Below are 144,179 nucleotides of genomic sequence, written 5' to 3' on the forward strand. Positions count from 1 at the left end.
TTGGGAATTTAGGCGTTGTTCTTTCCAAACTACTTCCTGCTGGTAAGGTGCACTGTCATGGGGGATTCGAAGAAGATTCAGAAATCCTGGTTGTAGTCTGTAAGTCTGCTTTGTCCAGCTGTTTTGAATGTAGGATCACCTTGTACTCTGTTTCAGGCAGTCTGGCTTGATCAAACCACATTAATCTGGAAGGAATCCACATCTTTTCATTTTCTGTGGAAACAAAAATAGAAATCCTTTTCCCCAGAAACTTGTCCTTCAACTTAAATTTTGGAGTCAAAGCATTTTTTTTTTTTTAAATTTAATTTATTATTTTACATGTCGATACCAGTTCCCCCCTTCCTCCCTCCCTTTTTTCCTCCCTCCCTTTTTTCCTCCATCTCTCCTTCCCTCCCTTTTACCCTCTCTACCCTCTCACATGTACTCTAACCACCCTTCCCTCCCATCCCCCCACCACAATTCCATATGTAGGGGAATGCCATCCAGTTGGGGTCATGTAGATCTGGCAGGTCATGTGAAGTAGGGACTAGGGCTTCTTTCCTGTCTCTAGATTAAGGCAGTTATCCCTTCATGGGGGATGTGTTCGCAAAGTCCTTTTGTGCACCAGGGATATATCCTGGCTCCACTGTCTGAGGTCTCTTAGACTGCTCAGTCCTTCTGGCTGAGACCCATATTCAGGGGGGCCTGAGTCAGTCCCATCCTGGCTTCCCAGCTATCAGTCTAGTGGCCTGTTAGCTCCTCCTTGTTCAGGTAAGCTATCTGTATGTGTTTCTGCCGCCTGGTCTTATCCTCTCCATCTGCATCTGGGTTCTAGTTCGACTCAGTGTTTATGTATGGGTGTTTGATCCTGTTTCCAACAGGCATTAAGGATAAGTTAGTTGTTGATCTCACTCTCCGGGAAGGGCATTTGTGATAGTCTTTCCACGGAAGCTCAAATTGTTAGTTGGGAGCAGTCTTGTAGTTCTCTAGACCTTTCTTTGTGTTCAATTTTATCTTCAAACCAATATTGGCTCCCTCTTTTATGCTCTCTCTCTCTCTCTCTCTCTCTCTCTCTCTCTCTCTCTCTCTCTTTCCTGTCTTCTATTCATTCCTGATTGCACATGTTTTCCTTTCCTCCCCCTCGTTTTCTCCTACTTCTCTCTCCATTCCCTTTCCCCCCACTTCCCGTGATCTCTGGGGGACTTGTCCCTTCCCAGTTCTGTGAGGGAATTTGTAAGGAGTATGGTTTTTCCGCCCGCCGCCGAGTCTTGTCCTGCTGCCACACCAGCCCCAAATAATGCACAGAGACTCTGTGTTTGATATAATCCTGTTATCCAGGTACTAGTTTCTTATCGGCTAGCTCTGCCTTAATTATTAACCCATTTCTATGTATTTCCATGTGGTCTTACTGAGAGCGGAGAAATGGCAGTTCCGTTCTCTCCAGGCTCTCCATCCTGATTCCTACTTCCTATTTCCTCCTTGTCTCCTAGTCCCTCCTATCTTCCTTTCTTATTGGCCAACAGTGCTTTATTTATTAACCAGTATGAGAAACATATACAGAATGACATCTCCCATCAGGACTTTATATGAATCTCTTAGAATACACCTTGTATCCTAGTTCCTCTGGTGGTGTGAATTATAGGCTGGTGAGCCTTTGATCTAGGTCTAAAATTCATATATGTGTGAGTACATACAGTGTTCCTCATTCAGGATGGTTTCTTCAAGTGCCATCCACTTGCCTGCAAATTTCAAGATACCATTATTTTTTTTCTGCAGAGTAGTATTCCATTGTGTAGATGTGCCACATCTTCATTAACCATTCTTCAATTGAGGGACATCTAGGTTGCTTCCACGTTCTTGCTATCACAAATAGTGCTGCTATGAACATAGTTGAACAGATGCCTTTGTTGCATGGATGTGAATCCTTTGGGTATATGCCTAAGAGGGGGATTGCCGGGTCCTGTGGTAAACTAATTCCCATTTTCCTGAGGAACCGTCATACTGATCTCCAAAATAGCTGTATGAGTTTGCACTCCCACCAACAGTGGAGGAGTGTTTCCCTTTCTCCACATCCTCTCCAACATGAGTCATCATTGGTGTTTCTAATTTTCCCATTCTGGCAGGAGTAAGATGGTATCTCAAAGTTGTTTTGATTTGTATTTCCTTGATGGCTAAGGATGGTGAGCACTTTCTTAAGTGTCTTTCAGCCTTTTTGATTTCCTCTATTGAGAATTTTCTCTTCACTTCTGTACTCCAGTTTTTAATAGGGTTATTTAGTGTTTTGATGACTAGTTTCTTGAGTTCTTTGTATATTTTGGAGATCAGCCCTTTGTCAGATGTAGGACTGGTGAAAATATTTTCCCAGTCTGTGAGCTGTCAATTGGTGTTGTCAACTGTTTCCTTTGCCTTACAGAAGTGTATAAGTTTGAGGAGGTCCCATTTATTAACTGTGTATATCAGTGTCTGTACTACAGGAGTTATGTTAAGGAAGTGGAATCCTATACCAATTTGTTCAAGGTTACCTCCCACTTTCTCTTCTAAGACGTTAAATGTGGCTGGATTTATGTTCATGTCTTTGGTCCATTTGGACTTGGATTTTGTGCATGGCGATAGACATGGGTCTATCTGCAATTTTCTGCACACCATCATCCAGTTGTGCCAGCATTGTTGAAGATGCTTTCCTACCCCATTGTATACTTTTAGCTGTTTGTGAATATATTTGTACTGCTTTACCCTTGGGTTCTGGTGAAGTGGGATTATCTATTGCCTATGTCTTTATGAGTGTAGTTAACTTCTTTAGGTTGGAATTTTGTTCCAGAACTTTCTGTAGAGATGGATTTGGAGATATGTATTGTGAAAATATGGCTTTGTTTTTAAATACCTTGTTTTCTCCATCTATAGTGATTGAGAGTTTTGCTGGGTATAGTAACCTGGGCTGGCATCCATGAAATCTTAGTACTTTTAGAACATCTGCCTTTATATGTTACCTGTCTGTTTTCCTTCACTGCTTTAATATGCTTTCTTTATTCTGTATGTTAGGTGTTTTGATTATTATGTGTCAAGGGGTCTTTTTTCTTTGGTCCATTCTATGTGGTGTTTGGTATGCTTCTTGTACTTTCATGGGCATGCCCTTTGTCAGATTGGGAAGGTTTTCTTCAGTGTTTTTTTGAAATATGTTTTCTGCAACTTTGAGCTAGGCTTCTTCCCTTTCGTAATGCTTATTATTCTTAGGTTTGGCTTTTTCACATTGTCCCATATTTCCTGGATGTTTTGTGTTAAGGATTTGTTGGATTTATGATTTCCTAATTTATGTTGAGCGCCTTAGATTCTCTCTTCCATCTCTTGTATTCTGTTGGTTATGCTTGCATTTAGTTCCCATTCGTTTGCCTAGTTTTTCTATTTCCAGCATTCCTTCAGTTTGTGTTTTCTTTATTGTCTCTATTTCAGTTTTCAAGTCTTGAACTATTTCCTTCATGTGTTTAATGTTTTTTCTTTGCTTTTCTTACTTTCTTTAAGAGATTTGTTAATTTCTTCCAATTTTTTGTTTGTTTGTTTTTTCTTCTATTTCTTTAAGTGATTTTCTCACATTGTCTTTGAAGTCCTCTATCATTTTGATGTAGATATTTTTTTAAGTCATTATCTTCTGCTTTATCTGCTTTGGGGTGTTCAGGTCTAGTTGGTGTAGATTCCCTAGATTCTGGTGGTGTCATGCTTGTCTTTCTATTGTTAGGTGTTTTCTTACATTGCCATCTTTTCATAGCTTCTTGTAGTGGGTGTAGGTGGGGTCTCTCTCTCTCTATGCTACTCCCCCTGTGGTCTCAGTTGGGTCAGAAGTTCGATGTATGTAGCTCTGGGTGGTTGAAACTCTCCAGAATGTCTCTCCTTAGGCAGGGGCTCAGTGACGGGGGTCAAAAATCAGGCTCCAGCAGAGGTCTGGTGATGGGGGTGAAAGATCCTGCAGGCTGGGACTCAGGATGGTCCTGCTGGGATAGGTCCTGCTGGGCTAGGCCCAGAGCTCCAGCAGAGGACTGGCAGTGGGGTCAGAGATCAGGCAGGTGGGGATTCAGGGTGGTTCTGCATGGATAGATATGTCTAGTGTGCTCATAGCAGCTCCAAGATGTTCCCTGAAGGTGGCAGGATTGTTAGATCCACCCTCTGTTCCAGTGCTGAACCAGAGCCCTATGACAGTAGGCTAGGTAAGCATACAGGGTGGGGGAGGGTAGGCTCTTCTGGCCTGGGCGGGTGTGTGTGTGTGTGTGTGTGTGTGTGTGTGTGTGTGTGTGTGTGTGTGTATCAGAGCACCAGGAGTGCTCTCTCTGGGGTAAGGAGAGTTGGGGCCAATCCAGGGAGTTCTCAGGGAAGGTTGTGGGGGGTGGATTCCACCTATACTGGTCCCAGACTCACCTCCAGCAGAGGCCTGGCGATGGGGGTCAAAGACCCAACATTCCGGATTCAGGATGGTCCTGTTGAGATAGGCTGATCTCTGTCTTGGGCCTGGAGCTCTGGCAGAGAACTGCTGTCTTTTTTTTTTTTTTTTGTTGTTGTTGTTGTTAAATTTTATTTTATTGTGGTTCTGGGGGGCTTTTCTTTTGGAAAAAGAGACATTGAAAGAGGGGAGAAGACAACATGGGTATGATGGGTAGGGAAGTGGGACAAATTGGGGAGGAGGTTATGAATTATGATAAAATGTTATTATAAGAAAAACCATTTTTTCAGTTAAAAATAGTTTAAAATTTGAGAACAACTTAGTACTTATCTCTATCATTCCCCATGGAGTCATACTCCCTTAGCCTAGAGGCAGGAGGGTGGGTCTAGTCTCCATTCCAAATGACTTGACAGATTTTTGAAGATCCTTCCTGGAAGACATCAGCCTCTCTGTGGAGTGGGGTGGGGTTGAATGGGAAGGGGCTCGGGAGATCATGGGAGGGAGGGAAGGAGAGAGAGATGGACAGAGGGAGAGGGAACTGGGATTGATATGTAAAATAAGAAAAATAAAAATAAGTTATTATGGAATGGTGTGTATTAATTGCGGTCATTTGGTTGTTTGTAGTATTTTCTCAAACTTCTTTTTGTTAACCATTTTAGAATCATTTATTTATTCATGTGAACAAATAATAAATAAATAATTTATTTATTTATTCTTCTCTTCAGACTGAATTATTCTCTTCTGGGAATGAAAGTAACTTAAAGCAAACTGAAATAATTTCAGTCAGTAATTATGCTTTAAAAGAATTTTGAAAGGAAGTTCTTAAGGCAAAAAGGAAATGATACCAAAATGAAATTTAAAATAGCATTTTTAAGGAAATAGCAATGTGTCAAAAAAGAAACAAAATAGGTCTTTCGATTTTTGAGTCATAGCTAAGAGGATGAAATATGAACAAGAGCCTGGAATATGCAAAGAATATTCAGAATTCAACAACAAAATATAAAATCATAATCTATAAATGGGGGAAATTTGAATGCATGCCTTATCAATATGGATATGAGCATGGCATGAAGCTATAGGAGAATGAAGTCATTTATTGTCAAAGGTAAAAATAAAAGTGGCTATAAAGATTCTAGGAGAGTTTTCATGGTAAATATGAACTTTGGAATCATGGTTGGGGTGGTAGACATACATTGTAGATCTGTACATGTATTAAAATTCATGGAATTGTGTGACTGAAAAGTCAATTTCACTCTATGGCAAATTAATAAAATTAATTTCAGACTGTCTTTTCTTGTATTCTTGAGAAGGTTAAAGTACCATGAATGTTTCCAGAAACATCCCTTTAATTAAGACAACCAATTGATATACTTACAGAAATATGGGTGAAAATTCTTTCATTGACATATATAAATGAATCTAATTTAAACATCATTACTTTCTAAAGAATCACATTCCTAAAATTAGATTTGACTTGATTCTGCAATTTGTGAAAGAGCAGAAGAAGGACATAAAGTACCAATACTCATAAACAAGACACTGGCATTAACCTGTATATAAAAGCACATAGACCCTGCAAATCCATTGTTCTCCTAAGACTTTTATATCTACATGGTGAGTGCTTGAATTCTCAAGAGTTTGTATATGGATGCTGAGGTATAAAGTGTAAGTGTTTGTAACACTAAGATAGATATCTCTTTGGATACCAAGCCAAGGAAATGCTTTCTGTTAGTCTTGCTGTGGACAGGTAGGAAAGCAAAGTACCTCTTCCCTCACACCACTTCCCTCAGCCACTCCTCTTCTGTTATGTGGCTTTCTTCTTATTAATCAGGCACTGCCTTTCATTGTCATTCCAATAGATTCTCTGAGCCATTTTCTTGGAACTAAAGATAGTTTCTTTGTTTTTTCCCCAATTCATGAGTGCAGGATCATTATGGATGCTCGGATTAAATCTTTATACTGACATGTTTTATAGGAAAGCTATTTGACTTTGCATGTGTATTTTATCTGCTGCTCTGATTATGAACAAACAAGTTATTACAAGCTGATTACTTCCCAAGAGATAGGCATCAGAACAGCTGCACGCAGGACACTCAAACCAGTACTACAGATAATTTTTTTTTCATGATAATCTCAAATTATGCAGCCTGGACATAGGACAGACTTTTTCCCCCCATTTTTTGCATAAAGAGGTATTATTTTGACTTCAGAGAATTATGTATCATCAAATTCATTACAAGTTCCTTTTCTAATAATGTAAAGCAGCTATTTATCTCTTCCACAGTTATGTACCCTTCTCTTCACTGTCATTTTTACATAATCATTTACCTGACTTATATTAACTGTATACTTTCCCTTCTTAGAAGACAGGATGAGATTTCATAAATTTGTCAGTATTATGCCCATTATACCCTAGCTGTGTGCTGGAAGAAACCAACTTTCACAAATACGAAAAATATTTTTAAAAAATTCAGCAGCAAAACTTTTTTGTTTGTATTTTTCTTCAAGACAGGTTTCTCTGTATTGCTTTGGAGCCTGTCCTGGAACTCTCTCTGTAGAACAGGCTGGCCTTGAACTCACAGAGATTCACCTGCCTTTGCCTCCCAGGTTCTGGGTTTAAAGGCATGCACCACCAATGCCCAGCTTCAGCAGCAAAACACCCCACTTCATTGTCTCTGCTAAAGCAATATTAAAATTTTTGTGTTAACTTTAGTCAGGACTTGGGAAGTTTTTCTTCCTCAGTTACAAAGAATGAAACTCCAGTAGGCATCTGAAAGTCTGCAAATTTGCTGGAAATTTTCAGAATCCTTAGAGAAGATTGCTCTGAGGAAGCAGTCTGTGCTATTTGAATGCACTGTCAGTCCTGGCTTCAATTTCTAGGCTGCTAAATCTTTGCAGATGAAATAAAGTTGGTTAGACTTTAATTTAGTTTTGATTTTTTTCTGAAGTTAAATATTTGCTCTCCATTGATCAATCGGTGACTGCAATTTCTTCGTCTTACTCTGACATGTCTTATGGCAGACTGTAATTTCCTGTGAAATATAGTTATCCTGAGGTGGGACTAACATGTAATAAGCTCAATATGAGAACAGAACAGAGAAGTGGCTACAGATTCTTTCCTTCAAGTCTCCTATATTGCTCCCCGTTCCCACTGAGGATCTTCTCTTTGTCTTTTCAACATTATTTTCATGAGCATAGATCAAAATCGTGCTGTGGGTAACAAAGGGCAGAATCGCTGCAGCGCCAAAACTGTTTAAAATTTCACTGCCAGTACACAGAAAAGGCCAATGTGAAGTCTATAAACAGGGACCAGAAGATTAGTGGAAGAAAGGTGGCATTCATGAATGAAAAGTCTGGATAATCTTACAAACACAATATTTCAGTAATTACAAATTAATATCAAAGTAAAAACATAGGCAACAGATGCCAAAGACATCTTCTAACACGGAGAATATATAGTTATCCCACAAAGAGCAAGGTCTTTGAATCATCTGGTTATATTGAGAATAGAAGATAATGTTATGAACAAAATAGCCGTCTCTGTGGATTTGCTTGCTAATGAGACTGATAACTGCATACGAACTCTGTAGCAACATTCTTCTACTAAGGGGAGTAATCACTAGGAAGTACTTCAACAGAGACATTTTCTGATTTGAATGTCATGAGAGAAAGCATCCAAATTCTTACTTGATAATTTGTTTATTTTGCTTGTTTTTGTCACACACTCTCTGGTTTTAACATCGTCAATGCTAGGGACTCCTCAGGATGAATCGTCATGGTAGAGGCTTCCTCACATAAAAAAGCTGAAGAGTTAGATCCTCTCTTGTCATTCTTTTTTAATTGGCAGGCAGGGTAATGATAGCCCTTCACATTAGTTTCTAAGGCTAATTATTGTTATTTTTAAAAGATTTTACTATTTATGTGTGTGTGCATGTGCATGGACCTCCACAGCCAGAAGAGGTTACATATTGGGATTGTGTCTTGCCAGTGTAATTATGGTATAGATATGAATACTTTGTGTTGGAATGGATTTTCATTTATTGATACAATTTAAGGTCAATTTTGTGATATGTATATTTCTCCTCTTGTTTAGGCATTGTGTTTATATAGCTCATTTAGGAATGCAATGTATAATTTAGTACAGATTTGATAGTTACCTATAATTGTCAAAACTTATAGTTAAGTTACTTAGGATTTCTAAATATACAGAGATGTATTTGGAGATAAATAGGCATTCTTCAAATATTTCAAAGACCTACAGAATATGGCATTTAAAATGGTTTAGGGTTTTTCTTGACAATGAGGCACAACTGCTCCTGACAACATCACCTGTGTCAGAAAGGAAGATGGACATCGAAGAAACGCATTATAAAGTTACTTCCAATATGGCAAGACTAGCCATTTGGACAAGATGCTGCTCTTGTCTGGACGGTTTGACTTTATGCTGTATAAACTGGACTTGTTGGACCTACAAAAAAGTGACTGCTGATTCAAGATGGATATTGCTACAGAGTTCCTGCTCATGGAAGAGTCTGCCAGACAGTCTGCTGGACACAGAGACAAGTGACTGACAAACTGCCAATACAAGAAGACAGTTTAAATTTTTCTGCTTTGCTGAAGAGTCTGCCAGAGACACTATGGCTTATGGGCTGAAGATGGAAGATTACAGAAGAACTTCAGGTGACTGACAAGGCAAGATGTCTCTGTCATTTCTAGAGTTTATATATTATCCTTCTGTGGTCTTTGAGGGAGTTAAAGACAAATAGTTATGGTCTATTTCCTTAACTATTTTCCTTAGTTAGGCTTAAAGATAAGTTATATATAGGACTTTAGACCCACAAATAGAATAGATGATGGAATACTTTCTTCAAATCTTGCTAAAGTTAATGAACTAAATATTGTTAACTGTGATTCTTGTTTGATAAGTGTTGTGTTATATATTTTGCTATGTTAAGATCAAAACCCTTCTTTTTATTTTAGACAAAAAAGAGGAGATGATGGGAGATGTTATTCTGTAAATATGTTTCTCATACTGGTTAATGAATAAAGCACTGTTGGCCAATAGGAAAGCTAGATAAGTGGGACTAGGAGATGAGGAGGAAAGAGGAAGTGGTAAGGAGGAGTCAAGATGTAGAGACTGGGGAGACAAGACGCCTGCCCCATAACCCAGTAAGAGAAGACCATGTGGAAATACATAGAAATGGAGTAATAATTAAGACAGAGCTATCTGATAAGAAATAATGCCAACAGCATTATATCAAATACAGAGTCTTGGTGTGTTACTTGGAGCTGGCGCGGTGGCGGGACATGACCAGCAGAGGGCAGAAAAACATATGGTGGGCACATGGATAATAAGAATTTCCACTTAAAATTTAACAAAAGATTAAAAAAAAAAAAAAAAAGGGTTTTAGAAACAAAAGAACAGGAACTCCGAACAAAGGAGACCTGACTATCCACGTGGGACCACCTGTAATTTCCACCGGCTTGGTCTCTGACCCCGCCTCCAGTCCTCTGCTGGAGTCCCAGGCCCCTCCCAGAGATCCGCCTATCTCTGCGGGTCCACTTGGAGTTCCTGCAGGCAAGATCCTTGACCCCCAAATCCGGGCCCCTGCAAAAGAACGAGGTCTCAGCTGGAGAGCGCCAGTTTCCAGTGAGATCCCACTACCCTGCAAAACCTTCTCAAGTTCCAGCCCAGCCCTCGTCCTCTTCTGCCGGCTATTGGCCAGAGGTGAGTCTGGGCCCAATCGGGGCTGCCTGTCCCCTTCAACCTCTTTCCCCCCCTCCCCCGCCTGAACTCCCTGGATTGGCCCCTGATCCTGCTGCTCCTGTCTCCGGTCCCCTTTGAGAGCACCCTTGGAGCTCTGATACACCCCCACCCATCCCAACCTCCAGCCTACCCCCCCCACCCTGTGCCCTACCCCACCTACGGTCCTGCCGCTCTGGTTGAGCACTGGGACAGAGGGTGGAGCCAACAGTCCACCCTACTTCGGAGACCTCTCGGAGCAACTCCGAACAAAGGAGACCTGACTATCCACGTGGGACCACCTGTAATTTCCACCGGCTTGGTCCCTGACCCCGCCTCCAGTCCTCTGCTGGAGTCCCAGGCCCCCTCCCAGAGATCCGCCTATCTCTGCGGGTCCACTTGGAGTTCCTGCAGGCAAGATCCTTGACCCCCAAATCCGGGCCCCTGCCAAAGAACGAGGTCTCAGCTGGGAGCGCCAGTTTCCAGTGAGATCCCACTACCCTGCAAAAACTTCTCAAGTTCCAGTCCAGCCCTCGTCCTCTTCTCCCGGCTATTGGCCAGAGAGAAGCCTCCTAGAGAGCTTGGACCACACAGAGATACAGACATTGAATCTTTGATCCACATAAGCCCATCTGGGAAGGACCATAGAGAGAGGGAAGAGACACCACCAACACCTACAGGAAGAAGCTATGGGAAGAAGGCAATACAAGAGAACACCTAACAACAGAAAGACAAACATGACACCACCAGAATCTAGGGAATCTACACCAACTAGAATGGAACACAACAACAAAGCAGAGGAAGCAGAAGGGTATGACTTAAAAATCACCATCATAAAAATGATAGAGGCCCTCAAAGAAGATATGAGAAAATCCCTTAAAGAAATAGAGGAAAAAAACAAACAAAAAAGTGGAAGAAATGAACAAATTCCTTAAGGAAAGTACAGAAAGCCAAGAAAAAACAATTAACCAGGTGAAGGAAACGGTTCAAGATTTGAAAACCGAAATTGAAAAAAAAAAAGCAAACACAAATGGAAGGAAAGCTGGAAATTGAAAAGCTGGGCAAAAAATCGGAAACCACGGACACAAGCATAACCAATAGAATTCAAGAGATGGAAGAGAGAATCTCAGGCGCAGAAGATAAACTAGAAGAAATAGATTCATCGACCAAAGAAAACCATAAATCCAACAAATCCTTAACACACAATATCCAGGAAATGTGGGACACCATGAAAAGGCCAAACCTAAGAATAATAGGCATAGAGGAAGGTGAGGAAGCCCAGCTCAAAGGTGCTGAAAACATATTCAACAAAATCATCGGGGAAAACTTTCCAAATCTGAAGAAGGACATGCCCATGAAAGTACAAGAAGCATACCGAACCCCAAATAGGCTGGACCAAAGAAAAAAGACCCCTCGACATATAATAATCAAAACACCTAGCATACAGAATAAAGGAAAAATATTAAGAGCAGCGAAGGAAAAAGGACAGGTAACATATAAAGGCAGACCTATCAAAATTACACCTGACTTCTCCATGGAAACCCTCAAGGCCAGAAGGTCCTGGATAGATGTTCTAAAAGTATTAAGAGAACACGGATGCCAGCCTAGGCTACTATATCCAGCAAAACTCTCAGTCAATATAGATGGAGAGAACAAGATATTCAATGACAAAACCAGATTTTCCCAATATGTATCTACAAATCCAGCCCTACAGAAAGTATTGGAAGGAAAATTCCAACCCAAGGAAGGTAACTACGCCCACAAAAATGTAGGCAACAGATAATCCAACTACACCAGAAACCTAGGGTGAAGCAGAACAAATATATTCACAATACCACTGCCAACAACAAACCTAAATCAAACAACCATCAACAATCAATGGTCCTTACTCACCCCTCAACATTAATGGTCTTAACTCACCTATAAAAAGACACAGATTAACAGAATGGATACGAAGACAGAATCCATCCTTCTGCTGCATACAAGAAACACATCTTAGCTCCAAAGATAGACATTACCTCAGGGTAAAGGGTTGGGAAAAGATTTTCCAATCAAATGGAAATAAGAAGCAAGCAGGCGTAGCTATCCTAATATCTAACAAACTAGACTTCAAACCAAAACTAGTCAAAAGAGATGAAGATGGTCATTTCATATTCATCTCAGGAGAAATCCATCAACACAAAGTCTCAATTCTGAACATCTATGCCCCTAATACAAAGCCACCCACATTCGTAAAAGAAACACTACTAAAACTCAAAGCTCATATAAAACCTCACACACTTATAGTGGGAGACTTCAATACACCACTCTCAACACTAGACAGGACCACAAATCAGAAACTCAACAAAGAAACAAAAGAATTAACAGAAGTTATGTCTCAACTGGGGCTAACAGACATCTATAGAACATTCCATCCAAAGACAAAAGAATATACCTTCTTCTCTGCTCCACATGGAACCTTCTCTAAAATCGACCACATACTAGGAGACATAACAAACCTCAACAGATACAAGAGAATAGAAATAGTCCCCTGTATCTTATCGGACCACCATGCTTTAAAATTGGAATTCAACAACAATACAAATAGCAGAAAACCTGCAAACTCATGGAAACTTAACAATGTGCAATTGCACCACTCCTGGGTCAAAGAAGAAATAAAGAAAGAAATTAAAGACTTTCTAATATTCAACGAGAATGAGGATACAACATACCCGAACTTATGGGACACCTTGAAAGCAGTGCTCCGAGGGAAGTTCATTGCACTAAGTGCCCATATGAAGAAAACAGAGGATAGTCACATAAATGAATTAACAGCGCAACTGAAAACCTTAGAACAGAGAGAAGCGAATTCACCCCGCAGGAGCAGACGCCAGGAAATAATCAACTTGGGGGCTGAAATCAACAAAATAGAAACCAGGAAAACAATACAAAAAATCAATGCAACAAAGAGTTGGTTTTTTGAGAAAATCAACAAGATTGATAAACCTTTATCCAAATTAACGAAAAAGCAGAGACAGAACATGCAAATTAACAAAATCAGAAACGAAATGGGGAACATAACAACAGACACAGAGGAAATCCAGACAATTTTCAGGTCATACTTCGAAAATCTGTATTCCACAAAAATTGAAAATTCAAAGGAAATGGACAAGTTTCTGGATAACTATCACTTACCAAAATTAAATCAAGAACAGACAAACAACTTAAATAGACCTATAACCCGAAATGAAATAGAAGCAGTCATCGAAAGCCTTCCAACGAAAAAAAGTCCAGGGCCAGATGGATTCAGTGCAGAATTCTACCAGACATTCAAGGAAGAACTAATACCACTACTCCTCAAACTGTTCCACAAGATAGAAACAGAAGGTTTATTGCCAATCTCTTTTTATGAGGCCACAATAACTTTGGTACCCAAACCTCACAAAGACACAACTAAGAAAGAAAACTACAGACCAATATCCCTGATGAACATCGATGCAAAAATACTCAATAAAATAATGGCAAACCGAATTCAAAAATACATCAGAGAAATCATCCACCATGATCAAGTAGGCTTCATACCTGGATTGCAGGGATGGTTTAACATACGAAAATCTATCAACGTGATCCACCATATAAACAAACTGAAAAAGAAAAACCATATGATTATCTCCCTAGATGCAGAAAAAGCCTTCGATAAAATTCAACACCCTTTCATGATAAAGGTATTAGAGAGGTCAGGGATAACAGGAACATACCTAAACATAATAAGAGCAATATACAGCAAACCAACTGCCAACATCAAACTGAATGGAGAGAAACTTAAGCCAATTCCTCTAAAATCAGGAACAAGACAAGGCTGTCCTCTCTCTCCATATCTCTTCAATATCGTACTAGAAGTTCTAGCTAATGCTATAAGACAACAAAAGGAGATCAAGGGCATCCAAATTGGAAAGGAAGAAGTCAAACTGTCTCTATTTGCAGATGATATGATAGTTTACATAAGCGACCCAATAAACTCTACCAGGGAACTCCTACAGCTGATAAACACCTTCAGCAAACTAGCAGGATACAAGATAAACTCAAAAAAATCAGTAGCCCTATTTTTTTCAGACGACAAAGAGGCAGAGAAAGAAATCAGAGAAACATCACCCTTTACAATAGCCACAAGCAACATAAAGTATCTTGGTGTAACGCTTACCAAACAAGTAAAAGATCTATATAATAAGAACTTTGTGACTCTAAAGAAAGAAATTAAAGAAGATACCAGAAAATGGAAAGACCTCCCATGCTCTTGGATAGGTAGGATAAACATAGTAAAAATGGCAATCTTACCAAAAGCAATCTACAGATTCAATGCAATCCCCATTAAAATCCCACCACAATTCTTCACCGACCTTGAAAGGATAATAATCAACTTTATATGGAAAAAACAAAAGACCCAGGATAGCCAAAACAACCCTATACAATAAAAGAACATCAGGAGGCATCACCATTCCTGACTTTAAGCTCTACTACAGAGCTATAGTTCTGAAAACAGCCTGGTATTGGCATAAAAATAGACAGGTAGACCAATGGAATCGAATTGAAAATCCTGATATTAATCCATGCACCTATGAACACCTGATTTTCGACAAAACAGCTAAAATGATACAATGGGGCAAGGACAGCATCTTCAACAAATGGTGCTGGCACAATTGGATGAGGGGTGTGTAGAAGACTGCAGATAGACCCATGTCTGTCGCCATGCACAAAACTCAAGTCCAAATGGATCAAAGACCTCAACATCAATCCAGCCACATTGAACCTCTTAGAAGAGAAAGTAGGAGGTACCCTTGAACAAATTGGTATAGGAGGCCGCTTCTTGAACATAACTCCAGGGGGCACAGACACTGAAAGAAACAATTAATAAATGGGACCTCTTCAAACTTAGAAGCTTCTGTAAGGCAAAGGACACAGTTGACAAGACCAAACGGCAGCCCACTGACTGGGAAAAGATTTTCACTAATCCTATATCCGACAAAGGGCTGATCTCCAAAATATACAAAGAACTCAAGAAACTAGTCAACAAAACACCAAATAACCCTATTAAAAAATGGGGTACAGAACTGAAGAAAGAATTCTCAATGGAGGAAATCAAAAAGGCTGAAAGACACTTAAGAAAATGCTCCACATCCTTAGCTATCAGGGAAATGCAAATCAAAACAACTTTGAGATACCATCTTACCCCTGCCAGAATGGCTAAAATTAGAAACACCAGTGATGACTTATGTTGGAGAGGATGTGGAGAAAGTGGAACACTCCTCCACTGCTGGTGGGAGTGCAAACTCATACAGCCACTTTGGAGATCAGTATGGCGGTTCCTCAGGAAAATGGGAATTAGTTTACCACAGGACCCGGCAATCCCCCTCTTAGGCATATACCCAAAGGATTCACATCAATGCAACAAAGACATCTGTTCAACTATGTTCATAGCAGCACTATTTGTAATAGCAAGAACCTGGAAGCAACCTAGATGCCCTTCAATTGAAGAATGGTTAATGAAGATGTGGCACATCTACACAATGGAATACTACTCTGCAGAAAAAAATAATGGTATCTTGAAATTCGCAGGCAAGTGGATGGCACTTGAAGAAACCATCCTGAATGAGGTAACCCAGTCACAAAAAGAGGAACACAGTATGTACTCACTCATATATGGATTTTAGACCTAGATCAAATGATCACCAGCCTATAATTCACATCACCAGAGGAACTAGGATACAAGTTGTATTCTAAGAGATTCATATAAAGTCCCTCACAGAACTGGGAAGGGACAAGTCCCCCAGACCTCAGGTATAGTGGGGGAGGACAGCTAATGGAGAGAGAAGTAGGAGAAAATGAGAGGGAGGAGAGGAAGGCATGTGCGACCAGGAGGATTGAGCCTGGTTAGGAATGGAAAATAGGAAAGAGGCAGAGAGAGAGACAGAGACAGAGAGAGAGAACATAAAAGAGGGAGCCAATATTGGTTTGAAGATAAAGTTGAACACAAAGAAAGGTCGGGGAACTACAAGACTGCTCCCAACTAACAATCTCAGCTTCCGTGGAAAGGCTATCATAAATGCCCTTCCCGGAGAGTGAGATCAACAACTAACTTCTCCATGGAGTCCTCAACTAATGCCTGTTGAAAACAGGAGCAAACACCCATACATAAACACTGAGTCAAACTAGAACCCAGAAGCAGATGGAGAGGACAAGACCATGCGGTAGAAGTACATAGAGACAGCTTACCTGAACAAGGAGGAGCTAAGGGCCACTAGACTGATAGCTGGGGAAGCCAACAGGGGTCTGACTCGGACCCCCCTGAATATGGGTCTCAGCCAGAAGGTCTGAGCAGTCTAAGAGACCTCAGACAGTGGAGCCAGGATGTATCCCTGGTGCACAAAAGGACTTTGCAAACATATCCCCCATGGAGGGATAACTGCCTTATTCTAGAGATAGGAGAGAAGCCCTAGTCCCTACTTCACAGGACCTGTCAGATCTACATGACCCCAACTGGATGGCATTCCCCTACATATTGTATTGTGGTGGGGGGTTGGGAGGGGAGGGTGTTTAGAGTGCATGGGAGAGGGTAGAGAGGGCAAAGGGGGGGGAAGGAGGGAGGGAGGGCTTGGGGGGAGGGAGGGAGGGAGGGAGAGGGAACTGGGATCGACATGTAAAATAATAATAATAAAAAAAAAAAAAAAAAAAAAAACGCTTTGACTCCAAAATTTAAGTTGAAGAACAAGTTACTGGGGGAAAAGTATTTCTATTTTTGTTTCCACAGAAAATGAAAAGATGTGGATTCCTTCCAGACTAATGTGGTTTGATCACACCAGACCGCCTGAAACAGAGTACAAGCTGATCCTACATTCCAAACAGCTGGACAAAACAGCCCTACAGACTACAGCTAGGATATCTGAATCTTCTTCGAATCCCCCAAGACAGCGCCCCTTACCAGCAGGAAGTAGTTTGGAAAGAACGGCGCCCAAATTCCCAAATATTGTGTATAAATGTTTGTTTTCATTTAATTGGACTTTGTTATATAAAATTAAATAAAAAAATACTCTATATGCAAAAAAAAAAAAAAAAAAAAAAAAAAAAAAAAGAAACAAAAGAACAGAGACAAGCAAGGTTTCTTGGTATCAGCATTTTTCTCGGTTGGACTCTGCTTTGCGAGAGACAAGCCGATATTTGCGATGCTCCTTTAAGGGAGATTTCCTGACTCAGCATGAACGGCAAAAAACCCACAGGGCTTTTTAAAAAGCAAAGCCAACAATTTATTGGTGTGTATGAGAGCTGACAGTGGCAGTGACCACATCTCCAAGCCAGCAGCATGCTATGCTGCTGGATGGCAGCTTAGACCAGAGTGGTGACCACAGCTCTCTTGCTGGCGGGTCACAGAGAGGACTTGCTGGTGCTCATCTGTCTAGGTTGTAAGTTATATCTCCCTGAATAAACATCTATTTGGCCTATTTATTTATCCTGATCCTTATTTAACTGCAATATTTATCCTTCACATTAGTTTCTAAGGCTAATTATTGTTATTTTTTAAAGATTTTACTAGTTGCATTTATGTATGCATGCATGTTCATGGACCTCCACAGCCAGAAGTGGTTATGTATTGGCATTGTATCTTGCCAGTGTTTTGCACTGAGCTTATTTTAAAAAGTAAATACTTTAACTAGATATCTTACTTTTTATCATTTTCCAATATTTTAACATGATAAACTATAATTACAAGATGTTCATAGGAATGCTAGCTTAAGGGTATTCCAGCAAAGTACATCTGTAAAACTAGCACCTAGACCAAGGAACAGAGAATTTATTATTATTATCATTATTATTATTATTATTATTATTACTCTTTTTTTTGTGTCAGGGATTATCTGTGCAACAGCTCCAGCTGTCTTAGAACTCAATTTGTAGATGAGGCTGATAAAACGCCATAACAATAAATACTGCCAATCCATCACATGACCTTAACTCATATCTTTTGAAACAGGGAATTGAAACAGAGAGTATCTGACCTAAAAGTAGATAGTGTAAGTCACAACCGTAATGAGTATTTTGTAGACTTCACTTGAATTGGAGTTACAGACAGTTGTGGCTGCCTGACATGGACTGAAAACCTAGTCTTCCGCATGAGCCTTCTAAAGCACCAAGTAGTCTCAGTCTCTCCACACAAGGATAAGTGTTCTACTCTTTCTGTCTCTCCTCAATATCTTCTATTCTCTACAGCAGCCTTGTCCTTCTGACCTTTCTGTTCTTGTGGCCTCCATTTCTTCTACACAGAGTTTTTGATAAGTCCCTGTTGTATACAAAGTAATGCTCACAGATCTCTATTTGGCTTGGTGTGTTTTGTACTTCAGGTTTCAACTTAAATGGCCTCACAACACACTATTTATGAAGGGCTTTTCTCAGTGGGGTTCCATCAGTAGTCAGTGTTTGTAATGTCACTTGATGATATTTGATTCATTTTCCCCATGGCTATATGGAGTCATCTTAATCATGAGCTTCATGACTTGTTTATTGTCTGCTCTCTTCCCTACATATTGAAAGCTTCACAAGAGCAGAGGGCTTATTACTTTTATTTATTTGTCCCTGTGTCTATGCCAGATAAATTGTCCAGCTCTGAAAAGCACTTGGATTATTGAGGGAAAGAAATGTCCATCCACCAAACTTCCTCTTGCAGTTTATTGTTGCTATTATATTCAAATAAACATATTAGGATGACATAAAATAATAAAATTATAAAGCAAATAACATAGAAAAAATTCTGACATAAGTGTATCAACAATTATATCACTTCAATGGCTAACATGACATTTTGTGGGTTTATGTTTACATGATTATTTATATTAAAGGAAATTTGATTACTGGGAAGACAGCAAATTGAAATAGCATTGTTTATATTTCCAGACATGGCTGTATTTCATCTTTATAAAATCCAAACATGCTGGGCAGTGGTGACGCACATCTCTAATCCCAGGAGGCAGAGGCATGTGGATTATGAGTTCTAGGTCAGGCTGGTCTACAGAGTGACACCCAGGACAGCCAAGGCTACACAGAGAAACCCTGTCTTGGAAGACCAAATCAAACAAGCAAACAAACAAAACCCCAAACATGAGCCAATATAGCCTTTTTTCATATATATATATATATATATATATACGTGTATATATATACACGTATATATATATATATATATATATATGTTTAATAGATTAATTATTTCCACATAAAAATATGGGTACTTTGCAATTATTATAGGGTCTTTCTTATTTTGAATAATAAACATCATACAGTTATATTCTATACATATTTTTTTATTAGTATAACCTAACAATAAAGAAAGTTTGAAATTTTGCTTCTTGTCAAACCAGACAAAATCCCAGCAAGGAGGAGAGGATGTGGGTACAAAGTCCCACCCCTAGCTAAAGAGATATCATCATTTGATTGGTGCTGGATGAAGGAAAGTCAGTTTTATTTAAAAGTGGGACAACTTGTGTAACTATCACTCTCTAAAGCGGGGTAATGCCCCATAGTAACCTGCCACTGCAACATAATTTAATGGTTATAGAGAGGGTGAGTGTGAACTAGAAGGTGGGAGGACCCGGGAGGAGTTGGGAAGGGATGAGTATGATTAATTTGTGTTGTACCACACTGTCAAATGATTAATAAAATATTTTAAAAGGTGTGTTTTTTCACCTTAAATGGCATTTTCTATTTATGAACCACTAAGGACTCTTTAGTACCTATTTAAAAACAAACAAACAAACAAAAAAAACTTTCCTACATTTTATTTTCCCCTGAGAAGTGTAACAGTTAACAATTTCTCTAAGATGACAGAGCTAAGTACCAATGAAAATTGTGGAAAAGATACAGTTTGAAGTGTTAATCTTTTTTTTTTTTTATTATTTTATATAATGATCCAAGTTTCCTCTCGCTCCCTCCCTCTTTCCAACCATCCCATGGCCCTTGACCACCATCCCATCCTATTCTCTCCCCACTCACTACATGAAGTGTTACTATTTTAATTGAAAAATAAAATCCAATTTTCATTCTTTTGAGTTAAACAGCAAACTCAAAAACATAAATTTTCTTTTTACAATAACACTTCAAAAATGATTACATATGTATTCTAAAACTTGTCCAACTCAAGCTGAAAGAAGCCAAGGGGGAAGGGAAATCTTCCTTAGGTGTCCTTTCTTTTTCTCTGGTTTTTCTTTGCATATAGTGTTCTCACTGACAGCAAGGTGAAGAACAGAGCTTTACAGCAATATTAACATGCCAAGCTTCTTCTGAGCCTGACCAGCTGAGCAGATAAATACACAGTCTGAATTAATACACTTTCTGCACCTGGGTTTTCTTAGTGATATTAGAAATAATTCTTCTCATAGCACAGGTGGGATTGCACCCTTGCCATTAAACCTAATATCAACATTCTTTGTATGCCTGGAGGCTAAATAAGAAATGTTCTGAACTCTGGCAAGGTTCTAACTTAAAAAATGGCATGTGCAATTATACCTTTGATTTGAAAGAAGTAATGAGGGGGAAAAGGTTAAACAATGTTACTATTTGATCAATAGGTATAATACTTTAAATCTCTGTAACAGAAAAACAAACTATAACACTTTGTTGGGTAACTGGTATAATCTACATTTTTCTAAGTCCTCATAGTCCATTAATTAGTTAACTGTATTGAATTCTGTAACAAGGTTGCTTCAGGATTACTTTCCCCCTTCATTATTAATACACTTTACCTGCTCATGATTTTATTTTCCTCACTATTAACTATCTTCAATGACACTAGAAACTCTCTAGTCCTGTTGTCTGTCTCTTCTGCATAAGTGGGTAATCCTTGGGGACAGATATGCTTAACAGAATAGATGAAGTTATGTTGCAGTAAGAAACAATTTAAATTTTTTTTGTGGTTAAAATCAGCAAAATTATTTTTCTAATGCAATATATGCCGTGAATCCTTTATAGGTTTTATGTATATACATTATGCAGGTCTCTAAGATACAGTAAATTTTATCTCAAAACATGTCTGTGATGATGTAGGCTGAAAAATCTAAAGTGATAAATTGCTTTCTCTATTGAGCTTAAAGTTTCTACCAAAACGTGACACATGTCACTTCCCCTCATTTATCTTTGAGCAAAGATTGTCAAATGGTCTTGATTGATTTCAACAGTTCTGGAAGGTACACTGTACAGTACACAGCATGATTTACCACTTCATTTTATTTCATTATGGTGTCCCAAATGCTAGTGTGTAGATGATGAAAATATACTTATCAATCATAATGGCTACCATCATATCATTTGTAATAAAGTGAGAGGTACTAGAATTAAGGAAATTTCCACAATCCTGAAAGATCATGATGCAAAAAAACTAACAGTTTAGAACATTTATCTTTATATTGTACATTGATAATTTGATAAACAATAGATTACTGGACTAAGTTTAAAAGTTTTCTCAGTATTGATTGTAGGGTTTGATTTGAATTTTCATTGAAGAATGATACTATTAAATGAGAGTATATACTTACTCATCAGGTGTATCCTATTCCTTCCATCAAGTGTATTTAGGAATTTGTGATGATTTGAATAATAATGGCTCTCCTAGTCTCATATATTTGAAGGATAGGATTAGGTGGGTATAATCCTGTTGGAGGAAGTGTGCCACTGGGAAAGGCCTTTGAGGTTTCAAAAGCCTATACCAGATCCAAAGTCTCCCTCTCTCTTTCTCTCTCCCCCCTCTCTTTCCTCCTCCCTCTCTCTTACTCTTTCTGGATGAGTGACCAGGGTGTAGCTCTTAGCTAGTGCTCCAGAACCACAGCAGTTCCCTGCTGAAATGCTCCCTGTGGTCATTCTCCATGTCATGATCACATGAAGGTTGGATAAACAGAATATTTTATGGGTAAAGCTACTATATATTCTCTCTTAATTAAATATTTACATAGTATGAATCTTTTCTATTTTATTATTTTACTATTTAATTTAATTGAACATTGTCATTCTTCATTTTCATAGTTTCTTTTATCTGTGTAGCCAGTCTGGCCTCAAACTCACAGAGATTCACCAGCCTCTGTCTCCAAAGTACTGGCATTAAAACTGTGTGCTTCCATGCCTGGCTAGCTTGGTTTCTTTTTTAATTTAAATTATAAACAATCTTATTTTATATATCAATCCCAGTTCCCTCTCCCTCCTATTCTCCCATGCCTCCTACTGACCCCCATCCCATCTCTCTTCTGTTCCCATGGTATGAATCGTATCATTAGATGAAATAATATGTATTTTACATGTTGGAATGTTACTTTTCAGGAAATTATGATTTTATGATTAAAAACTTGGAAAATGGAATGTATTTTAAAATTGTATTATTTGTTTATTGTGTGTGTGGGGGGGTAAGGTGTATCTTGAATGTGAATATGCACATGCTATGGTATATGTGGGGAGTCAGATGAATTGTCTATCTCCTTCCATTATGGGTTCCAGGTATTTAATTCACACTTCTGGATTACATTGAAAGCACTTTTGTTCATCAAACCATCTTGCTAACCAGGTATATGACTTTTCAACACATATATCTTAAAAACATATATATGCTTTTACAACAATGAGTCATGCTGGAAAATTTAAATAAATTCAAATTGTCAACTCAAGTAATCCCTGGTCACTAGCCCACTAGTATGGAAATATTTCCATGAGCAAATTATTACTCAGTATTACATGAAGAATTGGGAGATTATATCTGTATAGAAAATACATACATATGTATATTCTTTAAGAATTTAATACCTTGTATTTTGATTGTATCTGTTCATATTCCAAACTACTACTAGATCCAACTCCCTATGTCAAATTTTCTCAACTTTATGTCCTCATTATTTTATTAAATTTTCAATCCAATTAATACTGACTATATACTCTTGGGTACATGTCCACTACAGCATGTTCCAGCTATGATTCCAGCTATGAGCGACAGCATCCTTAAAGAAAACTCACTCTTCTCTTGGCAGCTATTAGTTACCAATATCACCTCACATAGGGGTGGAATTTCATAATTACATCTACAAGCCCCATGCTAACATTCTGTCTAGCTTGAGTTTTCACAAGTCTTGTGCATGTTGTTATGATTTTATATGTTTAATTTCCCTGCTGTGTCTGGAAAACACTGTTTAACTGCCTCTGACTCTAACAATCTCTTTGGTCCTACTTCTGCAATGATCTCTGAATCCTGGAAAGAGGAGATACAGTGTAGGTGTCCCACCCAAGGCTAAGCATTTTGTAGGTCCTTATTCTCTGAACTGAGACTAATTATAGATCTCTATAGTGATCACCACCTATTCACCACAAAAGGAAGTTTCTCTGATGAAGTTTTAGGACATAGTAGAAAAACCTGTACTCCACAAAATTAGAAATCTAAAAGAAATGGACAATTTTCTCAATAAACACCTCTTACCAGAGTTAAACCAAGATCAGGTAAACAATTTAAATAAACTTATAACCCCTAAGGTTATAACTAGTCACTTATAAAGCCTCACTAGAAAGAATCCCAAAACCAGACAGTTTTGTTGAACAATTCTACCAGACTTTCAAAGAATAGATAATACCAACATTTCTCAAACTATCTTACAAAATAGAAAGAGAAGGAACAATTTCCTAATTTATTATATGAACCATTGTCATCCTGATACTCATACCACACAAAGATGCAACAATTAAAGGAAAATTACAGATCAATATCCCTCATGAACATTAATGTAAAAATACTCAATAAAATACAAACCAAATGCATGAACACATCAAAAAGATTTCCACCATCATCAAGTAAGTAGACTTCATTCCAGAGATTCAGGGATGTTTCAACATATGAAAATAAATCAAGGTAATTCACCATATAAACAAACTTAAACAAAACAAAACACTCTCTTCCCAAAATGATCATATCATCACACACAGAAAAAGCCTTCAAAAAATCCCACACACCTTCATTATTAGAATCTTAGAGAGATCAGGGATACAAGGCAAACACTTAAATATAACAAAGGCAAATACAGCAAGCCAACATCCAACATTTATTTAAATGGAGAGGAAACAGCTATTCCACTAAATCAGGAAAAGGCTAGGCTGACTACTCTCTACATACCTATTCAATATAGTGTTTGAAGTTCTAGGTAGAGCAGTAAGGCAACTAAAAACAATTAAAGGAACAAAATTTGAAAGGAAGAAGGAAAAGAAGCCAAAGTATGGCTATTTGCAGATGACATGATATCATATATAAATGACCACAAAAATTTTTCCAGGGAACTCTTACAACTGATAAAATCTTTATTAAGGTTATTGACCACAAGATTAACTAAAAAGCATCAATTAAATATAGGGTATAAATCTAAACAGAGAATTCTCAACATAGGAATTTCAAATGGCCAAGAAGCACTTAAAGAGATGTTCAACATGCGTAGTCTTCGGAGAAATGCAAATCAAATGACTCTAAGAGTTCATCTGTCAGATGGTTAAGGTCAATAACACAAGTGACAGCTCATGCTGGAGAGTATGCTGAGCAAGGGGAACACTCCTCCATTGCCACTGGGCATCTAAACTTGTATATCTCAAGCTATACTACTCCTGGAAACATCCTAGATGTTCCTCAAACAAATAGAAACTTTGGATACTATATGCTGTTCTGTTGTTTTTGACTACTGAGGAAATAGCAACTACTGTTAAAATAAATGCTGCTAGATTAATCCAATTTATATATTTTAAAAAATGCTTTGACTCCAAAATTTAAGTCTAAGGACAGGTTATTGGGAAAAAGAATTTCTATTTTTGTTTCCACAGAAAATAAAAAGCTCTAGAGTCCTTCCAGACTAACATGGTTTGTTCAAACAAGACACCCTAGATTACTCAGCTGTTGGAAAAAATGGTATCATGGAACTTGCCTGTAAATGTTTGAAACTAGAAAAGATAATAATACTCAGTGAGGTAATCCAGACCCAGAAAGACAAGCATGTTATGTACTCATTTATAAGTTGTTTTTTATCTATAAATTAAAGGATTACCATGCCAAATCAAAAGGCCCAGAGAAGCTAAATAATAAGGAGAATATTGGGAGCTGTGTTTTCAGGGCTGCACTCAGAGCCAGCTGAACAACTTCAGGTTTGTATCTGAGTGGGATGAGGGAAGGGCTAGTAAAAGGAGGTTAAAAATCCAAGGCGGAGACACAGGACAGTTGTCTGGAGGGCAGATTCAATCCATACTGAAAATGCCTCTTAGTTTATTCTTACACAATCTTATGTATTCCACCAACAGCGATGACAAAATGGCAAAAGACTTCTATTATCTGTTGTACCAGGTTCAAAGAGCTCTATACCAACTCAAGGAGCCAGACAATTCCAATGTGGTAGAGATCACAGATCAGGCAGACTGAGACTCAGGGTGGTCCTGCATGAATAGGTGGGTCTAGTGTGCTCAGAGCAGCTTCACAAAGTTCCCCTCGAGGTGTCGGTAATGGGAGATGTCATTCTGAATATGTTTCTCATACTGGTTAATGAATAAAGCACTGTTGGCCATTAGGAAAGGAAGATAGGAAGGACTAGGAGACAAGGAGGAGATAGGAAGTAGTAAGGAGGGGTCAAGATAGAGAGTCTGGAGAGAACAGAACTGCCATTCCTCTGCTCTCAGTAAGACCACGTGGAAATACATAGATCAGCAGAAATGGGTTAATACCTAAGACAAAGCTAGCTGATCAGGAACAAGTACCAGGCCAATAGCATTGTATCAAATACAGAGTCTCTGTGTGTTATTTGGGGCTGGCGGAGACAAGTCCAGTGGCAGGCAGAAAAACCATACTCCTTACATGTCGGGATTGTTGGATTTGCCCTCTGTTCCAGTGCTCATCCAGAGCAGTGGGGCAGTGGGCTAGGTAGGGCACAGGGTGGGGGGAGGACAGGCTCTCTAGCAGAGGCCCAGCGATGGGGGTCAAAGATCGGATCAGGCAGGCAGGAACTCAGGATTGTCTCGTGGGGATAGGTGGATCTCTGGCAGGGGCCTGGAGCTCTGTAGCTCTGTTAGAGGATGGATGGTGGGGGTCAGAGATCAGGCAGGCAGGGACTCAGGGTGGCAATATCTGAATCTTTTGCTAGTTTTAAGACCCATGTTCTCAACATGAGGGGTTCCTAGTCCTATTGCAACTTGATATGACATGTTTGGTTGATATCCATTGGATGTCTTCCCTTTTAATAAGAGAAATGAAGGATGAGTGGATGGGTGGGCACAGGGTGAATGAAAGGACTGGGAGGAGAGGAGGAAGAGGAAACTGTGGTCAGGTTATAAAAATAAAATAATAATAATAATAGCATTTAATATGAATATGATCCCTTTAGGCTAATATTTTAAACCCATTCCTTTATTTTGAACATTTACAATATAAGGATGTATTTAATGGCAGAAAGTTAAATAAAGGGATTTTTCTAGTTCATTTCTATTGATGTAATAAACCCACAATTAAAGGCAGCTTGAGAAAGAAAGGATTTATTTCAGATTATAGTCCTATGCCAACATGAAGGTAATAAGGGTAGAATTCAAAGCAGGAGATTGGATCAGATACTAAAGTGGAGACTATGGAGAAACACTGTTTACTGGGTTGTTTTTTATGGCCTTGTCAGCCTGTTTTATAACCCAAAAATGCCTTCTCAGAGGTGGCTCTCTAGCCAGTGGGCTGTGTCTTCTGCATCAATCATTAATGAAGAAAATGACCTGCAGACCTGAGGTTCCTCTTCCCAGATAACTTTAGCCTAGCTAAAGATGACAAAAAGCTATATCAACTTGATATTACTCTTAAACCATAGCATTATTCTTAAACCATAACATTACTTTTTAAATTTATTTCTGAGATGCCATGTCACTATTATTATTAATATTAAACAGTGTATATAAACAAATATAACTATAAAAGCCACACAGTCATTAAAAGTTCAGTTTCTCTACAAACCCAATGTCTTAGCCATCATATTCTTTAAATTAAAAAATTTTGTTACTTATTTCTTATTCTAACGGGATATTTAGGGCATAGTCACAAAACATGAATAAAACAAATCAAGTCAAACTCCAATAGTATAAATTAAATCCTGTATCTCAGTGCTCTCTACGTGGTATTTTTCTCCATCCTCCATGGTCTCCAAAGGTTTCTGCAGCTATAATTGTTAGATTCTGCCATTCACAGCACATATAGCCCATCTCATAGTCCCAGGCTGGTTCTATTCTGCAGCTACTGATGCTCTTGCCATTCACCTCATGTCCATGTGTGCAATGGCGACATAATGTTTTGGTATAACTAATGTCTTTCTGGTTGGGTTTAAGGCCTCCTCCACTGAATGAATCTGTTTCTGGTATTGTAACTATAACTAAGAACCTAGAGTTGAGGAGTTGAGAAGAAATACTAGAGGTGAATCAACTGCTAATGTTGTGTTAAATGAACATACTTATCAAATTGGTCTCTGAATTTGTATTTAGATTAATGCAGATCTGAGGACTCGTTAGCTAAGTTTCTTTGTATAGTGGGCAGTAGTAAACACAGAAACTCACAACTGGACAAATTGCAAAGAATGTGTCAGTGGAGTGCACACTCAAAAATGGGTCATCTCTGCCATACCCTCTTTCCATAGTTAGGGGCCATCATGGAAAGATTTTAATAGCCACTTAACAGTAAGAACTGGAAGATTACATTTTGTTTTTCCTGTACGTCATAGGACTGCTTTGCTCATGAACTCACAGCAGTTGTGTTTGCAGTCTCAAAACCTGTACAACATCAAATCAGGCAATACTGTATTACAGAATGAGAAGAGACTCATGAGCCTCATACCTAACTGAGGAACTATAGGAAATCATTAGCTTCTTCAGGAAGGAGTCAGTTAACTTTAGGGGTATATCTTCAGTAGATAGCCTCACACTGTGTAAATATATATGGTCATTATAAATTTGAGTCAATGAGTTATATGTATAAAACAGGTTCCAAATTTAGAGTAAATAAGAAAGTAATGTGGCTCTGGGAGGAATTATGAGGAGAAATCATGGATGAAAATGGTCTAATTAATTACATACAGTTCCAAATAATTTATACAACATATATATTAAATAGAAGAACTCATGAAGTCAAGGTAGGTGTTGGAGGGATAGACTTGGGAGTAGTCTTGAATGAGGAGTTTGTAGGATGTATTGAGGTAAATATGATGAAAATATATAATTCATGAAAACACTATACTTTTTATGCTTGTTGAATTAGCATTCTACTGTAAAATTTTTAGGAGTACCCATTGTATCTTCTTTGACATATAACACCTTATATTCTATTTGAATAAAAGATTTGAAATTTGCTTAATAATCTCAATAAAAATTTTATTCATTATACATACCTTCTGTCTTATAAAATATAATAAACTAGTAAAAATTATATGTCATATATTTTACTTGTATGTAGTTACTTACTAATTAAATGTAACTTGGAAAGATCAACAAAAGAAACTCACACTTTGCAAATTGCTCAAAGTGTCACAACTTGTAAATATTAAGGACTCAGATAAGAATCTTTATCTGTTGAAGTTTATGTATATAGCTATTGGTAAGAAAATGCAATCACTGGTAAATATAAGATTATAATTGACTAATTTTAAAAGGCCAAAATAAACATCAACTTTGAGTCCTCCCCAATTATACTTGATTAATGAAACAGTGAGAAAATGTACTGGGAGCTCATTTATTGTATTTATAACTCATATAAATCACTGAGAAAATTGGCTATTTCCTTGTAAATCATTCTGGAAGTATGAGCAGAACATTACACCATTTCTTTTTTCGATAGATGTCAGAACTATATTGATTTTCCCACTACATACATAATAATGCAAGATGATGTTCAAAGGAATTTATTGGAGCTCTTGCTTTGATATGAGTTAAAGCTTTAAGCCTCAACAGAGCAAACCAAAATAGAGTCACTCATGCCATGGTTCTACATCACTAAGCTCAAACTGGATTGCTTTTCCTGGCCTTTCGAGAGCTGCTAGCTTGCCTCCCAAACAACAAAGCTTCAGTGTACATGGTATTTTCAGAGAAATATATTCTAGCTAACTAGCTTTCTGTATATGATTTTTTAAAAAACAGTTACTTTTCACAAAGTAGGAATACCTCATACTTTAGGAAAACAAAATTCATAATATTTAATGAAATCTGTTGATATTTTTTCTCTTGACATTTTAGTAGAAACCTTCACAGATTGTCCCATCTTGGAAACACTTTATTCTGGGACTGGTGTGATGACTTGGTGAGTAAAAGCACTTTTGACATGTGAACTTGAGGATCTTACCTAGAATTCCCAGCAGCAGCCCAAGAAGCTGGCATGTTTTTACATACATGAATCTGGGAGGGCATTGCTGGGTTGATCCCAAGAGCCGACTGGCCAGACAGCCCGTCTGAAATGGTGAGCTTTCAGTTCAGTGAGACTCTGTTTCAAGGCAATTAACCAGAGAGGACTATAAGAAGATACCAAATATGTTGATTTGATCTATACAAGCATGCAACCACACATCATACAGATACACACATACACATGCATGAGCGCGTATACACACACACACACACACACACACACACACACAGACATTTTCTAGAGTTTTGTGGTTTTTGTAATTATCAACACTAAATAATCTTTACCTATTTGCAGACATATAGACATACACAATATTAAAAATGCTAAGTGCTCAATACAGTAACCTCTGATTTAACTTTTATTTGAATTCTGTAATCTTTTCTCTTGGTATTGATTACTTTAAAAAGAACTACTTTGAGTGAGGAAAATGATGAGTAGTATTAAGTAATATCAACTTCTCATCCATAAACTACAACGACTTTCTGTTTAGTGAGGTGGGATGAACATGTGGAAATAACTGAAACATAAAATTGGAAACACACAGGAAGTATATGATGAAATTGTCAGCTTATTTCCCCACTAAATGCTTACTACACCAATACTAACGAATCTTTTAAAGATATCCATATTCTTTGGTATTTGTTTATGCTGAGTTATACTATATGTTTTAGGCAAAGAACTTGTTTCTGATTCTTCAAGAGTTCATGCTATGTAAACAAAGCAGAAAAAATTCACATAAACACATCTAAGAAACAGGTAATATCAAGGATGCATAAAGAATTCCAAAGATTCAGTAGCAAAACCAAGGAAAATTTAAAAATTTCATTGTTAAAAATTGGGCAATAAACCCAAAATAAACATTTCTCAAAAATACATATAAGTTATCAACAGATATGAAGAAAATGCACAAAGATACTTATCTTTTGAAAAATGCAAGTTGTACCCTAGTAACAAAGTTTACTGTGTAAAAGATGAAATAGAAAAAAAGGCCTAACAAAGGTAAATCCAATGTAATCCCTCACATTAACAGAACAAAGGAGAAAAGCCACACATTTAGCTTTGTCTTAAAATATACAATAACTTTGAATATAATTCAATATCCAATTTCAAAAAACTCTTACTAACTTCAATACAATAGCAGACGTTCTTTAATTAAAACAAATTTACAAATCCTAAAGCAAATATGCTGTAATAAAATATTAAAAGATATCTCAGGAGATTATAAAGAGGTAGTATTATTTCTTGAAAGTAATATTTAATATTGTGAAAAAGTACTTGCTAAGTAGAATGCAATATAAATAAATATGAAATATCGGGAAGGAAGAAAATTTATTTGTTTACATAGAAATGAAACACCTTTACAGATATATAGAATAATAGTAGAATGTGTGTTCAATTTGTAAGCTTGATTCGCATGCATAAATGTTTATTTTATAAATAGCAAAACATGTTCATGTTATTAGGGAATGTGCAGTTTTCAATATACATAAAAACATCAAATATATATAACCAATCCTAAAATGTATAACTGTAAGTCCCTCAATAGTGAGTAATATGACGGTCTAAGTCAAGGAAAATTGAATATATAATGACTAGATATAATTAGATAATTATAGTTTTAATAGTATCCTTATAAAATTCCCAGTAAATTTACTTTATTTTTATTTTGTTTGTGAAAATACATTAGGAAATTATAAAGTTTCTAAAGTGATTAAGCACAATTGGGATAAAAATATCTTAAAAATGAAATTGAATAATTTATAACACCATGGTTCATTAACACAAAATGCACACAATACTTTGGTGTGTTAGTGATTAAATGAAATACTAACAGATATTACAGAGTAGGAAATATGGTCAAAGGCCTTTATAATTAAAGTTATATACTTTCTGGCAGAGAAAAAGGATATAGGTGCTACCCAGCCCTCACAGTTTGCTCCTACTAAGAGACCCAAGGCAGTCATATTTATGTCTGCCTCTTACTTGTAAACCTCTTCAAGCCTCTAGTCCATATTGTCAGCCACAGAAAAATAACTGGTCATCTAAGCCTCAAACCATGGAAGGAAACTTTGTAACCCACCCACACTATTGTCTGCCACAAGACAGTCTCTAGAAGCCCAGTAGAGGATTGTTCTCTGAATTTTTCTCTAAGGTGTTCCCCACCACACCCAACCCACTACTCCAATTACTATCTGTAACTTGGTGCACTAAAATCTCATATCAGACACAGCCATCAGCTTAACTACAGATGTCTAAATTCTACCACTGAAACACAAACAATAAAAACAAACAAACAGCAACAAAAACAAACAAGACAAAACATTTTCCCTGAAGATCACCAATTCTGTAATAAATTCAGCCAACACAAATAAGTTACGCTAAACTCTAGACATAGACTTCAAAGAGATAATTATAGACACATTCAAAGTGTTCACGAAATACAAAGAATGAATAGACACATACCTGAATTTAAAAAGACTGAGAATAAACTATTGACTGAAGCCCAAGGACAATATAACTGAATAACGAATTCAATTAATCAAAATCGAATTCAACATAGGAATCTCGATGAAAACCTGAACTGAAATGAAAATTCAGTTAGTCTCACAGAACAATCTCAGTAGAAGACATCAGTAAGAGAGTGGATCATATAGAAGGTCAAACTTAAACATCAGAAAGAAGCTCTGGGTCACACAGTCAAATAGAACATAATTTAAGTGTCATGGACAGAATATGCAGAGATTCTAGAAGCTCTTCAAAATACCAATACTATAAATGATGGACATAAAGAACAAATATATATATTCAATGAAACTCTGGGAAAAAAGAAACCTCACAAATTCAGTGAATGTAATTCCTATTAACATAAGAGGGACACAAAACACTAAATAGACCAGAAAGCAAAAGAAACTATCAATAACATATTAAAATTAAAATATTAAACATACACAATAATGGAGGGCATTGACAGAAAGATTCAACACACAGGAGCAAGGAACATATAAAGGCAGATCAGCCAGAATAACAGCAACTACTCAATGGAACTTTAAAAGCCTGAAGATCTCAGAGAAACATGTTTCAAGTTTTGAGAGAACACAGATGCTACCCCAGACTACTTTATCCAGCAAGAAGTATCTATCATAACTGACAGAGAAAGTCTTCCCATGACAAAAAGAAGCTAACTGAATTTATGGCCACTGAAGCAGCCCTACAGAGAATGCTGGATACTTCAAATCAATGGAAGAATAAAGCACACACAAGATAGTAAAGATTAAAAATGAATGATGCTGGTAGTGTTTATGGAAAGTAGAAAACAAATATCTCAAAATCAACAGAATGGCAACATTTAATTCACATCTTTCAAGAGTAATGGTGAAAATTATTGGACTCAATTTCTAGTCAAAAGATTCAGGCTTGCCAGGTATTGGCTGTGCATGCCTTTAATCCCAGCACTCAGGAGGCAGAGACAGGCAGATCTCTCTGAGTTCAAGGCTAGCCTGGCCTACAGAGCTAGTTCCTGGACAGGCTCCAAAACAATACAGAGAAACTCTGCCTTCATCAAAAAGCCACAAGAAAAAAAGAAAAAAGATTCAGGCTTGCTTATTGGATCAGAGAATAGTATCTACCTTTTTACTGTGTGCAGAAACATACCTCATATTCAGATGTAAATACTGCCCTAAGATAAAAGGATACAAAAAAAAGTTTCCCATGAAAATGGTATCTCTATTTTATTCTGACAAAACAGACTTCAAGCCTCACTAATCAGGAAGAACAGAGAAGATCCCTTTAATTCTGATAAAAGCATAAATCCACAAAGAAGATATTGTAATTGTAAACATATAACATATAAACACTAAACTCTTGTGTTCTCATTCCCATAAAACAAATACTGGAAGCTATAAGCCATAGGTTAACAACAACACAGTAATAGCAGGCGACCCACTTTTATCACATAGACATGTTATCTCAATAAAAATGAAGAAATTTTGAGGCTTAAAAGCATCATTCCCCAAATGGACCAAAGAGACATCTACAGAATAGTCTATCCTATGACCATAGGCCTGCCCTTCTCAGCAGTGCTGTAATCCTTGCAATTTTCTTTAAAATGCATCACATAATTGCCTTGAAGGCTAGTTTTTAACAAATTTAAGAAATTTGAAATAACTCCATGCATTCTTTTTGACAAATAAATAAAGCATGAAACTTCCATATTGTTTCTGAATAACAAGGATGGAAAAATTATAACAAAAATATTTGAAAACCTAGTATGGGAGAACAAAAAATGTACATTTACTGAAACAAGCATCAGTTTACTCTGGAAATGGTACAACATACCCAACTGACAAACATGGTGTCCAAAGGGGAAAGGGTCAAGATCTTCTGAGCAATTTGGGAGCATGAGAGGAGGAAAGAGGGAGTTAGGAGAAAGGGAAGTAGAGAAGAGGATAGAGGAGGAAGATATTAGGGGACAAGAGGTTGAGATGGGGGAAGAATAAAGGAGAGCAATAAAAGAGATCCTTTAAAAGCAGGAGTAATTACAGTTTTGGAGAAAAATCTGGCACTAGGGAAATGTCCAGAGATATACTAGGATGACCCCTACTAAGAATCTAAGCAATTGGGGAGAAGCTATGTGATGAATCACATAAAATGACTTGAGAACAAAATTCACATGCTCATTGAAACAGATGCACAAAACACTTTGACAAAAAATCTAGCATGTTTTAATGAAAATTGTTGTATAGACAAACATACAAGCTCTTTCCTCAAGGCTCACATATCTTCAAGAAAGGGATAATTTAAATATTTTAGGAGCCACATTGTGTGAAAAAGGAAACAGGGTCTTTCAGACTTGATAGGGCAGTTGAAAATAAATTTACAGTGATTATGACAATATAAGACATATACAAATCAAGACACACAAATACCAACATAGTCCTGGAAGGTGACAAGAAATTTTACTGATTGCTAAGGAACTACTGGCATTTGATAGCTGCTTAATGGGAGAGATTCAGTTTCTTTAAATATTTTACCCCCTGGTAGGTCAACCACCCTCCAGAGAACCTTTCCTATGAAAGAGTATTCTTTTAGTACAAATGAGACTTCCCTAGTCAGAGAAACTTTCCATTCCAGTAAATGGTAGTGACTGTGGAGGCTCCTGGTTGCACAGAGTGGTGAGAATACATGATGGATGGGTTCTCCATCCTTAAATGGATATGTATATCATTCCTTCTGTAAAGGAACATTGTGGAACGGTGAGTAAATGATTAGGAGAAATGTGCTGGAAGATAGAAGAAAAGTTCCAAAATGTCATCCTTGGAAACACATAGCTATTGCAATCAATTATTCCAAGCTGCTATGGATTTTTCCACTGGATCTGCGAGAGTATGGGCACAGCATCAATAAGACAATAATGGAGTAACAGACATTACTTTTTGCTGCTGAACCACTTATTACTGATAGTTTCAAGGAGAGGAGAAACCACTGCCTTTAGTTGCCTTTAGTTGTGTACCCACTGATACCAACAGATTTGAATGGATAGTTCAAACACAAGGTCACACAGATGGCAATGAATGTTTTGAAAATATGACCATGGAAAATGACATAGTGAAGATAAGTTTATAGGAATGTGAGGAAGGTTAGAGAGGGAAAATGATAGAACAATTGATAAACATTCTATACATGGATGAAAATGCCAAATAAGACTTGAGGGAACAGGAAGATTGAGTCTGGGAAAGAATAGAGAAGAGCAAGAAAAGAGATTCCATAATAGAGGGAGCCATTATAAGTCTAAAGAGAAATCTGGCACTAGGCAAATGTCCAGAGATCTACTAGAATGACCCCAACTAAGAATCTAAGCAATAGGGGAGAGGCTATCTTAAATGCCCTTCCCTTATAATGAAATCTCATTACCTTATATGCCATCATAGAGCCTTCATCTGATATTTGTTGGAAACAGAAGCAGAGACCTACAGATGAGCACTGAGCTGAATTCCTGGAATCCAGTTGTAGAAAGGGAGGAGTGTTAAGACCTTGCTACAGAAACCCGCAGAAACAGCTGACGTGAACAATTGAAGCTCATGGACCCCAGATTGACAGCTTGGAAGCCAGCATAGGATGGAACCAGGCTCCTTGCATGTGAGTGACAGTCAGAAAGCTTGGGAAGTCTATGGGGCCCCTGGTAATGGAACAGGATTTATAGTTAGTGTATGAATGGACATTGGGGGCCCACTACCTATAGAGGGATACTCTCTCCACCTAAACACACAAGAGAGGGCCTAGGCTCTGCCCTAAATGATGTGACAGACTTTGATGAAGTTCTCACTCTTCTATGGAACAGAAGAGGGATGGGATGGAGGTTGGTGGAAGAATGGAAGGAAGAGGAAACTGGGATTGATATATAAAATAAGAAAGTTTTTAATTTAAATTTTAAAAAAGAAAATTAAAAAACTAAAACATAAAATTAATACTGCTTCATACAATACTCACTAATATATATAGAAGGGTGGTAAATTCAAGGTTGTTCAATATAATCAGCATCTTAAAATTTTATTTTACTTTTAATTATATATATACATATGAATATACACACACTATATGTATATGTATATGTATATGTGTATGTGTATGTGTATGTGTATGTGTATGCGTATGTATATGTATATGTACATGAGTGCAAATAAGTCCTAGTAGTAAAAACCCAGAGTCAGATATTAGGAATGAAAGCTGAAAGATCAGAGAAGCAGTGCAGCCAGCTACTAAAGCTCTTACTTGTATGGATTTTAGACTGAAGAGAGACTGAGTTCCTGTTCCCTCTTACCTTTATTCTTCTCTCTGCCCAGCCATCTTAATTTCTATCTGTCTGCATAGACATCCAGATCTCTATGGTAAAATAGTTAGTCACCTACTCTGCCCTCTGATCTTAAGGCAAGCTTTATTTATTAGTGTATAAACAAGGTATCATCACATTTCTCCTTTTTTGACTAAAAATAAAAAGTTATAACTAATGTAAGAAAAAGTATATACAATAAGTACAATAACTATATAATATACACAGGTAACAAATACATCACATTTTCTAATCCATTAACAACTGACAAATTTAGAGAAAATACTCTATATCTATCCTATTTTGTAGAGTCCAAAACATTGTACGTAATTCACTTTCTATTTTAACTTGCATTAATGAAACTATCTTTCTATATCTCTCAACTTGCACACTTTACATTACTTTAGTGAATTTTTTTTCTGAATCTGGTAACAAGGAAAACTATAACTATAAACTCTTTAGTTCCATTGGAGACCAAAGAAGGAAATATTATCTGAGTAAGCAGGAAGTCTAAGTAAGTGACTTCCAGTAGGTATATATATATATATATAGAGAGAGAGAGAGCTGGCTTCCTGGACAGGCAGCCAAGGTTCTTCTGCCATGTTGGGTCATCCATTTTTAGCCTATAGGCCTAGTATAATTGACTTTTAGTGAAGCAGGATATTCTGAAGGGCAGTCTTACCTTCTCTTGGCAAAGTTTGGAAGTCTTTTCTTTTGTGTCCTGTTTGTCCAGGCAAGAACATTTTCTTGCCTAGTGGACAACTTTTTAAACTCCACATCGTATTTCTCCAGTGCCCAAAATCTTCTCTGAAGTAGATTAATGCTGCCAGGAGCAAACATGTCTCATTGCCATGAAAAAAAGGAACTTATGCTATTGAAACATCTTAAATGCCATATTCTGTAGATCTCTGAAATGTTTGAAGATGATCTGTATATCTAAAATATTTTTCTCTTTGACCTTGTAAACGTACCTAATATGACTCTATGTTCAATTGTAATAGGTGACTATTTGCTAACTTACATTTCATTATTATTCTTAGTGGTTAACAATAATAACTTTTAAGGCATATAAATTTGCATTGCATTGTTAAGTGAGTTGCTCAGTTAATATACCTTGAACAAAATTAGAATTGTATGTATAGTATGTTCTAACAAAAATCAATATACAAATAATCCAATTCAATTTAAAACTAGTAGTTGCTTTTCTTTTGTTTAAAAGGTAGATTCAATTATCTATCTCTTAAAAATCCTATTTCTATAACCCCCTTATTTCTTTTCAGGGTAGATTCAATAATCTACCAGTATATTCTATTTTAGCTATGCCCCCCTCCCCCGTTTTTATTTTCAGGACAAGAACTTTGAATCTAAGCTATGTTCAACTTTTGTTTTTCTGACCATTGACAATCACAACTTGTAACAAATCCCCTAAACAATGGAAAAATATCCATAAACCATTGAACAATTGAAAATCACCCACCCTGCCTCTTAGGACTGTGGTTGTTTTTAAATTTACTTCCTGCTGTCTGGGTACGGGGGCAGGGGAGATGGTATCTTCAGGAGATACTGAAAAGAAAAATATGGGTTAATTGTCAAATCCTGGGAGAGATTGCTGTAGCATTTGTTGCCCAGTCTACTGGTAATGGGAAAGTGTAGGGTTTATCTCAAGTTCTGTCTAGAGTAGCCTGTGAGGCTATATCATCTCAGCTAGCTACCTCAGACTCTCCTAAGCAGACTTTTTGTCCAAAGCAATCTTTAGATGGTGTTTTTCAGCTTAGTGTATCGTCATAATCTTAATGGAATCACCATTTTGAGGCCCCCATCATCCTTTCAGTACCTTCAAAGGTCACTGTTAGACATGGCATTGGTGGAGCACACCTTTAATCCCAGCACTTGGGAGGCAGAGGCACATGAATATCCATGAGTTTGAGGCCAGCCTGGTCTACAGAACTAGTTCCAGGACAGCTTCCTAAGTCACAGAGAAACACTGTCTCAAAAAACCAACCCCCCCCAAAAGTGTAAGCAAATTAAATGTCATATGTATCATATGTAACATATCTCAAAGAGGTCAAAGGATCAATATTTGTTATTTGTGGTGATATATTGTTTATGATCTAATAGAGTCACTGAAGATCAGAATGCAATGTCAGTTAAAGAAGCTTGGCAGTGGTGGCACACACCTTTAATCCCAAGACTCAGTAGACAGAGGCAGATCGATCTCTGTGAGTTCAAGGCCACACAAAACTACATTAGAGTGAATCAGTCTAAAAGAGAAACAGCGATTATGTGTTTAATTCCAGCACTAGAGAGATATGTAAGATGGACACGGTCTTGGATGCTGGCAATTAGTTTCAAACCACACTAAAGACAGGAAGGTAATTAGTCTCCAGGCATATTGAGATCAGGATCTCCCTTACAGCCTTGGTGGAGGGAAGGGCTATGTGTGGCTGTTTTGCTTCTCTGATCTTTAGTTTGAACCCCAATAACTGTCTCTGAGTTTTCATTATTCCTGCTACAGTTATGTACATCCAGACTACAAAAACTTAATTTTTAATTACTTAACTGATAGACTCAAATCTAAAATCATGTATAGGAAGCTAGATGATGCATTTTTTCTAGAATTAGTTGGTATTCTATATGACCATTAATATCATGATAAAACATAATATATATATATATATATACATATATATATATACACATATATAAATCTTACCAATGTTTAGGTAATATTTACACCTTTAGAAAAGCTTCTAGACTCAAAAGGCAGCTAAAGGATTACAACATTGGTGGCAATAAAATAGTCCTTTAATATTTGTTTTCTTACATCCCATATCAGGTGGCTCTTCTAACATGAGACAGATTTTGAATTTTACTTTAACAAACATACTTGGGTTTAGAGAAGGAGAGAGCCACACTTTAAATCCAAAGCCAGCTTTAATTTTTAATTGGACCAGGACTTTAAAAAACATTTGCATTATTTATCTGTACACAAATGCAGAAACAAATATTTGGGATGATTTATAAAATTGTGTCCTGTTGGAGATGTGATTTACTAATAGGTCATGTCACTCTTATTTTTGGGACTTGAGCTGAGAGTGGCAGCCTGAGGAGAGGGGCTGTAAGGAAAACCTGTAACCCAAGGGGAAAGAGAGAGAGAGAGAGAGAGAGAGAGAGAGAGAGAGAGAGAGAGAGAGAGAGAGAGCTGTCTGATAAAAAGCACATGGGATTGTGCAGCAGAAGCAAGTGCTGTGAGAGCTGCCAGAGGCAGAACCAGCTGGTCTAGGGCTATTAAGTGCTGTGGTGTTTGAAGCCCAGATGCTTCTGGAGTTTGAGTGGTAGCTGGAGACTGTTTTAGAGAGGCTACAACAGGAAAATACCAAACTCACTAAGAGGCTTGGGAAAAGAAGAAAACCTAGCTGGGCTGGCAGGTGACTCTGGCAGGATCTTTTTGTGTGTGGCCCCAGTGTGTGCCAGTGGCTGTAAAGCCACAGGAAAGTTTTTTTTTTTTTTTTTTTTTTTTTTTTTTTTTTGTGTGTGTGTGTGTGAATTCTTGCCATAAAGTTGGGCACCAATATATAGAATGAGTTATAATAAGTCTTAATAATAAGAGTCCAGAGTCAGATATTTTGGGATGAAAGCTGAAATGTCAGAGAAGCAGAACAACCAGCCACTAGACCTCTGACCTCTAGAAATCCTTAGACTGAAAAGAGACTAATTTCCTATCTCTTCTCACCTATATTCCTTGGTCCAACCAGTCATCTTACTTCCTCTCTATCTGTACAGACCTCCAGATCTCTAATCTTCAGGCAATCTTTATTTGTTAGAGCATAAACAAGATCTTGCCGCATACGAAGTTGTGGGTGTAGGTGTCTATAAAGCTCATTGTATGCTTTAGAGCTGAAGTTATAGTTAGTCATGAGTTGTCTGACATGGGTGTTGTACACCAAACACAAGTCTCCAATAAGATGTATACATGCTTTTAGCATCCAAGCCAGTTCCTAGACACAATTACCATTTTAATGTATTAACCTTTTGCATACATATACAAGTTTTTAATATAAATACATAGTATATTTTGTGAAATCCAGAACAAGGAAGGCATTTTGGAAAAAGGAAGGATTTCAGCAGGAGAGGGGAAATAAAAAAAAAATAGTAATGGAGAATTATAACAACTAAAATTCATTATATCTGTATGGCATTTCAAGGAGTAAAGGTAAAAACCAAACACTCCTGAATATTTCAGAAAAACTATAGAAAGAAAATTCATGTGTTTCTTCATAAAGATCGATATGTACATGCTTCACATTTCTTATGGGCTATTTCCTCACATGTATAAAATCATGTGTGTAGATATTTTTCATAAATATCAATTTCATATTATAGAAAGTATGGTGTATTTAATGCTAATCTTAGACCATTTTAGATAGAAGCTTCAAACTTATAGCATTTGTTTTCTATTTAATACTAAAAATGCTCCATGAGGTAAAACTTTACCATATCCTTTTGCTAATAATTTTTTTTACAAAAAATTAAAAGGATGGGTTTTAAAAGATGCGTTTTCCTTATATAGTCTTTATGCAAAAAACTCAAGATGACCATATATATATTTCCCCTCAATAATTGGCTTCCTATTATTTAAATTATTTTGGCATTATTTTCATTTGCTCTAAGTCAGTGAGAATAAAACTAAATTAAAGCTTAATAGCCTCATTTTGTGTACTTCACTTTAGAATAAATGGTGACTTATTATTTTCACATTGATAGGTTTTAGTATACTATATGCTATTTTTTCCAAAGGAAATGCTTCTTATTTAATTCCTCTAGCAAACAGGTGGTTTGGCTTCTCTTATGTCAAGGTGATAGTCACCCAATCACTACCAGTTCTCAAATCATATGTAGTAGAAAAATAACATCTGCAAATTAACTCAAACCATCTTGACAAAATGTAGCAGGTGCTCATATTAGCATTTCTAAAGCAGAGAAATCCATCTGCAGAAACTTGATTTACAGTAATTTTAACCTGATTTAGTCTTCATTATAAGTAAGTGCACTACCCAAGAGATATGTGAATCATGATACTTAGTGAAATAAACATATTTAGAAGATTAGGATCATGCAGAAAATCTGTTGTTACTCTCCTTGAACAAGGCTCTTTAGAAATCATCTCCTTTGCTTTAAGTGTAGTGATGTGTATGTATGAATAGCAGTGTTTTATTTATACAGCTCTTAAGAATTGTGTAATTAAGGAAAGAAATAAATTTTTATGGATGACATGCAATTAGGTTTTCTGTAGTGCCAGAAGATATTTCAATAAAGTTAAGACATATATGTTTACATGCTCATGGTTATGAACAAACATATAATTATATGTATCTTATATATACATATATATTTATTACATGTATAATCCTCTCTATATGTATTTTATCTATGTAAATGTTATATAAGTACAATTACTAATGTATTTTACAAATAATACATGGAAACACTGGTAAATGATTTTATTAATATGTAAACATTATTGGAAACAGCTTAGGCTATGAATAAATGGTTAGGTAATGCTATTCTTTGATAGAATGGAACATTATGCAGTCTTACCATGTGACACTGGGCATAGCTTGAGTATAAGAAACCTCAAAGCCCACCCCACAGTGACACACTTCCTATAACAATGTCATGCCTAGTCAATACAGCCACATCTCCTAATAATGGTACTCCCTTTGGGGCCTGTTTTCCTTCAAACCACAACATTCTAGTCCCTGGCCCTCAAGGTTTACAACCATATCAAAATGCAAAATTCAAAAACACATTCTGTTCAACTTCAAAATCCCTGTAGTCTCTAACAGCCTTGAACTTATTTAACAATGTAAAGTTCAAAGTTTTTCCTGAGATTCAAGCAATCTTAACTGTAATCCCCTATAAAATCAAAATAAAAAAGAAAATCGCATACTTCCAACATGTAATATCACAGGATGTGCATAATCATTTCAAAACCTAGGCAAAGGATCACACTGAAGAAGTAGTGGACCAAACCATGACTGAAAACCAGCTGGGCAAACGCCAAACTCTTCATCTTTATGTCTGATATTACCTTTGATGACTGTACCATAGTTCTCTTTCTTGGGCTGGTTCTAGTCTGTTAGCAGATTTCCTTGGCGGGTTCACCACAGCTGAGCTGTCCCTAATACCTTGATGTCTCCAAAGAAATTCAGGCTTCAATTTCACAGCTTTGTACAATGCTCTCTCTAGGCCTCCATTGACGGCCACCCCTGACACATGCCTGCCCTCAGCAGCTTTCCTTAGTATTGAAGGGAGAATACATGACCTCTTTATTCTTTCCTTATAGTCAGGACCACATTCCTGAAGCAAGCAAATTCTTGTGCTACTGGAGATGGAACATAGTATCTTTGTTCAATATCTTTACCCACTCTCTCGTTGGAATGATTTTCTTAATTATTAAGCTTGACTATTTTGAAAGTAGATTTATAAACAGGCTGGCTTGAATACCAGAGATCCACCACCTTTTGCCTCTGGAGTGTAGGGGTTAAAGGAATGCACCACCATACCCAGCTCTAAGCTTTTCTTAATATCTTTCCACAAGTTGGAATGTTATCTGGGTGGAATCTTAAACTTATGGTCACCACAAACTTATTCTAGTTTTAAAACTCTTTATCTCCTAGAATTCAAATATCCTTGGCTCCATTCCACTTCCTGGTGGTCCTTTTCTCCTTAAATTATACATTTTTATTTATTTTTTTTTTCAGTTTGTTCCTTTTCATCATAAATTTTCACTAGAGTTAACACTAGTAACCATGCAACAAAGTCTAAACTGGGCTGTTTTGATATTTCTATAGCCAGTTCAATCAATCCAAAATTTTTGACTCAGACAGATATTTCAGACAAGGGCATAAAAAAGCCCCATTCTTCACCAAAACATCATAAGAACAATTGCTAGGCTCCGTATTAAATTCTTCACCTATGAAAACTCTTGAGCCAGGACCCTACAAGTATGGTACATTAAGCCATGCTTCAATATTCCACTGATTTCCTAACACAAAATACCAAAGTTGAAATTCCTCCAAACAAAAACATGGGCATACCTATCACAGCAACACCTCAGTTTCTAGAACCAACTTTTGTCTTAATTAGTACCATGGAACTGTTTTTTTGTTTGTTCGTTTGTCTGTTTTTGTTTTTTAAGTACATTAGTGTTCTGTCTGCATGTGTGTCTGAAATTGAAGTTACAGACAGTTGTGAACTTCCAGGTGGATTCTGGGAATTGAACCCAGGTCCTTTGGAAGAGTGACTAGAGTGGCCAGTGCTCTTAACCCCTGATATATTTCTCTAGTCCCTCCATGGAAACTCTTATAAAGGAAAGCATTTTATTGGGATGGCTTAGAGTTAAGAGGTTTAGTCCATTATCATAGCAGGACATGGCAGCAGGCAAATAGACATGGTACTAGAAAAGGAAAACTGTAAGTCCTACATTTTGATTGGCAGGCAACAGAAGTATATTGTGATAATGGGTTTGTAGCTTGAGCATAAGAGATCTCAAAGCCTACCCCCACAGTGACACAATTCCTCTAACAAAACCACAACTCCTAATAGTGCCACTCCCTTTGAGGGACATTTTATTTCAAATTACTGCAAAGAGCAGCTGATGAGGAAAAGGGGGGGGAGCGGATATTTCTTATATAAACCCATCTCATTTTTTGCTGTCCATAGGATTAAAGGATATATCATAATGTAAATTTTATATGGTACAAGTTCAAATGTCCTCATAGTCTTTCATCATCTGAACATTGTTTAAAAGCTGTCATGTTTGAGATTCAATGAAATAGCTGCATACCTTATAACGTGAAAAAAAATGAAATACATGTTTACAATATACAACGTTCATTCCCATTCTGAAAGGGAGAAATCAAGGCAGAATGAGAAAATACGACAGCACAGTAAGACTAGAACTTCACGTGAAATATTTCAAGTATTTTGGCTCTATGCATTGTGTCATAGATTATTTTTTCATGTGTATGCCTTCTTTTTAAAATTAATTTTTATTTAAATTAAAAATAATCTTATTTTACATACCACATTCAGTACCCTCTCCCCCCCCATTTCCCCCACCAAGCCCCCAATCCACCCCCAATCTACTTCCTAGGGAAGATGAGGCCTCCCATGGGGGAATCATCAAAGTCTGTCACATCATTTGGGGTAGGACCTAGGTCCTCCTCTGTGTATCTAGGCTATGGGAGTATCCCTCCTTGGGGAATGGGCTCCCAAAGAACATTAATTCACAGGGGATAATACTGGCTCCACTGCCAGAGACCCCATAGACTGTCCAGGTCACCCAACTGACACCCATGTTCAGGGATCCTGGATTCATCTTATGCAGATTCCCCAGCTGTCAGACTGGAGTCTGTGATATCCCACTTGCTCAGGTCAGCTGATTCTGTGAGTTTCCCCAGCACAGTTTTAACCCCTTTACCATCACTCCTCCCTCTCTACAGCTGGATTCTAGGAGTTCATCAGCTCAGTACTTAGCTGTGAATATCTGCTTCTGCTTCCATCAATTGTTGGATGAAGGCTCTATGATGGCATGCATATAAGATAGCCATCAATCTCATTATAGGGGAAGGACATTTAAGGTAGCCTCTCCACTGCTGCTTATATTCTTTGTTGTGGTCATCTTGTGGAACCCTGGAGATTTCCATAGTGCCAGATTTCTCTTTAAGCTTATAATGGTTCCCTCTATTAAGATATCTTTTTCCTTACTCTCCTTCTCTGTTCTTCCCTCAACTCGCCCTCCTAGATCCCTCATGTTCTCTTCTCCCCTCTTTTTCTCCCCTCCTCTTTGTTGTACCTCCCTCTCCTTTCCCAGCTTCCTTCCTACTCTCAATTTACTAAGGAGATCATGTCCCTTTTCCCTTCTCTGGGGGGGTCCTTATATGTCTCTCTATCTGACAGAGGGCTTATCTCCACAATAAACACAGAACTCAAAAAGTAAGTTATCAAAACATCAAATAACTCAATTAGAAATGACAAACAAATCTAAATAGAAAATTCTCAATAGAGGAATCACAATTTGCCAAAGGACACTTAAGAAATTGGTTCACAGGGTTGTTTTTGGCTATCCTGTTTTGTGTTTTGTTTTGTTTTTCTATATAAAGTTGAGTTTTGTCCTTTCAAGTCTGTGAAAAGATGTGCTGTAATTTTGTTGGGAATTGGATTGAATCTGTAAAATGCTTTTGGCAAGATTGAGAATTTTAATGTTTGTCCTACCTATCCAAGAACATGGGAATTCTTTCCATTTTCTGGTATCTTCTTTAATTTCTTTCTTTAAAGACATAAAATTTTTATTACATAGGTCTTTTACTTGTTTGGTTAACATTTCCCCAAGATATTTTATGTTGATTGTGGCTATTGTAAAAGGTGATGTGTCTCTGACTTCTTTCTCAGCCCACTTTTGTGTCACTTATGTAAACTATCATATCAATCTACAAATAGTGAAAGTTTAACTTCTTCCTTTCCAATTTGTATCCCTTTGATGTCCTTTTGCTGTGTTATTGTTCTAGCTAGAAATTCAAGTGTAATACTGAAGAGATATGGAGAGAGAGAGGGCACCCTTGTCTTGTTCCTGATTTTAGAGGAATTGCCTTAAGCTTCTCTCTAGGGGCATTGGATTTTGTCAAAGGCTTTTTCAGCATCTAGTGAGATTTTATTTTTCTGTTTGTTTATATAGTGAATTACATTGATGGATTTTCATATGCTGAACCATCCCTGCATCCCTGGATTTAAGCCTACTTGATCATGGTGTATGATTTTTCTGATGTGTTCTTGGATTTCATTTGCTAGTATTTTATTGAGTCTTTTTGCATTAATGTTTATGAGGGATATTAGACTGTAGATCACTTTTTTATTTGTGTCTTTCTGTGGCTTGGATACCAATGTAATTGTAGACTCATAAAAGTTTGTCAGTGAACCTTCTGCTATTGTGTGGAACACTTTGAGGAGTAATTGGTATTAACTATTTTTGAAATTCTGGTAGAATACTGCACTGGAACCATCTGGTCCTGGGGTATTTTTGGTTAGGAGACTTTATGACTGTTTCTATTTCATTAGGGGTTACAAATCTATTTAAATTGCTTATCACTTATCTGTGGTTCCTAATCATTTGCCTAGCATATCTAATTCCATCATTTGCTCAGATGGTGTTTTTTTTTTTTTTTATTTGTCACTATTTCAGTTTTCAAACCTTGCACTGTTTGAATTGTTTCTTACAATTTTGTATTGTCTTTTCTTCCATTTCTTGAATTTTTGTTTTTGTTTTTTCTCCCATTTCTTAAAGGGATTTTCTTATTACCTCTTTGAGGGTCTTTGGCGTCATCATAAATGTGCTTCATGTGTGTTGAGTTGTTTAGGTCTTTCTTGCTGGTGTAGAGTACCTTGAATCTGGTGACATCATATTGATTTTTCTGTTGTTGACTGTTATCTACTCATGTCTTCTCCCAGTGCATACTGGTGGGGTCTCTCCCCCCAGTTTTGGACTGACCAAGGTTTTCTTCAGGTGAGTGTAAGTGGGTCCAAAATTCCAATAGCTCTTCTCTTCCAGTGTATTTCCCTGTGCACATTTCCCTGGCCTCCAGAGGCTCTGAGCAGAGCACAGGAAGGTAGACTGGAAACAGGCTTTGGTTGCCTCCTCCTGCAGGTAGAGGCAGGACTAGGATGCTGGCAGCCCGATAAAGGTTTCTATGCTTAACCTGAATGACTTTACCTATTGCTCTTTTGCTGTCTTTTTTCAGAAATTTAGAATCCAACCACACTACATGTTTAGAGCACATTTATTGATTAAAAGAATGTATTAGAATACAATGGACTCCCAGTTTTAGTAATTTTGTCTGATGGATAAATATTCAATTTTTGACCATGTTTATAATTTTATAAGACACTTTCAATATTTTATAAACTCATTATTTTGAAGACAACATTTTTTGGTAATTAAAATTACTTGCATCTAATTTTTCTTCAGTGCTTGCAAAAACACTTTTGATCAAAATCTGGTTTTATTTAGGATAATGTTAATATGTTATCACAAGTCTTGAATGTGAAGTTAAGAATGTGATATGAGGGGAAAAATTTCAGAGATAGAAAGAATATTCAAAATCCAGAGAAGCAGGATCTAAATATAGTGGCTTTCTGATTACTGAGGAATGTGAAGATTAGGTTCATGTGATTTTGGGGATGAGATGATTTACTAGTTGACTGAACATAACTTTCAGAAGGGACAATCTAAATCCCCACAAAAAAGAGAGTAAAAATTCTTCAAATGGAATTTATTAATACTTATATTTCATTTTTGCATTAAAACTTTTATCTTCTTTTAAAAATTTGTATATGTATTAAAGTGCTGAATATTGATTATTATTTTAGTGTACATTATTCAATATCAAAAGTTTTATTAATGATACTTGTTTGTTTAAAACAAACATGACAAAAATTATTCTCATATATTTACTCCACATATTCATTTATAGAGAACTCAGTGATGTTTCCAGACAACTACACTGATATATACCTGGATTTGAATAAAGATTTTCTAAACTGAAGATAACTGAAGGTCTTACCCTTTGGTTGTGGTAACTTCTGGATTAAAATGTTCAGATCAAGTGATTAAACAGCAGATATCAATAAAAGATCTTGAGAAAAGAGAAATTTGCAGAATGGTTTTGCTGCTTTGAGGTGAGCTTTAATTGGAATATTTATGTGGGATGTGTTACCAGGAAAATATGAAGAAAATATATTCTTGAGATTCAAGTGAGAAGGAAGAACTTGATCAAGGCTATAACTGTACTAAACCCACCTTAGTAAATAAAATTGTTAGAAATTTTTAATTTCGTTAGGTTTACTTTTATTTAATTTATGAATTTTATGTCTTTGTGTGTTTGTGTGTGTTTATGTGTGTGCTGTATCTCTTCTGTACGTAAGCCTCATGATCAGCTGGTCTGCAGGGAAATGTGTCTATTGTTCTTGGGCTGGTGAGATGACTCATGCATAATAAGTTGAGTGAAGTCTTAGTGATGTTTGCAAAGGTTATTAGTTCATATCTTACATATCTCAGCTAATTTTATTTCATATTATGTAATAATATGAATATGTAATATGTAATAAACATATTACATAATGTTTATGAGCTTGGCTAAATTTATTTTTCATGATTGTGTTTTGTATATTTGTCATTAGTGTTTAACAGTATTTTTCAGTTATGAGTCACAAAGCTGTCCAAGGTGGAAAATATTTATTATTATACTTTGTTTGACTTTTCCTTAGACTATATGAACAAATATCTCTTTATGCCAGAGAGAGCACCAATGACAGACCAAAGGAATGACTAATCATCTAGATTGGCGAATCACCTAGCAGGTATATGGGTGAGTAATACTCAAAGGAACATGGGTGACTGCAAAGCAACTGCAAAACTGGAAGGTCCACTCCCACCATGTGTGGGTGAGGACTCATAATGTTGCCTTAAAACAGCAGCTCCTGAGGAGGTCTCTTACACATGCAGGCAGATCCAATGAAAAAGTGTCTGTCCTGTCTCCCTGTAGTTGTTACTGCTTATGGAGCATTTTAGTGACAGCATTACTATTCCTCCAGTTTTTATGTGACAAGTTTGTTTCAGAATGTCTAAAGTTTTATTATTTTTCTGTGTCTTGTGTACCTCCTTCAACTCCTCAGGAGATTATATTTTAATTTTGAGTAAATAGCTACATTACTACCCCTTTCTCTGTCTTTTGGATACTCCTCAGTCTTTATTCTATAAACTGACTCTTAGCAGAACTGATATGTTGAGTGATTATTTTATTTCCACTTATGCAGAGTATGGGTTTACTGTGCTACAGCACAGTAAGATAGTCACTTACTATCAGAATTTTGACCACTTTTGCATCACCACAGTAATAACGCCATCCACCACAAAAACATGAAAAATAAGATAAAATTTCTTTCAACCTAAGGCTAATATCAGTAGTCATCTATAAATATAAACACAGTGATTGCAAGACAACTTGTTAGATACAGAGTATCTGCTTAGCAAAAAACAAACAAATCAAACCAACCAAGCAACAATAACCCAGAAACAGATTTCTCACTATAGTTAATGTCCTTCTGTGCCACAGAATTATTGCCCTGAGTTACAGTATCAAATATGATTTCCTTCTAGTGGAGCAGACCTGAAATCCAGTTATGAGTTAGTCAATTACCATGGTAAAATCCTGACACATTTTGACTGATATGTTGCTAGGACAGGACATGGGGTCTACATCTATGTGCTGCTGTTTGTGACACTTCTCTTCCAGTAGCCTTTTTAGCATAGCAATGTAGGCTGAGATTATTCAGGTAGATGTCCCTAAGAACCCTGCAGAGAAGCCACAGTTTAAGGTAGCTAAACTTGTAGATAGCTATAACTATTGTTTTATGGTTTGATATACTTAATGACAAGAAGAAATTACAATGGTATTCCTACTGGATTTATTGCCCTTTGTCTCCTTTAATGTCCCATTTGTGAGCCTCAGTAGATGTTCATGATTTGATACTTAGAGTAATCATAGATGACTTTTAAGTAGATATGATGAGGCAGGTAAGCCTCACTCCTCAATGACAAGTTTTGTTTGATCATGGAAACAGTATTGGAGGTGGTAGAACTCTGCTCTGGTCAGGGTCATTTTGACAGTTTTCTTCTTGTCCTTGTTGAAATTATTGAACATTATTATAGCTAACCTTATCTCCCATTAGTAATGGAAAAGTATACAATGTGTAGTCAAGTAAGGATGAAGTGAAGTGTAAAATGATATATGTTACAACATTTTGAAAAATGTGGTATATTACATGGTTGACAGGTGGTTTTGTTTGTTTATAAATGAAAAGCATAATTTGGAACTTGGAAGTTTTATAGTAAAAATTACATTTTTACAAGTTGACTTTGGCACTCATGCTAGGAGAAATAAAATTGGGCTACATCCAGAATGAACTATACAATGACCAGAGAAAGAGTACATGGAAACAGTCCAAGGGGTATTTCAAGCAATGTGTTAAGAGACATGTTGACTAATTGTATGTATGGTGAATGAAGAGTGCCTCATGAGTAATCTCATAGTTTCTAACTTTAAATGCAATGATTGACTATGTAACTTACTGAAAAATCTTATGAGAAGTCCAGGGCAAGCAGAAAAGTTAAACAAATGACAAAGTGACAAGGGAAAGAGAAAGGAAGTTGATCCTATATGTGTGTATATATAAATAATTATATATGTATGTGCATAAATACATGTATTTTTCCCTGTTATTTTCATTTGAATTTGCATTCAAAATCACTATCTTTCAGGATATTAGATCGGTCCATGTCTTCTGAGTCACTTTTCTATTCATTCTCTAAAGAACTACTTGTTTTTATGTACTCTATTAAAAATGAATACTCTTTTATTTCAGTAAATAAAAAAGCTTAAGTGCTTTAAAAAGACACCTTTAATGATTTCTACCAAGTTGATGTGTTTCAGATGAAAGAACACTTTATAAATCTCAACAATAACAGAATAGATGTTCACAGTGTGCACATGCCTGGCTCACGCTTTCTTTCCAATTTGAAAGGAGCAAATACAAAAATAAAATATGAATTATTTCTTTAAAAACATCAGAATGTAGAAAAAATTTACAAGTAAGATCTCTGACATTTTGTATAAAATGTCCTTGGGGATACTTATTTTAAACACAATTATTCTTGCTTTCATTGTTTGTTATTTCTAATCATTGAGAGCAATGAATGTAGTCAGAAGGGATTGTGACAGGGTCTACTTAAAAAACATTGGGAGAGAAGTCACTAATTATTGTAAATCAGTCTCAGTTCTTGAAATTACTAGCTCCTCTTACAATCAGGGAACAATAAATAATGATAATATATTGAATAAGTAAAGTCTTTTGCCTCAATTGTTGAAGACAAATATATGAGGAAACTAGAAAGTCAGATTTCCATTCAGTTGATTAGTAACAAGCTGCTATTTTTCTTGGTCTTATTACAAATGTACATCTCATTATCTCTTGCATGTTGACATCAGACTACAAAAACTCAATTTTAACTTTCCACTTAAAGTGAAAAAAATGGAGGTCAAAGACGTGTATGCAATGTATTTTGTTATTTCATTTTGAACTAAAGGATTTAATAGAGTATCCAGTAAACAATAAGTATGAATGAATCATTTTTACCTTTAATGAAATTCATATTGTATAATTATGTATACATAGTCTCTATAACATTCTATATGCATATGGACATACATACACAAACACAAACACACTGATGGTACCACATATGAACCATGGAACATGATATTTCTTCTTTCTTCTCTATATCTTGTGGAAAGTTGTTCATGCAAGCATGTATGTTTGGGCAGACTGGCTCTTCCTTTCTGCCTCTGACCTGTTGTCTTTCTTGTAGGCCATTTTCTCCTCCTGCTGTGTATTTCCCTGGATGACTTCTTTCCTCTTCTAGTCTCTCCTTCTCTATCTCATTTATTTACTTATGTTAGTAGTTATTTAGCAGAAGCCAATTATATTAGGGGCATGTTTTTTTTTCTATCCTTGTTTGAAACAAATAACTTAAATACTGTAAGGTAAACCGCGACAGTCTGTCTATTAGTAAAACCAATAGATTTAGTTTTCTCTTCTTCATATTACATCCCTAAGTTGTTAGGTCTGAGAGCATGTGTCCACTTCCCCATTTCAGCACTGTGACCCTATATTTACAGGTCCTGTGCATATTGCATGCATCCTATGAATAATCATCCTCAGAATAATACATCTCCTTTGTTTCTTGAAATCTTTCCAATTCCTCTTCTACATTACTACCTTAGCAATGAAGAAAAGGCTTTCTTGAGGTCTATAGGGTGTGATAACCTCACTCTCTCTCTTTCTCTCTCTCTCTCCATTGTACAGTTGTGTGTCTCTCTGTTAATATCTATATTCTTCAAGAGTAATTTTCTCAGATCATGGCTGAATGGGTTACTAATTTTTAGGTATAGCAGAATGTTGTTATGAGTCATGTTTCTTTAGAAGAACAATAGTGTTTTATTTTCTCCTTGGCCTATGTCCTATCCAGTCTCAGATTCTGGTCATAGAAGCAGTGTTGTACATGAGTTCTATCTTTTGGAGTAAGCCTAATATTCAATCAGAGAGTGGTTGGTTATGACCTCAAGCTTTGTGTTTCTATTGCACTAGCATATCATGAAGGCAGTTCACTATTGTAGATCACAGGCTTTGTAGTTGGGTTGGTGTTTACCTTTCAAGGCAGTTTGAGTTTTCTGTTTGTTTCTATAAGTATTAGTGGCAAACTCATCCATATGAGCCTACATTTTTTTGAGTAATGAATTAATTACAGTGATTACAAATTGTTGACTTTGTGTCTAACTAAAAAGAGAACTAGTTTTGTAGGACCAAATCTCATCCTGTGCATTAGCAGCAATTACAAAATCCTTTGTCATCTGATCCTTAGAGACTCCAGTCTCCCAACACACACTTTATATTTTGATTGAATTTCAGTCACTTGCTGGGAGTCAGACAGCTTTTACATTCAGGCCCTGGGCAAGGAGAATGACAGACTTTGATTTAACACTAAATGTGTTTGGCTGAGGTTGTCTGTCACCTGGCTATAGAAAATTAAGGGTTGAATGACAGAATGACAGAATGTTACTACAAGGCAAGTATAATCATGCAAACTGCTACCTATCTATAAGTTAAAGAAGTAAAATATTTTAAGGAAAGTTAAATGCAATTTCTTTAAGATATATTGAGAGTAGAAGATACTTCTTTGAAAACAAGTATTAATATAGCAACATTTCACTTTTATCATTTGCTCTTACTATGAAAATTTCATAGGAAATTTTCATATCAAGTACATCATTGATTGGGTAAAAATATTATGGACTGCAATAATATTTTGATTTAAAAGTAACAGTGATAGGCCTTTTAAATATAAAAAAGAATAAATAAATATCTTTATTTTCTTCTTTTCATCCAGTAATATACCAGTAATAATATAATTTTTAGTTGATATTTGAGAATATTGGAGTTTAGCTTATTTAACCTATCTCTGACATTTGGGAATACATATTTTATCTACATCTAGTGAAAACAGACACATAAAAGTGTCTAAAAGGAAAAGATTGCCTGGAATAATGTAAATATAAATAGTAGATGATCTACCTCTATTATAAATACCAACAAGGAGTGTCATTTCCTCTAGAAAGTTAAAAGGAGTAGCAATTATATAATACTATGCTTTGAGGCTCATTCAATAGCAATTGCTTAGTGAGTAAACGAAGAAAAAAAAGCAGAAATGGATGGAGAGTTTGGTTAGTTAGGATATAAATAAAAACTTAAAGTAATGATTAAGCATTGTAAGACTCTGGATTATAGTGTAAATAGTTCTGTATAACTAATTGTGTTACCTCAGGAGGTATTTATACGTTTTGGCCAAATTCTGTTGCATTTTTCATCTCCCTTTCAATACATAATAATCCAATTAAAAAAATGGGCACAGAGCTTAACACAGAATTCTCAAAAAAGAATCTCAAATGGCTAAAAGATATTTAAAGAATTGTTTAACATACTTAATCATCAGGTAAATGCAAATTAGAACAACTCTGAGATACCATCTTATATGTGTAAGAATGGCTAAGATAAAATTACTGAAAGAAACTTATGTTGGAGGGAATATGGAGTAAGGTGAACACTCTTCTACTGCTGGTGGGAATGCAAACTTGTACAGCCACTTTGGAAATCAGTATGGTGACTACTCAGAAAATTGGCAATCATCAATCTATCTCACCAGTGATACCACTCTTGGGTATATGCCCAAAGGATGTGCAATCATACCACAAGGACACTTCTCAACAATGTTCATAGCAGCATTATTCATAATAGCTAGAAGCTGGAAACAACCTGGATGCCATTCAACCAAGGAAAGGATGAATAAAATTGGTAGATTTACATGATGGAATATTATTCAGCCATTAAAAAAAAAAAGACATAATGAAATTTGAAATTTGCAGAGAAATGGATAGAATTAGAAAAAATCTTCAATGAGGTAACCCTGGCTTAGAAATATAAATATGGTATGTACTCACCCATAAGTGGATAGTAGATATAAAGCAAAGAATAACAAGAGTCCACGACTCCATAGAAGCTAGGTAACAAGGAGTATCCTAAGAGATGCATGGTTCACCTTTGGACGGGGAATTAGATGAAATCTCCTGGATGAACTGGGCATGAACTGGGGTGATAAAGGGGAAGGAGGCTGGGGGAATGAGAGCAAGAGAAAATGGGGTAGTCAAGTTGGGGGAGCAACACAATGGGAGAGCAATGAAAATGATATCTTGTTAGACAGCCATTATGATTTTATGGAGAAAGCGGATGCTAGCAAAATTCCCAGGAATCCATAAGAATGACCCTAGCTAAGATTACTAGCAATTATGGAAATAGTGCTTATCTGGTCTTCCCCTGTAATCAGATTGGTGAATGCCCCAACTTACATCATAGAGCCTTCATCAGGGATTGACAGAACCAGATGCAGAGATCCACAACCGAATACCAGGCTAAGCTACGAGAATACCATCATAGGAGGGAGGGGAGAATATAAGAGCAAGAGAGGTCAAGATCATGAAGGAGAAATCTACAGAGACAGCTGAACCAAGGTTGTGGGAACTCATGTACTATAAACCAAAAGCTGTGGATCATCCATGGGACCAAAATAGGTCCTTTGCATGTGGGAGACAGTTGTGAAAATTGGTTTATCTGACAGGCCACTGGCACTAGAACCAAGATCTATACGTGGTGCATGAGCTGGCCTATTGGAGCACATTCCCAATGGGTGGATGCTATGCTCAGATTTAATGCAGTGGGGGAGGACTTTGGTCTTGCCTCAACTTAATGTGCCAGGCTTTGTGATTCCCCATGGGAACCCTTACCCTTTAGGAGGAGTAGATGTGGAGTGGGCTTGGGAGGATAGAATCAAGGGTGGTAGGGAGAAGTATGGTTGGAATGTAAAATGAAATAAAGAAATAAATGATGTAACACACTGAGTGTGACTTCCACTTTTGCATTTATACACTTAAAATTTTGTCTCACAAAACAGTATTCTTCTGTGATCAGTTTGCATCTGTGTGCCTTAGATATACTATAATTGAAGTATATTTGTGTAAAATTTTTCATATTTTTGTATAATTATCGTCTTGATACTTCACAATATTTTCAATATTTTTATTTAAAAAGTACACAAGTGTAAGAAGGACAATAATAGAAACATTAAGCTGGACATTAAAAGTCCATTATTACTCATAGAACTACAGAAAACTAAGAAATATTGAGTGAGAAAAGTAGTCTTTCCTGGGGTTGACTGGTTATCCAATACCAAATGGTCATCCTGAAAACATACAAGTAATAATATACAGACTGTACCAGCTGTATTTATGTACTTAGGAATGTGTGTGTTTTTGTGTGTGTGTGTTTGTGTGTGTGTGTTTGTGTGTATTTGTGTAAGTACATATGTACATATATATGTATGTATGTCTTTAAGTATATATTATATGCGTGTGCATGTGTATGTATGTATGTAACAAGAATTAAGAAAAAAAGATGCCATGAATTTGAAAAAGACAAGTGTAGGTATATGGAATTGTTTAGAGCAAAGGAAGTAAAGAGCAAACTGGAGTATTTGTAATAAAAAAGAAATAATTAAAATATGTAACATATTTTGAACATATCCTTCCCCTCCCCCCCTACTCCTCCCAGATTCCTCCCACTTTCTTACCCACCCAGCTTCATGATGAGAGTCGATTAGGAAGCTTTCATTGACTATCAGCCATTATTCTTGTGTTGGCATTTACATAGTGTCTGTTATTGATTGAAGAGTTACAAACTGGTCATGTTAAAAACAAAACAAATGAAATGTGACACTGCAAATGGTGGCACCACACTTACAGACCTAGCCTTTCAATGTGTCAGAAGTTCCAGACTATTCTTAACTCTATAGCAAGTTTGAAGTCAGCCTGACCTATATGAGGCCCTCTTGAAGTCTTTTGCCCAAAGGATGAGGGACTATATTAAAAATGGTGGCTGGAGAATTTTGCTAAGGAGAGAGGCAGAAAGCTTCTACTCCATGAATATAGTCAAGAGCTCAGTCAGCTATATTCAAGCTTGTGGTATACTTTCTTCTACTGCTCCATCTTGAGTATTTTCCAAGCAAACGCTGCTCAAAGACAAAAAGGTTGATGAATATGCTGGTTACCATAACTGTAGGGAACCATCAATATCATCTTTAGTTTCAGATGCCAGACATGACCTCAGGAAAATAAGATAATATTCCAATTATATTGACAATGTTTTCACAACACACACACACACATGTCTAATAACCTACTAATCTTTATTCTTTTGTGCCATGTTTATGCCAAAGAAAAGTTTTCTGTAACATAGTCTAGAATACCCATGGTTATGTTATTCATGTTTTATGTAAACAAAAACTTCCTTTCTGTCACTCCTCTCTCTGTCTTCAATTTTAATGACTACCTTCCTTGTTGTCATTTTACAGAACATGTATCATCAATTAAGTTAATAATGAGCCTTCTTTCTCCATAATCTCCTTTATCCCACTCCCAAAGATTAGAATTTGTATTGCTCCTTCCTAGAGTCACAACTATGACAGCGAATGTACATTTTAAGTCTATGCACATATAATTCCCTCATGCTGGGAACTTATTCTCATCCAGCCCAATGATAAATAGAAATACATATTTGGGATATCTGTCTTCACAGCTAAACTACCTCCCTTTGGTATTTATGAAAGCAATGCTTTCAATATTCACAGTTATAGAGAAATTATTAAACACATGAATTTTTAAATAATAAAAGATTAATAAGGAAAAGATAGATTTGCTTTTAAGGAATTGTTATTCTGCAAAGGCATTCACAAAACAAAGCACTTTGGAAAATTCTCCTGTAGCTCTCTTCTTCTTTGTCACTAATAGCTACTCCTACTTTAGTCTCCTTCACAACTGCAACCTGAACAGAAGACCTATTGTAATTTTCTGTGTAACATTCATTGGTTTAGAAATAGAGACCACAGAAAATGGCTGTGCTATGTGTATTTTTCTCTAGCTGCAGCTCATTTTCTCACAGGCTTTCCTTCTAAGAAGATAAATTCTAGAAAAAACAAGACACTGACTGGTTGATGCAGACTAGAGTGTGCATCTTTTCCCCAGTTTCAGTTACAAGTACAGTGCTTTCTGATATATTTAGCATCTCCTCATCCTATAAAGAAAGTGTAAGTGACAAGAATATACAATGATATGAAATGACATAGATCATTTCCAACACTACTCTGCTCTGGAATGCCTGTTAGATCCCATGATAAAATTGACATTATCATTTAGAATCAATTTTATTTCTTTGTAATCTTTGGACATGGCACAAAGAACAAAATTTTTTATAGACCATTTAATTCCTCATGACTTTGAAATTAGGAAGAGATTGAGGATATCACCTCTCTGTTTTATTTGGTGAAAATATTGCCAGTTTTGCTTTTAGTACATCAATTTGAAATTTGTCTGTGTAATGTCAAAGATTTCAGTACACAGACAGTATTTAGTTGAGTTTATAGCAAGAAGAATGCCTTTTTAAATATAGGAAAATGACAGTTTCTCTGGAAAGATTTAATGATTTCACAAATATTTTTTATTAATTGGGTGTCAGAGTAATTGTTACAAACATATTATCCATTTGTTCTCAAAACTGTTAAAATATTCAAAGACCATGCTGGAGAAACAGCTGACCTGAACAAGGGGTAGCTCATGGACACCAGACTGAAATCTGGGAAACCAGCATATCAACTATACCCCATGAACATGGGTGACAGTAGGAGGTCTGGGCAGTATATGTGGACTCTGGTAGTAGAAGAGTATTTAGCCCTAGTGGGAGCACATTCCACATAGAGGGACACTCTCTCAGCCTAGACACATGGGGGAGGGCCTGGGCCCTTCTCCTAATGATGTGACAGACTGAAGTTCCCCCATGGAAGGCCCTACTCTCTCTGGAGAGCAGAAAGGGAATGGGATATGGGGTGTGTAGGAGGCAGCGGAGGAGAGGAGGGAGAGGGAACTGGGATTGACATGTAAAACAAGATTGTTCCTCACTTAAATTAAAAAAATATAATAGGAAAAAATGAAATTCTATGTAACTCCTGAAAAAATTCCAAAGATTAGTATAAAAAAGCCTCATCATTTGGCCAATAAATGTTGACTAAGTAATTAGCTAGATACACCAATTCAAATGTTTTCACCTGTTTTGTTTATGTAAGGTTTCACTTTCTATATCTTAGTGTATATATATATATATATATATATATATATATATATATATATATATTTGTCCATGTGTGTCCAAATAATGGCTTAATATTTTAATCTCCAAAAGAATATAGAAGGGTCATAAGACAATATTCACAAAACAAATTTTAATACAGGTTAACAGAACTCATCATATTTTTCACAAATATAGCATTATGTGATCAGTTAAAACTGTATTTAATAAAGCTAAGCTATGTGACATTGTCATGTGTTTGGGCAAATGTGTGCCAGGTGCAGACAGACCAAGTACAGATCCAGTTCAGGAATTTACTACCTGTATTAAGTTTACTACCTGTGACTTAATTTCAGTGTGTAAATTGTCTCATCTAAGAAATAAGTTGCTTAATTACTAATAGGCCACTGAAAAACTACCTGCTGAATGAGAAGAACTATATAAGGGTTTTTGGGTTCATTTGAAATATTGCACAAGAATTGAATAGAATGTTGAACACATTTTCAGAGGGGGATATTCATGGTCAACTTGCCTTACATTATTTACAATATATCTGGTGACTAAACTACATTAAAGATATGGTAGCTATGCAGACTTTCTTTCTGAAATTATTTTATTAACGCGGACGAGATAGGACCTATACCTATATAAACTCAAAGACTGTGGCAGTATGTATAAGATCTGCAGTTTCAAACTAGAAAGAATCCCACTGCTGAGAAGGGCAATTTAACACCAAATTCATCACAATTGATCACTGTCCTCTGATTGGGTTTTCCATAAAGAAGCTTCACCAGATATGAAGAAGATAAAATTATTGAGTCCTGAGTAATTAGGCAGTATGAATTCATATCTCACAAGGCTAAGAGTTACTCTTTTGATTTTATTCTTTAGATGCTTGTGCAAGAGCTTCAATTAATCATGATCCCTACATTGGGGTAGAAGAGGCAGATATTTAATGGAAATGTGTTTTCTCAGTGAAGATAACCAAGAAGATACATTTCCACAGGCTTATCATTTGATTAAAGTTGTAGTTTATAATAACATGCTTAAATAGAAAAAAACATGAAGATATCTGTATGTATACAATGGCCTTAGCCTCAACCTCCTGTTTCTGGTGTTAATTTTCTTGATACATTTACAAATGTTGTATGTTTTTTTCTAATAATAAGGAAGTAATCTTTGTAGAATTCCCTTCAATAGGAGGTAGAAGGCTAGAGATTAGGACAAGTCCCAAGCACATAAGAATGGAAGTCATTATCAGGGGTTCTTGTCTTAGTTGACTCTTCTGACCCAGACTTATAGAGTAGGAGGTGAAACACAGCTGTAGCATACACCATATACAATCATGTACCACTGACATTTTTGGGCCAGCCAGGACTCTCTTTATGTATTCAGTAGAAAAGCTATATTATGCTACTTTATCAGACTTATGTAACAGGCATCACTATGATTTCTTTGAAAGTATTAACATTTTGGTGACTTCAGTCCTGCAAAGTCCTCACTTACTATAAATATTTAGAGTTCAATTAAGCAGAAGTATTTCTTCCTTTTTAACTTTCATTGTAAAAATACCTTTTTTAAATGAAATTTATATTCCAGACACAAATATTCATACATATTTTTAATTTTTAAAATATAAAATTTTTGTGTCTCTTTCATTTTTAAATTTCTTATTATTTAAAATAATGTTTAATATTTAAACATATTTGGTCATATGTTTCCCTCCTTCTAGTATGTCCAGTCCTCTCCTCCTTCCTACCTACTCTACTTCAAATTCTTTCTCAAAACAGACAAACAAGCAATAACTCAATATTATAACAAATGGTACAAATCCTAGAAAACACAATACATTACCCAAAGAGAAAATAACAAAACTTACCAAAAAACAAAAAAAGCTAAAGTATAAAAGTATAAAAACACACAGACATACAAACAATAACTCCTATATTACATGTTAGTCAACCACTGAGCAGCATATACTCTGTGTCACTCCATTGGAGAAAACTGATTTAGTTTCATGAACTCCAAGAAGATGAATTGGAATAAGACATATCATTTAGGGCTAAGTGTTCCAAGATCTCTCACTCTGTATGTTTGTCTGTAGTTCCCTGTAATTGCTCTTATCTTCTGCCGGAGGTAGCTTTTCTGATGATCATCGAAAAAAGGCACTAATCTATGAGTATAGCAGAATATCATTAGGTGTCATTTTTTAAAATTTATTATTTTCCATGTCGATCCCAGTTCCCTCTCCCTCCCTCCCTTTTACCCTCTCTGTCTTCTCACATGCATCCCCCTCCCATCTCCAAACCCCAATTCCATGTGTAGGGCAATGCCATCTAGGTGGGGTCATGTAGATCTGACAGGTAATTTGAAGTAGGGTCTAGGGCTTCTCTTCTGTCTCTAGGTTAAGGCAGTTATCCCTCCATGGGGGGTGTGTTCACAGGATCCTTTTGTGCACCAGGGAGATCCCTTAGACTGCTCAGTCCTTCTTTCCTGGACCCATATTCAGGGGGCCTGAGTCAGTCCCATGCTGGCTTCCCATATTCTAAGAGATTCATATAAAGTCCCTCACAGAACCGGGAAGGGACAAATCTTTTTATTTAGCTTACGATTATTTGGTTCCTGGGCTATCTAGGCTAATGTTCTTTTTAACCCAAGCAACATTGAGTATGGTTTGCATCTCATGGAATAGGCCCAGAGAGACTTTGAACTTTGGACTATAAAAATTGTTCAGACTGTGATACAGTATGGGGACATTTGAAGTTGGACTAAATGCATTTCACATCATTATAGCTATAAGCCCATGTGTACCAGGAAGTTTAATATGGCAGTATGGATAGGTATGGCCCCTATAGACTCATGTATTTGAATGCTTGACCTTTAGTGAATGGAACTATTAGGAGATGTGGCTGTTTGTCCTATGCATGGCCTTGTTTCAGGAAGTGTTTCACTTTGAGGGCAGGCTTTGAGGTCTTACATATGCTCAAGCTATGCCCAGTGTGATACAGTATCTTTCTGCTGCTTGTAAATCAAGATGTAGAATTCACAGATTCTCCATCACCATGTTTGCCTACATACTTCCCTTTCCCACAATGATGATAATGAACTAAGCCTCTGAAGCTGTAGCACAGCCCTACTTAAATGTTTTCCTTTATAAGAATTGCCAGGTTCATGGTGTCTCTTCACAGCAATAGAAACCTTAACCAACATAGGAGCCATGGTTATTCAACCAATCATACTATATTTAAAAAAAAAAGTACTAGACATCAAATTAAGGTTCATACAATATCAAATGAATAATGTTGGTATGCAATTTTTATTGTTTAGAAATCCTTCTGTTGATTATTATTGTATGTGTGAGGAAATATATATATTTGTGTGTGTGTGTGTGTGTGTGTGTGTGTGTGTGTGTGTGTACATGTATATGTGCTACAGTACAAATGTGGAGGAAAGAAAACAACATCCTAAAGTCCGTTATTTCCTGACAACAGGTTTCAGAGCCTCACTCAGATTGTCAGGACTTTTGACCCATTGGTCAAGGATCATTTCATATTTATAATGGAGAAATGTACTGTTTCATTCTCTTTGTGCATTACAGTTATTATCATCATAAATTTTGCCCAACTAAAGTTCTCTGTTATTCAAAGTCACCATTTTTATTCATAAGCCTTCGTGACTGAAAATTTCCATTTTCAGTGCACCTGCTTCCTATGTCTTGTCCCCCTATCCGAACATGTTGTTCAAGTTCCATCTCTTTTCAACATAAATGATTAATCATTCTTTTTTGTGTACTATGACTGTGTTTGGACATGTGTGTATCTACAGATTTATAGTATTAAAATTAACTTCTTTTTGTTTCATGAAAAATAACATTCTGAGGGGTAAGTCAGTTTTAAAGATAACTTCCCAGTGGTTCTCACAGAGCTACTACTAATAATTAATAATGAAGAAATGAAAGATGGAAAAAAGCAAAACATAAGGGCAGATGTAAAATTTTTGTTACATATATAACTGCCTTCAGTTATGTGCTTTATAGGACCCATTCATAAGGAGTTTGGTAGGATTGTAAATTATTTTTAATTAAAATGCAACTATATCTTTCTTGAAAATTTCTTTCTTTCCTCTACCCCTACCAGGTACCCTCTGTCCAGTACACTTTTCCATCTCCCAAGGTGATAGCTTTTTTTATTTGATTATCATTGTTTTACTCACACACACACACACACACACACACCACAGAGAGAGGGAGAGGGAGAGGAAGAGAGAAGCACACAAATATATAAATACAATCTGCTGGGTTCATTTTTTACTGTTTGTGTGTATATGGTTTCAGGGATGGCTCGCAATAATCAGTAAGTTGGTTCATCTCAGTGAGAGGCTAATTCTCCTCCCAGCACTTTGGTTGCCTATAGTTCTTTATCTGGGGATGGGTGCCACAAAGTTTTCTTTCTTCGATGCTAACATATTTTCGAGACAATTACTTTAAATGCATAGAGGTGTGTTACATTTGTTTATGCTGCATTTGTTTAATTATGTCAATATGAGTAGCATTTGTTTCATCTTGAATGCCTAAGGTATCTGATTTGTCTAATAAAGAGCTAAACAGTCAATAGTTAGGCAGAAGAAGGTTAGGTGGGGCTGGCAGGCAGATAGACTCAATAGGAGAGAAAAGGAGAGAAAAAAGAGGAGAGAAAGGAGGAAAAGGAAAGGGACACATTTGGGACCAGCCAGACAGAAAACACAGTAAAAGTAAGATAAAGTAAAAAGCCCTGGCAAAACATACAAAAAGAGAAACAGATTAAGTTAAAAGAGCTAGCATTTATAAGAATAAGAATAAGAAGTCTCTGTGTCATGCTATGGTAGCTGGTTTGTGTCCCAAAAGAGATAGCCTGGTTCAATCATGCCCATTCCTATTACCTTGACTTGGTCATTTTTATACAGTAGTGTCAAGGGGATACTGTTTTACAGCCAACTTCATGGTGTTCAGGCTACTACCATCCTTCTGCCTCATGTTCTATGATGTTTGCTGTGTCATATATGCAGGAATGGTGATGTAGATGTTTCTGTCGGGGCTATGCTCCCCATGATCATTGTTATATGTATTTTGTCTAGTTGTGGTTTTCTGCAATGTTCTGCATTTGGTGTAAAGAGGGTTTCTTTGATGAAGGGTACAGGCTATATTTATTAGTGGATATAAAAATAAGATTTAGAATGTAGCAAGAAACTGCATTCAGCAAAGTGGAAATAGTTTCTTTCCAATAGTTTCTTTTCCCTAATCTTACTAGCTCCAGGAAATTGCCTCATTTTCTAGTACTAGACATAATTTCCTTCTTGCTCAGTGGGACTTCAATCCAACTAGACAGCTGTTGGTTACCACCAACATGTGAGTGCCATTTATTTTACGTTTATGGAAATCATAGATTTTGCAGAATGAGAATCCATGAAAGTTTGTTTAAGAAAAAAAAGTTTTACAACTGAAATTGCTTCTGATAGGGGCTAAACAGATGGTTTAGTGAGTAACAGTGATTGCTATGGGATCCTGAGGACCTGAGTGCAAATTCCCTTCATCCACATAAAAAAGCAAGCACGGCTGATCACTTGGCTATAACCAGAGCAATGGGGGTTGATACGGTATTTTACATAACTCTCTGGCCAGTCAGCCAAACCAGAAAGGTAAGCTTTCTATTCAATGAGAAACCCTTTCTTAAAAGAATAAAGTTGACAGCCTTCTCAGAAAGATAGCCAACACACTAAAATAAATAACTACATAGAGACAATACTTAAAATTTGAAACCAGTGTAAACTGATACAGCATTAAAACTTTTTAAACAAAGGAACAATTTCTCTTTTCTTATAAGAAAGACCACACTAACAAGAATTTTTTAAGAAAGCCATTTTAAAGAAAACTGTTTAAATTATGTTTGCATTTTTTTGCCCGTGTGTGTGTGTGTGTGTGTTTGTGTGTGTGTGTGTTTGCCCAAGAGTATCAGGTTGTACATACATGAGTATGTGTGCACATGTGTGTACACATGTGCATGAATGTGTGTTTGTGTGTGTGTGTTTATATGCAGAAACCTTATAAAAATATAACAATAATTTTCATGCTCCTTGAAAGATGCTCATTTTCATAATTATGCTTTGTTATGATAATTGTTGCACAGTAGGGAAGAAACTCAAACCAATTGTTTTACTATACAGAAATTATCTGAGTGAAAATAGCACATGGAATATTATTAAGCAAGCTTTTTTATCCATATGATGCCATGATTCCAGGTATTTGAGAACCATGTGGCTTATTAAATTTTTTAATTTTAGTTTTAGGCTACCATATACACAGGGAATCAACAGGTAAGTCCCAATGGAATCAGTAAAAACACTCATCTTTAATGGTTTGAAATGTAAATTTATTTTTAAATGTTCTTTCATCTCCAAACTTCACAAGGAATAGCTGGAGATGGAAGGTTGCAAGTTGGCATACTAATAACCTGATATTTTAGGATCACTTTAGAAAAAAGGGGGTTATTATGCTTTGTGTATCTATAGATGAAATTAATTAATCTTACAAATACATACTTAGTAAAAAACACTCAGAATTGTTGTCATGGTATTTATTTATCATGACATACTTGTTAAATACATCAATATTCTTAAGATTCAGAAAACTTATTCCAATGGCAGTAAGGATTTTAATAGCTTTTTCACTTTCTTGAACTGTGACTGTAGTTTTTTTCTATTCTAATAATTGCTCTAATTCTGGTAGAAATTTGGGAATGCTTCAAAATACTTCAAAGCTTTTTTACTTTTGAGCAGTTATATACATAATTTGATTCCTTGTCTTAAAACAGCAAGTGTCACATGTACACCAGCAATTCATCTTATGACTCATCATTTGACCAAAGCCTGGAGGCAGCACATATTATTGTCCAATTAATTCTGAGTAAGTAGATGCAACAGCAAGACTGAACAAAATACTGTAATGAGATCTACATGATTTTTTAAACGATAGAAGTACAACTAAAATGAATATGAATATTTGTTACTTATGTTTTTTTTATTTGTTGGATAAACAATTGATTGCACTATAAGACAATACTCTCCTAAGCCTTTTGAATTCAGCTCTGATGAAAGTTGTGCTCTACATTCTTGGAGGAAACTTGCAAATGAACAGAGGAGAAAGATATGTGCTTACAAATGTGGAAGAAAGTTCCTTAAAGTAACTCCACTTTAGACAAAAGTTTCTGTTTTGTCTGGTCCTGCAGCCATTTAGACCCATATAGACACACAAGTTGCTCATATTAATTATAAGCTGGTCTATAGCTCAGGCTTTTTATTGGCTAGCTGTCTCTTAATTATTAACCCATTTCTATTAATCTGTGTATTTCCATGTGTTCATCAGTAAGTGATGTCTGGGTCTCTTTCTTCTTGGCAGCTAAATGCCTCCTTCTGGTGACTCACTCCCTGTATTCATTTCCCCAGAATTCTCCTAGCCTGGTAGCCCTGCCTACACTTCCTACCTGACTATGTCTTGCTTGTTAATTGGCCAAAACAGCTTTATTCATCTACCAAAAAGAGAAACACATATCCACAACGTACAGAAAATATCCCCCATCACTCCACTAACTACACTTGGACCACATTGATTAACATTGTGCTTTCCTGACTGAATTCACAGACAATGAAGGAATGCTAAGAATAGGAGAAATAATCTATCCTAAGGAAGAGCTCATCAATTGGTTATCCAATATCAAATGATTCAACAAATTTGATAAACACATCACTTTGGATAAGACTTCATGTTTTCAGGAGTGGATATGATTTGACATTATTTTCTGAAATAAGAGAAAGCATCACAGTAGATGACCCTGTGGACAGTGAGGAATACTGGCACCCCATTCTGTGATTCATCTTTAGAAGACTTCAAATACAGGGAACATGGGGTTACTCATTGAACTGGAGTAACTTAAAGGCATACAAGTTGTGTTTTCGTTCTATACAGATATTCACAATATAGGTTGCATTTATCATGCAAAGCAAATGAAGTTTCTGTGTATATTTTTGTCATTTTGTAGTACTAAGATAAGAATACTAATGGATTAATTTTGTTGTTGTTTGGCAGATTTATTCATTTAACCTCTCAGTCTCCTTTCTCAATTACTTCTTCTCCTATAAGAAACTTTCATTAAAGAATTATTTTTGTACATACTCCATTAGGTTAAATGAGACTTTCTTATACTTTCACAGGTAGGGAGTGATTAACCAAAGCATGGCTCTGGTTGATATATCAGCCACTGTTTCAACTTAGTAGTAGCTAAACTAGTGAAGAAAAAAGCAACCCTTCTTCCAATGACCATTAACTGCCAAGAATCCCTTCACGAGCTGTTTTCCCCATTAATAGTGAAAATTTAATAGCCAAATCTCATGTAGATCTTGTGAAGCACAACTGCAGTGAACTTACAGTAAAATGGCTATGTCACAATAAGAAGACATCTTCATGAATTTCCCCATTCCATTCAGTGATTGTGTCATTTTAGAACCACAAGTAAGTGATATCTTTTAGACTTTTACAAGTTGATGGGTATAGAGAAAATGAAGTCCTAAGACATGATCTGGAGTGAGTTAATATTCTCTTTTCTGTATCTCCTCTTGTAACTGAGAGGCAAGTTTTAGGAATGGAGCATTGTAGCTGTAGCCAACTCTTGGTTCACATAAATTTAGAAAATCAATATTTGGGGGCTAAGGATATATCTGAGACTTGACAGCTTAAATCCTGTGTTCAATTGCTACCTGCATAAGTCAGGCATGGTGCCACTCACCTATAATTGCAGCAGCACTCAGGAGGCAGAGGCAGGAGGGTAAGAACTTAAGGCCAGTGTTTATTACAGATTATATTTGAGGCCATCCCTGGAGTTTAAGATCCCATCTCAAAAAAAAAAAAAAAAAAAAAAAAAAAAAAACAAACAAAAAAGAGAAAGTAAGAAAGAAAGCTAGCATTTCATTTGTGTGTGTGTGTGTGTGTGTGTGTGTGTGTGTGTGTGTGTGTGTGTGTGAAAATGCTGTTAATGAATATGCTTTTAAATTTTAAAGTAAAAATCTATTCCTATATTTAAACATTGAGGAATGTGGATTCAATATCACCAAAAATGATTCTACTATGAATTAAATACATTAAGACATTTCATCTTTAATGAAGATTTTCAAAAAGAAAATAAAAGCAGTAATATATTTTTATTGGAGATTTAAAAGTAATTATTTAAAATTTATCTCTTTTCACTTTTTCCTTTTTTAATAATCCAAGCTGCATTTTACATGAATCCTGGAAATATATTTTTCTTCCATAGAGAAAAGAGTTTAGCAGTACCTAAGTCAGATCCCCCCTTCTCTACTGATAGACAGCAAAGCACTCATATTATAAAAAAAAGAGCAATTTATCTTCATACCCCCAAATTAATGAAAAGTTCACAAGACCCAGAGAAAACAGCTTCCTCACTCTGAAAAGATGGAAAGTGTAAGTGGATCGATATTCATGGGCTCTTTTTTCATTTACTTAACACAGTTTTATCTCCAGATTTAGAATAGAGCATGGCAGGTGCTCTATTATCATTTATATAAAAAATGGATAAATAACTTAATTTGTTTCAGCTCATTTAGCATTTTTTTAATAAGTCAAATGTTGAAACATTGCCTATTTCTGCTTGGAGAAATGGTAGCAGGGATAGAGTAGTTTTATCCATAAAGGTAGTAGTACAGGTGTCTTTGATTATTATTTTAAAAGTAAATTTTTAGGGCTTGATTTTTTTTCATATGCAGGTTATCTACTCTTCTGAATTCTTTTCTTTCTCTGGTTTCTTTAATTTTAATGCACTTTATGATCATTGCAATATTTATTTGAAAAATAAAATTAAGCTAACATTCAAACTAGAGAGTTTTAATTACTATTCATGGCTTTGGTTTGGAAAATGTTATGGTGAATAATTCAACATACCAAAATAGTTTCTTTTAGAAATTTTATTCATTCCCACTAGTCAAAGTCTAACCTCTCCTGTCTGTTCCATTTAATCACATGCTTTTGCTCTTGACCCCCAGTTCTCAGCATATGTTGCTAACCTCATCATTTTAGACTGAGACCTCTAGTCAATGGTACAGAATCACACAAACATCTGTATTGTGAAAACTGTTTGTCCAGCAGAAAACTCAGTGTCAGCAAAATCGTGGTATAGTTGGGTATCATCTTGATATTGTCATAAAGTGCCTACTAGTCATCTCAAATCTCAATAGTAAATCACTATGGTGAGGGCAGCATAGCTCTCCTTTACTAGCCTCAGTCAGGCAACTCTAGGATCTAAGTAATGATGCTGCCTTCTAATAATACCTATTTATAGCTATTTAAGTTATCAATCTCTTTACATAACTTTCTCATTTGAGTAAACTATTATTTCTTATCTAAAGTTCTACAAAGCTTCTTAACCATCGTGTATGCTCTTTTACAATTCATTGTCCACACTCAGCATTATCTTTTGAATTGTGTAGGAGACATATGTATAGAAAACACAGACATTTTGGTTATCCACTTGCCACACTACACCAAGGGAATATTTTGTTAGTTATATGAGTGGGTCTGTGGAGCTCAGATGTTTCTCATTTTAAATTTAAATTTCTTTACAATGCATCCTCATCAGAATTCCCCATATCTCCATTTCTCCCAGCCCCCCTCCACACTGTCATTCTTCTCCACATTCACTCTCCCTTCATTTCCCTTTAGAAAAGAGAAGGCCTCCAAGAGACAGTAATCAAATAGTACAAAACAAGACAAAATAAGAAAAGGCAAAATCCATTTAATAGAGGCTGAACATGGCAGCCCAATAGAAGGGCAAGAGTCCTAAAGTGCAAGCAAAAGAGCCAGGGATAAAACCAGTCCCAAGGCTAGGCATTCCACAAAATACTAAGCTAACAGCCACAACAGAGACCTGTTACAGAACCATACAGGCCCCACATTTTTGCTGCCTTAGTATCTGCGAGCCCCTGCGAGCCCACGTTAGTGCTGCTTAGTTGATTTGGTGGGTCATGTTCTTCTATTATCCTCAATCCTCCTTACTCATACAATATTCTTCCTTCTCTTAAGAATATTCTCTTCCATAGGGTTCCCCACTCCAAGGACCTGATGCAGACCTCCAATTTAGTCTCTTCTCTCCTCATAATGCCTGAATGTGGGTCTCTGTGTTATATCCACTCCCATTTCTGCTGGAATAGTTCTCTTTGATATGACTCAACAGGCACTAATCTATTAATATAGCATAATATAATATGAACAATTTCATTGGTTATTTTGCTAGTAATAATAGTTGCACCCTTGGTCTCTGAACTTTTGGTCTCTGGTTCCTGGCCATCTTGGCAATATGAGGCTTTGACTCCCTCTCATGGTATGAATATCCAAAGGGAAATATAACAAAAACAAAAACAAACAAACAAAAATAATTTACCTGAACACTAACTCAGACACAAAACCTTTTACCTATAATCTGTCCTGACTGCAAGATGTGTTGTGGCAACGGTGTCATAGAACTTGTGGGGATGGATGGCCAACCATACCAGGTTGTTTTCATTTTAACCTGTTCCTGCTACTTAATAATGTGTAGTTAAAGTGTTGTGTTGTATTATTTTAATTATGTAAAATGTGTTATATTTGTTTATGCTGCATAATATTACTTTAACTGTGTAACGGTGTGTTACTTTTATTTATATTGTATTGTTTTTAAATTATTTACAGATGTGTTTCATTTGTTTCACCTTGTCAGACTAGGTACTCAATTGGCCTAATAAAGAGCTGAATGGCCAATAGGTAGGCAGAAGAGTTCCTTACCTGGCAGGACTGGCAGGCAGAGAGAGAATAAATAGTAGGGGAAATCTAGGGTCGAAAAGAATGAAAGAAGTTGAAGGAGAAGAGAACAAAAAGAGAGGCATATGCCCCTCCCTCCCTCCCTCCCTCTCTGTCACTCTCTGTTATGTATGTCTAGGAGTATTGCATTGCTTGCCATGGTTTTTGTGTGAAGGTTAGGTGAAAATTTTTGAAGTCAATACTTTCACCTTTGGCTCTGGGGGGGTTCACCTCAGATTGTTAGGCTTGCAGAGCAAGCATGTTTATCCTCTGAACCATCTCAGAAGTACCCTTCAGAAGACTAATGGTTTCCTGTTCACAAAGGTTTATTATAGTAGTTGGCATATTTGTTCACTATGTGTTATTATTATTACTTATTTATGTTGTTTTTGTCAACACATTTATGATTTTGTGGATTTTTTTAAACATTGGATTTATTATTTCTGCTGCAGGATAAATTAGTTGGTCTTTATTTTCTGACTTGATGACTTCACACCTATATTCTTTTCTACAACAAAAACTTTGACTCTATTATTTAACCATGTGGTTTAGGTAATAATGTCTTCATTATTAATAGATGGCAATATTAATTTAATTTGTTTTCAAACCAAATTATAGTCACTGATATACTACATTTGTTTTGCATTTTAAGTTTTTTATTATTTCTCACAATAATGAGTCATTAGTAAAGCCCTAAATTACAGAGAAACCTGATCTTGTCCCTTTCCCTTTTTTCAGGGGGACCATGTATGTCTCTCTTAGGGTCCCCCTTGTTTCCTAGCTTTGTAGTTCTTTAGAATTTTGACTCTTTCACTCAGTGAATTAATTTACTTCCAGATTAACTCTTTTGAGAGAAGATGTAAGTGAATACTTGACATTTGAAGAGAGAAGTAAAATGGTACTTGATATATGGAAAGAATGTAAAGGTCTTAGTGAAAAAGTCAACACTTTCAAGAGTGTGTATGTGTGATTAAACTTTCAAGATTGTCATACCTTGTTATCCAACAATTTAAACAAAGCAATACTATAGTAAAGCCTATTTAAACATTAAGCGTTAATTACTCAGTGATTAAAAAAAAGAGAGCTGAACTTCCATCTCTTTTTAAAGTATCCTTTCATTTCTGTGCAAGTAATTCCAGTATTTACCATGCTTAATATTAATAGATGTCTATTCTTATGTAACATCCAAAGGGATCAGAGTGCACTTTCATTATAATGGCATTACCATTGTTAGGTCTCAATCCTTTATAAAATAAATAGTCTTTCAGTTCAGAAAGGAGTGGGTTCTCATAATATATCAATCTAAGTAAAAGGCATAATTGCACCTTATAAAAATATTAACAGTTACTGGGTTACCTCATTCAGGATGGTTTCTTCCAGTGCCACCCACTTGCCTGCGAATTTCAAGATGCCATTATTTTTTTCTGCAGAGTAGTATTCCATTGTGTAGATGTGCCACATCTTCATTAACCTTTATTCACTTAAGGGGCATCTAGGTTGCTTCCAGGTTCTTGCTATTACAAATAGTGCTGCTATGAACATGCTTGAACAGATGTTTTTGTTGCATGGATGTGGATCTTTTGGGTATATGCTTAAGAGGGGTATTGCCGGGTCCTGTGGTAAACTAATTCCTATTTTCCTGAGGAACCGCCATACTGATCTCCAAAATGGCTGTATGAGTTTGCACTCCCACCAGCAGTGGAGGAGTGTTCCACTTTCTCCACATCCTCTCCAACATGTGTCATCATTGGTGTTTCTAATTTTAGCCATTCTGGCCGAAGTAAGATGGTATCTCAAAGTTGTTTTGATTTGCATTTCTCTGATAGCTAAGGATGTGGAGCATTTTCTTTCAGCCTTTTTGATTTCCTCTGATGAGAATTATTTCTTCAGTTCTGTACCCCATTTTTAATAGGGTTATTTGGTGGTGTGTTGACTAGTTTCTTGAGTTCTTTGTATATTTTGGAGATCAGCCCATTGTCGGATCTTTTCCCAGTTTGTGGGCTGCCGTTTGGTCTTGTCGACTGTGTCCTTTGCCTTACAGAAGCTTCTACGTTTGAAGAGGTCCCATTTATTAATTGTTTCTTTCAGTGTCTGTGCCCCTGGAGTTATGTTCAGGAAGCAGTCTCCTATACCAACTTGTTCAAGGGTACCTCCTACTTTCTCTTCTAAGAGGTTCAATGTGGCTAGAAAGATGTTGAGGTCTTTGATCCATTTGGACTTGAGTTTTGTGCATGGCGACAGACATGGGTCTATCTGCAGTCTTCTACACACCCTCATCCAATTGTGCCAGCACCATTTGTTGAAGATGCTGTCTTTGCTCCATTGTATAATTTTAGCTGATTTGTGGAAAATCAGGTAATAGCAAGAACCTGGAAGCAACCTACCTGCCCCTCAATTGAAGAATGGATAAAGAAGATGTGGCACATCTACACAATGGAATACTACTCTGCAGAAAAAAATAATGGTATCTTGAAATTTGCTGGCAAGTGGATGGCTCTTGAAGAAACCAACCTGAATGAGGTAACCCAGTCACAAAAAGAGGAACATAGTATGTACTCACTCATATATGGATTTTAGACCTAGATCAAAGTATCACCAGCCTATAATTCACACCACCAGAGGAACTAGGATACAAGGTATATTCTAAGAGATTCATATAAAGTTCCTCACAGAATCAGGAAGGGACAAGTGCCCCAGAGCACAGGGGAAGTGGGGGGGGCAGAAAATGGAGAGACAAGTAGGAGGAAACGAGGGGGAGGAAAGGAAAACATGTGTGACCAGGAAGACTGAGCCCAGTTAGGAATAGAAGACAGGAAAGAGAGAGAGAGAGAGAGAGAGAGAGAGAGAGAGAGAGAGAGAGAGAGAGAGAGAACATAAAAGAGGGAGCCAATAATGGTTTGAAGATAAAATTGAACACAAAGAAAGATCTAGAGAACTACAAGACTGGAGAGCGAGATCAACAACTAACTTATCCATGGAGCCCTCAACTAATGCCTGTTGTAAACAGGAGCAAACACCCATACTTAAACACTGAGTTGAACTAGAACCCAGATGCAGATGGAGAGGACAAGACCATGTGGCAGAAATACATAGAGACAGCTTACCTGAACAAGGAGGAGCTAAGGGGCAACCAGACGGATAGCTGGGAAGCCAGGATGGGACTGAGTCAGGTCCCCCTGAATATGGGTCTCAGCCAGAAGGACTGAGCAGTCTAAGGGACCTCAGACAGTGGAGCCAGAATGTATCCCTGGTGCACAAAAGGACTTTGGGAACACATCACCTATGGAGGGATAACTGCCTTAATCTAGAGACAGGAGCGAAGCCCTATTCCCTAGTTCACATGAACTGCCAGATCTACATGACCCCCAACTGGATGACATTCCCCTACATATGGAATTGGGGTGGGGAGATGGGATAGGAGGGTGGTTAGAGTGCATGTGATAGGGCAGAGAGGGTAAAAGGGAGGGAAGGAGGGAAGGAGGGAAGGAGGGAAGGAGGAAGGGAGGGATGGAGGAAGAGAGGGAGGGAGGTATACAGGGAGGGAGGGAGAGAGGGAGAGGGAACTGGGAATGATGTATAAAATAATAAATTAAATTAAAAAAATGCTTTGACTCCAAAATTTAAATTGAAGGACAAGTTACTGGGGAAAAGGATTTCTATTTTTGTTTCCACAGAAAATGAAAAGATGTGGATTCCTTCCAGACTAATGTGGTTTGATCAAGCCAGACTGCTGCCTGAAACAGAGTACCAGGTGATCCTACATTCAAAACAGCTGGACAAAGCAGCCTTACAGAATATAGCCAGGATTTCTGCATCTTCTTAGAAAAAACAACTCCCAAATTCACAAATATTGTCTATAAATGTTTGTTTTCATTTAAATGTACCTGGTTATATAAAATAAAAATATAAAAAAGTAAAAAAAAGAAATATAAAAAGAAAAAAATATTAACAGTTAATTCTAAAATTGTAAGTTTTTGGTTTACATAGCATCCATATGGATAGTATGGATAAATTTTAAATCCATTCATAACCATGTGGGTAATAGCTTTAAAATTTCAAAAGTAAAATATGTTTTCTAGGTGGCATCTGTTTTGATAAAATGAACAATGAACATAAGAGAGTTATTATCCTCAAAACATATTGGCTCAACCATATGATTATTAACCATGCTTGCAAAAGTGAAAACTTAAATACTTTCTGTTTCTGTAGCTTAGGAATGGGGGGAAGGTTATAATGTAAAGAATATTAATATTTTACCTTGTTTGAATGAAAATGAATATTTCATACAATCAGTGGTTACATTGCTAGAAAGAAGATATCTGGCAATTCCACATGTTAGAAGTCGTAATGGAAATGGTTCCTAGAAGAAAGGCCCCAATTCTGTTTGCGCTGTTACTTGAAATATAGTCCTTAGTACTGGACCAGGCATCAACTTGGAATAAATATTTTCATTATTTCTGATGAGACTTTAACTTTTTTGTTCACGATTGAGCTTGGTCTAGAATAAACTTCAGTAAGACTTAGTCATACCAAAATTTGAATTTAAATATAATGTATTTAAGTAAAAAAATATTTTGTGAATCATTTACACAGACTTGGAAGAAAGAAACCCATATCTAAAGGTCTCCTAGACTTCTGGCAGATTATTCAGAGGATAGTGAAGCTACAAGCAAAGTATGTCAAGCAAGAAAGATGAATCAGAGAAGAAGCAGCTTCCATCTTTGCATCTTGGTGCAACCTCAGGGATCTTGATGAGTTTCAATGACATTGACCTTCAGTTTTGAAACTTCTTAAGGATTAGCATGAGGTAGAGATGCTAAGAACTTGGAAGCTTGAAATAGAGAAGATAAAGACATAAGTATTTTTGAAATGGATAAACAATACATGACTACTAATTTGTTTACAAATGAGTATAATTTCTGAGAAGACTGTGAGAAGCAGGGAAGTTAGATGATGTTTGATGCATTCAGATGAATAACAGTGGCTTAGACAGCTTAGAAATTATGCTGTAGATGTGCCAGAAGTCGACAGACTGGTCCTGAGCTTGATTTTCTTTCCATTTTTCCTTTGGTTGTACACAAATACAGCCTACTCTGCTTTCTCTTGACCTCCCTGTCAATGACTATTTGAGCAGCATGTATTGTAATCTGTCTTTGTTATGAATTGAGAAGAGAGTAATGTATTTGTTTTTTTAATGTTTACTTAATTCAGTACTTTTATGCTAGTGTTTCTACTTTCATAAGTTTTACTCTTTAAAAAAGATTCATACAGGTGTATGTTGTACATGTTCCACTAGCTTCCCTTTTCTCATCCTTCCTTACAGTGTTTCTATACATTTAAACAATAAAAGTTGCATGCACACACACACACACACACACAGACACACACACAAACATACAAACTTGAAGGAGAGATGGTATTTATGACTCATTCATGAAAAAAGAATGCTTATTTTTACATCTTTATATTCAGTGGAAAGTGTCTTATGTTGTATTATATCTTCATTTCAATAATTACTATTTTGTGTGTGCATGCATGTACATGTTGTGTGTTTGAGAAAGACAGTCCCGCACATGTGGTCACTAGAGGACAATTTACGGGTATTATTTCTTTCCTCCAGTATTAATGTGGCTTTCAGGTATGGTACTCGGAAACTTAAGTCTTTTTTTATTTTTTTCATACTTGCATCTTGAGGCTTTTGCAGCAAGCACCTTTACCTATTGAGCCATCTTGCTGGCCTCACTATTTATCAGTATTAATCTTATTTATGTTCTTATATTTAAGTTGTTCATTATATTTAAATATTAACTAAATATTCCTTTCTTGTAGTTATGAGTTTATTTTGAAGTAGAATTTAATTAATTTTCATGAGTGTCATTCCACTGATTTACAGGACTATGTAGCAAACACAAAACTAAATATTAATTTCAAAGAATGATAGATGTATATATGAATAAAACATAGTGAAGTGATTAATAATTGAATAAACATGTTTAAATAAGCATAGAGAATGATTTTTAGTAAATTTTGTAATGTAAGTATTATATTTTAAAGTAGTTAAACTGAATGGAATAGAGACTTGCAATGGGGTCATTGAACTGAACTACTCAACTGTTCGATAATCAAATCCAAAGGAGTATAAATGAAAGATATATATATATATATATATATAGTTAAAAATGATAATATAAAAATTAGGATATTGCTGGAATAGATTTGACAAAATAAATAAAATTCTGGTAAAACAAGCTTTTCTATAATGTCAAAACTGTGAGTCTTTGCCTTATTTCCAGTTGTTTCATATTAAGGCAGCAGCTCAAGAGCTCTTTTGTATTCTGGGGACCCCCACTGATATAAAGCCACATTCTTGATTCCTCCATTAAAAAATAATTTCTGGAGAAGCCACTGTAAATCAGAGTTGGAATTAATTGAAATGTATTTTCATGTAGGTTTTAGGAAGAGGATTTTATAGAAAGAGAGAGGCATAAGGAAAGACCAGCATTCACCTGAGAGCATACATGTGAGCTTCTGAAGAAGGAGCCATAATTCACTGTCTTCCCGCTAGCCATGTAAAATGGCTTCCACAGTTGCACCCAAAGTACCTGAGTATATCATACTTTTCTTTCTGTTGCATTGCCCTGTCCAGCCGCAGTGTAATGGTTTTTGTTTTATCTTACTATTTTTTTTGTCATGTTTGGTTGTTTTCTTCTAGAAGCCTGTTCATTTCAAACAAAAGAAATAAGTGCATCTGGAGGGGATGGAATGGGGTAAGGGAATAGGACCAGTAGAGGGAGGGGAAACTGTAATCAACATGTAGTGTATGAGAAAATAATGTTTTGTTTTTGTTTTTCTAGACAGGGGTTTTCAGAGTAGCCCAGACTACCCTGAAACTCACTCTATAGATGAGGCTGGCCTCAGACACAGAAGACATCTGCCTACCTCTGCTTCATGATTTCTGGGATTAAAGGTATGTGACACCACTGAGAAGAATATGTTTTCAATAAAGGAAAAATAAGATAAAAAATAGAATCTGGATATGAACTTATTCATATCAGAGGGAGATGACATGAGGTGGCAGGATCTGGATAATGTCCTTTTCAGAATGAATATCTCATGGCTGGTGTAGCTTTCATGACTCAGGTGGAGATCTTCCTGTGAATGTTCAATTAATACTGACATGTTCTTTCTTTCTAGGTAATGCCACTCAAAAAATGTCTTAAAACTCTCCACAATAGGACATTTTAATGCTACCATTATTATTATCACTAGAATTATCATTATTTTGATGGATTATTATATCATGAAAACAATTCATATGATAATGAAAATTTCTACTTCAGTTTATTATTGGACACAAGAGTGTTTCATTTCCTTCTTTGCACAGTTGCATTGTTGTTTGTTAGCTTTATTAAATAATTAGTATATTGATTTAAGGATGAAAAATTTCATTCATTTTTTTCAAAATCAGGGAAGTTGATTTAGAATTTCTTATTTTGAATTGATATTTATTTTATCATCATTTTGTTTGGTCTCTTGCATTCTATGGGCATACAGTTGATTTTACACTTTTTTCTTCATTATCTTACTTCCATTTATGACTTAGCAGAGGATGATATATTAATGTTTACTGTATCACATTATCTCTCTTAACTTATCGGCATTAGCCAGAGATCCATTTTCTTTTCCATCATGATAAGAAATGTGTTGCTTGATAAGAATATATATCCCAGCCAAGCAGTTTGAAGTATTGTGTTTTCTCATTGGAATTCTCTGTAGGCCTTGCTTCCAAGGGAAGAAAATTTGTCTTGTGTTGGCACACTGTTATTCTGCTCATTACCCTGCTCTCATTATGTCTTCATCTGTGCAGGGCACGGTTTCTGTGCACAGTATGTCTTGCTGTTCTTAGCACTGAGAGGCTGCCTCTGACATGACAGGGTGAGTGTCCTGCTAGGTAGGCAAGAAATCTTCTACCAAATTGAGTGATGATTTAATAGAAAGTATTTAAAGGAATAACTTCCTGTGCTCACATAGGTAGAGAGCACTGATCCATATAGCAAGTCAATATTTATCATGAGTTTCTTGAACATAGACCAGTATAAAATGATTTAGGGAATGTATAAGGCAAATGAAAACTTGAAGGCTAACCTAAGTTGTGGATCTATACGTCAGCCATAGTTGCATGTGCAGAGTTTTTGACTGAGTGAAAGGTCATTTAATATAAAGACAATGAACATTTATTTAACTATTTATCTCTCTTAAAGAGCAAACATATTAAAAATATCTACCACAATAAACTAATGAAATACAGCTTACATAAGTATCTCCCCATTTTAAAAAAAATAACAGTAGCTCCATGGTAAACAAATTCACTTTTTCACTATTTTGTTTGTCTTTTCTTCATTTGTGTAGTATGATTCACTTTCAAATCTCAAAAATTAAAATCAGTAAATCAACTGAAAAACACATACTATCTATTTTTTCTCATGACCCAATAAGACACAGCACCAAGTAACGCCTTCAGTGCCAGGAATGCCTTACTTTTTATTGAATCATTGACCAAAGAATTCCATAGGTCCCCTAAGTCCACAACATCACTATCTATTACCAATTATACTGGTTACTCTCTGTAAATGAAGTGATAACTTGTCATGAAACATGAAAAAATAAAGTTGGTGCCCAAGTAGAAACTTTATTTTTACATACTAGCATTCATTATACTGTAAGATACATTGCATACTACCTGAGGATACATGTAACCATCAATATCACCCATTTACACACCCAGATACCTACAACATAGAACTGCCTAGGAGATATACAGGTGCAATCAAGGCACAGAAATTCTTGTTATCAACTAACAATATTTTTATTGCATTTAAGACCTATTCAATGGAATAGAAACCGTATCTGATATTAGTAAAGTGACAAAGAACATGGAACTATATTGGTCATAGGCCTAGATGAAAACATACTACTCTTATTCTGTTAATGGAGCATAGCAATACATTGATTCCTAATGACATATTGCTATATCTACAGATAAGTATATTGTTCAGCCTTCATCATAGAACTTTCTTGTAGTAGATGGCAGAAACCAAAATTTGATATTGTGAATACAGAGAGAGGTTTTTGAACTACTTAACCATACATAGGGTGTCTTTATCAAACTTAACCTCTGAAGCCACATCATGTATCCAGAAAAGGAAGCAGAAAGATTATGAGACACATGTAGTGGACAATGTCAATGAAAAAGTATGATTCCAACTCAGCATGACTAATACACATATGAACTCATATAAACTGTTGCAGCAGTCATATGGTCTTTATAGGTTCAAACCATCCAAAATCCTAGCACTGAGAAGTGGTCATGGACAGAAAATCCCTCCCCTAAGAAAGAAGGTTTTTGTAGCTGATAACTGCTGCAAAAAGGAAACTTAGTTTTCGCTATTAAATATATGAACCACTCTTTATGACAAGCCTCATTTCTAGAGGAACTAATACAAAATAAGCTAAATAATTTGTTGTCTGCTTTTATATTGTTTTGGTTTTTTTTGTCTTATTGATTTTGCTTTTTCATTTTTGGTTTGTTTATTTTTTCAAAAGACTGAAAAAGAACATGAAATTGGGGATGTGAGGACAGTTGGAGAGGAAAGAACATGATCAAATTATATTAGATGAAAAAAGTTAAATGAGGAAGATCAAGAAACTCTATAATATATACCCAAAATATATCTATCTCAATTCACTTTTTTCTTTGTCGCTGCTTATTAATCATGAATAAAATCCTCCCAGATCCCCAGATCCCTAACCACCCAATTTCATATTCTTTTCTACTTCTGGAAAATGAAAATCAAAGCAGACCACAAAGGAATTATAAAGCTGAGCAGTGGTGGCACATGCCTTTAGTCCCAGCACTTGGGAGGCAGAGGCAGCAAGTCTCTCTGAGTTCAAGGCCAGCCTGGTTTACAGAGCTAGTTCCAGGGCAGCCAAGGCTACACAGAAAAAACTCTGTCTTAGAAAACAAAAAACCAAAAACAAACAAACAAACAAACAACCAAAACAAAAACAGAACAAAAAGAATAAAACAAACTTAAAGATAACTAAGTGTTTCTCTGCAATTTAATGTTGCTTATTGAGAGTTATCTGTTTATGTCTGTTCCTCATTTCTAATTGAATTGTTTGGGTTTCTGATATCTGAGTTTTTAAATCTTCATATATTTGTATGTTAGTCATCTATTGGATGTGGAGTTATAGTTATTCTCTGGACTGCTATTTTACCCAAATGATAATGTCTATTGCATTAGAAAAGCTTTCCAGTTTCATGAGGTCCCATTTATTAATTGTTGCACCTAATGGCTGTGTTATTGTTGTTCTAGTCAGAAAGTTGTCTATTAATTTGTTCAAGGCTATTACCCACTTAAACTTCTAAAATCTTCAGTGTTTTTGGTTTGATGATTAGGTTTTGATCCACTTGGACTTGAGTGTTTTGAGGGGTGATAAATATGGATCTATTTGCATTCTTCTCTATACAGACATCCAATAAGGTCAGCAGTATTTATGAGCATGCTTCTGGTTTTGTTTTTCTTGGTATGTATTACCACATTCAGGATGATTTTTCTTGTCTTACAATTTCATGAAGTCATCGTGTTTAAAGACATGAATTATATTCCACTGTGTAATTGTAGCACATTTTCTGTATCCATTCTTTGACTGAGAAATATCTAGGTTGTTTCCATTTTCTGGATATTACGAATAAAGCTGTAATGAACAAGTATCCTTGTGGTTGGTTGGAACATCATTTGTGTATTTGACTGTGGTGGTTCAAGAGAAATTTTGCCAAGGTGAGTGGCACTTTTAGGGGGAATGGATTTGTTGTAGTAGGTGTAGCCATGCTGGGGTAAATGTGTCACTGTGGGGGTAGAATTTGAATTCTACTGTGAACAGTTTATCCCAGTGTCACAGTCTATTTTCTGTTGCCTGCATATTGACATGGAGTTCTTTCTTCTCCAGCACCATATCTGGCTTAACATCACCATGTTCCCCACTATGATAATAATAGGTGAAACCTCTGAAACTATATGCCACCATCTCACCTAAATATTTTCCTTTATAAGAGTTGCCATGATCAAGGTTTTTGCTAACAGCAACAGAAACCATAAATAAGGCAATGCCCAACAGTGTTAGACTGGTTCTTGAAATAGATTGATTCCCAGTTTTTTGAGAAACTGCCATACTGATTTCCACAGTGGCTGTAAAAGTTTGCATTTCCACCAGCAAAGGAAGAGGTTCCCTCCTTGTTGCACATCCTTTTCAGCATGAGCTGTTACTTTTCTTTTTCAATTTAGCACTTTTCACTGGTGTAAGATGGAATCTCACAGTTGTTTTAATTTGCATTTGCTTGATAGCTAAGGATGTTGAACATTTCTTTAAGTGTTTCTCAGCCATTTGAAATTCCTCTTTTGAGATTTCTCTGTTGAGACTGTATACCAATTTTCATGGTATCATATGGTTTGTTGGTGTCTAGTTTATTTATTTCTTTATATATTTTTTATATTAGCTCCCTGTCAGATGTGGAGTTGGTGAAAATATTTTCCACTATGTAGGCTACCATTTTGACTTTTTGATGGTGTCCTTTGCCTTACAGAAGTTTTTCAGTTTAATGACATTCCATTTATTAATGATCTAGGGATGGGATACATAGGATCAGGTAGGAGTTGGAGGGAGAGAGTACTAGGAGAGACAACTGGAATTGGGGGTTAGTATGTGCAGTGTGGAAACCTAGTACAGTTGAAAAGCCCCAAGATGACCATTTTCTGTAGCTAGGCAAGGCTTCTGGTAGTGGGACTGGGACACCAAGAAAGTCACAAACCTGCAACCCCACAACCTATCTTGCCCAAAAGATGAATTGAGGCAAATGTGGTTCAGAGCTTAAGGGATTTGACCAACCAATGAGTGGTGTAACTTGAGACATAAGCCATGAGAAGGTACCCATACCAACAGTGCCTGAACAAACAGGAACCAGAGGCAGGATAGACCAGAGATGTAGAACATGACCAAACATGACTCCACCTCCCTGAAAAAGTAAATTAAATGATTCCTAGTAATATTCTGCTATACTCATAGATCAAAGCATAGCCCAACTGTCATCTTCAGTGAGGACACATCTAGCAACTAATGTGAAGAGATGCACATACGTACAAACATTGGGCAATGCTCAGGAAACCCCACAAAGAGGGAAGGATTGTTAGAGCTCAAGGGGTAAAGGATGTCAGGAGAACACAGTCCCCAGAATCAAATACGCAGGGCTTATAAGGAAGGGTTCACAGTGACTGAAGCAACAGTTACAGAGATTGTATAGTTTTGAGCTAGGTCCTCTGCATATGTGTTATGGTTGTATAGCTTGTGTTCTTATGGGATTCCTAACACTGGCTCTTTTGGTACTTTTTTCCTCCTACTGAATTGCCTCATCTAGGTTTGATATAAGAGTTTGTGACTAGTCTTATTGTAACTTGTTATTCCAAGTTGAATTGATATACCTGGAAGTCCTGCTTTTATCTATAGGGAAAAGGAGGAATGGGTCTTAGGGAGATGGGAGGTGAGGTGCTGGAAGATATGGAGGAAGGGGAAACTGTTGTTAGGATATAATGTATGAGACAGGAATAAAAAATCATTAGAATGATTTCTTTCTTAATAGCTGTTGGCCTGTTACTAGTTTTTCTTATTGGCTAGCTCTGTCTTAAATATTATCCCATTTATGTTAATCTAAGTATTTCCATGTGGTCTTGGTTTATCGGAGAGAGGTTCTGGAGTTCTGTCTGGGTCCTGCATTTTGAAACTCTTCCTCTATCCCAGAATCTTTCTTGTCTCCTAGTCCCGCCTATCTTGCTCTCCTATTGGCCAACAGGATGTTTCTCTTATTGGTTAATACATAAGAATGATTTTTAATAGTATTCTGCTACACTTACAGATAGTGCCTTATCCATCATTTGAGAGGATTCTTCTGGTAGCAGATGGGAACAGATACAGAGAGCCACAACCAGACATTATGTGGACAGTGTCTAAATTGTAGGTCTCCATCAAGTCCTTCCTCTTTGGGCTCTGGAAATCCTGAGGAAGAGGAGGCAGAAAGATTGTAAGAGCCATAAGATATAGAAGACAACAAGGGAACAAAGTCCTATGACACAAGTAAGCAAGGCATATATGAATGAGCTCACAATGAAGCAACAAGCACAGGGCCTATATGGGTCTGGACCAGATGTTCTGCCTTTATATTTCAGCATTTAGCTTATTATTTTTAATGGGACTCCTGACTGTGAGACCAAGTAGGTCTCTGATTCGTGCCTGCTCTTGAATATTTTTTCCAGAAAAGAAAAATAAACAAAAAAAGGAAAGAACCAATAAAACTAAAACACAACAAAAACCTCAGAAATAAATCATGGAGTCAATTCTGAATTGGTCAACATCTGTTAGTGTTTTTTTAAAGGCATTGTTGGAGCACATTATGTTATTCTGTTCTCTGACAGATTTCTGTGATGCTTTTAAATGTGTTCATATACTTTATCCTCTTCTTCCATATTCTATCATCATCATTACTTTAACTTTATCTTTGTAAGAGGTTGTTTTCTTTCTGACTTATAAAATCCAATTCTCTAGTTTACTCAAGAATGAACTAAATTAGCTATAGCAGTATCTGATTTTAGCTTCGATTGAATGTTATTCAAAAAACAGTTTTTTTTCTAGCTTTCAAAATATAAAATTCAATTGTTTTTAATTGTTAGTTGTTTAAATTCTACACAGAATTTTAAAGTTTATTAAATACTTTACATAGTAAATTATATTTGTATTGCATAAATTTACTTATTCTGAGACTGTGGTGTACAATAGTGTCTATGTAGAGCTCAGAGGACAATTTGAGGGACTGCAGTTGTTTTTTTCCTTCCACCAAAAGGTTTCTGGAATTGAACTCAAGTACTCAGCCTTGGTAGTAAGCAAATTTACGCACTGACTTATATCACTAGCATCTAAATTTTATTTTAAATATTATTAACTCTTCTAAATCTTATTCTTTTCATTGAAAATAGATGTTTTTCATAAAATATACTCTGATTATGTTTTCTCCTGCCAGAGCTCTTACAGGTTTCTCACTCCACATCTTCACTCAGTCATATCCATACCCTTTCACTCTCTCTCATTAGAAAACAAACTTGTAATACTTTTATGAGAAGACATTTTTGCCTTTCCTTCATAATAAAGACATGAGTAGGGAATATCTATGATTCATTGAAGAATTCCAGGTAACACAAGCAGTGTGAGGAGAGATTTTTATATTGATAGAAAGGAATGAGGAAATTAAGAAATTCTGAATAGCATATCAGTGTTTTTGTGGGAGGAATTCAGTCATGAAAACGTGATGCTCTGTTTAAAGAATTGTGCATCTAATTGCATAGCAAAAACTTCTGCCCTATAATGGTGTGTATATGTGTGTGTGAGAGAGAGAGAGAGAGAGATAGCAAGAGAGTGAGACAGAGAGAGAGAAAGAATGAGAGGGAGGGTGAAGAAGGGAGGAAGAGAAGAATTAAAAAGGATAAGGTACATATTAATTATTTTATGTATATTAAATATAATTAGTAGAACTTAGAATATACTCATAATTTAAATAAATTTATTTATTGTTTTGCAACCTGACCAGTTTACCCTCCTTCCTCTCCTTTCAGTCCCTCACCCACCCACCCCTCTTCTCAACCCTGTAATCCACTGCTCCTCCATTTCTGTTTAGGAAAGAGCAGGTCTCCCATACTATTAATACTAAAGTCTTAAATATGATATAAATATATCCTGCACCTTAAGTAAGAAATAACCAGAGTCTGTGATAGTATGCACTGTGGTTGCATGAGACAGTATTAGATGGGGACCCAGTGCAGGGAGCAAAAGTTAACAGAAGCCACCATTCGTAACTCAGAGGATCCCTCCAATTTCTAACCATTTACAAATGAAAAATTAGTCTCTTCAATAGGGTCTCACTGGTGACACAAACCATTTCTAATAGCAGGCACCACCCTTAACAGTAGATGGTCAATACAAAAAGAACTCAATATCATTTTTAGCAGTTCTTTGTGTCATGTTTTCTCAGGATATCTGCTTTTTATTTGTCTCCTTTTCTTCTGTTTCTTTGTTTGTTTTGTTCTATTCTGGTGTGTTTGCTTTTATTTTAGTTATCTTAATTCATTGTTATTCTTTATATGCCTGTTTGTTTTCCAAGGTGAGACAGAAAAGGAAGGTATGGATTATGTCAGCATATGGTGGGGAGGAGCTTGGAGCAATTGAGCCTGGTTGTGTTATATTGTAGAGTGCTATAGATTATCTTTCTACCTTTAAAAATAGACTCTTTAAGCTATTTTTACATAGAATCACAAAGGAGGCAGGGAGCAAACTGGAAAAACCCTTGTTTTTCTAAGGTCATGTCTCTGACACAAGTTTTCATAGTATAATAAAATGCAACTTGAAATTCTTCAAATCTACTTTTTATAATGAATTTCCTTGAACATCTAGAGGTGAGGATGGGAAAATGCAGAACTAGATGTTAGAAAGCAGTGACTCTACTTCAATCTAGCTGTGAGTGCCTCCTACTTCTATTAAATAGAAGTAGCAAACCATGACAAAATGGAAAAAAATTATTGTATAGGGAATTCTCTGAAATGCTTACCAACTTAAAACTAAGGGAAGGCAGGCCAGGGTACTGTGCTAAGAACCTAAATACAATCTCATACTTACAACTTCAACATTCCCTTCTAATACAAGGGGAAAACCATCCCTTTGCTTACCCTCTGACTCTTGAAAAGTTTCTTCATTAAATTGTCAAAAGTTACATTAATTATCATAGAAATTGAGTTTCCTACATTGTGAGCAAAAGCTAAATGAATGATAAATGAACAAGAAGGCCTTAAAAAATCTTTGTTCAGAAAGAAATTCCTTTATGAAATGTACTAAACTGTGGTGAGGAAAGAAATAATCTAAAATTTGCATCCTGGCGCTAGGTTAGCACTTGAATATGTGGAAGCACAAGGAAACGTTTAAAAAAACACTTTGCAATCCTGGCTAGTTTCCAAAATATACAAGAACTTAAGAGGCTAGTTTACCAAAAACCAAATAATACAATTAAAAGGCAGGGTACAGACTAAATAGAGAATTCTCAATAGAGGAATGTAACTTGGTTGGGAGTTTCTTAGAGGGAGGGAGGGAAGGAGGGAGGGAGGGAAGGAGGGAGGGAGGGGAAACTGGGATTGACATTTAAATAATAAATTTTAAGAAAAGTGCTCAATGTTCTTAGCCATCAGGAAAAGGTAAATCAAAACAACTTTGAGATATCATCACTCCTGTCACAGTACCTAAAATAAAAACACCAAAGTTAGTTTATGCTGCAGATGATATGGAGAAAGAGGAACACTCCTCCACTGCTGGTGGGAGTCAAAATTCGTACAGCCACTTTGGAAATCAGTATGGTGATTCCTCAGGAAAATGAAAATCAGTCAAGCACAAGATCCAGCAATTTCACTCTTTGGCCAAAAGATGCACAGTCATACAACAAGGATATCTGTTCAACTATGTTCATAGAAGCATTATGTGTAATAGCCAGCACCTGGAAGCAACCTAGGTGCCCCTCAACTAAAGAATTGGTGGAGAAAATGTGGTACATTTTCACAATGGAGGACTACTAAGTGAAAAAAAAACTCCAATGGAATGGAATCTTGAAGTTCACAGGCAAATGGGTGTAACTAGAAGAAACCATTCTGAGTGAGGTAACCCAGTCATAAAAAATACAAACATGGTATGTACTCACTCATATATGGATTTTAGACCTTGATCAAAGGATCACCAGCCTATAATCCATATTGCCAGAAAAGGTAGGAAACAAGGTGGACCCTAAGAGAGACACACCTGAGAAAGAGAAAGGGACAAAATCTACTGAGCAAATTGGGAATATGGGTGGAGGGGAAAGGGAGTTAGGAGAAAAAGAAGGGGAAAGAGGAGGGGAGAGAAGGACATGAGGGACCAGGAAGATTGAGTCAGGGGAAGAATAAAGGAAAGTAAGAAAAGAGATACCATAACAGAGGGAGCCATTATAGGTTTAAAGAGAAATCTGGCCCTAGGTAAATGTCCAGAAATTTACAAGGATGGCCTCAACTAACAATCTAAGCAATAGTAGAGAGACTACTTTAAATGCCCTTTCCTGAAAATGAGATTAGTAACTACCTTAGATGACATCCTAGAGCCTTCATTCAGTAGTTGATGAAAGCAGAAGCAGATACCCACAGCTAAATATTGAGCCGAACTCATGGAATCCATTTGCAGAGAGGGAGGAGTGATAAGCAAAAGTGTCAAGATCACGCTGGAGAAATGCACAGAAATAGCTGACCTGAACAAGAGGGAGCTCATGGACCCCAGTTTGGTAGCAAAGAAATGAGCACAGGACCAACCCAGACCTAGGGTGTTAGTTAGGAGGACTGAGCAGTCTCTGTGGCCTCTATTAGTGGATCAATATTTATTCTTAGTATACTAATGGACTTTGGGAGTCGATTCTACATAAAGGGATATTCCCTCAGCCTAGACATATGGGAGAGGGCCTAGGCCCTGCTTCAAATGATAGGACAGACTTTGAAGATCTCACATGGAAGGCCTCACCCTTCCTGGTGAGCAGAAAGCAGATGGGATGGGGGTTAATTGGGGGGCAGGGGAAGAGGGGCAGGTAAGGGAACTGAGATTGACATGTAAAACGAGCTTGTTTCAGTTTTAAATGAGAAAATATTATCATTAAAACAAAACAAAACAAAAACACTTCCCATCTTAAAATATAACTTTGAAAACTGCAATAGACCTTATAATACTAATTTGCTAAAATTGAAATACACACATAGTCTTCTTTCCAGTCTTTATTTGGGCCACTTTGTAGAGTACAATGTGTACTTTATTCTATGCTTATTGAATTTTGTTTTTTATAAAGCTTCTATATTATGACAGAAAATAAAATAAATATATACAGCTGTATCTAGCAAGATGCATTTTTATACAAAGATTTAAAAATAATCTGTAGTATTTATAATAACAAGAATTTATTAGATAAATAATTTCAAAGGAGATTTAAAGTTCTTAGAAATATTTTTTTCTGCAGATCATTAGAAGAATAAAATCTTGTACTTATGGTTACCACCTTAGCATATGGTCCATCTTGGTAGAAAGTCTTCTTTGTTTTATTTATTTATTTTTCTTATTTACATATCGATCCCAGTTCCCTCTCCCTTCCTCCCTCCCTTTCTTCCACCGTTCCTACATGTAGATTGGGTAGATGACACCCAATCTACATGTAGGGTTATGCCTTTCTAGAGAGGTCATCTATGTCTTTCAAGGAGGGAAGGCCCTCCTTCCACGGTGAACGTGCTTCCAAAGTCCTTTTGTGCACTAGGGATACATCCTGGTTCCATTTTCCGAGGTCCCTTAGACTGCCCAGGACTTCTTACTGAGACCCATATTCAGGGGTTCTGAGTCAGTCCAATGCTGAATTCCCAGCTATCAGTCAGAGGGCTCATTAGCCCCTCCTTGGTCAGGTCAGCTGTCTCTGTGGGTTTCTGTAACCTGGTCTTGTCCTCCCTCTTTGCATTTGGATTCCAGTTCAGCTCAGTGTTTAGTTGTAGGTGTCTGCTTCTGTTTCCAACAGCTACTAGATGAGGGCTCTATGATGGTGGATAAGTTAGTTGTCAATCTCATTATCAGGGAAGGGCATTATTGGTAGCCTTTCCACTGTTGCTCAAATTGTTAGTTTTCTCTTCAAACCTATAATGGCTCCCAATTTTATGGTATCTCTCTCTCTTTTTCTCTTTTCTATTCCTCCTCTGACTCAATCTTCCTATACCCATGTGCTTTCCTCTTCTCCCTTTCTCTTTCCCCTAGCCCCCTCTCCACCCCTAACTCCACCCCCCACTCCCAATATGCTCAGGAGATCTTGTTCCTTTCTCCTTCTGTGAGGGACGTTGTATGAAGCTCTTAGAATCCTCCTTTTATTCCAGTTTCTCTGGCGGTGTTAATTATAGGCTGGTGATCCTTTGCTCTATATTTTTAAGAATAGAGTTAGAAAAATTGATTAACATGTTAAAATATTACATTGTGTGTTATCAAGCTGCCCTTGAACATGTTTTTTTTTAAATGTCATATAATGCTATAAGACAAGAACATAAAATTCTATCATTATCTTGTTGTTTTCCTTGTACATATTATAGTCTCCAGGGGAAAAAAATCTGAAATACATACACATATTTTTCAGAAAATTTTCTTTCTATACGCTGTATGAATCCTGATTCTTAATTGACTAATTTAGAAAGTACTTAACATCCAATTAGAAACCAAAGAACCATAATTGAAGCTATAACGTAGAAATTCCTGGGTAGGCTTCTTATGAAATTTCTAAAATTGATGGTGAAAGACTGGGGAGATGAGTCAAGTGCTTGCCACCAAGCATGAGGACATAAGTTTAGATTCTTATATATAAGCACACACACACACACATGCATGCGCGCACGCACACACACACACACACACACACACACACACACACACACACACACACACTAAATAAAAAAACTAGACACAACTCACAACTGTGGGCATCTGTAATCAGAGTAATGCAGTTGCGGAGTCAGAGTTTGCATCCTGGCCAGCAAGCATCATCAAAGTACAGCTTTCGAGAGCAATAGTGTCTCAAAAATCTAAATGGAGAGCAAATGAAGAAGAACCCAACTCCCACTCTGCCTCCATATACATGTGCACACACATGCACATACACTAGCACTTGGGATTCGAATACAGTAGAATTTCCAAGTTTGAAACACTTCTGAAGTACCTAGTAGTTAGAACCTGTTTCAGAAAGAAAACCAAAGCAAAGCAGAACTAAACAAACCTGAATGGTGTAAAACAAATCCAACCTACCCCCATTAAAATGGTCAATAAACCCAAATAGACTTATTTTATTTCCATTTATTTCACTGAAATGGACTTTTTTCATAAAATACATTCTTATTATATTTTCTACTCCCCCAAGTTATCTCACTTCTTCAGCACCTCCTCTCCTATCTGGATCCACCCTATTTTAGTCTCTCTTTAGAAAATAAGCAGGCATGTAAGGGAATCTTTAGACTACAGCCTTAAAATATCTTGATATCTTTTCTAGAAAATTATATTACTATTTCCTTTTTCAAAAATGGTCTTTCCATCTAAAAATCCCAATGAGGAAAAAATTATATCAGGATACACATGCAAGTATACACATACACACACACGCGTGCGCATACGCGCGCACACACACACACACACACACACACACACACACACACACAGACTTTCCAAGACAAAGTTTTTCCATTCATTAAGCAGCATTTATATGTCCTTAGTCACCAACAGCTGTGTTATTGGACAGTAAGGATATCATGCTTGTTGCTGACTCACAATGTGACTGAAGTCATTTGCATTAGGTTCATTTTGAAAATTATTTATTTCTAATATGTGTGTATGTGCTCATAAGATTGCATGCATATACTAGTCAGCCTTGCAATTATCATTTATCTTTGTAATTATCATTTATACCTTGCAATTATCATTTATGCTTGGAGTCAATTATTGGCCTGATAGGGTAATTTTAATAAGGGTTTACTTTTTCTATACTTCTGCTAGAATCTGTGTAGAATTGATCATAATTGTTTCCTAGAGTACATATGTCACTAGCAATTTTTCAAATGGTATTATTTATAATATATATTTTAAAATTTTTATTCAGCTGCCTTCATATTCTTCATTCCCCTTTTCTACTTTCATAATTTGGATCATTCTATGAACCTAAGCATTTATATTAAATATGTGAGTACCTTCCCTTAATACTTTTCTTTGCTTCTATTTTATTTGAACTCAATTTTTTTTGTCACAAACCAACTGGGTAAAATCTTTAGCTGCACACTACTGTTTTTTTCATATGCTAATTGGTGAATGTTTTTCTTGTGCTGCATTTTCTCTATATAACTTACATCCATTTGTTTTCAGTCTGTGATGTAAGAACTGGTTCAATGCACAACTCCTCCAGCTACCTTCTTGCTACTCATATCAAAAGCCCTGCTCAGAGGAAAATGCTTTAACAGTTTAAATGTTTTTCCTATACAGAGAGTCATAATTTATGGTAAGTTAAGTCTCCTCAGTGTCAAGCATCCAAAAACTGATTGCAGCAGAAGAATCAAAGTCTACATTCCTTACCTGTAGGAACAATGACATTTTCTGAATAATTACTGTTCTAACATGTCCCATAAGTGTATGTTTAAGGTAAGCCATTCTTGAAGTGATTATATCTCTTCTTGTATATGCCCCCTTCAAGACTGTAAGTTCTTCTTTCCATGTTTATTAGGATCGCAGTTCTCTAATAAATCACTGATAAAGAGATATGTCTACAAAACATACTATATTTGAATCTCTTCATTTATAGGTAGTATGGCATGAGGAAAAGAACAATTTATTTCTTTAAATCTTAAAATTTTAGTGTATGATTTTGTTATGTTTTATTGTGGATATGTAATTCCTAGGAGGGAAAAACCTTGAGCATCGTAACCATGCCAAAATCAAAGTTATGATAGCCAAATAAATCCAAGTGCTTGGGAGGGTATGGTTGAGCACAGTTTTCAATGGATTATACATTTCTGAACTTTAACACATACATTTGGAGGTAAAAGCTTAAATTTCTGTTGGCTCTCTTTGTCTCTACCATGTAAGCTCTAACCTCAGTCAAGTTTAGGTAACATACCCCTTTATGTAATAAGCCATGTTTCTGTTTTCCTTTCTATTCTCTTACATTTTTCATGTTTCCCTTCAGGAAAAGATTATTTTTTGAGAAATAAAGTGTTAATGAAAAGAAAAGTAAAAGCTTAGTAAAATAATGATACCTTCAATATTAGTATACTGGCAAGGATCTTTGGTGTCTCTCTGATGTTCAAATGTGTGAATGTGTGTGTGGATTTCTGAGTCCTAAAAAATCTAATCATTAGAAATATTTGTGAAAAGTGGCTGATATTCTGAGTGATGTATATTACTGGCATAAATGTGGCCATATAAAGAATGCTAGTGTCCCAGATTCATGAAGATAGAAAGGACTCAGCAAAATGACATGCTTTTCCCCTGCTCTGAGTATGAATGATAAATAATGGTTGGCTTTGGCAAAATACAGTATTACTGAGCATACCAATCACACAATTCTTGTCCTGTGACCAACTACTTGGTCACAACTCCTTGTGACTGCTCTGCTGCAGTGAACCCCTACAAAGACTAATTAATTCCCTTCCTCTTTCATTCCTATACAGGAATGTGTTGAATTTTGAGGTCATGAAAACATGACCCACCTGAACATTTACATAATTTGTGTCTGTACTCTTAAATTCCTGGTGTTTCAAAAACCAAGATGCATGTTATTGTGGTCAAATAAGGATCAGGATAAACAAATAGGCCGAATAGATCTTTATTTAGGGAGAAATAACTTGCAACATAGACAGATGAACACCAGCAAGTTCTACCAGATGCTCTCCTGTCTGAGTCGCACCAGCCAGAGAGCATTCCCTGGTTCTTCTTCAGACTTTCTTCCACAGGTCACCCATGGCTCCACCCCCAGTGGGCATGGTCAGTGCCACAGAAGGAGACAATGTAACTATCTCATTACAGCATGGGCTTTACAAATATTATGTATTCTAGAGGTCCTTTTTGAGATGTAATGTTTTTCAGTATAAAAGGAATAGTAATTCTTTATAAGATAAACTCTAGATAGCTATGGAGGTGTGGTCCAAGAACAGACCCATAGAACATCTATTTGCAATTTCTCTTCCACAGAGTAACTTTAAGACTAGAGGAAAAAAAAACTGGAGAGATGGCTCTACATTTAAGAGTACTTGCACTTGCTGCTCCTCCAAATGCCCTAGCTTTGATTTCAGCATCAATATGATAAGTCACAACACTTTGTAACTCTAGTTCCAGGGGATTCAGCCTCTTATTCTGGTCTCTGTGTGTACCATGCAGCAAAATGCTGTACACATAAAAGTAAATAAATACATATTTTTAAAGTATACACCAATTTAAAGCAGTAATAAGATACCGAAAATCATTTAATTATTAGAGGTAATTCAGGCAAGAAAATGAATGCAAATCACCAGAAAATATAGTTTTATATATAGTTCTAAATCAATTTTACACTTACAGTTATACTTACACTGAAGTAAATAAGTTAGTGTATGAATGTTCCTGACAAGTTATAATTCCTAGGCATTTTAAATTCTTGTTTGTAAGTGTTGCGAAAATACAAAGATTAAGACTTGAAACAAAATGTACATCAACTCGAAAAGTACTTCACTTTGATTCTAATCTGGGAACCAAATGAATTATAAAAAGGAAAAATTGAACACTGATTACTTGAATGGCTTGATCCTCTATGTTGTTCAAGTACTAGCATAGGTTCTTATACATTTTTGCACTTATTAAAATAATATTAAATAGAAGAATGGAATCATGCATGTGACTAGAATTTTACTACCTTTCACTATAATACAATAATAAAAGATGTTAGAGTTCAAAGAAGAAAGTTGAGCATATATGTAATAGCTAAGTACTGATCATAAAATATAAAATTAACTGTACTGAGTAGTGGCAATAGCACACCATTATTTTTGACACTCTAAAGAAAGTAGAAGGAAAAACAAATAAGAGAGTAGAAGAAAAACTTTGCCATTTGTTTATTTTGACTTCCTTTTCATTTTTGTTTTGAGTCACTCTTCTTACATTTTATAAGCTCACCTCAACCCTGTGGTATTCATACCTCATTCTTTCCAAGCACTGTGTATCTCTGTCATAATTAATTTTGAATGTCAACTTGATGTAGTTTAGAATCATCATGGAAACTATCCTCTTAACATGGCTATAAGGGATATTCTGCATTTGGGTTACCAAAATGGGATGATCCACCCTAAATATGGATAGGACACTTTGATGGGCTGAAGTGCTCAATTGAATAAAAAGAACAAATGTCTTGGGCATCATCTTTCCTCACTGCCTGCTTCTCGCTTGTAGACACAAGGCAATATGCTACCTCCAATTCTTGTTATCAGGGCATTCCCATTATGATACACTCTACTCTTCAACCATGAGCTGAGTTAAATCCATCATTATTCAGTTGTTTTTCTAAGTAGCAAAGATTAAATCAAAAAAAAATCTTTAGCCCTATTATATACAAATAATAAATTGCCAAAAAGAAACCAGGGAAATATCACTGTTCAGAGTAGCCACAATAAATATAAATTATCTTGGGGAAACATTAACCTAGCATATGAAAGACCTGTAGACAAGAACTTGAAGTCTTTGAAGAGAGATGATATCAGAAGATGGAAAGATTGTCCATGCTCATGGATCAGTAGGATTAACATAGTAAAAATACCTATCTAATCAAAAGCAATCTGCAAATTCAACACAATCCCCACCAAAATTCCAACGCAATTCTTTACAGACTTTGAAAGAGCACAACTCAACTGCAAATGAGTAGTTGAAATTTAAACAGCTCAAATATTTTCTCCTTTAGTTTGATTTTATCTGCTATTTCATCACAGTGATAGATTACTGGCTGACCTAAATTTTGACCTGTGCTAGTATTTATATAAAATTAAGCTAGATTAAGTATTATTTCTGTAGAACATTATTAGATGTTATAAAGAAGTACTAAATAGAATGATGTAGTGAATAAAAGCATAAGTTTGAAAATAGATATGAGAAAAATCTACTTTCTTTCATTTACTAATTTATAGATGCAGCAAAGTATTAATCTCACTGTTCTCTTTTTTACTCATCTGGAGAATGGAAATAATAACATTTAATACAGAGTTGTGAAGTAGAGATAAAGCAAAAACTTTAAGCAATGTCATATAACAAAATTAGTGAGATAGTTTAATGAGACTAACCCTATAGACTCATATATTTAAATGGTTGATCCTAATTGTTTGAACAGTTTTGTGAAGGATTAGAATCTATGGTGTTTTTGGAAGAGGTATGTCATTGAGGGTGAATATTTAGGCTTCAAAATGTAATTCCTGCCCTAGAACCCTGCCAATTCTGCATGTCTTTCTCTCCCTGTCTCTGTCTGTTGTCTGGTTGAGTACTGAAATAGATGGCAGATCCAACAATCCCACCACCCTCAGGAAACTTATTGGAGCCGCTCTGAGCACACTAGACCGGCCTATCCCCCTGGGACAACCCTGAATCCCCAACTGCCTTATTTCTGATCTCCATTGCCAGTCCTCTGTTGGAGGGCCTCTGCTGGAGCCTGATTTTTGACCCCTATCGCTGAACCCCTGCCTTAGGAGAGAGCTTAGACCATCCAGAGCTACTGACATCACACCCACCTAAGCCCACCAGGGGAGTACCATAGAGAGAGAGAGACTCCACTTGCACCCACTGGATGAAGTGATGGGAAGATGACAAAAGAAGAAAACACCTAACAGTACAAAGACAAGCATGACACCACCAGAATCTAGGGACTCTACACCAACTAGACCTGAACACAACAAAGCAAGATGAAGCAGAAGAAAACGACTTAAAAAATATCTACATCAAAATGATAGAGGCCTTCAAAAATGATGTGAGAAAATCCCTTAAAGAAATGGAAGAAAAAACAAACAAAAAATTGGAATAAATGAACAAATCTCTTAAAGAAAGTACATAAAGCCAAGAAAAAACAATTAAACATGAAGGAAACAGTTCAAGACTTGAAAACTGAACCAGTGACAATAAAGAACACACAAACTGAAAGAATGCTGGAAATAGAAAAACTGGGCAAATGATCAGGAACTACAGATGCAGGCATAACCATCAGAATATGAGAGATGGAAGAGAGAATTTCAGGCACTGAAAATACAGTAGAGGAAATAGATTCATTGACCAAAGAAAATCTTAAATACAACAAAACACAAAACATCCAGGAAATGTGGGACACCGTGAAAAGGCCAATCCTAAGAATAATAGGCATAGAGGAAGGCGAAGAAGCCCAGCTCAAAGGTATAGAAAACATATTCAACAAAATCATTGAAGAAAACTTTCCCAATCTATTTCAGTAGGCATGTCATTAGTATATAGGAAGGCTGATTTTGTATGTGTTCTTTTTTAAATTAATTTTTAGTGGAGTCTTTAGGCTATGTGATAGTTTGATTGAAGAAGTCTCTCATATGTTTGGGTTCAGTCTGTGATCCATGAAGTTCAGGCAGTGTATCCTTGTTAGAGGAAGTAAATTACTAGAGACAGACTTCAAGAAAACAAACAAACGAACGAACAAAATCACATCAAACCACTTCCATTTAAGTCTCTCTGCTTTGGGTTATTTTGTTAACAATGTGAGCTCTCAGTTTCTTACTCCAGCAACAATGCCTGCCAATAACTACCATGCTTCTTTACCATGATGAACTCTTATTATTTGGAACTATAAGCCAAAGTAAACTGTTTTTCCCATAAGCAGATTTCAGTCATGTTTTATCATAGCAATATAAAGGTAAGTAAAATTAAAATCACGTTGAAGAAACTGACCATGGTGTCTGGCTTTTTGGAAAAATGTGAAATGCAGTAGTGTGAATTCTGCTTGGTCTTAATAATACAAACTTGGAGTCATCTCTCAGGGGCTGAAAGTTGAAGGATCAGAGAAGCAGAATATCCTGTCACTACAGTTTTTCCTTCTGCCAGTGTTCAGACTAAAGGGGTGATCCTGTCCTCAGACTGATTCTTCAGACTTCTTAGATTGCACTGTTCCTCAGATTGTACTGCTCCTCAGACTGAATGCAATGAGCTCTCGTCTCTTCTTGCCTTATAGTAATCTCTCTCCTGTCTCTGCCTCCCAAGTATAAAAATCAAAGGTGTGAGCCACCACCACCTGGCTCTCTCTGTTTCTCTTTTAGACTGGATCAACATTGTATAGAACAGGATGGCTGTGAACTCACAGAGATCTGCCTGCCTGTCTTTCTAGTGCTGGGATTAAAGGTTATGTACCACTACCGTCTGGCCTCTGGCTAGCTAATGGTTAGCTCCTCACTCTGATCTTCATGCAACCTTTATTTGTTAAAGCACAAACAAAATATTGCCACAAAAATACCTTGAAAATTTGGACTACAAAAGTGGTTGAGTACTTTAAGCAGAGATTAATGGGCCATCCTGATAAGATCCTGCAAGATACTGTGTTGAAAGCAATGTTGACTATGGAAATTCAGTTCAAGTGGTTTCTGAGGGCAACAATATTTGCAATTAGCCTAGCAGCCATTTATGTGATAGTTTGTAAAATAATCTGTTTTGTTTTTCATATCCTGAAGTGATTACCTAATTTCTTTGGTGAATGAAATTTTGAGAAAGTATAATATTAACTTTGTGACTTGGTTATTATTGTTAATACATGTCTACAATGTAATAAGTAGGGTAGAAAGAAATAAAAACAATATACAATTTGATGAAGTTTCTGATTGTCCTTGATAAAGATTCTGCTAGGCTCCAGTGCCATAAGACTCTGCAGGCAGGAAAACCTGTACGTTGGACTTTGGGGGTGGCTTGGTGTCCCAATCCTTCCACATGAGGCCTTGCCTAGATACAGAAGATGGGCAGTTGACGCTCTTTGATGCCCATAATTAGAAGTCTTTGCTAGGTTTACTCTGGCAAATTACGTGGAATTTTGATTGCACTAGGTTTCTATCTTGACCTCCAAATGCTTCCCTATTCCATTTATTTTTCAAGCCGTGGGGGAAAATGCAGAGGTCCATGGCCAAACTTTAGAATGAACTCCTCAGAGAGTCCTATAGAAGAGTGGGAGTAAGGATTGGAGGAACCAGAGGGACAGGCACATCATGAGAACACAGCCCACGGAAGCAACTGACTAGGACTCATGGAGGCTTGAAGAGATCAGGGAACCTCTAGGAGGCTGACGTAGATCCTCTTGATACATGTTATGGTTGAGTATCTTGGGGTTCCTGTGAGACTCCTAACAGTGGGAGAATGGACTGTCTCTGACTCTGTTGCCAGCTGATGGTACCCCTTTCCTCCTAGTAGTTGCCTCATTTAGCCTGGTATTATTGTGGTATCTTATTTGCTTGATGTTCCTGGGTGGCCTGCTCCTTTCTGAGGTAATATGGAACAAGGTGGATCTGGTGAAAAGGGGGGTGGGGGAGGTAGAGACTGGGGGAGATGAGAGAGAAGAGACTGCAGTCAGATGTAATATATGGGAGAGGAATTTTTAAAGAGTATAAAATGTAAAAGTGAATAAAGTATATAATTTGAAGAGAAGATGAGCTGTATGATGCTTTTTTTTCCAAGCCAAGCACATGCTAGAGGAGAGTCTGTTAAGGAGAATAGCACCATCATGAAGAGGTTTCATGAATAGTCATGCACATTTCATTAATAGTCATGAATATTCATGCATGGTTATGAATAGAACAGTGACTTGAGGAGGAGACCTCACAGATGTGAGCTTCAAATTGTGAAATAAAGCCTAAGATTTATTGCAGGTTTTGAAAGGCAACTGTCATCAAAAGCTGGTGCTAATGTACTCAAGGAATTGAGAGTCTACTTTAAGTTGGCAGCTAAACTTAGCAATATTATCTACATGTTGTTGTCTTTAGAGGTATAAAGCATGTGAGGATGAAATGGTGTTTGTGTCTTTCCCTCTAGTTTCAGAGATTTACTGAGGCCAAATCACATTGTGCATGGAGTCCTTGCATTAAGTCTTGAGAGGTAAGGAAGCCTTAAGAGGTCATTACATGAAACCAAGCAAGTAAAGCCTGGTTTTCAATGGAGACTCAAAATGTTGGAGACTCTAGAGGTGTAAGAGATCTCTAAAGGAGAGTTATATACAAGGAGCATAAGGAGCCTGAGGCGGAGGTGAGGGGGTGTTACAAGCCCCAAAGCTGTTGGAAGAAAGATCCATCTAAGCTGTTTGATGAAGCTACAAAATTAAGTGTTTTCCTTGCTTTGTTCTGATCTTGACATCTCTGCACTCCTACATTTTGAAGTAGTAATACATAATCTGTGCCAATATATGTTGGGAAATGCAATCTGTGTTTTGTTTTACATGATTACATTTAACAGATTGTCTGCAGACTCAGAAGGGACTTTTAAAGTGTTGAGACTGAAAGAACATAGCAACTATTAAAATTGAACTAAATACATTTTTTTCTGTTATAATATTCCCATAAACATATGGGGTCCAGAAAGTATAATATTTTTATTTTGAATAAAAAATTTCCCCCTATTTACAAGTATTTTAATCCTTGGCAACTAGTTGGTGGTGCTGTTGAAGGATGAAGAAAATAAAGATAACATCTGGGGAAGATCTGGAGGGGAAAGGAGACTCACACCACTTCAGTTTGGTGTCTTTGCTTCATTCTTGAAAAAGAGGATGTGAGCAATGAACATGCCACTTGTGGCCACTTTTTATTTACCAAGATCAATGCTTCTGCCTTTGGAACTATGAGTCAAATCAATATCCTTATTCCAGAAATTTCTTTGGGTCACAAAGTTTTATCACAGCAAGAGAAAAGTAACCAATGAGTCCCTTAGGTTTATAATCATAAGATCAGCAAATGGGTGTTTATTTAGTGTTCTATTTGTATCTCTTTTATTTCCTTTTCATGTCTTATCCAATATAAGATTCCTAACCCTATATTAAATATAAATGACATAGTGGACACATTTATCTTGTGTCTGACCTTAGTGGAAATACTATTTTCCCCCACATATTCTATAGAGCTACAGTAATACATAATATTATCATGGACAGACGCCCCCTCCAAAAAAAAAAAAAAACTAACCAGAGTAGAATAGAGGACCTAGATACATATCCATAGAATTGTAACTACCTTCTTTTATAAGTTGTCTTGGCCTTGTTCATGGTGTCTTATCACAGCAATAGAAATCTTAACTATGACAAATACATAATAGAGAAGAAAAGACAATTTCTTCAACAAATGGCCCTGGGAATTATTGTTTTCAACACCTAAAAATAAAATCAAACTGTGATCCCTGTCTTGTGCAAACCCCAACTTCATGGGCATCAAATGTTTCAAACTTCAAAACATAACCTGAAACTGCCATTAGAAAGAGGAGGAACTTATAGGAGAAAGAACTTTCGGGATAGGATTCCAGTCATAAGAAATAAGAGTAATTATTAGCAAATGGGGTATCACCTGTAAACCAAAATACAACCACTATAAAAAATTAGGATGGCAGTTATAGGGCTAATCATGCAGTTTCTGTTTGGATTTGAGGCTTGATTCATTGAGGTTAGTGCTTGGTCAAAAACACTTGTCTGAGAAAAATAGAGACCCTAGGCATTAACATTTTATTAAATGGTCATATCATTAAGTGCTTTTTAAATATGAATGTTTATAATTACTGTCCTGGGCTGTTCACAGCTGCTTCAGTGGCTGATTTTGTTCTAGTGGATGATACAGATTTGTAAATGTGGACATTACCAAATAGATCCAATCAATTATAACAGAAAATTAAAAAGAAGATAATTTCAAAATGGAGAAGTAATATATCCGATAATTTGGTCAAGGAGAGGTTAGAAAATAAAAATGGGGGTGGATGTGGTCAAACTATGTTGAAAACATGTATTTTTTTTAAGAAAGAAATAAAATTATTGGTTAAAAGTTGCTCACATTCCTTGTTAAAGCTATGGTTTGTGAGGCCTCAAACATAGACATTGAGTCATAGGTAACCACAGAATTCTGAGAGGAGGAGAAATGGTTATCCCCAGGGAAAATCACAGCAATTGGTTTTCCAATACCAAATGGGGTCAGACTTGAAAGCATACATAAAAGTGAAAATATATGGACTGTGTAAATATATATCCTGGGCAATCTATGGGACCCTTTGTAATGGAACAACATTTATATCTAGTGTACGAATGGATATTGGATGCCCATTCCCCATAGGGGGATACTCTCTTAGCCTAGACACATGGGGGGAGGGCTTAGGCCCTTCCCCAAATGATGTGATGGACTTTCATGATACTGTATAGAAGGCCTCACCCTTTCTATGGAGCAGAAGAGGGATGCATTCGGGTCAGTAGGGGGCATGAAAGAATGGGAGGGAGAGTGAACTGGGATTGATACATATAAAATAAGATTTTTTTCTTATTTAAATAAGCATGTAAAAATTAAAAAAGAAGAATAAATACATATATGTATTTATGTGTGTATGTGTGTAGGTATATGTAACAACAACAAAAGAAAATGAGGCCTTGAGAAGATATACTGATACAAATATGTGTAGTCTTTACTCCTCATCAGAGGATTATCTCTTTGCAACAAAGACAATTACAGAAAACCACCATCAACCAAAATACAGAGCTGGGGAGCTTAGTCCCAGTGAATATGTCTACAAAACAATGAAGGCTCATAGAACACTGTGAAAATGGAGGTGAAAAGATTGTAAAAGTCAGAGGATCAGGGATTTGCTGTGAGATTGTTTCTTGTATTGTAGCTCCTAGCAATGGTAAACGTTACACTCATACAGTCTCAACAATGTGACTTGCCCATATGTGCATTGAACAAGGATGACACCACTGAATGTGGTTGGGGAAAAGACCTATACAAAGATTACAGGCAACAAAGCAAATCAGGGAAAGGAAGAGATAGTCTTCCACAAAGAAGAACTCTCCAACTGAGTTTCAAATGGGCAATGGTCAGTACTGAAAACATAAGTTGAAGTAACATCATAAAGACTGAGCAGGTTATATTTAGCATATAATAATATATGTAGTCTCATCTTGCTTTGCAAGTGACTTTGTGGTTGTGACCACATCCTATGGGCATGGCTTCAGGTGTGCAGATGTGACCCCTTTATAAGGAAGAGAAGGGGCTGGCTCTCTTGTGTTGTAGTCAGATCACCAGAAGGACAGAGACTGCATCTTCTGGAGCAGAAAGATCATGGTGGTTATTTACTATTATTTGCATAAGTGGATTCATTTAAACCCTGCCTTCAAATATATATTTGCATATTTCTTTTCTCTTTTTTGCTTTTTGAGGCAGGGTTTTTCTGTGGCTTTGGAGCCTGTCCTGGAGCTAGCTCTTGTAGACCAGGCTGGTCTCAAACTCACAGAGATATATGGTGTGTGTGTGTGTGTGTGTGTGTGTGTGTGTGTGTGTATGTAATAACAGTAAAAAAGAAGGCCATGAATTTGAAGGAAAGTGGTAAAGGAGTATATAAGATAGGGATTAAGAGGGAGGAAAGGGGAGGGAGAAATGTAATTATAATCAAAAATACAAATAAAATTTACAAAAATAAGAAAGAACACTGACATTTTGAAAGAAAGCATAATAGAGAAAAAATACAGGTCACCAGCTTTAGTGGCAGACTTTTATTTTTATTTTCATTGTCTGACTCCCCTTTTGGGAATGAATGCAGAGAATATCTGCAATGACTATCATGCGAGAGATTTCAATCTAGGAACTGTCCTCCTCTACATTCATTTTTATGGATGTGGCATTGTTCACACATAGTTGTAACTATTCATTGCGATTATTCTGTAACATAATTTGATGTCTACTTTGCCTTCTAAAACTGTCACCCTTTAAATGTATTTTACGGCCAAGATGAATATATTTGGAATTTCAATTATTTAATAATGTTGAATTATATGCAATATGTAAGTTTCTATCCTAAGGCTATAACTAGAATTCATACCTTTACAAGTACATTTGAATATATACTTTTGGGCATTCTGATTTGCTCAATGCTGTGATGTTGATTTATATTACAATTGTATATCTGACATTGTAAAGATGGACCATGAAAATGTAATTAGGTTTGCATACTTTCTACAGATAACATAAAATCTCTGGGGATATACCAGTGTTTGTTTTATTTGCTCAGTGTTTGAGTTATTAGCATAATACATCCTGAGAGTATGTAGACTTGGCAATAATCAAATAATTTTATTTGTATGTGATGTATGTCCTAACATGAATAATTATGCTAATAAAGTATTTTTCTAAAATGTTAAAACTTCCTGAATAAGAAAAGAAACTGTGAAGTGAATGTCTCTATGTAAACAAAAGAAGTAAAAACTTTTCCTGAAGGCTTTGTAATTAAGCCAAATTAATAGTTAAGCAATTGAGGTGCATGCTCTTTTTCTTTTGTTTTACTATTAAAGCAATATTTATAATTATTATAGTTCTTATTGATTACATATTTATTGTGTGCCATCTAAACTTAATTTCAGTTCATAAGATAGGTACTGCTGCTATATGAGGATGAAGAAACTGGGAGTCTAGGAAACTGAGCTCCAAATTCACACAGAATGTATTACGACTTGAATGTCTATGAGTTTGTCTTATTCTCAGACTTAAAAGTTACACAATCCACTAGAAATTTACTTCACAAACACAAATAGTCACTAAATACTAAGAATTAAGAACAGCTTTGTAGATTTTAAATGAACAATGGGATCCTAAATTTTGTCTTCCATTTGTAAAAAAAAAAAAAAAAAAAAAAAAAAAGTATAAAATTAAAACAAACATTTAGCTCTGTTAGAAATTCTTAGCAATTTATTAGCAAATACATAATTCCTTTCTAAATACACCATTTGTATGTTGACAAAAATTGGCAAACATAATTAGATAGATACAAACAGAAGAGACTCTTACCTGCAAGACAGTGGTTCCTATCTATAACAGGGAAGAGAGCAGCTCCATAATAGCTCAAAGTGATTTTTCTGGTTTGTCTCCTTACCTTCCTCAGAGATCAAAGGCTGTAGAGTGCTTTTCTGGAGTCAAATCCCCTGGGATGCTGATCTTAGATTGTTTGCTTTACTTCTTGTGGATATTTCTAGCTACCCAGAGAACAACTGCTATTATGTGTGAGAACTATAATGAATGCAGGGATAAGGTTGCAAGAAAAGGGATGCCTCACCGGAGCATGCACATATTCACACCCATGTACACATCAGTTAAAGTTATAAGCCTGAGAGCAGAATAGTAACTTTTCTAGCACATTGTTCCATCAAGATTTTGAGTAAAGACTTTCTACTTTTCATACAAATAAAAACAAGTAAATTAAGGCTTATTCCTATGCAAATTAAACTAATTGAATCTTTTTGGGAGAATGTGAAATTATCTTTGATTCTGACATTTGTTCCTTATTTAGTATTTTGAGTTTTCTTACATTTCAAACAAAATCCATAAATTTCATTAATATGGTTGAAAGCACATCAAGTCTAGTTAGAATGTACTATTTTATTGTCAGTAAGATGGTGTTATGTACAGATTAACACCAAAAGCAGAAAGTATTTTCATTTTTTATTACATGTAAGCATGCTTTCTATTTGTTTGTATGTGTGTTTGTGTTTGTTAAGGGTGTGTGCATGTGTGTGCCCACTTATATGTGGAGGTTAGGGGACAATGATACAATTCAAATCTCTCCTTTTACTCTGTGGGTTCTGAGGATCAACTCAATCTTCCAATCAGGTGCTGGTAGCTGCAGTAAACTCACTGGGCTTCCATTTTATTACTGGGACTTGAACTATACCTATGTTCTCTGGAGAGCTAAAGGAAGAAGAGAAAAGATATATGCAGTATAACTAATACAACGCCACAGACTGTATTAGGGTTTGAGGTCAAGCTAGAAAAGCAAAGCAGGCAAGCCAGTAGAGAGCTCTATTTGCTATTCTGATTACATTATGAAAATTAGGCTATGAGGAACAAGAAATGTGCAGGGAAGAAACATTTATTTTATCTTTGGTTTGATGGTGAATATCTGAACTTTTAGGAAAGATTTAATCCAATGAAATTATAGTTTGATTAAACATAAAAATTAGTTCTATAGAAGCCATTATAGAAAATTACAACCAATCAAAATGCAAAGCTGTAGAGCCTAACACAATGGATACATCTTTAAACATAAGGTTGATTAGTATATCTATTTGTAAACTATGTTAGCAACTATTAATTATATAATTTGTTTAGATTCTTGTATATTGATACACATCTAAAATTATCTTTGTATTCTGTCTAAGATAATTTGTATATTGGTGCAAGTTCAAAATTATTTTTGTTGCATTGTATATGTTCCTATTTCTGTTTACAAATTTTTTGTACACAAATGTAAAATTATTTTTGTCATACTGCATGTATGTTTCTACTTCCACTTAAAATATTTTGCATACTGATATAAATTATTTATCACATATTGCACTACACATAAATATTTACCTCTGATCAAGATATTTTTACATGTTGCTACAGTTTTGAGGTCACTGTCTTCATGCTGCACATCTGTTTAAGGATTGGGTTTTTTTCCTCTTTTTTTATTTAATTTATTATTTAACATGTCGATCCCAGTTCCTCCTCCCTCCATCACTCCCTCCCTCTCTCCCTCCCTTTTACCCTCTCTGCCCTATCACATGCACCCTAACCACCCTCCCTTCCCATCCCATCACTCCAATTCTATATGTAGGGGAATGCCATCCAGTTGGGGTCATGTAGACCTGACAGGTTATTTGAAGTAGGGACTAGGGCTTCTCTCCTGTCCATGGTGGATGTGTTCGCAAGGTCCTTTTTGTGCACCAGGGATACATCCTGGTTCCACTGTATGAGGTCCCTTAGACTGCTCAGTACTTCTGGCTGAGACCCATATTCAGGGGGTCTTGAGTCAGTCCCATGCTGGCTTCCCAGCTACCAGTGTGGTGGCCCTTTATCTCCTCCTTGTTCAGGTCAGCTGTCTCTATGTGTTTCTGCCATCTGGTCTTGTGCTCTCCATCTGCATCTGGGTTCTAGCTCCACTCAGTGTTTATTTTTTTTATGACTAATATTTTTTATTTATTTTATATAACCAAGTCCATTTAAATGAAAACAAACATTTATACACAATATTTGGAAATTTGGGCGTTGTTCTTTCCAAACTACTTCCTGATGGTAAGGGGCGCTGTCATGGGGGATTCAAAGAAGATTCAGAAATCCTGGCTGTAGCCTATAAGGCTGCTTTGTCCTGCTGCTTTGAATGTAGGATCACCTGGTACTCTGTTTCAGGTGGTCTGACTTGATCAAACCACATTAGTCTGGAAGGAATCCACATCTTTTCATTTTTTGTGGAAACAAAAATAGAAATCCTTTTCCCCAGTAACTTGTCCTTAAACTTAAATTTTGGAGTCAAAGCATTTTTTTTAAATTTAATTTATTATTTTACACATCGATTCCAGTTCCCTCCCCTCCCTCCCTCCCTCCCTCCCTCCTTCTGTCCCTTTTACCCTCTCTACCCTCTCACATGCACTCTAACCACCCTCCCCTCCCATCCCCCCACCCCAATTCCATATGTAGGGGAATGCCATCCAGTTGGGGTCATGTAGATCTGACAGGTCATGTGAAGTAGGGACTAGGGCTTCTTTCCTGTCTCTAGATTAAGGCAGTTATCCCTCCATGGGGGATTGCCCACTCAGTGTTTATGTAATGGGTGGGCTCCATGGATAAGTTAGTTGTTGATCTCGCTATCCGGGAAGGGCATTTATGGTAGTCTTTCCACGGTTGCTGCAATTGTTAGTTGGCAACAGTCTTGTAGTTCTATAGACCTTTCTTAAGAAAGTGCCCAACATCCTTAGCTATCAGGGAGATGCAAATCAAAACATTGAGATACCATCTTCCTCCTGACAGAATGGCTAAAATTAGAAACACCAATGCCAATTCATGCTGTAGAGGATGTGGAGAAAGGGGAACACTTCTCCACTGCTGGTGGGAGTGCAAACTCGTACAGCCATTTTGGAGATCAGGATGGCGGTTCCTCAGGAAAATGGGAATGAGTTTACTACAGGACCCAGCAATCCCCCTCTTAGGCATACACCCAAAGGATCCACATCCATGCAACAAAGATATATGTTCAACTATGTTCATAGCAGCACTATTTGTAACAGCAAGAACCTGGAAGCAACCTACATGCCCCTCAAATGAAGAATGGATAATGAAAAGATGGTACATCTACACAATGGAATACTACTCTGCAGAAAAAAATAATGGCATCTTGAAATTCGCAGGCAAGTGGATGGCACTTGAAGAAACCATCCTGAATGAGGTAACCCAGTCACAAAAAGAGGAACACAGAATGTACTCACTCATATATGGATTTTAGACCTAGATCAAATGATCACCAGCCTATAATTCACACCACCAGAGGAACTAGGATACAAGGTGTATTCTAAGAGATTCATATAAAGTCCCTCACAGAAGCAGGAAAGGACAAGTCCCCCAGGGCACAGGGGAAGTCGGAGGGGCAGTGAATGGAGACAGAAGTAGGAGAAAGCAAGGGGGAGGAGAGGAAAACACATACGACTAGGAACATTGAGCCCGGATAGGAACAGAAGACAGGAGAGAGAGAGAGAGAGAGAGAGAGAGAGAGAGAGAGAGAGAGAGAGAGAGACAGAGACAGAGAAAGAGACACAGAGAGAGAACATAAAAGAGGGAGCCAATATTGGTTTGAAAGATTGTTTATTATATATTTTAAGCTTTAGTCTTTAAGCTATATGTGTCATTAATGTTTACAGATTAATAGTCACCAGGTTTGTCACACTTGTAACTATGTTAGGTTCTCTAGATGCACATAGATGTACTGCATAGATAGGTGATCTTCAAACACTTCAAAGACCTACAGAATATGGCATTTCAATTTTTTAATAATTTAAGATGATTTGAGACTCAATTGCTCCTGGCAGAACTGAGCTGTTCCCAAGAGAATATTGGGCACCTGGGACGTTCAATATGGAGCTTTTTTCTTCTTTGTAAACAGGTGTATTGGCAAAGAACTGCCCTCACCTTGAGTGCTAACTGTAAGCCCTCTCTCCAATCTGGATAAGCAAGATGCAAGGAAAAGTAACTGCTAAAACTTGGCAAGATAGGGTAAGAGAGTCTTTTAAATTTTCCTGATTCTGAAAATGGTCTGCCATATACTCAAGCCTATAGCTAAATTTGTTTGCCCCCATATTGCAGAGAGACTTAGGGTGACTGTTCATGTAGCCAGCTTTTCTGCCATTTCTTGCATGTTTTGGAAGTCACTTGCTTATACTTCCTGGTTCCTCTGGTAATATATTACTTTCTTTTTTTGATGTTTGCTGAAGGTAAAGGATAGATATTTACAGTTACTATCCACTTATATCGTAATTCAGGCATCTGAGGCATAAGATTTAGACTCCTGAGAATAGGAAAGGTGTTGGAATGATCTCTGTAGTTTGCCAAATACATTCAGTATGTGTTTCTTGCTTGTTGTTATTCCTGTTGGTTGTAGTTATATTTTTGTGCACGTTATTACCTTTTCTTTCTCCTGGAAAATACTAAATAACTGTTCTTATTGTATTTAGTTTTGTAATATGTTTAGAAGTTTCTTGTTTAGACAAAAAGAGGAAGTATTGTGGCAATTTTTCCCACCAACAGCTTTGAGCTACTGGCCTTAGGGCATGGCCTGATTCTACATGAGGACTAAAAAGGCTAAAGGAAAAAAATGTGCTCTCTCTTGCTCTGGCTCATACTCAGTATGATGGAAGACTCAAGAGGTGAAGAGGTAGTGTGGGGTCAGCAGTGACTTCGGCCTCACTTTGAAACTGTGAGCCTGTCATTTTCCATTACACCCATTAATAAGTAGGTTTCCATTACCTCTGTGTGTTCATGCATCTCTCCTCAATGGAATTCTTGGAGATGATTGCAATAGAAAGCAGAAATATTGTAAGAGCCAATATGACTGCCTGACCACAAGCTGATCAAGAATGATGACTTAAGATATGCCCAAGTGGACAGGGCAAAGTTCACAAATCCTCAGCCATATACAGATAATTACAGATGACTAAGAAATGCAGAGAGGGTATGAAATAGTCTTTCCCAGGGAAGAACACAATAATTCATTATCAATACCAAATGGGAAGCTCTTAAAATACATAAATGTATAACTATATAGACTGAGTTTGTTATATTGGAATTTATATGTATGAATGTTCATATGTACATATGTACATATAATGACAAAATGAAAGAAGAGGCCATATGTTTTAAAGAGACCATGGAGCATTTTGTGTGAGTGTTTCCAGGGAGAAAATATATGAAATTATTTAAAAGGGATATATAGAAATAGATACATTTAGAGTTAATACCAAGAAATCTAAAGCAAAATTAAAAGAACCCCAATAAATGTACATCTGTATATCAACAATAACACCAGTATATTGCATTTAAGTAAATTAACATTTTTGATTATATATTTCATGAACCAAAATAGAATAGCTTGTATTAGAAAATCATGTAATTTATAAGATATTTTTAAAGTCCATACTTATAAATACTGTAACTTCTGGAAATTTATTTACCATGAATTTGAATATTCTATATGGGAGCATCTCATTTTATATATTTTAATATAAAGATAAAAGCTTATGTGTCAGAAAAGCTGTTGCTAAATTAATTTTCAGGGATTTATGTCTGAAAGAAATTTTAATAATTCACAAAATTTAGCAGTGCTTTCATTCTCAATGTAGATAGGGTACCTTAACAGTATTTTGTATTAAGATTTGATTTAAAGCTTATTAGTTTTCAGTGATATATGTAGTTTCTGGAAAAGTTACAAAAGCTATGATTTTTTATTTACAGACTAAAAATACAAAGATTTTGAAAAATTTCTGCTAATAGCCTGGTAATATTTTGACAAAAATATTGATTTTAGAAGTATTGGAATGAACTATCCTAAACCTATCTGAATTTCCAGTAGAAAAACATAATCAATGACATATATAAATTATAGATAATAGAATTCAAACTAGAACCATGATTCATTAATAAGAAAATGAAACAAAATATTATTCTTCTCAAAATTTGTGTTACTTGTCTCCCAGCTGTGACAAAATATATGACACTGTAGACAAAATATATGACACTTCTTCACACTTCTTATAGTCTGAAAATATATTAATAGTTTACAACCATAACAAATTTAGAAAAATGTCAACATCCAGAAAGAAATCTATGATCATTGATAACAATTACCCATTTCCCCTACACCCTTCCCTCCATATCCTGGCGCACACTTCTCTATTTCATTTCTTTATGGTTTATCTTATTCTGGATCTTAATTTACACAGAGTCCAGCATTGTGTGGTATTTTCGTTCAGGCCTATTAATTTCATATTGTTTTTTATGTATTGGTAAGTCATTCCTTTTGAAACAGTTTTTCCATATTTAGCTCATGCAGACATTAACCTCAGTCTTCCTGTACCTCACCTTTCTAGTGCTTGAATCACAGGACATCCACATCCATGCAACAAAGACATCTATATTCATAGCAGCATTATTTGTAATAGCAAGAACCTGGCAGCAACCTAGATTCCCCTCAACTGAAGAATGGATAAAGAAGATGTGGCACAGCTACACAATGGAATAATACTCTGCAGAAAAAAAAAATAACGGAATCTTGAAATTCACAGGTAAGTGGATGGCACTTGAAGAAAACCATCCTGAATGAGGTAACCCAGTCACAATAAAAGGAACATGGTATGTACTCGCTCATATATGGATTTTAGACCTAGAGCAAAGGATCACCAGCCTATAATTCACACCACCAGAGAAACTAGGATACAAAGTGCATTCTAAGAGATTCATATAAAGTCCTTCACAGAAGGGGGAAGGGACATGTCCCCCAGAACACAGGGGAAGTGGGGGGCAGTGAATGGAGAGAGAAGTAGGAGAAAGAGAGGGGGAGGAGAGGAAATTTCGTGGGACTAGAAAGATTGAGTCCAGTTAGGAATGAAAACAGGAGAATGGGAGAGAGAGAGAGAGAGAGAGAGAGAGAGAGAGAGAGAGAGAGAGAGAGAACAAACATAAAAGAGGGAGCCATTATCGATTTGAAGAGAAAACTGAACCTAAAGAAAGGTCTAGAGACCTACAAGACTGCCACCAACTAACAATTTGAACAACCATGGAAAGGCTGCCATAAGTGCCCTTCCAGGATAGCAAGATCAACAACTAACTTATCCATGGAGGCCTCATCTAATACCTGTTCGAAACAGAAGCAAACACCCATAACTAAACACTGAGTCGAACTAAAATCCAGATGCAGAGGGAGAGGACAAGACCAGGACATAGAGAGAGCTGACCTGAACAAGGAGGAGCTAATGGCCCCGGGTCTGATAGCTGAGATTCCAGCATGGGATTGACTCAGGCCTTCCTGAATATGGGTGTGAAGGACTGAGCAGTCTAAGGGACCTCAGACAGTGGAACCAGGATGTATCCCTGGTGCACAAAAGGACTTTGTGGACACATCCCCCATGGAGGGATAACTGCCTTAACCTAGAGACAGGAAAGAAGTCCCCACTTCAAATGACCTGACAGATTTACATGACCCCACCTGGATGGCATTGCCCTACAAGTGGAATTGGGGTGGAGGGGATGGGAGGGGAGGGTGGTCAGGGTGCATGTTACGGGGCAGAGAATGTAAGAGGGAGGGAGGGAGGAAGAGGGAACTGGGATAGACATGTGAAATAATAAATTAAATAAAAAAATTAAATTATAATAATAAACAAAGAATATTCTTGCCATGATTATCTAAAAATGATGTTCCTTAAGACAATCCAGGGTTACAAGTCATAATATGGAGTAAAATAAGGCACGAGGAGCTCTACACTCTGAAGCAGAAAAAAGCATTTTATGTTAGATTGCAGATTCTTAGTAGACTAACCTGACAGAGTTCTCATTAAATCTATATTCTACAGGAGTGGATGGCCTAAATTGCTGAAGCAAAGTACCAAGTTACAGGTGAACACAATATAAATGATGGCCATGGTATGTTCCAGACCAAGAACTATTCTTTTCATCCTGGTATTTTCTATTGATGTGAGTGGATAAAAGATACTTGTCCTAGGGTTTTTCTTTTAGAGTTCCCTTTCTTAAGTAAAGGTGCATTCATGAAAATTTAACCTGTCAATGAGTATGTTTCTATCGATAATTTCCAAAGTATGAATGAAATTATTTTCAAAAGGCAACTGGTAGTCAACTCAGTCTGAGTAAGCATTCCCTTTCATTGCTATGCAACCAAGTCTCTACCATGTTATCTCTACCATGCAAAGACAATTTAAATTTGACTATGGCAAAGGAAACTGATAATTAAAGAAACTCAAAGGTGATAACATGCTGTGTAGAGGAATACTTCCTAGGAACTCTAATATGGACAATGGCCACATAGAAAAATAACCTCAACCCAAGGCAAAGAATATAGACATTAATGCAGAAAAGGTATGACTTTACTTTTCCTACTTTCTTGATTCATTTTCAAATTGGTTGTTACTCCTGAAAATTTCCATTCAAGCAGAATCAGTCTAGGCTTAATCCATGTATTAACAAACCAACAAACAAAAACAAAACCAAATCAAAACTGAAACTTGCAGGAAATGAACTGGAAAAACTTTAACTTTCAATAAAGTCATATAGGTTTAACTCAAGTATGAAAATGGCTTGTTTATGTTTGTCTTCTTTCAATAAATGTAAAATGTTTTGTCCAAGACACTCTGCTTAGGACAAGCATGTCCTTGATTACTGTAAAGTCTGTTTATGTGCTCTGGATTTCATTCCATACATATAATCTCCAAAGTTGTTGGTTACTCAAGAACGAAATCTATGTACATTAAAAAAAAATAGAGATGTAACCTAAAGACACACAGATGCTGCTACTTAAACCGAGTAGTCTCAAAAAACAGACAATAAATCAGACAAAAAAGACATGAATATGAGAACAGAACTTGTACAGAGGAGGAATTAGGAAGAGGGGGCAGGATAATCACAACATAATTTGTGTGCATATGAAATTGTCAAATAACAAACTCCTTAAAATGTTAGAAAAATGAAAAAATAGAAGATGAAATGTTTTAGATCTTCACAAGTTTCTCTTTTTTTTTGCTTTTTTATTACTTTTTAAATTTATTTTATATATCAAAGTCCAATTAAATGAAAACAAACATTTATACACAATATTTAGAAATTTGGGCGTTGTTCTTTCCAAACTACTTCCTGCTGTTAAGGGGCGCTGTCATGGGGGGATTCAAAGAAGATTCAGAAATCCTGGCTGTAGTCTGTTAGGCTGCTTTGTCCAGCTGTTTTGAATGTAGGATCACCTGGTACTCTATTTCAGAAGGTCTGGCTTGATCAAACCACATTAGTCTGGAAGGAATCCACATCTTTTCATTTTTCTGTGAAAAAAAAATAGAAATCCTTTTCTCCAGTAACTTTCCTTTAAACTTAAATTTTGGAGTCAAAGCATTTTTTTTAAAGTTAATTTATTATTTTACACATCGATTCCAGTTCCCTCTCCCTCCCTTCCACCTTCCCTCCCTCCCTCCCTTCCCATCCCCCCCACCCCAATTCCACTTGTAGGGGAATGCCATCCAGTTGGGGTCATGTAGATCTGACAGGTCATGTGAAGTAGGGACTAGGGCTTCTCTCCTATCTCTAGATTAAGGCAGCCTTCCACTGGGGATATCTTAGCAAGGTCCTTTTGTGCACCAGGGATACATCCTGGCTCCACTGTCTGAGGTCCCTTAGACTGCTCAGTACTTCTGGCTGAGACCCATATTCAGGGGGGCCTGAGTCAGTCCCATGCTGGCTTCCCAGCTATCAGTCTAGTGGCCATTAGCTCCTCCTTGTTAAGGTAAGCTGTCTCTATGTGTTTCTGCCACCTGGTCTTGTCCTTTCCATCTGCATCTGGGTTCAACTTAGTGTTTATGTATGGGTGTTTGATCCTGTTTCCCAGGGCTCCATAGAGAAGTTAGTTGTTGATCTCACTCTCCGGGAAGGGCATTTATGATAGCCTTTCCACGGAAGCTCAAATTGTTAGTTGGGAGCAGTCTTGTAGTTCTCTAGACCTTTCTTTGTGTTCAGTTTTATCTTCAAACCAATATTGGCTCCCTCTTTTATGTTCTCTTTCTCTGTCTCTGTCTCTCTCTCTCCCTCTTTCCTGTCTTCTATTCCTAACCAGGCTCAATCTTCCTGGTTGCACATTTTTTCCTTTCCTCCCCCTCGTTTTCTCCTACTTCTCTCTCCATTCGATGCCCCCCCCCCGCTTCCCCTGAGCTCTGGGGGACTTGTCTCTTCCCAGTTCTTCTTTACAAGTTTCTTATCCCAAGTTGATATACATATCAAATTAATAATGAAAATCATGCAAGACATTCAGTTTTGTAATAAAAAGAAAATAATAAAGAAAATTCTATTTCATAACAATTAAATTTTAGAGATCTGGATCAGTAGTTGAAAGCACTTACTAATCTTACTGAGGACCTGGGTTTAAGTTCCCAGAATCCACATGAACACTTACGGCCACCTGTAACTCCATCTCTAGATGATCTAACACACACTCTCCTTGAACCTTGAACACTGCAGACAGGATGTGTGTGTGTGTGTGTGTGTGTGTGTGTGTGTGTGTGCATGTGTGTGTGTGTGAAACACTCATACACATATAATTAAATAACTTTGAATTTTAATGAAATTTTATTTTACTAATGAAAGATAGTAACTTGATTTGCAGGTGAAGATAGTGAGGAAGGGACTTTCAGAGAATAAATGGAGGCAGAATCTTGAAAGGATATTGCTTTAAAATTAGTATTGCTTATTTCCTTTAACCAGGCTTGGTGGTACATACTATATTCTTAACTTCTTTTGGATAGTTACAAATTCCAGTCAAACCTGGAAATTTTAGCAATAAGGTATTTATAGACAAAGTAGAGCTGAAGAGTGCTTGCTAAGTCTAAATCCTGGATTTAAATATTGGCAGTATTAAATTTTTTATATTTAACTCAGAATTTGTAATTCTGAGAGTTAGAAAAAGATGAAAAAATGCAGTATCATAATAGAATTTAATAATGCATGGACATTCACTATAGCAAAGACTGAAATTAGTATACAGACTAGTTACCAAGTATTGACACAGTAATAACACACAGTGAGATACTGTATGGTTAGTAATATATGTGGGTAATTGTTTTATATTCTCATGATTGACACTTAAATAGGCTATATCAAATCATACTATAAAACTATTGACTAACAAAATAAGTGTGGATATTTACTTGATATGAAAGTCTGAACGAATTCCTGATTTGTTAGAATGCTATTTATAGAAGTCATAAAATGCTTAAAAATTAATATGTTGTCATAAAATATCTGGAAACATGAATAGCTACATTATTAGAATGGCTCTCTTTAAAGGTGAAATGCTCTCTTCCTTTTTTGTTTTGAAGCTTTATTTATTTGTCGTTGCTTCTTCGAGTCTAGGTTTGTCCGTATAATCCTAGCTCTCCTAGAACTCAATCTGTAGGCCAGGTTGGCTTTGAACACAGACCCACTTGCCTCTGACTCCAGAGTACTTGGAATAAAGGTATTCACCACCACTACTCAGATTGAATATTTATTTTTAAAAGTTGTTATTTTGTACAGAATTAGAAAACAACAAAAATCTTTATGAAAACAGGACCTATGTTTAAAAAAAAGATTTCCTGGTTAAATTAGTAAATTATTATTTATAATTCAAGTTTCTATATTTATTATATAAAATGTTTTCCTTAAATACTTTCTATTCTGAAAACTGTTTTGAATGTAAAAATATTTTTCTGTAAATTTACTTATTAGACTATGTCAAACATTAATGAAAACCATGTTGAAGTTCTCTTCTAGTATAAAATGTGCATCAACATACTACATGAGGATTCCCATCTTCTATTTTATAGTTAGAACTCAAGACACTTAGAAATAGTTCAATTTTATTTGATTAGAATTAGAAAGATGTTTTAAAATTTTATGTATATAAGCTTATATAATGTGTGTCAGCAGCAAAATGAACTCTAAAATTATCCATGCCTTTTGTGAAATAGAATCATTCTTTATGCAGATCTTGTTGAAATGTTACATTGAATTCATTTAAATGTTGTGATATATATTTAAATGTTGTGATATATATTTATGATTTATTAAAGTTTGCCTGAGAATTCAGGATGCAAATCCAGTTTCAAGCTATAGAGATCAGGTGCTAGTAGTACACAAATTTAATCCCAGTACTCAGGATTAAGAGGTACACAGATCTCTGTTAGTTCAAGGCCATCGATGGCTACATGAGATGGAATCTGTCTAAAAGAGTAACAGAGCTCATGCCTTTAATCCCAGAATTAAGACAACATGTAAGACAGGAAGAGGGTCTCAGAGCTGGAATTTAGTCTGACAGTTAGCCTCTAGCCATAATTCAGAGAGCCTAGCAGTCTGAGTGAATTGAAAGTGCAGTCAAGTCTGGAGGGGTTTGAGCATCACCTTTTTGGGCTGAGCTGAGGTAGAGGTAAGAGTAGTAATAGTAGATGGCTGCTTTGCTTTTCTTATCTTCAGTTTAAAACTTGAACCCCAATATCAATCACCAATCTCTGGGTCTTGTAATTTTGTATTACATCAAACCTTTGAAACACAAATATTACTATATTTCCAGTGTGCCCTAAATTGAATAATTTTACAATGCTGTTTTATAATGATTCATCTTATATGGGAAGAACACATAAAGATGGTTCATGTGGTTCTCAAATTCTTGTTCCAAATGCCAAGTCTCTAAAGTAATTTTTAGCAAATGTTGATTCAAAATATTTTTTTCAGGACTCTGGAAGTTTTTGAATTGCTTATGTTCAATAGCCCTGACTTCTTTATTTAAGGATTTCTCTGGAGACTCTTTACTTTAATAGATTTTTCTGCATTCAGCATAGATTCTGGTGATATTTTGTGTATTCATTCATAAATAATTAGAGTAGACAATATATAGTGGAAAGAATGAATAAAAGATATAAAGATTGATTTCCACCCTGGTTCTTTCTAATAACTCTCACTTTTCCCATTTACTAAGTTAGTACACAGATATTCTTCCAAGTTTGTTTAAGGATTCAAATGTTAAATGGAAGCAATGTAATTGAACCCCCAACTTAAAAATATTGGTATTTTCAAAGGCGTGTCTTTGGTAGACGGCCTTTTGGGGGAAACATGTCACCGTGGGTACAGGTTTGAGGTTTCCTTGGCATAAGATATAGCTCAGTGGGTGTCTGCTTCTTCTGCTTCCATCAGGTATTAGATGCGTGCTCTATGATGGTGGATAAGTTAGTCATCAATCTCATTATCAGAGAAGAGCATTAACAGCTAAACACTGAGTTCAACTGGCATCCAGATGAAGAGGGAGGACAAGACAAGGCTACAGAAACCCACAGAAACAGCTGACCTGAACAAGGAGGAGCTAATGGACCCCCAGACTGATAGCTGGGAAACAAGCATTGGACCGACTCAGACCCTCTGAATATAGGTCTTAGTTAGAAGGACTGGGCAGTCTAAGGGACTTCTAACAGTGGGACCAGGATGTATCCCTTGTGCACAAAAGGACTTTGGTAGCACGTTCCCCATGGAGGGATACTCCCTTAACCTAGAGGCAGAGGGGAGGGCCTAGTTCCTACTCCAATGACTTGACATATTTTGTTGCTCCCTCCTGGAAGGCATCACCCTCCCTGTGGAGTAGGGGTGGGCAATGGTATGGGAGGGTGAGGGGGGCATGGCAGGGTGGGAGAGAGTGAGTGAGTGAGGGAGAATAAATAAATTAACTGGATTTCCATCAGGAGTTGTTAACACTCTTAGGTTAAATTTATTTTTCAGCTAGGCTGACATATGGTGCTCAAATGCTTGGCTAAATACCAGTATACATCAGTGTGTATGTTTCTAAAAAGCATTTATCACATATTAACATTTAAATAAGAGGAATTTGAATTCAGTAAATTGTTCTCTACAACTTAAGCAGTAGTCAATCTATAAGGAAAATACCTTAAGAGAAAAGATTAAGGTCTGTTGAAAAGGAAATAATTATAAATTCAAACTGTCTTTGCACTGAAAACTACATTGTTAATTAGCACTATTATTTCTACTCTGTTGAAATAATAGTGCTAGTCTTTATTTCTCTGGTAGCAAACAGTATAGTACAATAACTCCATATCATCATTTACTGGAATAATATTCAACCTGAATTACCAGAAATAATGCTTCTAAGGCTTTTGAGTTTTCCTTTTGGGTTCTCAGTGGCCTGTTCTAGAAAACGTGTGTGTATCTGTTTTTGTCAGTCAACCTTCATGCTTATCCACATATCTATTTATTTCTATCTATCATCTATATATCCATCTAGCCTACTTTGGTACGAGTCAAATCTAAGCAGTGTGAATAAATGCAATAAATATTTACCTTATAGAATGAGGCTCAATTAGGTTTTGGTGAATGATTTAGTGTAACATCCTCTTTCTAAATGTTAATACCTGATAAATGTTTCACAGCAACATGCACACTGAGGTAGATTGCTACTTAGACAAACATCTAAGCATTAAATGGAATTAATGACAGCGATGACATACCTTTATGATGCCTGTAATATAGTTTCTCCACAAATCAGATTGAACCATTTTACTAACTGATAGCATCTGTTTACACTTATAGTAATTGGAAATGCATTGTAAGTGATAAGATCATATGTTTATTAGTAAGAATGGAACTCTATTATGTAATTTTAACATCATTAACCATCAATTTCTTTCCAGATCCTAATTGGAGCTACTAAGATTTTCTTAATTTATTTAGGGAACTAAATGAAAATCTGTCCAATGTATGAAAGTGATATAAAATCAGAATATTTTGGGAGCAGAATTTGAGGCCACAATTGATTCCACAATTATGCAAACCAGTTGGCCAGAAGTAAATAATTAAACCCTAAGAATTAACACAATTTCCTTTAACCTTCCAACAACTTATGTTATGTATAATGAAGAAAAAGGAACAATTGAAATGGAAAATAAACATCTATGAAATGGCATGATTGTAATATACTGGAGAGTAGGACAAATTCTGCTGGATGTCTAATTTCTGATGACACTGAGGATGATTGCAGTAATTTATTTGTATTTTTGAGAACTTCACATTTGTGAATATTATATTTAAATAATTTCCATTCCTCATGCTTGTCTTCCAACTCCTTCCATGCTCACAAACTGTCTCTTAAATTCACAATAACATCTCTCTTCATTCTTTCTCCCATCCTTCCAGTTCACATTCCCAATTGTCCCCAGTCCATCCACAAAATTTAATTTCTTATTCCCAGGGAAATCCAGGCATCTTCTTATTTATTATTTACTTATTAGTATTAGGTACATTTATTTAGCATCTGGACATTTGGACTGAAGTTTTCCCTCCATCCTCTTCTTCTAAATCTTCCCCCACTTCTCCTCCAAATCCCCCCATCCATTCTTTCCCTGTTTCTGTTCTGAAAGGGGCAGGTCTCCTGTGGGTGTCAGCAGAGAATGGTATGTGAAGTTAAGAAAGGATTAAGATCTAAAGCAGGACAGGGACACATGCATTTCCCTGGGAAGGGGAAATAGAAGAGATCTCCTGGATAGACTGGGTGACAAAATAAATGATTGGGCTAAGGGGTAGATGGAGGGGAGAGTAATAATATAGATGTTGCCCATGCATCCTCTCTAGAGCTCTCCTTGTTGTTTAGTATCCTTGAATTTATGAATTTAATATCATTACCATTTAATTAACAGCCAATAGCCACTTTATGTGGCTGGTTGTCTTACTTGGGATGATTTTATTTCCATAGTGAGTTGTCTAGATTCATTGTACCAACATGGGTTCCTTCCTATTGAGTATCTCATATAAAAGCACTTCAACTTAAATACTTAGTCTAAATTCTAACTCAGTCAGAAAATCTTCAGACTGACATGAATGTATAAGTGATTCACTTCTGCCTTCCCACAGCTTTTTATTAATATACAGACTTATAAACCGTTTTACTAAGTGGATCTATATCTACATTGAAAACATAATACTATTGAGAGGTAAGGAAAAAGTAGAAGATGTGACCTCATGTGGTGATATATTATTTGTGATTTATTAAAATTTGCCTGGGGATACAGAAAGCAAAGTAAGCCACAAACCATAAAAGCCAGTTATTCACCTATAACCCCAGCAGCCAGAATCTAGGTGGTGGTGGTACATACCTTTAATCATAGGACTCAAGATTAAGAGGTGATGGATCTCTCTGAGTTCCAGGCCACCCTGGGACACATGAGATTGAATCAGTCTAAAAAAAGTAACAAATCACATGCCTTTAATCCTGGCACTAGAAAGGTATAAAATATAGAATCAGTGTCTTCAGTATTCTGTATGAGGCATTTGTTTTCTAGTCACACTGAGGAGAGGCATTACCATGAGACTTGGAGAAGAGTTTGTGCATGGTTCAGCCTTACAGCCTGAGCTAAAGATAGTGACTGGCTGCTTTGCTCCTGATCTTCATGTTAAACCCCAATATTTTTATCTGGGTCTTTTACAACCTCATTGAAGGAAGTAGCTGCTTCGAGTGTGTGTCTTTGAGTATTGGCTTCACTTCTTGCTCCATTTCTGTATTCATCCATTTACTGTCCTATATGATGTGAATGTGTGAATGTTCTACTTCTACTGTGTCCTACTGGTATGATGGAACAGCAGATCTGAAACTATGAGCCCAAACAAGTAATTTCTCCCTTTAAGTCATTCTGTGGTAGTTGGGGCATAACAATAATGTAAAAAGTATGTCACGAAGTACTAAATTAGATAATATATATATATATATGTATATATATATATATATACTTCATTGTTTTCCTTTTTATATCCACCAAGTAAAGTGATAGCTAGATGGTATGTTAATTCTATCACAATTTTTTGAGGAGCCAACTTACCCTTCTATTACTATGCTTTCTTCATCATGATAGATTGAATTGTGCCAATAAATATGAGCCAAAAATTGTTCTGTTCAGATATTTGCTACAGTAGTGGGAGGAGTAGTTATTATAGACAGTTGTCACTAGATATATTTCTAGTGCCAACTGTCTAGATTGTTGATGCAATATTTAGTAAAAAGAAATAATGAATATCACTTTTTATAATTTTCTGATAAAAACAATTAGGCAATATGACTAGAATGTTGAGAATTGGAAAGCCAAATTTGTGTGTTAGCCACAATTATTCTACATATGTTACTTGTGAAAATACTTTACTACTAGTGAACTGAAGGGATTAAACATTTCTGATAAAGATGATACATTCCTAATATTTAAATAAATTTGTTTCAGTTTTAAAGAGGCCATATTTATCAAATTGTTTTTAAATAGATCAAATATCATCACATCAAGATACTTCAATGCACAATCTCCTGCTCTTCTTGGAGAGAATAGTATTTAATTATTTTGCTTCTGTAACAGAATTCATTAAAAAGTAGTCGCAACAAATTCTATATGTATGGTCATTTATGCTTCTTTAATGGCATAAACAATAAGCATATCATTATATCCAGTTAGAATTCTTTCATTATCTCTGAAAACTTAAATTTATGTATGATATGCATTTATTGTCATATCCAGTATATAACTTACAAGCTTTTCTCTCAAACCTACACTACTCTTTTCATGTCAGAGAAAAGTCTCTTTGTATATCTGATCTCAATACCTGTCTTTAACCCTGTGCCCTGTTTGTCTTTGTTCTTCCCATGTGCACATTTCCCCAAAGCTTCCCTTGTACATCTCCTGAGTTATATTCAACTGCTTATCTTTTGTCTGTGACCAAAATTTTACATTGAGTTTATCATTTCTTAGTAATTATTTTCCTATAATCAATATAGTTTTTGGTTTACCTTCCACTGACATACCAGAGTTCTCATTTATGCACTTCCAGTTTTGTTGCATTGATATTTCTTTTTTTCTTCTTTTCTTTTCTTCTTCTTTTTTTTAATTTTTCAAGACAGAGTTACTCTGTATTGCTTTGGAGCATGTCCTGGAACTAGCTCTGTAGACCTTGAACTCGTAGAGATCAGCCTGCCTCTGCCTCCCTATTGCTGGGATTAAAGATGTGCCCCATACATGCCAGGCTTGTATTGATATTTCTTGTCCTTTTTACTATATTTATGGTATCAAAATTTATCTGAATGCACAGTAACATGCATTACCTTTCTGTGTTGATAACTAACTCTGCAACTGTAGCTCCTAGATAACATTTCAACAGTTTTCTATTTGCTGCTAAGAAGTTTTCTAGTTCTACTTTTAAGGATGTTTGTTGGATGACTATATGACTATAATTTATAATTATGCAAGTTACATGCTTTTAGAATGCTTAAATGTCAGTGAATTAATGTCTACCTATGAAGATATGTTCACATTTATGCACACACACAACACACACACTGTACACAGACACACAGACACACTGTACACACACACACACACACACACACACACACACACACACACACATACACACACCATAACCTACTCAAGAGAGGAGTGAGCTTTATATTTTCAAGTTAAATTTTATCTTGTGTATGACTTCATATACTGGAGAGATTAAAATCCTGGGAGAGTTTGATAACATATTTTATGCTATTATTCCATCCACATACAATATTCAGTTCATGCATGGCCTTTGCAAATGATCCAAATAATTCTTCTTTCTCTATTGTTTAAGTCTTGAAGTATGTTTATCATCTATAGTGATACTTATTATGATGAAGAAAAAAACTTTCTCATACATCATTATTTCTACATTTCTTATACTTAATGGCTTTTCTTCCTTTCAAAAATATGTGCTCCTCAATTGATAACAGTAAATTTTTTTAAAACAATGGTTTTGGGATGAACCACAAATCTTTGACTAGGCAAGCAGGGTAGAGACTGCTGGAAAAGAAATCATAAATATATAGTGAAATATCAGAAATTAATATCTCACGATTTATCTACCTGTAGGAATATTCCTTTAAAAGGTCACTTCCATATTGAATTGTTTGTTATTTGAAAAAATCAACTTAGAGATGCAGGGTATGGTCTAGAAGGCAGATATCATTAGGAAGATAAATGAGTATAATCTTTTCTTCCTCCTTTTTAAATCACCAGAAAGCAGCAAGCAATGCATCAGTTTAGCAATAGAAGCCAAAGCTCCGTTCTGATACTTACTCCATTGTGTAGGAGAATTTCTCACAAAGTCAAGTTCCTAGAAAGATGTCTAGGCTAAAATTAAACTCAGAATTGCTTAAAGTGAATGTGAGCGTTCTCTTTTGACATTTTGCTTATTTGCTTAATTTATATCCAGCACCACCTAGCCCATTAAACTGATTAGGTTTTCTTGGATATGCTTCTGTAATTCATCTATATAGTTTCTCATTAACTTTGAAAAAGAAATCTGATTTGTAATATGAGTGTACTCAGGCCTGCTTTTAATATTAGCATGTTTGCTTTGTAGTGTCAACTACTGTAAAATAGTTACCTATGTTAGGTAAGATTTTTCTATCTTACAAGGAGTTGTTATAAGAATGGCAAGACATATGGGAGAGGGCTTAGGCCTTGCTCCAAATGATATGACAGACTTTGAAGACTCCCCATGGAAGTGTGCTCCCTGGAGAGCAGAAAGGGGATGGGATGGGGATTGGTGGGTGGAACAGGGGAGGATGGGAGGGTTTTGGAAATAGGATTGACATGTAAACCAAGCTTGTTTCACAAATTTAATAAAAGTAATTATCAAAAAGATGAAGAAGGAGAAGGAGGAGGAGGGCAGGAGAGTCTGCAAAGGGTCTGAAAAAGAGGATTCCAGTCTTTGTAGAAATAAAAGTTAAGGCAAGCTGACTAAAAGACATAAATTAAAAATATTATCTTTTCTTTCAAACTATGGTACTATAGATTTACTAATAATCCATAAAACAGAAGCCTTAGAGTTAAAGGCTAGCACCCTTAAATTTTCCTTAAAAAGCATTATTTAGATATTCTGTGCATGTGTGTGTGTGCATGTGCGCGCATGCATGCACATGTGTATGTAGAGTACATGTGTATATGTTTTTACATACTCAAGTGAGTATACATATGTGTACACATGCATGTGGAGGCCAAATTTTGACATTGAGTGTCTTTCTTGGTCACTATCCTTTCTTCTTTGTGTCATGGTCCCTTACTGAACTATGTGGTCACTGATTGGGTGATCTTGATCACCAGAAAGCTATACGAATCTGTGTGACTCAGCTTCCCTAGAGCTTGGTTGCAGGAAAGGGTACCTATAATCAGGTTATTTTGTTGTTGTTTTTTGTTTGCTTCTGTTTGTTCATCCTGTAGAAAATGCTTCAGTTGACTTCAGTTCATGTGTTTGCAGCAAGCACTTTCTAAAGGAGACATCTCTACACATCCATTATTTATATTTTAAGATTTTTTTTTTAAGACTAGGAACCTTCTCTTATATTAAGGTTAGGCAGGTTAAACCAGTATAAGCAATATGGTTCCAAAAGCCACTAAGACAGTCAGAGACATTCTATGTTCCTGCTGTTAGGACTCCTACAAGAGGACCAAGCTATACAACTGAACACATATGCAGAGTGCTTAGGTATTTCCTCCCCAGTTGACAGTTCTGTCTCTTCAAGCCCATATCAGTCCAGGTTAGTTGGTTGTATAAGCCTTCCAGTGGTGTCCTTGACCCCTCTTGTTCCTACATTACTTTCTCCTCCTCTACAGGACTCCAGAACTCCATCTCATGTTTGTTATGGGTCACTATATCTGCCTCCATGATTGCTAGATGGCAACTCTCTGATGGCATTTGGATCATGTACCTACCTGGTCACAAGAAATGGCCAGTTTATATTTATCTGCTATTGCTAGAAGTCTAAGCTGGGGTCCTTTGTGTTGACTCCTAGGAGATTTTCCCATGCCTGGCTTCCATTCAAACCTAAATGCAACCTTAAAAGTCTCCCTCAGCTCTCTCTCCACTTCCTTTCTTTGTTCCCACTACCCAATCACTCATGTTCTCTTCCCTCCATCTGCTCAGAAAATCCCTTCTGATTACCCTTCTCTGGTTGTAGTACCATGAACCCTGATTGTTTCCTAGTCACTCTGAGTCTGTGTATTGTAGGTCTACCCTTTATTTTACAGCTAATATCCACTTATGAGTGAGTATACACCATTTTTTTGGTAAGGCACAGGACAGTGTCAATAGGACAAAATGGCAGTCTACAAAATCTTAACTAATCCAACATCCAACAGTGAACTGATTTTTAAAATATATAAAGAACTGATGAAATACTTACATGTTAAATAATCCAATTAAGAAAATCAGGTTTTCTATGTCATCTAAAACACTGAAAAATTCTACATCTATTGGTTAAGTGATCAATGTGTGGGTATAACTAATATAATTTTCTTATTCAAGATTTTAATGAAATGGTCATAGATAAAATACTGAGGCATATCATACTGAAATGCAGTGATTAATTAGACACTGGGTTAACCAATGCTGCAGATAAACTGGCATAGCTACTTGGATGGTGTTATGGGAGATAGATTAGAATGTGAATTTCTTTTCAGTTTGATGTAGTAAAAGAACAACAGATATTAGTGCTCTTCCAGCCAAAGGAGATACCTAAGTATGTTTAGAAAACACAACTTTTTGGACTATAATAGACTTAGTAAAAATATAGATGATGAGCAATAGAAATGAAATGAGGGAGTAGAGGGTAGTTTATAATTACAAAAATACATACTAAAGAAATAAGTTTTCAATAATACCACCGTTATCCTCTATTCTAAGGGATGGAGAAAAAAAATGCCATCTGTGCCTCGGACTTGAATTGTAGCAGCAGACCTGTTGCCATGAAACCCTATGCCCAAAAGAGCTGTCCGATCTACTATGTGGTCAATACGCATGCATTTAAGACAGTTTAACTGTGTTAGCCATGTGACCAAGGGACTGACTCTTTACTCTTTCCTCAGGCTTGTGTGTTAGAACAGAGGGTAAGGCATGATATTCTAAGGCACAGAGTGGAAAAGCTTGTTTTAGACTTTGTGTTGAAGCTCAGTTCAAAATATAATAGCACTCTTAACAGAGTAAAATGCAGGGCTTCTAGACCAGTGGTTCTTGAGCTTAGGATCACGGACTCTTTGGCAAACTTCTGTCTCCAAAGGTATTTAGATCATGGGTCATAACATTATGAAATTACAGTTATGAAGTAGCAATGAAAATAATGTTATGGCTAGAGGTTACCACAACATGAGGAACTGTATTAAACGGTCACAACATTAAGAAAGTTGAGAGCCATTGCTCTATATCAACCCCTTGCATCAGCTATTATATGGTAGTACAGAATGAGATTGTCATCTTGGCTCCACATTCATGCTACATTAAGATGCCAACATGCATATTGCCATCCATGATCACACACCTACTTCATGCTTCAATGTCAGCCAAGGGTATTGCCATACTTGGTCAGAAATATCGCAATACATATTATCATTTTTGAGTATATATCTACATTCTCTTGAGACAATGTAAGTCCATGAAGTTGTGAATCTTAGCTGTTACCCACTTTATAATCAAACTTAATGACCAAGGAAATAACTCTCTTAGGTCCTCATATGGCATACCTACCATTGGGGAGTACTAACAGGGAAAGCTTGTCCTTTCACCAGACAGGGCCCTGCACCCCAATGACATGGACTGATATTTCAATTTTGCTTCACTGTGAAATTCAGAATGGTCTCATTGTGAGTATGTAAGCATACAGGTCATTTGTGCTATTAGATTCAGGTATGGATTAGCTTATCCTAACTATAGGTAGTCATGAGACTGATTGTACAAACACTACCCCAAATTCAAGTAGTATAAGATGAATAAGATACCACTCCTGTACTAGAAAGTGTAAACAACATAGGACTTTGATATATAACTCTTTGCCAGGTTAGTGAAATTTGGTATTAGAACTATCTTAAGACCTACATTCCCCATTCCAGCTATAGATGAAGCATCTGCAACATCCCTGGAAACAGAAGAAAAAACACATTAACCCATCTTTTTTGTTTGTATTGAAGCATCTATCACTTGTAGTATTGGATAATGAGCCCACTATAACAGATACCATATAGGAGCATTATATTACCTCAGTGCATAATATGATCTCAGATTTTGACATAGTCTGATATTGTGAGTAGCTACAGCTCTAGGACAGATGGAACTAGCCTATCTATGATGTTTGTGTCAGAGTCAGGCAGACTCATCCAGTGAATGACTATAAACTGGTGACTATAGATTACAGTAGACTTGAGTATTCCTTGGTCCTAGGAAGAGAACTTTATGAATCTACTACTTATCTTAGATATTGATTCATATTGAACACTGTTCACACTGTTCTAACTAAACTAGGACACATCATGAATTAGATCTGATTGATTTGAAACAGCAGTTGCTATATTTTGTATTTTTAAAATCATTATGTATCAGAAAATTAATCCTTAATTTCTGAGTATTGGGTTATGGAACCTAATAAAATGGGAGTATTATAAGGTATGCTTTCATGGATGAATTACTATCACTGGTTATTTAAAAGCAATTTTATCTCCTTCCTTCCACTCTCACTTTCTTAGCCATTACCATTTATACTTTGAGATGTTAAAATATAGCAGTAGTCCTTTGCCAGAGGTTGGCATCATACTTTTGGAATTCCCAGGCTTCTAAACCTGTAAGAAATGAATTAATTTTAAAAATTTGTCTTTTAATAACACCTACTATGTGATATTCTGCAGCAAAAACAGGAAGCATACTAAGAGAAGGTCCTAAAATAACATGAATTTGTTATATGGGCATTTGATTTTCTATTTCTATAAAATAAGAACATATGTTATTTGTATGTATATATAGAGAGAGCCAAATCCTGTATATACATATATAGTCCTTAATATAACCTGCTCAGCCCATGTGATTTTACTTGTATATATGCTATCAGAGCTAAATAGTTTTTATTTTCAGCATGTTTTCAGATATTAAGGAGGTTGTATATGTTTGTTTCTTAGTTACATTTATCAGAATACTCTTTAGCTATCCTTTTACATGAAAATGGTATCTGCCTTTGATGGTCTCTTAGTCACTGTTAGGTTGTTGTGAACAGACACCATAAACAAAGACATCTTTATAATTGGAAGCTTCCTTATAGTATCAGAGAATCAACCCACTATCATGGAAGCATGACAATATGAAGGTAGACATGGTGCTGAAGAAGTAGCTGAGAGCTACATCCTGGTTTGCATCTAGGAACATGTAGAAAGAGATGGAGGAGAAAGACAGAGAGACACAGAGAGAGACAGAGAAGATATATAAACAGAGGCAGAGAGACTCTAAGAAACACACACAGAGTATGTGTATGAAACAGAGAGAGAGAAAGAGAGGACGGGGGGTGGGCCTGGCTAGGGGTTTTGAAACCTCAAAGCCAAACCCTGTTGACATCTCCTCTAATATTGCCACACTTTCTAAACTTTCCAAATAATTCATCAGCTGGGGACTAAGCATCCTAATATATGAGCCTATGGGTTCTATTTTCATTCAAACCACCATAGATGCTCAGGTTCACTTTTGCATGCAAAAAATGATAGATAATATTTTGACACTGTTATTATAGTTTTGTTGAACAATATGTATTAATTCATGTAACTTGTTTTGTGGAGCTTCCTTATATATCTATGAATTAACTCTTGTGGAATTATTTGTCCTTTGTCAAGTCCTTTGTGGAGTTGGATTATTAGTCATTAATTTCTTTAATTTGGATTTAATCATAGAAAGTTTTCTTATGACTGATTCTTTTGCTGCTTATAGTATCCTGGAATGGTGCTTGTGGTCTTTCATAACTTGTACACATTGATCCAATCCATCTGACTCTTAAGGTCTCCATTGAAAATTCAATTGCTATTTATATGGTCTACTCTTATATGTGACTAGACTTCTTCTCATTCAGCTTTAGGTATCCTTTGCACTGTACATTCAGTATTTTGACTCCTATTTTATATGCTATTTTCTGCTCTTCCTATTTACTGTTCTATATTTCTCTTGTACTTTAATAAGTATCTGTTTTCTTAGCTCTCAAAATTTTTCTTTTCTTTTTTTTTTTTTTTTTTGATATCACCGTTCCTAAAATCAAGAAAAAATAAATAAAATTACATAAAAAACAAACAGTAGCAGCAAAACCAATAAACTGTAACCAAATAAAAGCATACATTAAAAGTCTGTAGAGATCAATTTTATGTTGACCAACTACTTCTGAACAGGGCCTAGGCCTGCCTGGGTGTTTGATAAACCCAGCGTCACAAGATGTGTTTGCTCCTTCTAGTCTCTCACGCTATGCCTATACTGTGTGCGTCTAAGGAGTATAGCTTAGTTGTTTCTGTGATATTTCCAACTTCTGGTTATTAAGAACAGAGCATCAGATACGCCTGTCCCACCTGAGTGTCCCACACTCTGGAGGAGCCATGGGTTCCCTTCTCTAGCCTGTATGGGGGGGGTGACTTGTCACTTTGAGGCCTGTACTTATACCTGGCCACATACAGAGAGAGTTGGTAATAGCACAGGGCTTGGAGGACTGTGGGACCTTAGGGGAGACCCAGGTAGGGGTGCTGCCCTGAATATGGGAGAGGGTGACAGCACCATGACTTTCGTGGAATTTTCTCCAAAACTGATCATATAGTAGGACACAAAACAAATGTCCACAGATATATGAAAATTCAAATAACTACCTGCATCCTGTCTGACAAGCCTGAATTGAAGCTGCATATCAACAACAGAAGCCACAGAAAGCAAACAGCACATCGAAGGCAAAGAGCACTCTACGGAATGAAAAACAGGCCAAGACAGAAACAAATTAAAGACTTTTGTAGAATTCAATGAACATGATTATATAGCACACCCAAACTTATGCTTATGGGACTTTATGAAAACAGTTCTAAAAGGCAAGTTCATATCTCTTATTATCTACATGAGCATATTTTCTCATTGTGTAGATTGCCTATTCACTCATGTCACAGTTTCTTATTGTATAGCAGACTTTAATTTTATGAGATATTGTTTATAGATTATTGACATTATTTCTTGTACTGTTGAAGACTTATTTTAAAAGTTCTTCTAGGACTTTTAAAGAATACTCTCTATTGTTTACTTTGGCAGCTTCAGAGGATTGGAACCTAAGTCTGAACATTCCAGTGCAGCTGAACACAAGAAAATGACTTTTAAACCAAATTTATGAAGATGATGGAGACTCTTAAAGAGGGAATGTTTAAAAATAGCCCATAAAGAAAATGAGTAAAAGAAAAAAAGTTGGGACAATGAATAAATCCTTAAAGAATAACAAGAAAGGCAAGAAAAAACAGATAGGTGATGATAGCTGTTGAAGATGTGGAAATGGAAATAAAAGCAATAAAGAAAATACAAATGGAGGAAATTTTGGATATGGGAAATCTGGTAAACAAACAGATACTACATAGAGACCTGTGTCAGTATTGATTGTTTTTCTACAACACTATGTGATTCACAGCTTTCAAACATATTTATAAAGATAAATGATTCACAAAATTTATGGCTCGGAAACTATGTGACCAATAACAAAGCCCAGTTTAGGAACAATATAAGTTATTCATAGCTGTTTGTGTGCTGTTGATGTTTGATGTTGTTGTTGGAAGTAGAGGGTTGCAGGTGATGTTGTTTATACGCTTTTCTATTTTCATCCAATATGCATGCATGTGTGTATTTAACGTTTTTTAAAAATAATGAACTTGATTTAGTTTTGGAAGTAGGCTTTATTTTGTTATGAAATTAAGAAACAATAAATACATATATTTAAATAAATTGTGCCTAAAAGTAAATTTCATATGCTAATTCAGGATATTGCCAAACAAAACTGCTCATTCCTATAGGGTATATATGAATATACCCTATATATTCATGAGAGGGACCTGGGGACAGAAAATAGGACCCAGAAATGGACACCATTCCTGGAGTAGAGAGGTTAGTTCTACAGGCTCCCTCACCCCACTACCTCCCCTTCTTTGAGTGTCCTGACCTTTGACCACTGGACATTTCCTGCCACCAAATCCCAGAAAGGGATCTGGAGGCAAAACAAAGTATTAAGCATTGACTGCCATTTCTGTCTTGCCACTGCACCCTCTGCTAGAGAGGAGAGAATACAGCCTTGAATCCATACCCACCAAAAAAAAAAGGGAAGACAACACTATAAGAACACATCAAACAACAGAAAAGGCCTATATGACACCACCAGAGTCTAGGGATATTGCCCCAGCAAGACATGAACATCCCAAGAGAGATAAGGCAACTTCATGAAAATGATAGAGGCACTCAAAGAGGATATGAGAAAATCCCTTTAAGAAATAGAAGAAAGAATAAACCAAAAAAATTTCAAGAAACACACTTAAAGTGTTCAACATCCTTAGTCACCAAAAAAATGCAAAGGAAAATGACATATAACTCCTGTTAAAATGGCTAAAATCAAAGACAACAATGACAGTTTATGATTGAGAAGATATGCAGAAGGGGGAATACTCCTTCGCTACTGGTGGGTGTGTAAACTTGTACAGCCATTTTGAAATTAAGTATGGCAGTTCCTCATTAAAATGGGAGTCAGTCTACCACAAGATCCAACAATTCTAGTCTTAGGGCATATAACCAAAAGATGCACAGTCATACAACAAAGACATCTGTTCAACCTTGTTCATAGCAGCATCATTTGTAATAGAAGATGGAAACTATGAAATGCCCCTGAAGAATTGATAAAGAAAATGTGGTACATTTATTTACACAATTGAGTACAACTCAGAGGAAAAAAAAAAAAAACAATGGAATCTTGAAATTCATAGGGAAATGGATGGGATTAGAAGAAACCATCCTGAATGAAGTAACCCAGTTAAAAAAAAAAAGTCAAATATGGTATGTACTCACTCATATATGGATTTTAGACATGGAGCAAAGGATCATCAGCCTACAAAGACCCACTGCTAGAGAAGCTAGAAAACAAGGATGACCCTAAGAGAGACTTTCATGGTCCCCTACAGAAGGGTAAAGGTAAAAGCAAATTGGGAATAGGAGGAGCAGTGAAGGGATTGCGAGTTAGGAGAAAAAGAAGGGGAGAAGAGGAGGAAGAGGAGAACAAGAGGGAACGGTAAGATTGAGTCAGGGGAAGAATAGAGGAGAGCAAGAAAAGAGATACTATAACAGTTTAAAGGGAAATCTGGCACTAGGGTTATGCCTAGTAACTAAGCAATAGTGGAGTGCTACCTTAAATACCCTTCCCTGATAATGAGATTAATGACTACCTTATATACCATCCTAGAGCCTTTATTCTGTAGTTAATGGAAGAAGAAGCAGAGACCCACAGCTAAACACTGAGCCAAACTCCTGGAATCCAATTGCAAAGGGGGAGAAGTGATGAGAAAAGGGGTCAAGAGCAGCCTGGCTAAACCCATAGAAACAACTGTCATGACCAAGGAAGACTCCAGACTGATAGCTGGGAAACCACCATTGTACCTATATGGGTCTCAGTTTGGAGGACTAGGCAATCTATGGAACTAGTTTGTATCCTGGTACACGAAAGGACTTCAGGAGTATATTACCCATGGAGGAATACTCACTTAACTTAGCTACATGCAGAAGGGCCTAGGCCCTACCCCAAATGACTTGACAGATTTTGATGATCCCTCCTGGAAGGCATCACACACCCTGGTGAGTGGATTGGGGATGGGGGAGGGGAATTCGGTGAGGGGGGCATGGGAGGATGGGCGGGAGAGGGAACTGTTATCGATATGAAAAATATGAAAAAATGGGGACAAATGTCAAAAAAATAATTTATTTTATATGTATTACCACATATAGTCTATTTATGAAATACTTTTATTTTGCATTCACTGAGAAAATTTATTTTGAAAGAATAAAGTGATTTTTCATATTTCAATCACTAAATGCATTTCATATTTAAATGAATGTGTTAGGTAGCATCTAAAGATAGTCTTCCTCTTGTTTCAACAAGTATGCCAAGTAGCCTCTTTTGGGAAATAAACTTTACTAAAAATTCTAGCATAGTTTCAGCAGTGCTATAACTGGTTTTATGTTAATCATTTTATATTCAGGTACAAAATAAAAAATCATAAATTTTAATAATTACTACATAGTCTCAAATGGGTTCATAAGGTTTTGTTTGAGATTTAATTTGCACATATTTTATGTATATGAGGATTTTCCTGTATTAGTCAAGGTTCTCTTGAAGAACAGAACTTATAGAACTTATAAAATTAATGTATATATATTCTCAGTCAACAATTTTGTATATTTCAGCCATTCTTTAGTATATGGCATAATTCCAAAGAAATATGCTCTAATACCAGTTTTGGAATGGACTTGCTAGTAAGAGCTAGAGAAAGGAGATAGTGAGTTCAAGCTTTCTTCTTCCATGTTTTTTATATACACTGTCATCAAAGAAAAGATGTGGTACAGACTAAAGACAAATACTCCCACCTCAAAAGATATGGATTAATGATAAATTTTCCTACCTCAAATGATATAATATACAAGAGAGTGTTCAAACTTCAAATGATATAAGAAAAAAAAAATCACTGACATGTGTGGCCATCCATTTCCTTTTTAGTTATTTCCATTTATACTTAAGTTGGAAGTCAAGAATTGCCATCTAATTGTCCTGAAAAGCCATGAAATTGAGATAATAATAAGGTAAATATACATACTTATAATAATGGCTTAAGTTCTAACACTAATGACATCAGTCCTCACAATATTTCAGAGAAATAGAAAATCTCATTTCCATAGTGGAAATGTGAAGTAGTATATTCATTTAGTTTAGAAAACTAAACATATTTTCACTATATGGTGCAGGAGTCCCAGTTTATGATACCTACTGGTGGAATAAAAACAAAAGTAAACAAAACTTATCATCCACATAGTAGCCTGCACATGCGCCCCAAAACTTTATTCATCATTTCTTTTTGGAAGAATATAAATTGTCCATAAGCTTGTATATCTAAACAACTAAATATTGTGCTGATACTAATTGGGCTATGGGCACATGAATGGAAGTCATAGGTTCCTTCCTTTTACTTTGTGTGTCTTGGGAATTGAACTCAAGTTGGAAAGCTTGAAGTCAGGTTTTATTTTCTGCTGAACCATCTCGCCAACACATATGGAGTATTCCTGAGAAAATGTAACTGTACTGTGCTACTGTAATAGTAGGAACAGGCAAATGTAGTTTTGTTTAAAGGCAGGGAATGTAGATCACCCAATGTTAATAATAAGTGTAGATCACAGGCTGTAGGCAATAATGATGCATCAGGATAGTTTCACCACCTGTAACAACTTGTTTCTGTGGTCATGAGATTAACAACAGGGGAGTGCTTAACAAATATGTGGAAATACACATTTTATAGAAAGCTGATATTTCCTTTCATTTTTATGAACATATCCTTGTTCTAAAAAGTAAAGACTACTCATCCAGCAGTGAAGATTGAATTTATTTTCTTATAAAAAAGGTCAGTACCTGTTTTTTTATATTTATACCTAAAGATTTAGAAAGTGCAGTACAAAAGAATCAACAAAAAGTTGAGTTTGATAATATTTCAAATTGGTCATATTTATTTAATGAAATCACATTAAATACATAAAGGAGAAGCTTTTGTTTACTGTTTCTCTATAGCATACTTATTATGATACTCTATCCCCATAATAAAACTGAAAAAAAATCCATGTCCATTCAGGTCAAGAATTTCTTTTTTTTATAATTGTTTTTATATAGAAGCAATCTTATTCTACATATTAATTCCCCCTTTCCCTCTCCTTCCCATCCTCCCATGACCCCCATTGACATCCCCAACCTACACACACCCACCCACTCCCCAAGGATAGTGAGGCCTGCCATGGGGGATCATAAAAGTCTGTCACATCATTTGATGGAGGGCCTAGGCCCTGCTCCATGTATCTGAACTCAATAGTATCCCTTCATAGGGAATGGGTTCCCAAAGTCCTTTTGTGCATTAGGGATAAACACTGGTTCCACCGTTAGTGGTTCCATGGACAGCCCAGGCCTCCTGACTAGCACCCACAATCGGAGGGCTTGTTTTGTTCAATGCTGGCTCCTCAGCTTTACTACTGGGTTTTGCGTGCTCTCACTTGGTCAGATCATCTGTTTCTGTAGGTTTCTCAAACACAGTCCGGACTGCTTTGCTCATCCCCCTCTCCCTCCCAACAACTGGATTGTAGATATATGGTTCAGTGCTTAGCTGTGGGTGTCTGCTTCTGCTTCCATCAGCTACTGAATGGAAGCTCTAGGATGGCTATTAAGGTACTCATAAATTTCATTATAGGGAATGACATCAAAAGTAGCTTCTCCACTACTGCATAGATTCTTAGTTGGGGTCATGTTTGCGGGTCTCTGAACATTTCTCTAATGCCACATTTCTCTTTAAACCTAACTGACTCCCTCTATTAAGGTATCTCTTTTCTGGTTCTCTTCTATTCCTCTCCTGATTGAGTCAGTCTTCCTGATCCTTGATGTTTTCCTCCTCCCTCTTCTTCTTCCCTTCTCTTTTCCCTCCTTCCCTCCCTTCCCCCCCCCCCTGCTCTGCATTTGCTCAGGAGTTCTTGTACCTTTCCCCTTCTTTGGGGGTCCATGTATGTCTCTCTTAGGGTCTTCCTTGTTTCCTAGTTCCTCTGGTGGTGTGGATTGTAGGCTGGTAGTTCTGTACTCTATGTCTGTTATCCATATATGAGTGAGTACATACCATGTTTGTCTTTTTGTGACTGGGTTACCTCACACAGAATGGTTTCTTCTAGTTCCATCCATTTGCCTGTGAATTTCAAGATTCCGTTATGCTTTTCCACTGAGTAATACTCCATTCAAATAAGTTCTTGAGAATTGCTTTCTTTTCCAAAATTCTGTTTCTAGTCATTCAACCTGAAGAGATATTGGATACTAGTGAGCTAGTTCTTAGAAGAGCATTAGTGGAAATATTACATCTTCAGTTTCCCAAGACAAGGTTCATTGCATTTTGCATTACGAGAGCACCAGTGTGACACAAAATGATCCTGTGTATTATGAATACTGATTGAAATTCCCTTTTCTCCTGGTCTCTTACACATTTATCCACTGAAGGTCAGGTCATGAGTACTTTACAAAAGATTTGGTTATTCTATGGAAGAAAGCTGAAACACCTATACAATGCAGTATTTGATTTTCAAATTCTTTTAACACTCTGAAAATGAAACATGAACATCTTTGAGAAGTTAAGGATTTGTTCCAACTATTTTATTTAGTGTTTGAAAATATAAAATATTCTCAAATTACTATCTATTGTTATCATTAGAATAGATAATGATGGCTTGTGTACAATTTATCAGTTTATATAAACTGTTTTACCTCATTTTAGGAATCTTAGTTCACTTTACATATGTACACATTCTTCTAACTCTACCAAGAATTTCTCATGAAAGCTTGTCAACTCTATCTGCTTTCCTTGATTGTTTCTAATTTGAATATCTATTTTAAAAAGTAAGAAAGAGTAGGAGGTATATGATCATTGTACAAGTGGGTTTTGGGGGGATCACAACTTCAAAATTAAAAATTAAATAGGCTAATATGATTCTCTAGGCCTTGGAAGTTCTGCTTTCTTCTCTTTCTGCTTCCTAGACCCAGATAAACACTTAGTATAGTACTCCCATCTTTCTTGAGTCTTTGCTAGATGTGCTATGCAGATAGGAATGAAAAACTTCAATGGGAGCTAACAGTTAATTCTTCATCAAGTGTTGAATTATAGGGATAATAAGGTGATTATAGTCACTCTTAAAACATGCTTTCAGTTTTCTTAATTATTTTCATTATTGTGATAAAACCTTATGACAAAGGCAACCTACAGAAGGAAGAGTTTATTTGATGCTTAAATTTAGAGGGTTATTCCATGATCATAATGGCAGAGAACACAGCATGAGGCAGGCAAGCATGGTGCTAGAGTAGTAGTTAAGTATTTACATCTTGATCTGCAATCCTGAGGTAGGGAACACTAAGTGGAAGTAGCACAAACAACAACAACAACAAACCCCAAGTCATATGAAATCTCAATATCTATTGTGTGTAAGAGCCCCAGGCATGCAAAGCTCTCTTTTGACTTCCTGGTCAGGGTTTGCAGAGAGACTCACAAAAGGATATGGACTATTAAGATTGGCATTGTTTCCCCTAGTGCTAGAGGGAAGTTCCCATTGCTGAAAAAAACTGACACTTTAAAATGGGTTCCAAATATCTGACCTAGATAAAACCTGCTAGCCTCCTCCTTGTGGGATAAGTTTTGTGGTAACAGAAGGTGCCATGCAGGTTTCATAGGTAAGTAAACAAACAACCGCTAATAGCTATGATGCCTATGAATCACAACAGCTATCACAGTGTATCTAAGGATGCAATCATGATATATACACCTTCATAAAAATTGTCCTAGTTAGGGTTACTATATCTGTGATGAAGCACTGTGACCAAAATCAAATTGGAGAGAAAAAGGGTTTAATTATTCATACACTTCTAGATCACATAGAATGCAGGACAACCAAGCCTAGGGATAGCATCACCCACAGTGGTCTGGGCCCTCCATCATGAATCACTAATTTAGAAAGTGTGCTACAGGCTTATCTATAGCCCCAGAATAGAGGGATTTTCTTAATTGTGGATCCCTCCTCTTAGATAACTTTAGCTTGTATCAGGTTGACATAAAATTACCCAGCTTAGTATCCAATAACTCTTATTGTATTTAAGGTCTACTCAACAGGAGGGAGATAATGTGTCATAATGGAAATCTAGGCAGTTACCTGGGGTATTTAATTATGGATCTTGGAGGAGGTCCTACAGCTTCCACTTTACTAAACTAACTTCTTAACTGAATTCTATTTGTCCTTATAGTCACATGTAAGTATATATTCTCTCCAAAGAAGCTTCTCCTTTTAAAACAGTAGATTCCATAAAACTGCAACAAATCAAAATACAGAGAGCCTGTGGGTGCATAGGTCCAGCTGATGCCAACACATCAAGCTCAGGAATCATTGTGAATAAGAGGAAAGACGATTGTAAGGACAAGAGTAGCAGGAAACTTGCAGTGAAATTGGTCACCTATAAATGTAATAGAGGCTACACCCATGAAATTTCATCAACATGGTGGCCTAAAAATGTCCTGAACAACAGCTATACCAATAGATAATGCAACATAGTGGTCCCTCAACCCTTGACAAAGAACTGTGGATAATTGGAGAAGGCTGAGAGGAGGATAAATTCTCTTCACCAGGAAAGAGGACCCTTAACTTGATATCCAATACCAAATTTTCAGCTCTGAGATAATATACATATAGGTAACAATATATAGATTAATCCAATAATAATATATATTAAAAATGAAAGAAAATGGGTAATATGGAGAGAGAGAGAGAAAGAGAGAGAGAGAGAGAGAGAGAGAGAGAGAGAGTGCAAGGTATACATTGATGGGTTGGAGGAAAAGGGAAATTATGTATTTTAGAAATAAATTTTTGAAGTCCTTCATTTCTTGTAACACTAAACGTACTTTAAGAAGCACTTGCTATTTTAGAAACTGAATCTTTTACTTAGCTTTATAATTTTCTTTAAGTCTGACTAATTTAATAAGAATCTCATATATCTTATTCCTTCATATGTACTTCTTTAAAAAATTATGTTCACAATACTATGAGTTTTAGAAACACAGAGCTACTGCTACTAAGATCTATGATAACATATCAATGATCATGGTTATTTTCATTCCACAAATTAGCTCAGTGTTGTCATGTTACTAATGTTTTTTTTTTTTTATTTTGGAATGCAATTATTTATCAATAAAAAGTGATTCATAATATATATACTTTATCTAAACAAAAGAGAAGATTGATTTATATTTTTGATTTACATTTCCTGAATGAATACACAAGAATTACTAAGATATTAACAAAAAGAAACTATAACAACTATATAAGCTTTAGTAGTGTTCTGTTACAAATAAATAGTTCTCGGTGACATTGAATACAATAAGTAAGAAGAAAAGAAAAATTCATGCAGAGCTTTTATAATCCCTGAGAGTTTCATGCTCATTAAAACTTGTTTCAGTTTAGTGGATGTAATACATCACTTGTATATTTTCCTAAGTAAACAACTATTTTCCTTTAATAAATATGTAAGTTTTGTGTAGAATGCTAATATGAAGTAGAATATAAACATAGTATACTCAGAATCTTAGATTGTATTCTAAAACTGTAAATAATGTAATTGCAATAGAAAAAATGTACTTGTTAGAGAAGATAAAAAAATAATCTATCAAATTAATGGGAAAAAAAACCTATCCATTGCCGAATGCAAATGTTCCAAGAGCAAAATATATTAAGATAATGAGCTGTGGGAATCACTTTTTAAGGTAGAATTCCCAACTTACTTCAGATTGTAATTGTCCTTCTTGAATAATGAAAACTACATTCCTATAACAGTGATGCCAAGCTACTATGTTGTGAGAATTTTAAATGGTGAATGAGCTGGAACTACTGTGCATCTTGAAACAGATTGACAGCTACATCACTTGAAATGATGTTATTGGTTGATAATACCAAATAATGATACATTTTTATTGGGTTACTTTAAAATATTTCTTAACCACATAAAATATGTAACAGTAATCTTACAAATTCAACTAAATACTGTTTTCAAAATTAAAAATATATGTTGTGTAATTGTTTATAGTATAGGGAAACACCAAAATCAAAATATCAAAAGCAATTTCTATGAACACAAGAAGACTGAAAGGTTACTAGATGTATTTTTAATAATTCTATTCTGAAGTATTAAAGTACTTCATTGGAGAATATCTATGTAATTTGGGTGTAACGTAGTTTGTGAATTTAACCCATATTAAATTTGAGACAAAAATAAGTACTTACTGCTATAAATTACATGGAGGTTTTTCTCACTGACTGAGCATCACAAGAAAACCATTAATTATCCAGTTATGACAAAATTCTGTATACTGTCTTTCTTATAAATGATAAATTTCAATAATGTGCCTTTAATAGTAACACAGAAAACTTTGTATTTCAGGTTCTAGATTACATTGTGTAAATGATCACCTTATAGGCAGTTGTCATTATAAAGCTCACAATTTCAAAAGGAAATGTGCTGTTACCTAGACAATAAACAGTAATTGTTATTTTTAAAGGATATAAAACATGCACATCCATAATTTCACAAATTATAAGCAAGTTATGTGACAATAACGACTACTACAGGAGCTAAGACCATGAGCTAATAAAATAGAAGTTGAAAATACAGATGGTTTCAATTCACTGAAAAGTTTAGTTTAATTTTAGATATAAAATATTATTGACACATTTTGTGGCTGTTTTAATTTTTAATAGTTATTTAAAGAGAAGCAAACAATTTAATCATAATGGTACACACATAGTTTATGTTAAAGAAATCAGTACATATGAGCCTTGAAGTAAAAATCATTACAGATTATATATGCTGTATTTAGCATTCTCTGTGAGACATTACATCAAATTCAGAGGTTGTGATCACTGTCCCTTGAGCAGATGACGTTTTCTTATAAAACTTAGAAAATAATGGAATCTTTCTCAAAACCAAAACTTTAAATTTGTAAATGTAATAGAGTCAAAATTTATTCCTTTCCACAATTATCACTTGGTGGATGTCCATTGAAACTTATATATATGAGGTCACTGATATTTTATTTGCAGTTTAAGAGAACATTTGGGGATAAAGGTTTCTGTTTGAACTGTTGCTGTTAGGTTTTGATTCAAGCTTCACTTTCCATTGACAGCAATTCATCTTCCCTAGTTTTAATATAAATCCTGACCTGCCAAGTTGCTAAGAAATTAATTTTATTTTCATGTCTACTGTCTACTGAGTAGTCAAGGTTCAAGACCACAAGAGTTGTGAGTTGGGAAATATCAAGATGTGATAAGATAACATACTTCATTGCCCCTAAGCAGACATTTACTGAAATGGAAATTACACTAAGGCATGCTTTGTATGCTACAACTTGCCATGTATTTTAGAAATTGGAAGTCTAAAAACTCACAGAGGTATTATGATTTCAATAAAATTTTCTCTACAAAATAACACTTTAATTAAAATTCATTGAGGAGATGAATGAAGAGTTGGACAGCTAATCATTATGAAACATACTTTGCTAATAAATGACCTATTATGATACATGTATGCTACTTAAAATGTACTCTCAAATTTTCCACTATTAACATTAAATTTTAGTAGAGTACTTTAGAAGTTATGAAGGCCAATCTTATTAATTCAACAGTAATATTATTGCATATATTTTTATTGATTTTATTAATTAATTTAGGATTGTTGGGAGATGATTATTCCTATATATTAGATGCCTGTATAAATAAGAACAAAGAAGATAGTAAGTAAAGTAATATTTAATAACACGTGAATGACTAGTTATTTACATGAAAGTAAATAACTAGACTGTAAGTCTAGACATTCACAATGGATCTACAAATTATAATGGCCAATTCTTTGATCTATGTGGCTGCCTAAAGTGTACAGGACTCAATCTTTCTAAATGAAAACAGCAACAGGATTATCTAAGTGGCTACTGAGTATTATCCTAAAAGATTATCCCACAGTCTTCAGGTAGAACTTGGGGAAGTGAGATATGAAAAATTATCAGCCAGTAAACCTTTTTTTTCTGGAAAGTTTGCAAAATGTTTCATACCTAAAACTTTAAACAAAAATTGTTGTTATAACCATAAATAATTGCAAGACATATTAGGAAGTCAAATGTGTTTTTTCAGTAATTCATATTACCACAGAAGTAACTAAGAAAAAAAGAAAACACAAAATTTATAATGACAATACTATGATTATCCCTCTTCTCTTTAAGTTTCTCTTCCTTCCTTATTTCTAATATTACTCCTATTTTTGATTCTCCAACTTCCATCCTCCTCTTTTCTACATTTTCAACAAGTGAGCAGAGATTTGACTTACAAGTGAATGCCCCAAGTTAACACAATTCTGAATACAAAATTATCTTCCTTAAAACTTAAAAATTTATTAATTTTGTTTTAAATGTGTGTCCCTGCATGTGTGTGCTGAGGAACCATGTGTATTCTTGGTAGCAGTGGAAGAAAGAAGGGTCCCAAGGAATCATACATGATGCTGAAACACCATATGGGTACTGAGGGATGAAATCCAAGTTCTACTAGAGAAATCAGATCAGTGCTCTTACCAACTAGACCATCTAGCCAGCTACACACATTCTTTTAGACAGCTTTTTATACTTAAATTTTGTGTTATTTTAAAGTAAAGACATAAAGCAATGAAGATAAAATTATTCAATGTTGTTAAACTAAAAATTTGTATGTTTGAACATATAGTTTTTTTTTTAATGTTTATACAACATCCCTAAATCAGACATTGCAAACTTTAGAATTGGCTAGAACTGCATATGGAACACATGCTGAGGACAGCAATCAAGCAGATACCAATTAAAGATTTATTCAAAACGTTCAGATAGTTTGAATGCTAGGAATATGAAGAGATTGAAGGAAAAAAATGTGAGTAATGAGTTCAGTACTGGAGTTCTGAATGACTCTGGCAACTATATAGGTTAATCAGGAGAAAGACCAAATGACAAGGTAGCATTGGTAGAAAGACTCAAGTAGAAGTGCAGAGATGGAACCTATGGGCAGAATTCAGCTGTCACTGAAGCCAACCTGTGCATGGAAAGGTGAAAAGGTAGTTCAACCAATAGCTGTTTTAGGCACTACTGCCCTTTTTGTAGATACTGGAGTGATCTTTGTATCCTAAATTGTCAATTTGTCCTGTGGAGGAGAAATACTTATATTTGGAGGGGCATGTTAAACATTAGACTCATAGGATGCTCAGACCTTTGCCTTGACTGTATGCTGAAAGTTTCATTTACAGCACTTTGGGTTCTAACATTATTTTCTAAAATATTTTTGAATAAGAACCTCACCTGAAAATTTTTTTGAGATATAAAGCTGTTGGACAGTTACTAGCACTTCTTATTGGCTAGCTCTGTCTTAAATATTAACCAATTTATATTAATCTAATTGTTTCCACATGGTCTTATCTTACCTGAGAGAGAGTCCCGACTCTTCTCTCTCAAGGCTCTACACTTTAAATCTCCTCCTACATCTTCCAGAATCCTCCTTGACTCCTAGTTCTGCCAATCTTGCTTTCCTATTTTCCAACAGTGCTTTATTCATTAACCATTAAGAGAAACATATTTATAGAATGGTATCTCCCATCATCTCCTGTTTTCTGTCTAAATAAAAAGAAGGGTTTTAACTTTAACATAGTAATACATATAAAAAGCAGTTATCAAATAAGAACTATAGTTAACAATATTTAGTTCATTAACATTTAGCAAGATTTAAAGAAAATACTCTACCATCTATCCTATCTTTATGACTCTAAAGTCTTATATGTAATGTATCTTTAAATCTAACTAAG

The sequence above is a fragment of the Phodopus roborovskii genome, unplaced genomic scaffold (genome assembly GCF_943737965.1).
Source record: "Phodopus roborovskii unplaced genomic scaffold, PHOROB, whole genome shotgun sequence".
Classification (NCBI taxonomy): Eukaryota; Metazoa; Chordata; class Mammalia; order Rodentia; family Cricetidae; genus Phodopus; species Phodopus roborovskii.